A 144,179-nucleotide genomic window follows, 5' to 3' on the forward strand; every position below is an offset into this window, starting at 1 on the left:
GCAAATGAACTGCAGATGCTTGCGCCCCCTTGAGCATCTGGCTAACATGGGACCTGGGGAACCGAGCCTTGAACCGGGGTCCTTAGGCTTCACAGGCAAGCGCTTAACTGCTAAGCCATCTCTTCAGCCCTGAAGGCCCTCTCTTAGTGACATAATCCTTCCAGTAAGGCCCTACCTTCTTAAGGTCCCACAGCCTTCCTGAACAACATAATTATCTGTGAACTAAGTGTTCAAATGCATGGGCCAATGCCAATGGGGAAGGCATTTTACATCCAAACCATCACAACAAGCCTGTAATCCCAGCACTTAGGAGGTACTGACTGACATGGATCAGTAGTTCCAAGTTACCCTTGAATACATAGTAGGTTTGAGATCATGAGACTCTTTTAAAAGAAAACAAGAAGAAAGGAAGTGTGGTGTGTTGGTTCAAGTGTCCTGGCAGCTTGTGCCTGACCCTCCACTACTGGGAATTGGCATGCAATCCACCTCCTGGGAGACTGCCACGTGGTCCCCTTGGACTGACCCAGGTGGGGACAGGGGAGAAGTCTGCCCTCTCGTGGTGACTGGACTCACTGACCTTTCCCCATGCCTACTGGACATCAGCACATGCTGGGGAAAAATCTAAACATGCCATTAGTCATATGCTTCAATGTGTCACCACTCTCAGGATGCCTGGTCAAATTAAAACAGATAATGGCCCCTGCTTTGTAAGCAAGGCCTTTGTAGATTTTCTCCAGACCTGAAAAATCTCACATTTCACAGGCATTCCATACAACCTCCTAGGGCCAAGCTATCATTGAAAGATATAATCTCTCAAGTCTCAAATACAAAAACAAAAGGGGGAATCCTTACCCCTATATGACCAACTAAAAAAAGGCATTATTTACCCTAAATATTCTAGATTTTTATAACAATTTATAATGTGTGATGGTTATAAATCTGTTGGGCTCCAGGGGCGAAATGTGGTAATTTAAATAAATGGCCCCCAATACATTCAATTGTTAACCTTAAGGTGTGATGGTGGGTTTCAGATTTCAGTCTAAAGATATACAAAGTATGCCTAGCAGGAGTTCCTAAAGTGTGCTGTGGCTTTAGGCTTTAGGCTTGTACTTTTAATGTCTAGCTATCCTTCTTACTCACAGCTTTAAATTAGCTCCTGAGAAAGTTCAAACTGTGCCTCCCTTTAAGATCTTGGGCTCGATACTTACCCTAGACACAGTTTCACCTGTTGGACGCTCTATATACTAGAGTTAAAAGTTAAAACTCCTATGGAGTGTCATGTAGATTTTAAATGGATTTGTGTTACTTCTAAAAATATAATAACAGTCAACAGCATTGGGAAAATGCATTTAAGAGATATTTGGTACAATGATAATATTTCCTGAGATCTGATTCAGAGATTTTGTTTTTGCAAAATAATCATCTTATTTTTGATGCAGCTAAAGCTGCTGATGACTTAATATCTGCTTTTAAGTCTGCCTTGCCTAGATGGAATTCTCTCACTTCTTAGATAGGAAGCTTTGCTACTATAGGTGTTTGTCTTTTGCTCATTCTGTGTCTACCCATTATCATTAAATGCCTTTGAAGATCCTTTATATATGTCCATACAGAAGTACATAGGATACAGCTACGGACCTGACCTCAGCTTCCTAAGACATTATCTTAAAGCCCCTGCAGAGGCTGGTAGTCAAAGACAGGTAAGATTCTCTTGAGTTAGGTCAACCTAAGACAGGGCAGGAATGATGGAATTCATATACCAGTGATGTGTAGGGCCTAAATATCGTAGAGGACAACCTAAGACAGACACAGTATTTCTGCACCAAGACCCAGAAAGGCCCAGTTCATAAAAAATAATAAAGGAAAAAGAAATTGTCTAGAGCCATTTGGCTGGCTTTGCATCCATAGCTCTGGGCCATTTGACAGCAAGACTTTAGCACCTACAGTTAAGCAAGATTATATACATTCAGTGTTATTGGTAAGAGCTGGCCATTCCTTAATATTTATGTTTATATTGCTGAGATCAAAAGGTTTGTTTGTTTCCCAACCTTGGGATAATCTTTTATACTGAGAAGTGATTAAAGTGCAAAAACTCTGTAACAGAAAGGAGTTTTTTGATAAAAACTTATGTAAAGCTAATGGAATTTTTGTCTATAGGAAAACTTTGTAGAAAAAAAAAAAAAAAGAAGCTGGGTGTTGTGGTGCACGCCTTTAATCCCAGCACTCGGGAGGCAGAGGTAGGAGGATTGCCTTGAGTTTGAGGCCACCCTGAGACTCCATAGTGAATTCCAGGTCAGCCTGGACTAGAGTGAGACCCTACCACAAAAAACTAAAAAAAAAAAAAAAAAAAAGACTCATCTGGGTACCAACGAGAGACCTAAAATATCTGGACCTCCCTGGCCGCTTGCAGTACAGCTGCCCATACGACCTTAAAAAACTGCTCAGCCACCTTCCCCATCCCTGTCCAGCTTTTCCCAATGTTTCCTCTGGGCATTTGGGCCCTGCCTCCCCCTAATAATTCCAGTATAGATGTGTGATACATTCATCCTTCCTTCTGTACTTTTAACACAACTGAGACCAGTGCTCAATGCTGCCCATCTTCTGGAATGGTTTATGTTTGTGGAGACAGGATGGCCTATAACTTTCTGCCCACCAATTGGGTGGGTCTTTGTGCCCCAGCCACCTTAATCCCAGATGTAGATATCATTCCTGGAAGCTAGATTCTCTGGCTGAGGTAGTCCTACAAAACAGGAGGGGGCTAGACCTACTAACAGCTGAAAAGGGAGGCATATGTTTGTTTTTACAGGAAAAATGCTGCTTTTATGCCAATAAATCAGGAATTGTCCAGGACAAGATTAAGAGGCTCCAGGAAGACTTGGAGAGGAGACAGCGGGACCTCCAGGACAGCCTGCTGTGGACAGGCTTACATGACTTCTTACCCTACCTTCTCCCTCTACCCGGATCCCTCCCCGTCCTTCTCCTTCTCCTTCTCCTCAACTGTCCGGCCTTGTGTAATTAACAAAATTACACAATTCATTTACCAGTGGCTAGAGGCAATGAAACTCCATCAGGTTGAGATACATTATCACAGGCTGGCAACTCAGGAATTAAGTTCCTCAGATGGCCCACTGCCACCTGCTCTGCCCTCTATGTGGCCAATGATGGGTAAGATCCCCAGAGGGGGACAACCTAAGACAGGCCATGGAGTGGGTTCTCCGTGAGCTAAACACATGGTACCCAATGATGGGTAAGATCCTCAGAGGGGGATAACCTAAGACAGGGGCTATGGTGACTAATGCTCTTACAAAAACAGAAGGGGGAGATGTTGGGCTCTGAAAGGCCCAGGCATGAGGCCTAGTGGAACTTCCTGAGCCTAGATAAAGTTTGGCAATCTGTCTCTTGCCAGCTAGGACTCAACAAGACGCCTAATGGCTTCTGGTCTGCTACTTCTGTGCAGGAGTTGAAATTACCATTTCAATAGTTACAGTTCACTATTGGCCCTTAACTCTCCCCCCATCCTAAAATTCCCACCTTCGTCCCCAACATTATATAGGCAACTGCTCATAGCAATAAAGAGAGTTCCTGTGAGTTTCTGCTTTCACAAGATTCCCGACTCAGTGTGGTTTTTCTCCGGTGGCTAGGACAGGTCTGATTTGTCCTGATGCTCATCTTCTTCCTTAACCCCTTGGTAGGAACCAGCAGGCCTGGTCCTTCCCTCAGCACTACCTGCCCCTCTTGCAGAGCCCAGCACCACTCTGTGCATCTGGCTTTATATGGGTACTGGGGAATTGAACCCAGGTCATTAGGCTTTGCAAGCAAGCACTTTATCTGCTGAACCAACTCTCCAGCCTCCAAGAATTTTATTTCAATATATTTTTAAATAATTTTTTATTTATTTGAGACAGAGAGAGTGAGAGAGAAAAAGAGGTGGATAGAGAGAGAATGGGAATCCAAGGGCCTCTAGCTCCTGCAAATGAGCTCCAGATGCACTCATCACTTTGTGCATCTGGCTTTGTGTAGGTACTGGGGACTGAACTCCAGTCCTTTGGTTTTGCAGGCAAGCGCCTTAACTGCTGAGACATCTCTCCAGCCCAAGAGTTTTATTTCATAGTCAGGAAGACTTTAGGTCAGATAGAGTGGTTGATAGTCAATGTCAAGTGAAAGGAACTAAGAATAGCCCAAGATAATTTTGGCTCTCAATTTATAACAAGCATTCCATATATTTTTTCGTAATCACAATGTTCTAGTCAGTCAATATCAAGCAGTATGTGTGTCTTTTAATATAGACACAGTTTATATCAACACAGTTTATGTCAGGGAGCTTCCTTGAGAGCCATTCTCTAGGCCTTCATCTCTCTTTTTAAAAATGTTGTTTATTTTTGTTTATTTATTTGAGAGAGACAGACACACAGACAGAGAAAGGGGGGAGAGAGAGAGAGAGAGAGAGAGAGAGAGAGAGCGAGCGAGCATAGGCACGCCTGGGCCTCCAGCCGCTGAAAATGAACTCCAGATGCGTGCACCTCCTTGTCCATCTGGCTAACTTGGGTCCGGGGGGATCGAGCCTCGAACCAGGGTCCTTAGGCTTCACAGGCAGGAGCTTAACCACTAAGCAATCTCTGCAGCCCCAGGCCTTCATCTCTTACCTCAGTGAGCAGTTGGAAGGCCACAGACATATCTACAGAATGTTCTTAGGAGGAGTCTACTTAATGACCCTGTGGCTGTTCCCAGGTTTCCTGTGGCTGCTCTGATATGTGAGAGCACTGCTTGGGTGAAGGACACACTGCCCTTGACGCTCACCTATGACAGGCAGCTGCTCATCCTGCTAGTAGCTGTCACAGTGCACAAAGACCCACAGTGCTCCCAGGGGGCTGTCTGTTGTGGGGGAAATGATATCAAAAGCCAAAGAGCTATAGGTCCAAATCAAATGGGATAGAAAATAGGGCAGACTCATGCTGCGCTGGTTTGAATGGAAAATGTCCGTATACGATCAAGTGTTTGCGATTAAGTTTACCACTTAGCTCTCAGCCGGTGAAGTGGGGAGCAGTCAGGGGCCTGCTACAGAGTATGTCACCGTCACCGTGGGAGCTGAGTCTGGTCAGGGGGAGTGCTCTGAGCCAGCGTGAACTCTCGTGGTTGGTGCGCTTTCTCTGCTGTGAGTGGATGATGGAGTGAGCCAGCATTTGCCACCATGATAAAGCTTCTCCAGAAACTGTAAGCCTGAGATAAATCCTTTCCCCCATGAAGCAGACAGATTCAGGTTCGCTGAGATAAACTTCTAGACCAGGCACAATTATGGACGGTGGGATTTATTGAAGCTTACAGATCCAGGGGAAGTTCCATAATGGCAGAAGAAGCTGGCCTGCCTTCACAGGACCAAACACCCAGAGAGAAGCACAAGCCTAAAGGTCAAAAGCCACAGCACACTTCCGGAACTCCAGCTAGGCACACTTTGCATATCTTTAGATTGAAATCTGAAACCCACCAGCACACCTTAAGATCAACCAGTGACACTGCCTCCAGCCAGGTAGCCAGCAGATGCAAACTACAAACAATAAAGAACTGAATATATAGGCGGCCATCTTTTCAAACCACCACAGCCCATTAGCTGCTTCTGGCTGGGTGTGTGTCCCAGTGATGAGAAGCTAACTAGGGCTCAAGCCGGCAGTGGTGTGAAGGTCTCTTCTTGCACAGAACAGGCACACACTGCTACCCTAAGCACAAGGTTAAGAGTCTCCTCTTAGTCCGGGTGTGGTGGCGCATGCCATTAATCCCAGCACATGGGAGGAAGAGTAGGAGGATTGTCATGAGTTCAAGGCCACCCTGAGACTACAAAGTGAAATCCAGGTCAGCCTGAGCTACAGTGAGACCTTACCTCAAAAAACAAAAAACAAAACAAAACAAAAGATTCTCCTCTTGGCCAGATTCCACACACACTCCCCAATCCTCTTCTCTCCCAGATCGCAAACTGTGGCCCATAGGGACAAACACTAACAGTTTCTTTCTTTTCTTTTTAAATTTTTTGTTTATTTTTATTTATTTATTTGAGAGTGACAGAGAAAGAAAGAGGCAGATATATAGAGAGAATGGGCATGCCAGAGCCTCCAGCCACTGCAAACGAACTCCAGACACATGTGCCCCCTTGTGCATCTGGCTAACATGGGTCCTGGGGAATCAAGCCTCGAACCAGGGTCCTTACACTTCATAGGCAAGTGCTTAACCGCTAAGCCATCTCTCCAGTTCCCCCTGCCCTTTTCAATGTTTGGGATTGAATCTAGGACCTTGTACATGTTAAGCAAGCCTTGTACCACTGTGCTACCGCCTCAGCCCTAATCAATGCTAACATGGTTTCTAACTGCTCAAGCTGTATTCTTAGATGGTCTGAAGACATGTTAATGTATCTGCCTAGAAAAAAATCAAAAATCGCCTGGAGCCAGGGCCCCTGTCTCCCAGCCTTCATGGGAAGGTAGGAGCTTGGGTAAGTGTCCTTTAGCAAACACAGGTGAGCGAATCACATCATCAAGCCTCTGTTTCTTTTGCCATTTCACTTTGCTGACTGCACTGATCCTCTACCTACTCTTTCCCATAATCCCTTTAAAAGGCTGAGTCACTTCTGTAGTGGTGAATGTTGAGTAATACGGAGCTCAGTTTGAGATCAGGGATAGGCAGGAAGTTAGGAAATATCGGGCATAGAACAGTGGCTGGAAAATCAATAAAGAAAATAAAACAACCACCCCTTACCTTGTATCTGCGTACAACTCATGGCTTGCTTCCAGATCTTATGGATGCAGTCTAGCACAAATGACAAATGCTGCAGTAGACATGAAGATAAATGAGCGACCTATGAGCTAACTAATATGTGGTTAGTGTTAGTGTCAGAACCATTCCCCCTCTCCTGTCCCAAGTCGCACTTGGTTTCCAAGGTCTCACTTCTCCCAAAGAGCTCAACAGGTGTCTAGCCAGTCTGCCCCCATCCCTGACCACCAGTCTATACCTGTGCATTTCTCTCAAGGTCCGGCCCCCTCAGGGCAGTGTCCCCTTCCACAACAGGGGCATATAAAAGGTCCTCTCAGGTGCTTTTCTCTTTTTCCTTTGCTTCTCTATGATGGTGCATTCTCCATCCCTCCCTGCTTCTCCCTTTCTCTGCCCATCTCTTTCTCTCTTCCTTTCCATGCACCTGTTCTTCCTCAACCTCTCCCTTTTGTTTATTCTGCCCCTCTGTCCTATTGCTTTCTTCTATCTTTTCTCTCTGCTTCTTGGTTCAAATCCCGTTCTTTTTCACAGCGCCCTTCACCTCTCTTTTACAATTCTGCCTGTGCCGAGAGGTCAGCGGTGCAGCCATCTCTCTGCATCTCTTCAAATGGCTGCCAGGCTGCTGCCACCCACCTCACCCCTTTGTCCCAGATCTTGAGCTTTTCCACTGACCCACCTCTTTTCCCCTTGGTCACACTCAGCGTTTTCCCTCCCCTGCCCTTCAGCCGCAGGCTTCTGTCCTCCATCCCTTGGCCATTTCTCTGGGTGCTGCCATTTCTCCATGCATTGCCCCCTCCCTTACCAAAACAGGGTCACTTCCCTCTCACCTGCCCTTGCCCCTACTTTTTATTCCCCTTTATAAGGAATAAACTTCCCTGCCCAAGGAAACTGTCTCCCAGAATCTCTATTCTGGACCTAACAGTGTTTCAGTTGAACAAAATCTCCACTTACTGTGGTGACAGTCCCTGTGGGATCATCCAAGGTCAAAAACTCACTCTGCCAGTGGATGGAGGACAGCTGACCTCTAGCCTAATGCCAGGACATTTCCTTTCAATTCCAAGGAAAACTTACACACAGAGAGACAAATTCTAATAAAGACTCAGACCCCAAAGTGCTTGGTGTAGCTCATTGCTCTGGAACTGGGACATCTCAGAGCCTTGACAGTGGACTTTGACCTCACTGCAGTGCACTTGCTCTTGCTCTCTCCTTTGTGCCCATCGCTGAGTTCTCTATGACACCATCAAGAATCTCCAGTGCACCCCAATCTGCCAAAACCTTTTATTCTGGACCTTTCCCCTCATTTCAGTCAAATGTTAAAAACCTGTCCTGCCGTGGTGTACACCTGTATTGCTCAGCGCTCAGGAGGCAGAGGCAGGGGTGTTGTAGGTAGACAGACACTGGGCTAGGTGCCATTCACAGAAGGACATCCTCACCTCCTGTTTCCCTGGTATCATTAGACAGGGAAGAGACTCATCCTCCTAACAGAGGAGCAAAGCCATCTGGTTCTGGGTGGAGCCTGCCAGTCAGTCACTTGGCCAAAAGACCACCCCTCCCCTACAGACATGCGAAAGATGTGGGAGGAATAATTATCCCCTTGGTGAGGTAAGGCATTACACTTCAAAGAATGCCCTGCCTTGATGCTGTTCACAGGTGTCCCTGCAAGAACTGCCTGCTTTTCTGAGTTCTAACTCAAAAAGTATGGTTTTTTTCTTCTTGGATGCTGGCAGAATTCTTAAACACCTTACCCTGACACTTTGTGGCTTTTCCATGCCCCTGACCTGGAAACACCCTCTCTCTTTCTTTTGGGGACCCTTCCACTCTCTCAGGAGTCTGTTCTTTATGTCCCTAAAGAAAGTCTGCTTTTCCCTCTTTACTTCCTTGTCTGCATTCTTTAATTCTTCTTGATCACATAAGCCGCCTTAGCCACTGAAGCCAGCCCATATAGGCCTAGAGAAGTCCCGTTGCTCTCAAGTTCCCTCAACAGGAGGACTTCAAGCTTGAGGCTAGTCAGAAGGAAGAAAATAATCAAGATCAGAGTAGAAACTAATGAATTGGAAACTAAGAAAACATTAAGAAAATTGATGAAACAAAGAGCTGGTTCTTTGAAAACATCACCCTTAGTTTGAGAAAGTACTCTTCAACAAATACATCCCCAATATCACCTCCAAATAACGGAGGACTTTTTACTGAAATGTGTGTTACAACCCACAAGGTAACTGTAGCACAGAAAAGAAAGTTGCTCTTACCTGAAGCTAATCAATAGAAAATGTCTTAAAATAGAGATGTCAAGATTTTATTAAGCTTTCATTGCTTTTTCTCTTTCTTTCTTTCTTTTTTTTTTAGATGTAGGATCTTTAGCCCAGGCTGGCCTTGAACTCACAACAATCCTTTTTTTTTAAAAAAAAATGTTATTTATTTATTATTTGAGAGTGACAGACACAGAGAGAAGGACAGATAGAGGGAGAGAGAGAGAATGGGTGGGCCAGGGCTTCCAGCCTCTGCAAACGAACTCCAGACGCGTGCGCCCCCTTGTGCATCTGGCTAATGTGGGACCTGGGGAACTGAGCTTCGAACCGGGGTCCTTAGGCTTCACAGGCAAGCGTTTAACCGCTAAGCCATCTCTCCAGCCCACAACAATCCTTTTAATCTTGCCTCTTTGCCTCCCAAGTGCTTGAGTTAAAGGTGTGCACCACCATGCTCAGAACTTCAGTTGGTTTTTAACAAAAACCATTTTTAGTTATATAAAATGTGTTAGCAAAAATTGTCTCTAGGGTGATTAACATGCTCTGCCTGTACTCACAAATGTTAACTATTGAAAAGTAAGATATGTATGCTTTCTACTTTTGAGATATGGCTTATGTTACCAGACAGCATACATTAGATGTTACAAAATAATATTAAGGTTTTATACTATCTTTTAAGTAGATCTGTTTGATACAGAGAAAGGTGATCAGATATGCCTGTATGTACCCATTCTTCAAGACTGTTGTAAGTGTCCTTCTGGGTTCCATAACGCCCAGAGCCTCCTCAAGTCAATGAGGACACTGGGGCTGAAAGGGTGGCCAATATTTGGGTTTTGGCCCCAGGTCAAGTAGGAGCCAGGACATGACAGGATCTCTCTCAAGCATTCCACAGCTTTCATAAGTCATCTGTTCTCTTGGTCAGACAGGCTGTGGAGACAGTGCACAGGTTAGCAAAAGGAAGTCAGGTCAGAGGAGAAGATCATCAGTGCTTCCAAAGGAAACCACATGTCAGCAAGGCCCTACTCATCTCAGCGGTGATACAGTGCCAAGGCAGTGTAAAGGGATTACTCTGTTTTGTTTGAAAACTGGGCATCACCAGGGCCATTCAGTAAACTCCAATAAAGGCCCCAATCTGGGTCTTCAGGTTGGCTTTCCCATCTCTCTGAACCTTAGTCCTACCTCCTCTTAATCAGGAGCTCTGTAATTTTTCCTTTTCTTAAACTCTATAACAAAAATATTTCTAAATTTTGTCCTCTGATCTGTGGATTTCATTCGTTGACATTCACAAGACAAGAGCCTGGAGGTCACTAATCAGTGGAGCTCTGTGTGACCGTGACTCTCTGGCATCCTGACTTCTGCTGCAACTCTCTCTGCCTCTCTCAATTCCTCTGTCAATTCAATCAATACAGCAGGTATTTCTACCCTTTGCTGTAACCCATCTACCTGCTTCCACCTATATATTTAAAAAGTGTCAATATTTATGAACTGTTTTGTTGTGCTACTGTTAAAAGTTCATGGAAATGTTACCACATTAGAACATGGTGTTTGAAGTTACTCAAATCTGTGATTCCAGGCCATGGACACTCATATTTGGTTCCAAAATAAAGAAGGAAACACATTTCCTTTGAAGTGAGCACTGTGTCTGTCTCTACAGAAGGCAGGCCCATGCTGTACTTGATGACCAGATGGGGTCAGAGCCGAGGCTCTCGTAGCCTTAACAATCTGGTCTTCGCCACCAACCCTGGGTCGGCCAATTTTAAATGAGCCCAATTAATACTGAAAACCAGGAAAAGAGATTTATTCAACATTGGGAAGAGAGGCCAAAAGACCCAGTGGCCTCTCACCTCAAGTCCATACTTGTGATCCTGACTTGAAGCCTGTGTTTCAATAGAAAGCACAAGGTCAAGTCAAGGTCGGTGCTGCGCATCCCAGTGCTCAGTTCCAGCCCCTCTTTGCAAGGTCCTCATACCACCTTTTCATTCCCAGCATGAGCTTCCTGGGGAAGCCCCGCCTCTGGGGTCAGTTGTTTCAGTAATCTGATAGTTAAAGGCAAGGGTGCAAGAGTCTTCCTTTTTGCCAGGCTGGCTACACACTTACCTCCAGATTCTAGTATTGTTGGGCAGCAAGTTAAGCATGTGGGATTTAAAAATAGTGTTATTTCCTTAGCAAACTCTGTGGTAAATCCAAATAAGTCTGTATTCCTAATACTTAAACAAATAGCTAAATATTTGTCTCATTTAAGAGTCAGTTCCGTTGCTATAAAGCCTTTCTGTTTAAAAAACATACTTGCTTGATTTTAAATAATAATTTTGTTTATTTATTTATTTATTTGAGAGAGACAGACACAGAGGGAAAGGGAGAGAGAGAGAAGTGGGGAGGGAAGGAGGGAGGGAGAATGGGCACGCCAAGGCATCCAGCCACTGCAAACGAACTCCAGACGCATGTGCCCCCTGTGCATCTGGCTAATGTGGGTCCTGGGGATCGAGCCTTGAACTGGGGGCCTTAGGCTTCACATGCAAGCGCTTAACTGCTAAGCCATCTCTCCAGTTCTTAAATAATAATTTTGTAAGTAACTCTTTTGCTATGCACATTTAATCTTTTATGTATCTATGATAAAATGTGTATAGAGTCATATATATCTAAATTTTATATACTATTTTTGTAAGAAAGAGTTTATAGAGTTAAACACATATAACTTGAGTGCATAAAAAATGTCCAGTACTGCTCTCATTATATTCAGATAAAACACTGACATTTGAATAATCTTGATCTTTGAAATCCTGGTCTATATCTATTTACCTTGCTTAAATAAGTATTTTGTTTTGTACATATGAGGTACACTTTTACATCAGATAATGTCTCTTATAGTAAGCCCTACTCCTTAAATTCGTCAGAGATTTAAAATTTTCATTTGCGTCAATACTGAAATCATAGAAGCCAACTTAATACATATGATTTCTGTTCAGTTTTCTAGGTAGTGGTGCTTATTGTGACTGATTCTTATTTTGTTATGTAAGCCTTCTAAAATACAAAGCTTAGGAAAGAAACATGTTATTAAGGTGGTATCCTTTAGACTAGAGTTCTCAATGTTGCTAACTTTCTGTAGGTTTTATGTTTGTGTATTACTAATTCTATTAGGATTGCTTTGTTTCATAGAGACATTGGTCACATAAGATATCCATCTATAAATAAGTCCTTTCTTCCTTCCCATCTTTCTTTCCTTCCTTTCTTTCTGTCTTTCTTTCTTTCTTTCTTTCTTTCTTTCTTTCTTTCTTTCTTTCTTTCTGTCTTTCTTTCTTTCTTTCTTTCTTTCTTTCTTTCTTTCTTTCTTTCTTTCTTCTTTTCTCTTTGAGGTATGGGCTCCCTCTGGCTGACCTACCTTCTTTCTTTCTCTCTTTATTCTTTTCTCTTTGAGCTATGGTCTCCATCTAGCTGCCTGCTTGCTTGCTTTCTATCTTTCCTCCTTCCTTCCTTCCTTCCTTCCTTCCTTCCTTCCTTCCTTCCTTCCTTCCTTCCTTCCTTCCTTCCTTCCTTCCTTCCTTCCTTTCTTCCTTCCTTTCTCTCTCTCTCTCTGTCTCTTTCTTTCTTTCTTTCTTTCTTTCTTTCTTTCTTTCTTTCTTTCTTTCTTTCTTTTTCTTTCATTCATTCTTTCTTTCTTTCTTCTTTTCTCTTTGAGGTATGGTCTCCCTCTGGCTGGGTGCTGGGGAATTGAACTTGGGATCTTAGGCTTTGCAGGCAAGTGCCTTAACCCCTGAGCAATCTCTCCATCCTGAGCTAATTCTTCCTAGACACCATTGAGATGGTTTTCTGTTGGGAGCTATGAACCAAACCTCGGCCATGTTAACAGAAACTGCCATATAGCAAGTTAAGTTTCTACTTCCTCACCTAATACTCAACTACCAGAAACAAAGACTGCCATATAGCAAGTTAACTTTCTACTTCCTCACTTAATATTCAACTACCAGAAACAATGGGATCGTACACCTGGCTAAACACTCCCCCATCCTGCCAGTAGCTGATGAAGAAACAAAGGCATTGTAGTTTAACCAGTAACTCTGTGATCTTTGCCCTAACTATCTCCTTCCCCTACAACTCCTTGCCCTGACCACGTCCCCTTCCCCCTACAACCCTATATAAACCTACATGTAAGAATAAACTCTCGAGGCCTTGACAAACACCTAGCATGGTCTCTTTCTTGTGTCTGTTTGCCTTTTTGCACCCAGGTTAGCTTCTCCTCGAGTCTTTGTTCAACTCCCCGCTGGCCGGGGTGTTTTTCTATCCATTGTCATGGCTCATTGTACACTTTTCCTCACAGTGCTTTAATAAATGCCATATGCCACACATAACTTTTCTTTTATACCTTCTTGGATTATAAAAGACACATCTAGAGATTCATACCTGATCCTCAATGAATGTTTTTCTTACAGCAACTGGAAACTTAGAAGGAAGGATGGATAATGAGGGAGTCATAGATGCTGGATCATGGTATTGCCAGGGCTCCAGAGAGAAGGAAGTGTCGTGGCTGCTGGGAGATGTCCTGAGCTACTTTGGGTTTTGAACCTCTGGTTCCTTGACCTGCATTGAAGCGTGACTTAGTGTTGCAAGCAGACAAAACACCCTTAAGTAATGTAACAGCAGTTCTGATATAATGGCAGCCAGTCTAGCACTGTGCCTGGGAATAAAAATGTTTTGTTACCTACTCTAGAAAATTTACTGTTCCTACAATTTAGCCCTTCTCTTAGATTTATATTCATAGCAGTGAGAGCTCTGCCTTTTGTTACCTATGGTGTTTACTGACATGCCTTCTGTTGTCTGGTTTCTTTTTCTGCTCTGTCACTTTTTTCTCTTTGCACATATCTCATGTGTACTGTGTTTGATAAAAGTGGTACAATCATGTTGGCTGATGACTGTCTTGCATGGAGCACCATTGTGGAGAAAGTTCTAGATCAGCTGTGCAATTCCACACTTTCTTTGATCTTGCAGATGCCTGAACACCAGTATTGGGATCTGAGTGTTGGCAGAAAGTATTACGCTTACTCACTGGATGGCACTTAATGTCATAACCATTTGTATAGGCTTCCTATAATTCCTTAGAATTTACAGTGCTGAGGAAAAAATGAATGTGTGTATATAACTACAACATAAACAATGAGTCAGATTAATAGGCTTCCCTTTCTGATGCTGACTTACAGTACTAAACTCTAACATTAACTCATGCCTTCTGCCTCTGCCTGTCCCTGATTAACTTCACCTGCCCTGACCCCAGCTCCTCCCACTTGCCTGAGCCAGAACCCAAGCTACTCCTCCCCCGCCCCTTATCCTGTCACATCCAGGGATCAGTACACTGACACCTCATGGGCACTCTCAAACTTAAACTCTCTTGTGTTCCTACTCTTCCCCTGATCCCAAAATGCCCCTCTGCCTCCTCTCTTGCCCCCAGTCCTCTACCTCTCACCTCTGAATGGTCATCCTCCCTTTACACCCTGTGTTTTGATGTCATAGCTGTCACTAAGAGTAATAAGCTCCCTTATTCTCCCTTCTGCCATCTCCCTCACCTTCTCTATAACAGGTGTCTGCCCAAAGCCATCTCAATACAGGGATGGTACGAGAGAAGTCTCTGTTTCATTCAAGACCAAGTAGTAACATGCTGCACTGGAGCTGTCAGTCTCACCACTCTGCCACCTCTCACCACCATGGAACTGCCTCCTGGTCACCTGCCCTGAAGGGAGACCCCTGGACTGAATTACCCAGCCTCTCCCCAAGAGCTCATCACCCTACTATCAGCATGGAAAAATTAACCTTCTGCCATGATGGAACCTCCCCTGGATTTGTAAGCTTTATTTTATTTTATTTTTTTTAATAGTTTTTTTTTTAATTTATTTATTTGAGAGCGACAGACACAGAGAGAAAGTCAGACAGAGGGAGAGAGAGAGAAAGGGCGCGCCACGGCTTCCAGTCTCTGCAAACGAACTCCAGACGCGTGCGCCCCCTTGTGCATCTGGCTAACGTGGGACCTGGGGAACCGAGCCTCGAACCGGGGTCCTTAGGCTTCACAGGCAAGCGCTTAACCGCTAAGCCATCTCTCCAGCCCGATTTGTAAGCTTTAAATAAGTCCCTTCCCCTCCCATAAACTGTGTCTGGTCTGGAGGTTCATCCCAGCAGTGTGAGGCTGTCTGATACAGATTTTTTTTTAACACTTAAGATTTCATTGACTTACTTGAGAGGGAGAGAGAGCAAGAGAGAGGGAGAAGGAGAGGGAGAGAGAGAGAGCAAGCAAGCATGGGCATGTGAGGGTCTCTTGCTGCTGTGTACACACTCCAGATGCAGGTATCACTTTGTGCATCTGGCTTCACATGGGTACTGGGGAAGTTAATCCCAGCTGGCAGGCTTTGCAAGCAAGTGCCCTTACCCACTGAGCTGTCTCTCTAGCCCTGTCAAAGGGTTTTTAGCAAGACTGTACCATTCTCTTTCATCCTAAGGGTTAGGTGAGCCACCCCATTGTGAGATCCAATGCTAGGTGCCTTCTCCATAAACACATTCATTCTGATGGGCAGGTGGGCTGCTATGCTCATTGGTTGATATGGTCAAAATGCTATATTGACTGTAAAATTTTCTCTACATAATTGAGATATCCCTCCATAATAAACGCTAGCTCATGACAATCTCCAGGAAACTCTGACTAAGATTTTTGTTTACTCAAGGGCAAGCTCTTTCTATTGGCACATCTTTTAGTCTCATCACTCATCACCCAGCAAATGTTTAGCTTTACGGCTAAGTGAACACCTGTATGTTGTTGAGTCACCATGATTCTGCATCCCTTCCAGGAGTTTGCTCAGAAACAAGAGGCCTCTTTTGCCTTTGGCGCAGTGTAACTCCTCAGCAGGGGGGTGTCTCTCTGAGGTATTGCCTCGATGTCTGTAGGATTTCTCCTTCTGCACTTAGCCTTTCACTGGGAACTTGCTGGTAGTGGAAGAAACATAGTATTCTTCTGTTTTCTTGCTTTCTGTGGTCAGGTTTTTCTTCTAGCCTCAAGTTGCAAGAAAAGTAGAAGTTATATAGGCATCTACCTTACATGTCCCTTATATAATGATTTTTTTTTCACTAAAAATCATTATGATTTACTATAAAAGTCCTTTATTCTATCAATTCTTAAGATGGGCCTGGCTTCATTATTGGGAGTTTCTCAGTCTAGGATGAGTCCTTGATCCTTGGCCACTACTCCATGGTTAGGAAATATGCACATTCCTGGTAAGGCTTCAAACCCACCACTGTTACCAAGTTTAGGTTATATAACTTGCCAAAAATTGAAATGAGTTTTTCAAAGAAGAGGTTGTTGATGAGGTGGTCAAACTTGGATTGATGAAAGTGCCAGTTTTAAATCCTCCTCTCTGAGGATAAGTCCTGGGAATATTTATTATTTAGGCATAGGGCGCAGTTGATTGGTTTAATAAGAGGAGGGAATGTGGATTAAGTCTAAAAGGTTTATTCATATTCTCCCTTACATCCACTGTAGTCCTGTGCTCCCATTTTAATGCTCATATGATCAGCAATGCTTTCTGCTCCAGTACCATCAGGATTATCAACCTTGTTCTTTTACCCTCATATTTCAATTACCAAAGAGCTCAAGACCCTCAGCTCATCCTAGTCCCCCAGTCCTTGATCCTTAAAGCTCTATATCTTCTCCTTTGTATGCTTTTAAAAGTTAATGTGTTTTACAAAAGAAATTATTAGCCGGGAGTGGTGGCGCATGCCTTTAATCCCAGCACTCAGGAGGCAGAGGTAGGAGGATTGCTGTGAGTTTGAGGCCTCCCTGAGAATGAATACATAGTGAATTCCAGGTCAGTCTGGGCTAGAGTGAGACCCTACCTTGACACCCCCACCCCCCAGAATTATTATCTTTGGTGCATGTTCGTGGATGTGAGTGGGAGCCAGGCATGTGTATGCTACAGTGTGTGTGTGTGTGTGTGTGTGTGTGTGTGTGTGTGTGTGTGTGTCAGAGGACAACACTTGTGGGTGGATCCTCGCTTGACCACCTCATGTGAGGTAGGCTTTCTCTCTGGGTTCTTGCTCTGCTGTTCTTTGCTGTGCTCACCACAAGCTTGTTGGAAGTTTTCCTGCCTCTGCCTCCCATCTTTTATAGGCATCCACATGCTGGGATCACAGAACCCACTATGGCTTCTGTTTTGTGTGGGGTCTGGGGACTGGACATGGGTTCTTTAGCTTGAGTTGTTTGAGTTGTGAAACTTTTGTCCACTGAACCATTCACCCTAAGCCTGAATACTTTTATATGTTTATAATTATGCAGCCCTTGTGATATTCCCTCTGGAATGTATAGCTCATCATCACAAGGTGATGCAATTTGGATTAATATTCCCAGGTCCTCCCTCTCTTTAAAAGCTCAGACTCCAGGTTTGACTTGAGGATACTATTTTGCAGCAGCTCCACCAAGAGCAAGTTTCATTCATTTCCTGCTACCTTCCCAGTGAGCAGATAGGGCGGTTGTCCCCTTTTCTTTTTCTAGTCAGTCCCCCTCCTCTTCCCTAGAGACAGCTGCCTTTCAAGCTGCCTTCCTTGTTGTACTCTCTAGCCATCTGTCTTGCTGTCAGTCGCTCTCATTTCCTGGAAATTGTAGCATCTTCCTCTGGCACGTCTCACCTCCTCCCCACATGCTTTTCATTGACCCACTTCTGTCCCTCTGTTGCCAGTATCTTCCCAGGCATTGCACCCAGTACTCTGGCCTTCCATTTACTTGACTTTCCCTATTACAAATTATGTTCGTCCTGCAAGATACTTTCCAATCTCTTCTTCCGTTTTCCTTTACCTTCACTGTTAAATACATAGAAAAATTTGTGTACAATCATTGCTTCCAATTCCCACTCTGTTAAATTTGTTTTACTGAGGTTTTTGTTTTATTCTTTTTTCAAAATAATAAAAGTGTTTTAATTTATTTATTTGCAAGCAGAGAGAGATAGAAAACAGACAGAGACAATGGGTGCACCAGGGCCTTAGGCCACACTGTAAATGAATTCCAGATGCATGCCCCCCTATGTGCATCTGGTTTATGTGGGTACTGGGGAATTGAACCTGGGTTATTAGACCTTGCAGGCTAGTGCCTTAACCACTGAGTCTTCTCTCTAGCCCACAGGATTTTTGTTTTCTATTGTGCTACTACAAAGGCTTTTAGGGGATCAAAGAGATGGCTTAGTGGTCACAGGCATTTTCTTGCAAAGCCTGCCAGCCTGAGTTAATCCCCCAGGAAAGCCAGATGCACAATGCTGCACATACATCTGGAATTTGTTTGCAGTGGTAAGAGGCTCTGGTGTGCTCAAACTCTCTCTTTCTTTTCCTCTTAAATAAGTAGATATATAAGTAAAAATATTTAAAAAGTCTTTCAGTAAGATCACCAATGATCATTATGCTGTCAAATTTGATAGAGGCTTCATAGTCCTTGCTTTACTTATTCTATCAGCAATAGCTATAATTATTGATAATTTATTCTCCTAAAATTGCTTTAAAAATTTTAGTTATTTACACATGTGTGTGTGTGTGTATGTGTGTGTGTGTGTGTGTGTATTACATGCACATCAGGACCACTTGCCATGAAAATGAACACCAGACATTTGTGCCACTTTTTGTCATGCTTATGTGGGTGGCTTGGGAATTGAAACTGGCCCTTGGCTTTTTAAGCAAGTGCTGACTGCTGAGCCATCTTCCTAGTCCTTCAATAGAATCTTTTTATTCTCTTTCTTTATTTTTTTATTGACAACTTCCATAATTGTAAACAATATCCCATGGTAATCCCCTCCATCTCCCCACTTTCCCCTTTGAAACTCCACTCTCCATCATATCCCCTCCCCATCTCAATCAGTCTCTCTTTTATTTTGATGTCAACATCTTTTTTCTCCTATTATGATGTACCTATTATGTAGGTAGCGTCAGGCATTGTGAGGTCATGGGATTTCAGGCCATTTTGTGTCTGGAGGAGCACGTTTTAAGAAGTCCTACCCTTCCTTTGGCTTTTACATTCTTTCTGCCACCTCTTCTGCAACAGACCCTGAGCCTTGGAAGGTGTGATAGAGATATTTCAGTGTTGAGCACTCCTCTGTCACTTCTTCTCAGCACCATGATGACTTCTGAGTCATCCCAAGGTCACTGCCATCTGAAAAGAGAAGGTTCTCTAACAAAAAGTGAGAGCAGCAGTAATATATGGGTATGAACATTAAGAGAAGTGCTTAATGGGCTGTTTGGTGAGCATAGTATATACATTTAGCCAGACAGCAGCAGATGTTACATCCTTAGGGCTCATGACTACCTCTGTTGTAGGTTTGCAGTATCAGGGATGTATTTCCTCCCATGGAGCAGGCCTCTAGTCCAATTAGAGGACAGTTGGTTTCCCCCATAGAGACATGCCACTATTGTACCCATTGGCTCATTTGGCCTGGCTGGCCAAATATAAGGTTTGCAGTGTCCACTGTTGGGTATCATCACTGGTGATTTCTCTCTCCCATTGAACTGTATGCAGCATGGCTTTTTTCCAGCTTTCTGTCAGCTGGTCTACATGGAGGAGGTTTTCAGGTCAGCTCCAGCAGGATTTCTCAGTGACCTGGCAGCCCAAGCATGTGGAGTCTTTAGCAATAGGGTCTTACCATCTATTCCTGGTGGGAAACCAAGGGCCTCGGCAACAGCCTTGTAATGTTTTGGAGGCATCAGTGGCCCCCCTGGCCAACAACTCACTGGAAGGTATTTCATCCTTGGCACTGAAAATTTTCTAGTAATAATCTATGGCTCCTGAGTGTCCCATTGTCCAAAAAAGTAGGTTTCCATATGGCTTATTTATATCCTCTTAGATTTTGATTAGCTCTCCCTCCACCTTTCCTTTACTCAATCTCTTCCCCTGACCTCACTTAGGCCTTCTCACCCCCATTAAACTTTTAAAATAAAAACTTGCCATGCTGTCTATAGTTATGAATGTTTTGGTTGGGTGAAGGATTTCTCCAGGATTTTTGAAGTTAAGAAAGATTTTATTACAGAGTTTTATAGCAGTTAAGAGAAGGAAAGCAGACACAGCTACTGTAAAACAGGATGTTCCTGAGGTGATCCTCTAATATTGTCTTTAAACCCCAAGAGTAGGCTAGAAACTCCCAAATTAATCCAGTTCAACCCCTTTCCCCAAATCCAAACTGAAATATCAAGTTGTCTACTCAAAGCTCAATATATCCCAGAAAACTCCTTTAATCCTTTCAAATCCCACCCAACCTTTGTTTTCCAATCTCATTAAATGACAACTCTATGCTCGGGTCATAAAGACCAAAATTGCAGTCACATTATCTTTGTTATTATTTTGAATATCATATAAATTTGTGATAAGTTATGTCATGCTCATTCATACATTCATTCATTCATTTATCTGAGACAGGATCTCATGTGCCTAACCTGGCCTCAAACTTACTACATAGTGGAAGATGACCTTGAATTTCAGATCCTCCTACATCTACCTCCCAAGTAGTAGGATAATAGAAACGAGACACCATGATAGGCTACTATATTCACTTTAAAAACATATGTAGGCCACTGCAAATGAACTTACTCCAGATGAATGTACCACCTTATGCATCTGGGTTTATGTGGGTACTGGGGACCCGAATGTGGGTACTTAGGCTTTGTAGGCAAGTGCATGAGGGCATCTCAGACTGGAGACCACCAACTTTGATTCCCCAGGACCCACATAAAAAGCTGGATATGACCACACATGCCTGTAACCCCAGTGGCGGAGGCAAAGACTAGAGATTGGCTGGGGCTTGCTCATAGAACAGAAACTCCAGAATGAGGGAGAGACCTATCTCAAGGGAAATAATGCCCCGGCGAGTGATGAGAAGAACATCTAATGTTCTCCTCTGGCTGCTGCATGTACACACCTGGAGCACATCAGCACACACACATGAATACACCACACATACCACACCACAAATATACCACACACTCACAGAGATAAAGAGAGAGGAAAAAAGAGAGGCATAGATAGAGGAAGAAAGAATGAGAATATGAAATAAGCAGAGCAAGTCTGAAGTTTGCAATGAAGCCTTAACACCAGGAAAAGGTAGTGAAATTTAGGTGGATTCTGAAAATATTTGTTTTCCTATAGACATCAAGCTCTTTTATTTATTTTTAAAAATATTTTACTTTAATGTGATGGAGAATGGAATTTCAAAGGGGAAAGTGTGGGGGGTGGGGAGGGAGGGAATTACCATGGGATTTTTTTTTTATAATCATGGAAAATGCAAATAAAAATTTAAAAAAATTAAAAAAGTATTTTATTTATTTATTGGATAGACTGAGAAAGAGAGAAAGAGGCAGATAGAGAGAATGGGTACTCCAGGGCCTCCACCACTATAAATGAACTCCAGATGCATGCACCACCCTGGCTTACATGGGTCCTAGGATATTGAATCTGGGTTCACAGACTTCATAGGCAAGTGCTTTAACCACTAAGCAATCTCTTCAGCCTATAGACATGAAGCTTTGAGAAATTCTAAATAAAGTCTTCTTTGATGGGTTTTATAATAAAGTGGAAGGCAAAGAAATTAAGGCCTTCCAGCAGAATTAATGTCTAGAAATGAGGCCCTTAATGATACTTTTTTGTCCTGTAAATAAGTCTGGTGCAATTACTGGGACCAAATTGTCATAGTTAATTTCTACTATAGGAGAAGCGCTGCAAATTCACTCTTAATGTTTGTAACACTCCTGTGTGTGCTCCTGTGAGCTCTGCCTGTGTAGACAGGAAAGAGCCACAAGAGATGAGCCAGGTGCTTCATTCTGGAACACCTGGTAGCTGTAATCTTGGTCCTGCCTCCCATGACAGAGATAAAGAATGCTGAAGCCTTGCCTTTAACCAGGGCTCTGCCTAGACAAGGAAGCAAAGATCAGTCAGAACCTTGGACTGTGGCTTACTATGGATTCCAAATGTTCCTTGGTGAAGCTGAACGATGGGCACCGTATGCCTGTCCTTGGATTTGGTACTTATGCTCCTGCTGAGGTAAGTGGACCTCGGGACTGAAGGGCTCAAGGTCAGGGCCTCTGGATGTATTTGCAGAAGACAAAGCCCTGTGTCTGATGGAGAATGGGTAGCTTGGAAGGACCCATCAATGCTTCCTTGGAACTGTCTCTACCTTGCTTCTCTCAGGTAACAGAGATCTTTAAAGATAATCTCTTTCCTACATAGTGGGATGACAGAATGCTGACTGTGGACATTTAGAAGTCAATAATTTCGTGGGTGGACTGTCTCTATCATTATTATTGCTATTGTCATTGTTACCTAACATATCTCAATGCTTGGCATGTATTTTGATTACTTAAAGTACATGATTATAGTGACTCCTCCACAATCTCCCAAGTCTTCTTATTTTCACTTTTGATTAGAAATTCCAATGACAATGGACAGAGACAATGGCTGATGGGACTACTTGGTGGTAGCTTTGTTGTGAGTATTTGCCAGAGGATTTTTTTTTCAAATAAGAAGCCACCATTGATTCCACTTGTAATAAAACAGCCTTAGGAGACATAAAGTAATAACTGGATAGGATTATACTTCTCAGCAAACATATCATTTTATCAACCATTCAGTTCACTGCAGTAAACTTAGTATCCAATTACGGTCACAGTAAGGTCAGGGAAACTGTGACAGGTTGGGAAGGATAGTCCCCAGATGACTGAGGCCAACATGTTCAGTCTTAGAGGAAATACGATATGAAGCATCAATCGTGGTCAGACTGGGCTGGTTTGTTTTCAGTGGCATAATTAGCTCTTGTCCAGTGTGACAGGTTAAGCTCAGGATTTGTTTTATGGATCTCACATCCAACCTTTGCTATTATTCCTAAATGTAGAACTATACTACGGAGCCGGGGTGTAGCTCAGTTGGTAGAGTGCTTGCTTAGCATTCAGGAAGCCCTGGATTTGACCTTAAGCACACCATGTGATGGTAAGTGCTTGTAATCACAGCTCTTGGGCAGTGGTGACAAGTAGGATCAAAAGTTCAAGGTCATCATGATTCTGTCTCAAGAAGAAAATACGTTTAAAAAACCATACAAACTGTGTCTTAGATGTGCCTTAGAGAACAGTAAAAATATCTCCTAATGCTCGCATAAAAATACAATTTTTTTTTGTAACCATTTATTCTTTATTGGTTCTGTACATCCTCAGTGTGTAAAGAGCACATGTGGGTACCATCCTTCATCCCTGTCCTCCCCCTCTGAAGGGACCCTCCTCCTGGGGGATTCCAGCTATCCCCATGGAGATTGTAGGTCGTGTATTATGAGGTTAGACATCAGTTATGGGGAAGAGTCAATGTCTTTGTGTATAATGTCCCAACTTATGGCTCTAACAATCTTTCCACCCCCTCTTCCACAAATTTCCCTGAGCCGTGTTGGGTTCGTTTTAGGTCTGCTTCAGTGATGGGCTCTTGGAGCCTCTGTGTCTCTGGGTATCTGGTGTGGTAGGAGTTGAGTGTTCTCTGTGTCTATCTCCTTTACCCTTGTGCTGGTACCAGGTTTACCAAGAAAGCAGCACTCTTGCTCATTTCCCCAACTGCTCTATGGCTTCAGCTGGGGCCTTGGTGAGGTGCAATGGGCTGGTTCTCTCCTCAGGTTCTGCATCCATCTGAAAAAGAGAAGCAGATTCTCCAATGTGAAGTCAGCACTGGATAAATGGGATAACCATTATTAGTTTAGAGAGAATTTAATACGTGTAGGTCCTCTTGTAGCCCAAGATTGGTGGGGGCTTGATACTGGAGAGTGAACTCATTTTTTGGATATGTGTCGGGAGCTGCAGAGGAACTGCAAGCTACAGGTGGTCTTTAATCTCTTAACACAAAGGCCTTATCCTGCAGCCTAGGGGAGAAGGCATCCAGCTGAGGTGGCGCCAGTCACAAAGGCATTATTTAACATAAGACATAGGCACCGGACACAGGGGCGTTACCACATGGCCCTGGCGAAGCTGACCCTAGGCACGTAGGCATCGTGGAGAAATTTTTATCTTCTGCATATAAGTTTGTGTCTGCCTGAATAAACCTGAGCCTTGATCAGAACTCGTCTTGGATCCATTCCTTGTGTTCTTGTCTCAGATTCATTCCCACTCCCACCTTTGGGGTTTTGTTTCGATCTTCATGCTGCAGGCCGGCACAGATATGATTCTGACTTTTTTCCCAGTTCCAGACGTGATTTCCTTTCTACTGGAGGCCCTCCTTGGGGTTGCTGGTAGTCTCCAGTGTACATTGTGGCTTGCGCTGTGGGAGCAGCAGTCAATTGTTGGGGGCAGGCATACCTCTGGGCATGATGTGTCCACTTTTGCCTCTTAAAATCTTTCCGCCACCTCTTCTGCGCCCAGGACAATTCTGATTATGTGAAGCCATTGAGATTTTCTGGGTTCTTGCTAAGTGAGATGCATCTTTCTGAGACATTCCACAATTAAGCGTTTTAAAAATTCTCATCCTACAGTTTTCAGAGGGATTGAAGTTCAAGGGTATCAGTGCAACCTGAGAGACTTGAGAACACCACCCTGTATGTTTCAGAGATTGTGGCCCTGTCCACAGGCTGTTACAAATTTGAGTCTCAAGTACGAGCTAAAACTCAATAGTGTGAATTCTACCTTTATACCATTTTCTTCTTGGGACATAAAATTAGTTCCATCTGGAAAGATCATTCTAAGTGGTTCAAGGATTGGTGGAGATAGGAAAGTAGAGACAATTGAGGAGGAAGATATTTTGCTACAGTCTCTCTGATAATTCTGATTTTCTTTCCCTCAGTCTCCACACACACACACACACACACACACACACACACACCCCACAATACAAAACACACACACATGATCACACATATACCCTCACACAGACACACACTCACACAGACACACGTAATTTGATTAGTACTCACAGCTTCTTGAAGGCTGGATGAGTAAGTTCCTTAGGTACTAGAAAGTGATTCTTTTTTTTTTTTCCACCACGAGGGAGTCCTTTAATAAGACCGCACAGACAGGAGACACAACAGGCCAGGCACCCTGCTTGCAGGGTTGGGCACCTTGCCAGCAGATGCAACAGCCTCCCCCAACCTGGGTGTGGTTCCACAGGGTGGAGATGAGGTGGTTTTAAAAAACACACAGCTGATCTAATTCTTCACTTTCACAGAAAAGGGCAACTTGGGAGAGCAGCTCACTGTCCCCCTCCCCACTAGAACATCCCTTCAAGCTGTCCGCACTCAGAAAGGGACAAACAGCACAGGGAAGGCCTGGGCTGGCCCAGAGGAAACATGCTGACTGAAATGGTTGTCCCCTCCCTTTCCCAGCTGTTAGCGTTTCGACACTATGTACATTGTTGTGCTTTATAGCCACCCCCACCTCAGCCTCAAGCTCAGGGTGGGGAGAGGAGCCCCACATCACACATGGCTGACTGGAGCACCAGGCCCTGGAAGGCTGGCACTCTGCACGGCTCTGAGCTGAGAATGCCAGGCGCAGGCCAGTGGCGCTGCAGGCCGAGGGGCAGAGCCAGCTTATCTCATACCTGGCTCTTCTCTGGAGGAGTAGAAACAGAAGGGTCAATGCTAGACAAGATGCAGGCTGGGTGGGAGAAGCAGGCAGGGCGAAAAGACAAGGTGCAAGGCCATGAGACGAGGGTATGAGGTGTGTACACATGGCTAGGCAGAGGCTGGCAGGGCACCTTGGCAAGACCCATTCTGTAGCAGTGAGCTCGGTGGAGGGAAGGTGGTGAGGGTCACTGGCCTGGAGCCCCTTGGAGCACAGGGCTACTTCCAGTTCTGAGAGGGCCAGCAGTGGCAGGTCCTGGTTTGGGCCATATGCACGGGAGGGGTTCAGGGAGGACCACCAGCCGTCCTGTGGAGCTGGTGAGAAGGGAAGTTTGCAGTGATATCTTTGAGTTGTCCCCACCAGGCTGAAGTTTAACACAGGATCAGTTGTTCTCAAATAGTGAGAGCAGGTCATCACTGCTGTTTGTAGGAAGGTCGGGTGGGCCCAGGTAGGAGAGCAGCTCATCGGGGTTGGTCAGTTCTGGGAGCAGATCCAGAGCTGGTTCTGAGGCCTCCCCAGCTCCAGGCATGCTGGGGGGGCCCATCACGCCTGTGGCAGGATTAAAGGCCAACTCACTGATGGGCCCTGTGCTCCCTGGCCCAGGGGCTGCCGGGATGCAGGGGAAGGGTTTGGATGGTGCAGCTGGGGACCCTGGGGGGGCACAAGGTTGGAGGTGTGCAGCCCTGGTGGTCCAGAATTGTGGGCTGGGTCCAGGTGGCCTGCTGGTGCCATCTGGCCCGGGAGACAAGGGGCAGACTTCTCTGGAGTCAGGAGGCTGCTAGGAATGTCAGATTGATAGGAGATGGGGGGTGGCCCTGGGGTGAACTCAGCAAGGCTTGGGGTGCTGGGTGTGGTAGTTGGGAAAGACTCTGGGAAGATTCCAGGGCCCAAAAAGTTGGAATTCTGGCTGGGGTAGTCGCTGGGGGCAGGAGCTGAGGGGGGCTGCAAAGGGGCAAAGCCAGGGCCCAGGGCTGCAATCATCTCCATCACACTGGGCATGAGCACGTGGGCAGGGCTCACGGTGCGGCAGCGCTTCAGCACTGGCCCATCCGGCTCCTCCTTGATGTGCAGGTCGGGCTTCAAGCACCGGCTTCCAGCTGCACGTGGGGTCCATGGTGATCTCCTCGTGGTCGGAGTTCTGAATGTAAATCAAGATGCCTAGCATGTACTGGTCCACCTCTAGGCCCTCCAGCAATGCCGTCTTGTTGCACACAGGGCACCTCCAGGTTCCCCGCTCACAGTTAAGTTGTAAGTATGACTCCAGGTCAAAGCACTGTATGTGACGACAGTCATGACCACGGGCAGGGAGCTGGATCCCGCGGAAGGTGATGGGGCACTTCAAGGACACCTTGATAGCCGTCTGCTCCACCCCATCCTCTCCATTAGGCCCAGGGGTACCAGGGAGAGTGCCGCTACTGAAGTTCTGCTTTATCTTGGAGATGCAGTGCTCAGCTGGCAAGAGGCGCTTCTTGAGGAGGCCCTGCAGGACGGAGCGGACAGATGGACGGTGCACCAGCTGAAGCACGAAGAGGTGGGAACAGCAGCAGGCGGTGACCGTGATCTGGATGGTGTTGCGGCCAGGCTGGCACACATGCTTCAGGTAGAGGGGCTTGTGGGAAGTCTTATTGTCTCCACGCTGGATGGTGAGGGGCGTGGCGTTGACGCTGACCTGCACCGAGGCGGGCCAGTTGGTGTTCATCTGCCGGTCCTCGTGGTGGTAGCACTTGAACTGCAGCTCTAGGTCAGGCCTCAGCATCAGTGTCTTGTAGGCAGAGTCTTGGAGCTGGAAGACATGGTTGCTCACAGCCAGGTTGTGCTGCAGGCGGAAAGGCTCCAGGACCACTCCATCTCGTACTGGGAAGGTCAAGCGCAGCTCATCACAAGGGCCACTTCCAGAAGGCGATGGGTGCAAAGAGCTGAGACCTGGCTTGAGGTCAGGCAGGAAAGGAGACTTGACCTCCTGGCTTGGGGACATGTAGGGAACACTGCTGCTGGGCGTCATGGGTGGTGTAGGGTTCCCTGGCAGCGGGGAGCTGGGGTAGCCAGGGATGGAGCGGGCAGGCCCACTTAGGCTGGGCTGGCTGTAGCCTATGCTGCCCCCGCTGAAGTTGGCGCCCTGCCCGCTGAACTGCTCTGCAAGCTTGTAATGCAGTCCTGCAGGGCCCATACCCTGCTGCAGGGGCAGCCTGTGCCCAGGGTAGTGTCCCGACCCGCGGGACCTCGTTATTCGTGGGGGTGAGGGGGACCCTAACCTGAAATAAGATGGGCGAGAGAGAGAGGAAGAGACTCAAGCAAATGTACACTTGTCAAGAGTCCAATTTTATTGAGCCACCGAGGCCTTTTTAAGGGTTAGGGTCTTGGGTGGGTGGGGGGGCTGGAGGAGGCAGGTGGTGGAAAGTTACAGAATCTTCTTGGCCTTTGGCCTAGGACAGTTTGCAGTTATTCCAAGAATTCACGGTATAGTTCTCACGTCTCTGCAGTCGCCAGGCAGGATGTTAATTAGTTAGGTGTGGCGGGGTGAGGGGATGGAATCAGTTAGGTATGGCAGGGTGGGGGCATGAGGAAAGGTCGGAAGTTGCTCAGGGCAGAAGTTATCTCAGGGCAGAGGTTATTTCAGGGCAAAGATCTGTTCAGGGCTCATCTCCTCATCTCCAACAGGGTAGGAAGCAGGAGCAGGGGGTTGCCCAGGGCTGGGTGCATACTGGGCAGTGCTGGGTGCATACTGGCCTCCTTGCAGGTATTGCTGCCCTGGATACACCTCCAAGTAGGCTCTCTTAACCCCCTGTCGGGGCAATGGCTGGGCCTGGGGAGGGCCAGGGTACCCATGCTGGGGTAGGCGCTGTCCTGTATACAAAGGTGTCATGCCAGCTGCCCGGGTGGGGTTCATAGTCATGGAGGAGAGGCCAGAGGGACCCATCATTCCTCCCATGCCAGAAGGGTTCATGCCAGGGGGAACGTTGGGTGCCCGGGGACCTCCATGCTGCAAAAATTGGCTGTTAAAAGACTGTCCAGTCCCCATCGCTCCATACTGGCTGAGCTCCTGGCTTTGCTTCTCCTGCAGGGCAGCCACAGTGGCTGTGGCCGTGGCTGTGGCAGTGGCTGCAGCAGCGGTCGTGGCAGCTGCAGCTGCTGCTTGTGTGAAGTCAGTCAGTGGAGGGACGCGCAGCATGGGAGGGGAGGCCCAGGCCGCCAGGGCTGCCAGCATACCCAGTGGTGAAGCTGGGCCCCCCAGGGTAGCCCCCACGGCCATACACGCCTTGCTGCACATAGCCCTTGCTAGCGCCACCTTCAGCAAACGCCTGCTGTCCCAGGCACTGAGCGGAAGTCAAGGCAGAGCTGCCACCTGCCACACCAGGCATCATGGAGCCACCAGAAGGGCTTCCTGCAGGGCCCATGGGGTTCCCCAAAACCTGGGTCTGGGTCGCGTTGCCAACTCTCCGCACAGTAGTGACCACAGACAATGACCCAGCTGGCTGAGTGGCACTTTGTTGCCAAGGCACAGACTCATATGCAAATGAACCATCACCGTGTGGCATTGGGGGCAGGGCAGGTTTCATGGGGTTCATGGAGTTCATTGGCAACGGCTCAGCCTACAGGCCAGGTGTGCCAGTATTTATCTGGGAGTAGCTGTCCTGGCTCCGCGCGGCCCGGCCCGGCCCCTCGCAGCGGCAGCCCCCGGCCCGCGCCGCTCCATGCGCTCAGCCCGCCCTCGGCGCCGCCGCCGCCCGCTCCGAGGGCACAATCTAGAAAGTGATTCTTAAGTAGAAAAACTTTCTTCATCTTCTTTTCTGTCCACATCCCAGCCTGGGGAGGAACTTCTGCCAAAGGATGCCAGTGGGGAAATTATTTTAGAGACTGGATATTCATGATACATGGGAGGGACATACTGCTGCAGACACCACAGGGCACAGTGTGGCAAGGTCGGAGTGGGGAATGGAAGAGAAGGGCTTTGTTCTATCAGTTGTTTGGCCTAACAAACCGTAACAGCTCTCTGTACCCCTGCAGTCTCATCTGCAAAGTGAGAGTTGGATAGGATAAGCTACAAGGTCTAGCTCTACTCTCAGTTTGTATAGTTCCAAGTTGGCATTTCTTTACTCAATAGTTCTGGCCGAAGATGGAGGCCTTATAAAGGGGAGCAGCAGAAACAAACCCAGTGCTGTTAGCACAATAATACAGGCCTGATAAATGCAACTGTAGAAGGAATCAAGAGAGCTGTAACCTGACTTTGCATAGGGCGGTCTTACTATAAAGGAAAGTGACTCTATAGCAAGTCTAGCATCAAAATAGGCAACCCTGAAATGGGTGGGAGGAGGGACGGCACTTCATGTCTGTTTGCTGCTGTGAATGTGCATGCGGTAAAGTTAAGTAAACCATGTTTACATAGCAATAAAGTGTATTAGGAGTACTGTATTTGGTGATGAAACTGAATCAATTACATTCATTACATAGGCGTTCAAAGAGTCCAAGGACAAAGTTCAAAGGGAAAAACATGCAAAAGGTTGACCAGACATTTCCTTCCTCCTCAGGCCCTGGAGAAGTGTGAAGATGCAGGCTTAACCAAGTCCACAGGGGTGTCCAACTTCAACCACAAACAGCTGTAATTGATTTTGAATAAACCAGGGCTCAAATACAAGCCCACTTGCAATCAGGTGAGTTTTTAATGCATTTGGGGTACCCCTTACCATCTGCTCATCCCACAATTCATCCTTAATTAACATTTCTTATGCTTCTGCTTTCATATAAGTCAGTTAGATGACAGTTACTTTCACTGAAATAGAAACACAGGGGATGGTACTGGTTGAGTAGAGTAAGAGCATACTTTATTTTATTTTATTTTTTGTTCTAGGCAGGGTCTCACTTAGTCCAGCTGGTTTGGAACTTACTCTGTAGCCCAGGATGGCCTCAAACTCATGATGTTCTTCCTACCTCAGTCTCTTGAGTTCTGGATCAAAGGTGTGCATCACCACACCCAGCTTGAGCATGGCTTTTAAAAGAAATATTTGAAAGTAGGAGTGGGGCCCGGCCGGGGAGCCAAGGGCCGCTCTAGGCTGCCGGGCGTGTGGTCGGGCTGAGGCGCCGGTATTGAAGAGATTATGGCATCTAAAACCAACAATGTTAAAAAATGGAACTCCTGTAATAACATTGAGGATCATTCCATTGTTCTTCCTAGAAAGAGGATCTCTAATTTCACTGATAAGAACATGAAGGAGGTTAAGAAATCTCCAAACAGTTGGCTGCTCACATAAATAGAACAGTTGGACAAGTCGTGAAAAGCCCAGATAAAGTATGCAAGGTGATCTGTCGCAGAAAGAAAGGTCATCACCCTTTTCTAAATCCCTGTTACTGAAACAAACAGTCCCTAAAAGTGGGGACTGTGACATGGCAAATAAAGAAAAGGAACTGGCTTGTGCAGGCCACCTGCCTGAAAAGTTAAGCCATGATAGTCGAACATTTTTGGTCAACTCTAGTGATTCTGGTTCTTCACAAACAGAAAGCCCATCATCAAAATACAGTGGCTTTTTTTCTGAGGTTTCTCAGGACCATGAAACAATGGCCCAAGTTTTATTCAGCAGGAATTTGAGATTAAATGTAGCTTTAACTTTCTAGAGAAAGAGAAGTATAACTGAACTTGTTGCCTGTTTGGTGAGGATAGAAGATCTTGGAGCTGAGGTAGATTGGCTTCCTGTTCTAACTAATAGTTTACAGGAAGAAAAGCAATATATCCCACTTGGCTGCTGTGTAGACTTGTTGCCTCTAGTAAAGTCATTACTTAAAAGCAAATTTGAAGAATATGTTATAGTTTGTTTAAACTGGTTTCAAGCAGTAATAAAAAGGTGGTGGTCATAACTATCATCCAAAACGGAAATTATAAATGATGGAAATATTAAGATTTTGAAGCAACAATTAAGTGGATTATGGGAACAGGAAAACCATCTTACTTTGGTTCCAGGATATACTGGTAATATAGCTAAGGATGTAGATGATTATTTATTACAGTTGCATTGAGAAATTTCATCTACTACAGAGCTTTTGGTTATTGAAACCATCACCAGATTAAATGATTTCCAAAAGTAAGTCTCTTCTAAGAACTGTGGACTATGGAAGAAATCAAATCATTTTTTTTTTCTTTTAAAAGCCACATGATGAAACTACTCATGAAACTCTAACAATCTACTTCATATTGAAGTGGAAAGATAGCCAAAAGGAGCAGCTTCGGCGTCCCTGAGCTGACTGCGCACCAGGAGGCTGTTCACTGTTGCTGCATCAGTTTCTATGGCTGTCTGCAGCATGGCGTGAGAACTGATGGGTCTTCATGCGGTCCTGCGTGAGACTATGATTTATACTATGCGAGAAGATAAGACAGGACTTACTACTAAGAACTACAAAAACCAATCATTAATTTTACTGTGTTTTATAATATAAAAAAAAGACTCTTCAATGTCTGCAGCTATTTCTGTTGAAAAGACTGAAAGTTTAAAGAATCAAAGTAAATAATCAGTATAAAATTGTTTTAGCCCACACTGATACTGTGTATGCAAAATGCCTTAATTATTAATAAGCCAGTGTATTATTATACCAATATCTCTTTTAAAAAAATTAGAAGACCCAATGCTTCTGGCATAATAAAATCATGGAATTAAGTCAGGGGTTTAGCATTCATAAAGGATGTTGTATTGAAATATATCCCACACCAGTTTTTAGACCTGAGAATATTTTTAGTGGCTCTTTTTTTTTTGCTAGAATCTTCATATTATATTTGTATGTTTATTTTATCCTTATATAAAGGTAAAAGGTTATTATATATTTGTATGAATGTTTAACTGGAAATGTCCATGGATTTGGCTAATTTATATTCACTTTTTATTATATATAGATTTTGAATATTTTTCATTTCTGTAACATTCAAACTTCCTTCATTTGAGTAAATTTACTAATTAGTTCTAAAAAATATTTGAAAGTAAAAGAAGGAGAGGGAGAGGGAGAGGGAGAGGGAGAGGGAGAGGGAGAGGGAGGGAGAGAGAGAGAGAGAGAGAGAGAGAGAGAGAATGATGGGTATGCCAGGGCCTCTAGCCACTGCAAACTAACTCCAGATGCATGTGCCATCTTGTGCATCTGGCTTATGTGGGTCCTTGGGAATTGAACTTGGGTCCTTAGGCTTCACAGGCAAGCACCTTAACCACTAAACCATCTCTTGAGCCCAAGCATGCCTTTCTTTTTTTCTTCCACATTAAAAAAAATAGTTAAAATTTATTTATTTATTTATTTGAGAGTGACAGACACAGAAATATATATATGTTGGGGGCGGGGAGAGAGACAGAGAGAGAGAGAGAGAATGGGTGCGCCAGGGCCTCCAGCCACTGTAAACGAACTCCGGACACATACACCCCCTTGTGCATCTGGCTAATGTGGGTCCTGAGGAATCGAGCCTCGAACCCAGGTACTTAGGCTTCACAGGAAAGTGCTTAACCACTAAGCAATCCCTCCAGCCCTAAAAAAAAAAAAAAATTGAGAGAGAAAGAGAGAGAGAGAGAGAGAGAGAGAGAGAGAGAGGGAGAGAGAAGCAGCTATATAGAGAGAATAGGCATGCCAGGGCTTCCAGCCACTGAAAATGAATTCCAGTTGTATGCGCCCCCTTGTGCATCTGGTTTACATGAGTACTGGGGAATTGAACCTGGGTCCTTAGGCTTCACAGACAAGTGCCTTAACCACTAAGCCATATCTCCACTCCCTTAATCTTTAAAATACAAATTGCATTTCATTCCCATTCATCATTTAGTAGTGTATTGTTTAGTTTCCATGCTTTTGTGTATGCTCTATAGCCTTTCTTGCTACCGATTTGTAGTTTAATTCCATTGTGGTCATATAGAATGCAAGGAATTATTTCAATTTTCCTGAATTTGTTAAGATTTGCTTTGTGTCCTAATATGTGGTCTATTTTAGAGAATGTTCCATGTGCTGCTGAAAAGAATGTATATTCTGCAGCCTTTGGATGAAATGTCCTGTATATATCTGTTAGGTCCATTACTTCTATGACCTCATTTAGTCCAGATGCGTCTCTGTTTATTTTTTCCTGGGATGACCTGTCAATTGATGAGAGTGGGGTGTTAAAGTCACCCACCACCACAATGTTTGGTGGTATCTGTGACCTTAGTTCTAATAGTGTTTGTTTGATGAATTTGGGAGCCCCCATGTTAGGTGCATATATGTTTAGGATTGTAATGTCCTCCTGTTGGAGTGTGCCCTTAGTCAATATAAAGTGACCTTCCTTATCTGCCCCTGACCTGCGGGGCCAATGTTATGCAGGGTGGTCGAGGAGGGCTGCAACCTGAAAGAATGGGCGGGAAAAAAGAAGGAGACCAAGTGGAGGTTTTGTCAAGGTCTCGTTTAATGTTTGATTTTTTAGCTCTTTTATAATCAACCAGCAGGTAGGGCAATAAGGGGGGGGGGAAAGGGGGAGGGGGTACAAGGAAGGAGGAAGTAGGGCCACCTGGCCGTAATCTTCTGGAGCATCTTCTCGGAATCTCTCTTGTGACGTCTCCCAGAGCAGCTGTTTGTTCTAGGGGGGGGGGCTGCATGAGGGCTGCTAGTTCTCTTTTGTCCTCAGGGCAGTGAGGCCATATGAAGGCTGTTAGTTCTTCTTTTGTCCTAGGGCAGTCAGGTCATGGTCTCTGACATTTCCTCCCTCTTTATATAATTGAAATGAGCGAGGTACCCTGTCTTAGGCTATATGGTATGCTTCCAGTCCCAGCACCAGTTACTGAAGATGGCCTGCCTGTCTTAAGCTATGAGGGCTGCCTCCACCCCTGGATCCACAATAATCCCGTCATTGGCCGCGATCACAGCTCATGGAAGGTGATCCGCCTATCTTAGGCTATGTGGCTGGCCTCCAGGGAATGGGCCCTACAATATTCTCATCTCTGGCTGCAGCATAGCTTAGCGGTGTGCCCCTGGCCTTGGTACCATAATAATCCCGTCATTGGGAGCCTCGCAGCCATTTAGGGAATCGAAACCATGACCTGTTGTCAGCCAAGGGAGAAAAATCAAGTCGGGCCGAAGGAGAGCCGAGGGGTGCCTCATGTGTTTGGCCCTCTTCTTCTTGTAGCGGCAATCTGTGGTAAAGGACAGACACCGAATTTCTGGTGGCAGAATCAACCTGTTCTTTGACAAAAGAAGTTAGTCGTTTAAATGCCCAAGGTCCAAAAGAAAGAAGAAGGAGGAGTCCTATGAAGGGACCAAGAATAGAGGGGAGTAATGTGGAAAACAGAGAAGAAGAGAACCAGTTTTGGTACCATGACTCCTGCTTTTCCCGGTTACGCTTTCGTTCCTCCAAACTGGAACGGGCCTTGTCAATACTATTTTGAACTAGGCCAGTTTTGTCTGTATAAAAACAACATTCTTCCTTAAGTGCAGCACAGAGTCCCCCTCTTGTAGAAAGACTAGGTCTAGCCCGTGTCTGTTTTGGAGGACCACCTCAGACAAGGATACCATAGAGTCCTTTAAGTCTTGAAGACCCTTTTGTAATTCCTGCAAGTCCTTATCTACTGCCAAAGAGAGTTGATTATATTGTTGTTGGGAGGTGACTAATGAAGCGATGCCTGTGCCTGCTCTGGCGGCACCCAACCCCAGGATAACAGTAAGAGTGATGGCAGTGATAGGCTCCCGTTTGGCACGTGACGGAGATGTTCCTCCCTCCCAAAAATGGAGGAACTCATCTTTGTAATGTATTGTTAGCTTGGGGAAGAGTTGTACAAGGACACAATAATCTTTGTGAGCTAAGAAGGTGGCAGTTACAACGTAAGGAGTGAGACCAGTAGAGCATGCAAAGTAAGTGCCAGCAGGGGCAACAATATAGAGAAAGCTAGAGTTAACAACATGAGTGAGATTGCAGGTTGTTTGAAGCTCTATAGGGGGAAGTATGGACGGACCCAGGAGGCACATCCCGCACCCAGATACCTGGGTGACCGTGAGGCCAACCCCATCTTGCCGTTGCCACCATAAAGCCATGGTGTCATTGGTCACAGTTCTGCATATAAGGCTATCCCTTCATAAAAAGGGGGTCGAGGTGAATAACATACCCAGCATTCCTGAAATTCAGACATATTGGTCTGATGTATGGCCTCTATAGAGGCGTTAACCATGGTCAGAATAAGGTCTGCTGATGAAGGCAACCCTAGTGGTAAGGTAGGTTGGAACAGGGTGATGCCAGTGACAGCTTGTGGGGTTGGGGGAGAAGGAGGGATTTTTTTCTTTGCTTGGTTGGGAGGGGGTTGATGAAGAATGGGATTTGGTCTTATTGCAACCTTAGGGAACTGAGGGGGTGTTTTAAGAAGTTTAATTTTATAAGTAAAGCCGGGGTCTGTCCTGTAGGCATATAACCTAAGGCCCCACTCAAAGCCTCTGTTGGTCCAATCAAGTCTTTTGCCTTCTGGCATGAAGCTGATATTGAGTGGATTACACCACCCTTAGATTAACTGAAGCAATTGATTGGCATCTATCCATAAAGTCCGCCTTCCATGACAAAAATTGTCCTCGGGTTAGAACTGACTGAACAAATCGGGTCCACTCTCCCAGGGTTAAATGACCTCCCCCAGAGAGATCCTCGAGAAGGGAGAGAGTAAAGGGAGCTGTTGGGCCATAAGGCTGTACCGCAGAGTGGAATTCTTTAACCTTTTTAAAGCACAGGGGGCGATAGTGAGTCTCTGGGGGTTGGGCACCTGGAGCAGCAGCGGGAATTCTAACAGGGGGCACTAAGAATTCCTCAGGCCCTTCCTCTCCCTCTGAGGTTTCATCCTCATTATCCGAGACCGGAGGAGAATCATGGTCTTCTAATGGGGCATCCGAGGAGGAAATCTGGGGTGTGGCGGTGGAGCGCATTATCACTGGGAAAGCCAAGGGACGGTGTGGGGCAAGAGATTTTTTAACGTTTTTGGTTGGAGACTGTTTAGGGGTCTTTAATATAGTCTCCTTAATTGAATTTTGCAGTAAGTTTAAATCTGAAGAGAGTTGGGCAAAATCCTTTTGTAGTTTAAGAACATCCTGTAATTCAGTTATTTGTTTAGTGAGATGTTCCTTAGCGCCAGCGAGGGCAGAGGGAAAAAACCCCGAGGATAACAAGGTTGGAGCGCAAATTGGAGAGGGATAAGGAGGGGGTCTAAAAGGGGGTGCTGATGCAGTCAGATGCCAGTCGGGATTGTGGTATTTAGCAGCCTCAGCTTCAAGAGAAGCAGCATCACCCAGATTGAGTGGCTCGGGATCACAGTTTTTTGAAAAAACTGGGTTAATGAGGGGCATACATCGAGAAGCAGTTTCGGGGGGAATAGGCTCGGGTAAGGGTGGATATAACTTTTCTATTGTTTGGGGGGCACCAGAGTTATTGGAGCTACAACCCATATCGATAATGACTGATGGGCAAGGGGATTTCTCAGGAGGAGAAGAAAGCAAAACTAAAGAAACGCCGCGCGAGAGAGCGAGGAGGCAGTATTCAGCGACAGAAAGGAGTTGTTTATCTGGATCTGAATGCGCTTCCTCCACTATGTCTCTTATGAGTCCCCAGTAGGAGAAAATCGTGGAGGGAACGGAATCAGGTCCCTCCTCTAGAATACGGCGATTTAGGTCTTTACCAACCTTTTGCCATTTTTCAGGATGAATATCAGGACCAGAAATAATGAACCAGGGACACACTTTGTCAATGAAAACAAAAAAATTAACGAGGTCCTTTTTCTTAACTCTAATTCCTCTTTCCCTGAGTGAGCTCTTTAAATCTTTAAGAAAAAGAGCCTCTTTACTAAGCTTTTGGCCCATTCTGAAAATCGGACGAGAATGAAAAATAAGGGCCCTGACTTACCATGTCCCGTAGCCGAAATCGCGAGTGACGAAATGGTGGGGCACTCTTCAAAATGTCTCTCGGCGTCCCGAGGAGATCCCCAGCGCGGTTAGTCATCCGGTCGAGACCCGTGCCTCGAGCCCCATGTTGGGTGCCACTTGCCCCCGACCCGTGGGGCCAATGTTACGTGGGGTGGTCGAGGAGGGCTGCAACCTGAAAGAACGGGCAGGAAAGAAGTAGGAGACCAAGCGGAGGTTTTGTCAAGGTCTCGTTTAATGTTTGATTTTTTAGCTCTTTTATAATCAACCAGCAGGTAGGGCAATAAGGGGGGGAAAAGGGGGAGAGGGTACAAGGAAGGAGGAAGTAAGGCCACCTGGCCATAATCTTCTGGAGCATCTTCTCGGAATCTCTCTTGTGATGTCTCCCAGAGCAGCTGTTTGTTCTCGGGGGAGGGGCTGCATGAGGGCTGCTAGTTCTCTTTTGTCCTCAGGGCAGTGAGGGGCCATATGAAGGCTGTTAGTTCTTCTTTTGTCCTAGGGCAGTCAGGTCAAGGTGTTTGACACTTATCTTTCTTTTTTTTTATATATATATTTTTTTTAATTTTAATTTCTTTATTTATTTGAGAGTGACAGACACAGAGAGAAAGACAGAGGGAGAGAGAGAGAATGGGCGCGCCAGGGCTTCCAGCCTCTGCAAACGAACTCCAGATGCGTGCGCCCCTGTGTGCATCTGGCTAACGTGGGACCTGGAGAACCGAGCCTCGAACCGGGGTCCTTAGGTTTCACAGGCAAGTGCTTAACCGCTAAGCCATCTCTCCAGCCCGACACTTATCTTTCTTGACTAACGTTGGACTAAAGTCTACCTTGTCAGATATTTTTTTTAAATTATTTATTTATTTATTTGAGAGCGACAGACACAGAGAGAAAGACAGATAGAGGGAGAGAGAGAATGGGCGCGCCAGGGCTTCCAGCCTCTGTAAATGAACTCCAGATGCATGCGCCCCCTTGTGCATCTGGCTAACATGGGACCTAGGGAACTCAGCCTCGAACCAGAGTCCTTAGGCTTCACAGGCAAGTGCTTAACCGCTAAGCCATCTCTCCAGCCCATTGTGAGATATTAGGATAGCAACCCCTGCTTGTTTTCTAGGCCCATTTGCTTGAAACACAATCTTCCAACCTTTCACCCTAAGATAATATCTATCCTTTGTAGAAAGGTGAGTTTCTTGGAGACAACAAATTGTAGGATCCTGTTTTTTAACCCATTCTGCAAACCTATGTCTTTTCATTGGGGCATTGAGGCCGTTGATATTAAGAGATATTATTGAAAGGTGTGTATTTATGTCTGCCTTTTTTTTTTGTGTGTGGTTCCAGTTCTACCTGTGCTGTCTTGTGTTAACTAGTATTTGAGTATTGCTTGTTTTTTCTAGGTTCCTTATATGTGTGCTTTTCCTTTTCTTTAGCATGGAGGATTCTATCAAGTATTTTCTGTAGAGCTGGTTTTGTCTTCGAATACTCCTTTTACCTGCTTTTGTCATGGAATGTCCTTATTTCTCCGTCTATTTGAATGGGTAGTTTTGCAGGATAAAGTAACCTTGGTTGACAGTTGTTATCTTTTAGAACTTGGAATATATCACTCCAAGCCCTTCTGGCTTTTAAAGTTTGTGTTGAATAATCTTCTGTAATCTTGATGGGCTTGCTTTTGTAGGTAACTTGATTTTTCTCTCTAACTGCTTTCAATATTTTTTTCTTTGGTTTGTGTGTTTGGAAGTTTGATTATAATATGGCTAGCAGAGGTTCTTTCCAGGTTTTGTCTGGCTGGGGTTCTAAAGGTTTCCTGTATCTGCATTGGCACCTCTTTCCCAATTTGGGGGAAATTTTCTTCTATGATTTTGTTGAAGACGCTTACTATGCCTTTGGAGTGGAATTCTTCTCCTTCTACTATGCCCTGAATTCTTATATTTGATCTTTTCATAGTGTCCCAAATATCTTGAAATTCCCACTCATACTTTTCTATAAGTTTTTCTTTCTCTTTTTTGGACTGTATTAGATCTGCCACCTGGTCTTCTAGCTTAGATATTCTGTCCTCTTCTTCATCCATTCTACTGGTGAGATTTTCTACAGACTTTTATTTTTTTATTTTATTTTTTTATTTCATTAACTGTGTTCTTCATTGCTAGTAATTCTGACTGGTTTTTATTTATTATTTCTATTTCCTTATTTATGTCTTGTATTGCCTTCTTTATTTCATGAAATTGGTGTCCTGCGTCTTCTTTGATTCCTTTGATTTCCTCTTTAAGTTCCTTTTTGACTCCTTTGATTTGTTCTCTGACTTCTTTGAACATATTTACAATCATTTTTTTGAAATCTTTCTCAGGCATTCTCTCTAACTCGTTCTCACTGGAGGTCATTTCTAATGCATTAATACTTTTAGGTGGATTTATATCATCTTGATTTTTAGTGTTTCTTGTGTTATAATGTATATATTTTTGCATCTTGGATTAAGTTAATGCTTGGATTTTCTAGCTAGCTGGGTATTCTTAGCTGTATCGATTGATTTGATGTTATATATTTTCAGGGTAGGAGCTTAAGGTGTTAGGTGTGGCTCTTAAGACTCTCAGAGTATCTACAAAGGTGCTCCTAGGGGTTGAGTTTCCCTGCTATGGGAGTATTCAAGTAGACTGAGTGGAATAAAATACAGGTTGATTCTAAAATTTAACTAAACACTGTACACATTCTATCAAAAACAGCACTGGGTATTTATGCCAGAGTAGTTATTATAACAACCAGATCCTCTATCAACAAAGAGGTTAATATTTCTGGTCTATTGAGGGATCCAAGTCAGCTTGTGATCAAGTGAGATCCTTCCCTGGTGCAATCCCAGTTACCTTGGATTACTTTGTTCTCGGTCAAGTTGCTTCCTGGGTCATCGGGCTGCTGTTCTGAGTTCTGGAGCTGGGCACTGGCTTTTCTTGCAGGCAAACCAAGCCTGGCAACTGTGGCTCTGCAGATCAGCACACCCGCTGCTGGAACTGCTGCTGCTAAAGCTGCCTCTGCTGGGTCTATCACTGCTTCTGCCTCTGCTGCTGCTGCTGGGTCCACCGCTGCTGCTGCCTCTGCTGCTATTGCTGTAGCTGCCACTGCTGGAGCCACCACTGCTGCTGAAGCTGCTGCTGCTGGGTCCACTGCTGCTGCTGCCACTGAAGCTGCTGCTGCTGGGTCTGCCACTGCTGCCGCTCCTGGGTCTGCTGCTGCTGGGTCCACTGCTGCTGCTGCCACTGAAGCTGCTGCTGCTGGGTCTGCCGCTGCTGCCGCTACTGGGTCTGTTGCTGCTGGGGCCACTGTTACCGGTGCTGGAGCTGCTGATGTTGCTGCCAAACTCTGCTCCTGCTTGGGTCCCACTGTCGGCTCAAGTTGGCGTGGCTGGGTCCCCGGACCACTGCTCTGTTAGCTGGAGCTGGGCTCAGGCGCTGGGGGAGGGGAGGGAGCCGCAGCTGCTCTGGATTTCTCGCTGTTCCACATGTTCTCCTACCTCGTGGTCTGCTCCTCCGCTGCTCACTGCCACTCTCCCCTCATGTTTCCTGAGTTGCGGAGAGCGCGGTGTGAGGGGAAAATCCCGCACCTGGTTTTTCCTGAGGCTGTAGCCGAGCCTGGCCGCTTTCTGTTGCACTGCTACCGCAGTTGGCGGAGCTTCCGGGGCCGCTTTTGCCGGCCTGTGCGGGCTCTGGATGCTCTGGATCTCTGCTACTTCTCTGCTGCTGCTTCAATTTCCTACACACCTCACTTTTTAGTAAAAGTGTATATTTTTCTAAGTTTTTTTGGTCTTTTTCCCCCTAGGCTGCTTTGGCGTGGTACCTATGCCACCATCTGAACTGGAAGTCCAAGCATGCCTTTCTTGATTAGAGTTGGACTACAGGATCTTACGAGACATCCAGGCAGAAATATTGCTTCAAAAAGTGGCATCATAACTTGGAAGCTCAAGTGGTGGTTGTGAATAGAGATACTGATGTTTGGCATTGTTGCATAACGGATGGCCGTTAAACTTGCCGAGTGGATGAGTTCTGGGAGTTCAGTGAGATTTGGGGAGTGCGAAGACAGAGGCAGGACAGTCAACGTAAGGGTTAGGTAAAGCGGCTGAGGCAGGGGGATGGAGCCAGCGCCGCCTGACAGGCAGAGGGAAAGGAGAGGGTGTACTCAGCAAAACAAAATACAACACAACAACGCAAAACAAAACAGACTGTCTACAAGGGATAAGCCAGACTGGAAAGGATCCTAGGGAGGAACCCACCCCTCCAGTAGCACTGGAAAAAGAGTTGTTGGAGTTGATGGTAGACTTTAGAGTCACCATAACAGAGGTTACAGAACAGTGAGAACAAATGACAAGTCACAAACAAGGAAACAAATGAACACATATATAGATGGTAACTAAAATATTCAAGGTGTGGGAGTGTAGCTCAATGGGACCAAAATCTTATGAGTGCATGGATTTTTAACAGATATGTTGTTTTTAGCAGCATGACATTTCCCACCCACTATAATCATGGTTTTGATGCTCATGTCATGTGTTCCCACCTGAGCTCCTGGGTTCTTTGGCATGCCTTCTTACCTTCATTCCCTTCTAGAGAAAATGATATTTTAGCTTCAAACTGTAGCCTTCTCTCTTGGTACTGAGATCAGTCATTTCACCAATGAATCTTGGTTTGAGTTGAAAAATGGCAGACTACAAGTTAGTAACAAGATATTTTAACCTTATTAAAGTATTAATAAAAGAATAAGCAAAAGATATTTCAGGGCCGGACAGATGGCTTAGTGGTTAAGACACTTGCCTGCAAAGCCAAAGGACTCAGGTTCAATTCCTCAGGACCCATGCAAGCCAGATACACAAGATGGCTCATATGTCTTGAGTTCATTTGCAGCAGTTGAAGGCCCTGGTGCTCCCATTCTCTCCCTTCAACCCCATCTCTCTCTCTCTCTCTCAAATCAATAAAATTTTAAAAAGGTATTTCAGCAAATGCACAGAGAAAAAAGACTAATATGAAAAATACAGTACCTATTTTCGTGTAGTATTAGAAAAGACTTCATAGCACTTTTGGGGCTGGGAAGATGGCTCAGTGGGTAAAACACTTGCTATGCAAAAAGTGCACCTTTAAAACTTATGTGAAGTTATCGAACCACATGTCTTAATACTTTTTGTTCTTGGCAAATTGCAGGTGGAATGTCACCAGAGCAAACTCCTGCAATACTGCAAGTCCAAGGTCATTGTTCTTGTGGCTTTCTGTGCTCTGGGATCCCAAAGAGACCCAAATTATTGAGAACATCAGGCCCTACCTATGTCAGCAGCTCCATCAATGGTAATCATTAATTAAAATTTAATTCTCAACCTCATGGAAAAGCTCAAAGACAAAGAAAACAACCCAATAGTGTAGCACATTCTCATAGCACCAATATTCTCTTACTCTTGTTTTTATACGTGCCCACGTCCTCAACACCAAACTAAATATAGTTTTTAAGTGATTTTAAGGTATAATTTACATAGATTAGAATATATATAAACATAGCTATGAAATTTTGACATTTTCATTTGAAATTTTAGAATGTAAAACTCATGCTCTCATCCTGTGGTAGATTCTCGCCTGGTGCTGTGACATTTACCAGTACTATGTGCATAAACTGAGCCTGCAGTGTTGCATTAGGAGTCACTGAGAAGCGTGAAACCAAGGTGATATGTGGAAGCAAAGCAGACAATAGTCCCGTGAATCACATGACTTAACTCAGGGGTGATGTTTATTGTAGAGTGTCTAATATGTCATTACAGGCTTTTTTTTTTTTTTTTTTAAGGGCACATACACTTGAAGTCACTTGGGCATGACTGCTTGCACTGCATCAATAAACTAAAAGAACTTTGTAGGTTCAGGAGGAGAGCAGAACTACTCTGAGGTGCCTCAGTGACTGCTGAATGAACCTCTGTAGATGCAGAGAAAGCAGATATAGGTACATGTGTAACAAGACAGATGATTGCCAAACACATTTTCTCTTTCATTCTAGTATACAATGGTGCTTACTATGGAAAGTAACTTTTTAAAGTAAAACAAAAATTAACAATAATAATAATAATAGTAATCAGTGTTTCTACCCTATGCAAATATGATGTCTTTTATTTAAAGTATTAGGGTAGCCAGAATGTATGTAAAACAAAACATACTGCACAATAGTTAGCTGTCTAAAAGTGATGATAACCCGACTCTGGGGGAACAAGGACTTTGCATAGGATGGGAACATTAACTACTGCTGTTATTATTAATTTCCATTTTACTTTTTTTACCTTAAAAATTAAGCACCATTTTATATTTTGTCCAGTGTATCTCCAGTAAATACACTCCTTACTCATCATTTGCTGGTTGTCTGGGTTACCAGGCCAATTATCACAGTACTGAAGGACTTGTGTTTAAGTCATTTTACTTAATAATGGCTTGAGAGCACAAGAGTAGTGATGCTTATAATCTGCTTATGGTAAAGAGCTTCCTTTAAGTGAAAATGTGAAAATTACTAACCTAGTGAAAGAAAAAAAGAAGTGCATGTGTCTGGAGTTTGTTTGCAGTGACTAGAGGTCCTGGTGAGCCCTGCTTGCAAATAAATAAATAAAAATATAAAAAACAAGATATCAACAAATAAAGTTATTCCTTGAACCCTTTCAAATACACTCTATTCCTTTAGATCAATCAGTAGTTTTTAACTTATTTTGTTTTAAACCAAGTAAGAATTTTATGAGCCAGGTATGATGGCACAGAACTGTAATCCCAGCACTTGGGAAACTGAGGCAGGAGGATCAGGACCTCAAGGTCATCTTTGGCTATGCAGTTAGTCTGAAGCCAGCCTGGGATACATGAGACCCTGTATTAAAACAAAGAAGCAAAGAATTTTAAAAAATACCACACAACTTCCCTAAGATAACAGCTACAAATTTCATTGTGAGCTTAATATTTATGAGGTGATACTTGCTTCAAAATCTTATATCCATTGCTTTAATTTATCCTATCAGCAATTCCAATAGATGGGTATGAATCTCATTGTTAAATCATTCATTCAGAATAAATCACTTATTTTTCTTTTCTTTTCTTTCTTTTCTTTTTTTTTTTTTTTTTTTTTTAGGTAGGGTCTCGCTCTAGCCCAGGCTTATCTGGAGTTCCTTCTTTGGTCCCAGGCTGGCCTTGAACTCACAGCTATCCTCCTATCTTTGCCTTCTGGTACTGGGATTAAAGACATGCCCCCCCCCCCCACCGGCCTCATTTTATTCTTTTTTTTTTTTTTTTTTGGTTTTTCGAGGTAGGGTCTCACTCTGGTCCAGGCTGACCTGGAATTAACTCTGTAGTCTCAGGGTGGCCTTGAACTCATGGCGATCCTCCTACCTCTGCCTCCCGAGTGCTGGGATTAAAGGCATGCGCCACCACGCCCGGCCTCATTTTATTCTTAATTTAACTTAACATATTTATATATGTTATATGTACTTATGACAACCATATTACTTCTGAAGTGTATCTTTAAGATGAATACCTGGTGGATAAATAGAAGAGTAGATAGCTAGAATAGATAATGAACAGATGGATGTATGGATATAGAAATAGAGAAGTTATATAGTTTTTCTTGCTCTCTATCTATAACTATCTCTCTCTCTATCATCTACCTACTTGATAGGTGGGTGGATAGGTGGATAGAACCTGAGCTTTTGATAAGATTTTCTCCTGATGAAATAATGAACCAAGTATATTTTTCTAAACATCTCTGCACTTTTCTGTTAATGTAATTTCTATCAGTCTACGTACTGTCAAATAAAAATAAAGTGGGATTTGAGTGAGAGAGACTTGTTCAAATGGGAAAATGCTTCATGCCTGACCAATGCGTCTCAAGGATCCATCAGAGTTTTTTTTTCCCTTGATCAGGAGGAATAGAAAGATAGTGAGTGAGGGGAATGGGGAGAACAGTGGTATGGTTGAATCAGGAATGTGTCCTTTTCTGAAGAAGCGAGCGCTTAGAGAGGAGCTGTGAGCGCGCGCAGGCTGGGCAGATGCTGGGGCACGATGACAGGGACGGAAAACGCCGGCAAATTTTGTTGAAGCTAAGGCATCAATGATTTTATTCTGCTTGTTCAAAATGTCCTTTAATTTGAAAGTAATTTTTTTTCTTGCCTCAAGGAATTGACTTTGAAAGACTTGGGATCATGATTTGTATGCCTGTTTTTTGTGCATGGGGTAGGAGGTAGGAGAGGAAAAGGTGCAGAACTCAGCCAGCTGTTCTCAGGACCTGAGCATCTGGAAGTCACTGGCCACAGCCAAGCATGCTCTCCTTAAAGCCAAGCACTGCTGGCCTCCTGGGAGGCCGCTGTGTGGTGTCCAGGCAGGAGGCAGCTTCCACAGGGGGAGGGAACTTCAATGTGAGTCTTTCTTTCTAGGCATTCGACTTTGAATTGACCCCAGAGGACATGAATGCAATTGAAGGCCTCAACAGAAACTTCCGATTCATTAAACTGCCATTGTAAGTGCCTCTTCTAGACTGCTCGGTGGGTGGCTTTCTGAAGTGGCAGGTTAGCCGGGACAGAGCTGATTTTCAGCACAGGTTTACAATGGGAGCGTCCCTGCACACTTTGGAGGAGAGATTTCCCTCAGAGCTCTTGACAGAAATGTAGTTACACCAGGACCAAACCATTTCAAAACTGCCAAAGTTTGCATCATTGTGAATTGACTTTCGTTTTAAATGTTAATTTATTAATTATTAATTTTTCTCTGTGTGGATGTGTGTGTACATGTAACAGGGCACACCAAGGTCTCTTACCACTATAAACACTGGAAGCATGTGACACCTTTGCCTCTGGCTTTCTGTGGGCGCTAAGGAATCAAACCCAGGACAGTAAGCTTACAAACAAGTGCCTTTAACCACTGGGCAATCTTTCCAGCAACCCCTCCCCCCCACCAAGCTTTATTTTATGCCCTTACAAGTTGCATCTGGTGTCCTGTACTTGGGGTCTACTTGCCAATTTGATATGGAAGGCATAGTGTTTATGGCCTAAGGTACATTAAAAGCCCCATAAACTACATATTGAAATCAAAACAAAATAGAAGACAGTAACAATAAATATATAACAACCCCTCAAACCTGTTTTAACTGTCTATCCTCCAAAGCAGCATAAGATGAAATACTGGTAATGTTTGTTGTGGAGGCGGACCCTCCACCGTGGTGTGCGTAAGTCCTAGGGTAGTCAGTCCGTCCTGTTTCGCGACCTCCTCTCAGACTCCAGTGGCATTTCTCCTGATCACAGTGGTTCTTTGCAAGACACATGATTTTTTTTCAAACTTTTCTGTTTCTTGGATTTCTTTCTGTATTCTATGCCAACTTCCTTAACGATATAATCTTACTAACTAGAAATTTCTAAAATCATGAAATCAGTTGACCCACAATGTTAGTGGGCAGTATGTCTCCAGTGTGTGTGGTGAGACAGAACCTTCTGGGTCTTCAAAAGTTCCGTGGGTGCCATCCTTGGCCATCGGATGAGGAGTGAGCAGATGGACCTGCCTTCTTCTCTCCCAGTGCGACTGGTCATCCTCACTACCGTTTTGGGCTGCGAGCTGCCTCGTGGCATCCCGCGGGCCCTCGGCGTGGCTCTGCCGTGCGCATGGCATTGGTGCTTTTCTTGTAAGGTCGCGGTTTACAAATCTGTAAATCAAAATAAAGGAACTTCTCTTGATGCCTAAAACGATGCAGATTGCAGAGAAGTTATAAAATAAACAGGAGTATTTCATGCATGCTCTTGACCTTAAGCAATTTCTTTTCGAGAGGTGCATGCATATGCATATGTAGATAGATGTCTGAGCCGTGTGCACCTGTGTGGAGGCCAGGGAGCTCTGGGTGTCCTTCTCTACTGCCCTCCTCTACTTCCTTGTGATGGAATCTTGCTGAGGTTGGAGCTGCTGTTTTCTTGTCAGACTGACCAGTGATTGATAGTCTGGTCTCCAGCCCTCAGGTCTGGGGTTCCAGGTACCTATGGCCATGCCTCAAACTTTGCCTCTAATGATTTTTTAGCAAGAGTTGTTACCAGCCGAGCCATCTTTCCAGATCCCCTTAGTAATTTTTTTGTGCATAATTTTATTTACAAGATTAAAATTATCACAAATTTCTTCAATAATTCTATTGTGCTTTCATGGTTATAAAGAAGGGAATCTTATCAAAATCTTATTAAAATTTCTTCTTTTTTTTTTAAATTTATTTATTTATTTATGTGAGAGCGACAGACACAGAGAGAAAGACAGATAGAGGGAAAGAGAGAATGGGCACGCCAGGGCTTCCAGCCTCTGCAAACGAACTCCAGACGCATGTGCCCCCTTGTGCATCTGGCTAACGTGGGACCTGGGGAACCGAGCCTCGAACCGGGGTCCTTAGGCTTCACAGGCAAGCACTTAACCGCTAAGCCATCTCTCCAGCCCCTTAAAATTTCTTAATTATCAAATCATGTTTTGATATTTTATTTGTTGTCTCAATTCATTTTTTATGCTTCTAGCAAAACTTAATTGAGTATCTTTTACTTTATCTTAAACTGAAAAATTCAATTAAATTTCGAGCACAGAGGTCTACTGAAAGAAGTATGCCATGAACAAAATGTGATCAGAAGCATTCAGTCAGAAATGGGTAGGTGTAGGGGCTTCTTGAGCAGCCATGCAGATCACCTAGGTGGCAACAGGCAGTAGGCAAGGAAGCAGGCACAGTGTGTTATGCTGCCCATCTGCAATCTGCTGTGGAGATTAGCTTCTAGCAAAAAAAAATAAGATGTTTTCTGACCACGGTGACCTGGCCAAGCAGCATGCTGCCCTGCTGAAGTTAATTTTCTCTGGTTAATCTATACCTTTTCTCACCTCAGATGGGGGTGTTAGACTCTTCCTGTTCTATCTCTGTTCTTTGTCTGCCCCTAATAAAAACCCATGTAGGCTTCAGCGCGGGGCTACAACCAGGCAATCACTGCCCCAGAGGCCGTGGGTCTCTGGTTCACTATGCGTATGTGTACCATGTCAGTGTTTTCATCTCTTGCAACACATGGACTGACAATGAGACAGGTATGCATCTGTCAGGAGACCATCCTTCCTTGTCCCTTGCATTTCACTACCTGTGCAGTGAACAGTCTTGGCATATGGGTACAACAGGTCCTTCCAAGGACACCTAAGGCATATCCAGTAACGATCAGATCTCCCTCCTTCAAATGTCTGCATTTGTCACTTTCCTCCTTGCTGTGACCTAACAAGGAGATGCATTTTGCCACGAGTGGGGGAGGCAGGGCAGCAGGAGGAGGGGGACAGCCCCCCATCAAGAACGAGAGAGAGAGAGAGAGAGAGAGAGAATGAGAGAGAGAGACAGAGAACAGGAAGTGAGGCCTGGCTGGACAACAGCTATCTACAGTAGTTGTCTACAAGGGTTTAAGTCCTAAAGGTTCTGCCACCTTCCAAAGGAGCAGCACTACCTGTGGAACAGGTGTTCAAGCACGTGAGCCTATGGTTGATGACGACACTATCTGTTACCAATGATTTAAATTCCTACACTAAGATTTTTCTCAGATTATGTGCTCTACTGAATGTGCAAGTAACACTTTTTGTCCCTTTACTTCACGCTCTGAGAATTAGAGCCTCAGGAGCTTATGCAAAAATGACATGAACTTGGCTACAGGCATTGTCATAAACTGTTATTCATCTTTATAAAACATGTCTGACTCATACCCTTTTTCTGTTCCTTGAGGATGCATCTTTTGGTTTGTGGCCCTTTTATCTCCAAAGTCAGGTACCTATCATCTTTAAAAAGTGCTTTTTAAAATTTATTTGTTTATTACAGAGAGAGACTGATAGAGACAGACAGAGACAGAGACAGACAGGGAGAAAGGGGAAGTCAGGAAGTGAGTCTGGATATGCTTGGGCCTCCCGGTACTAAACACACACACACACGCACACACACATTCACACACACACACACATGGCTGGAGAGATGGCTTAGTGGTTAAGGCATTTGCTTACAAAGCTAAAGGACCCAGGTTCAATTCCTCAGGACCCATATAAGACAGATGCACAAGGAGGTGCACGTATCTGGAATTCTAGGCCCTGGTGTTCCCATTCTCTCTCTCAAATAAATAAAATGTAAAAAAAAAATTGAAACAAACAAACAAACAAACTCCACATGCTTGTGCTAATTTGTGTGTCTGGATCTACATGGGTCCTAGGGAATTGAACTTGGGCTGTCAGTCTTTGTAAGCAAGTACCTTTAGTCACTGGGCAATCTCTCCAGCCCTCTACGTAGCACCTTTATGTCTGTGATCTCTATCTACTTCGGCTGTGACACTTCTCATCCCACATCTAAGGAGGTGATGATGGCATTGGATCTACCCTGATAATCTGGTAGCATCTTTCCATCTCATGACCCTTAACTTAATCTCATCTGCAAAGTCTCTGTGACATGTTAGGTAACATATTTAAATTCTAGGGATTAGGACATGGATGTAGTTGTGCAGGGGCCACTGATCTAGCAGTATGATTGACTTGGGGCATCAAAGGCAGACCTATAGTAGGAATAATTGTTTCACCAGACCATAGATACTGAATCTCTATACTTTCTTATCACATATCATGTGAGAAAGTACATCTATGAAAATGTGATTCTTAGGCAATATCTTTCTTATTGATAATTTTAATATATGACATAAAATATGGAATATTTCATGAATTTGCATGTCATCCTTGCATGAGGCTAAGCTCATCTTCTCTGTATTGTTCTAACTTAAGTATATGTGCTGCCAAAGTGAACACGCTACTGTCATCTTGAGAGTCTTATGTTGCCTAAAACTTGATAGACTCTTTTCATTCTCTTACTTTAGAATTCTACCTGGGATATATAGAAATCACTTTTTATTCATTGTTCATGCAGACCACTCAAGAATTTCAGTTTTTCACACTCTCAACTTCTAAGCATTTCCAATTTATAATTGGAACATACATACTTCATACTTCATACATACAACATACAACATACTTCAAGTAACTACTTCCATATAAACTGTCTATAACTGCTTCATCTAGGAAAATCTCAAGTTGTTCTACACTAAACTAGTCACTTACTTGGTGTTTGTTGATGCAGCTCTTGGTTCTGGAGCTGCAGTCAGGCCGTGGAGGCACACATCTGTCATTCTAGCACTGTGGAGGCTGACACAGGAGAACGGGAAGTCTGAAGCTCGTATGGAATGTGTAGGGTGACCCTACGTTTTGCCCACCCCCCAAAACCTGCAAAATAAGAAAAAGAGATGTAATAATTAGATGTCTATTGCTCTTTTATTTCCTAGAGGAGTTTATTTATTCAAATGAGGGCACTTCATCAATTAAATGAAAATTGATCAGATAGATTTTGCTTTCTATTTTGCTTTTAACCAGACTTTCTCAATGATATCTTCTGTAATTTTTGCCTATTGATTTATCTTCATATAGTCCACACTGGTTGAGTGTTTCTATAGTCCTCTAGAATCAGAACAAATAGTATTACTTCTGTTTACACAGACTATTTTATCTGAAATGGAGACCCCATTCAAAGAGATTCTTATTCATTTGGTTTGCAGTAAAGCCTAGATTTCTGACTTTAAGAACTTCCCAGCCAATTTTTACAGTAGGTAAGATTGGTATGGTGTTTTCCATCACATGTCCCTTAATAAATTCATGTGATTTGAAGGCTTGATCCCCAGCTGGAGGCAGTTTGGAGGTGGAGCCTTTCTGGAGAACATATGTTTTTGGAGGTGGGCTTTGGGGTGCTACAGCCAGCTCCCCATGACCAGAGATTGGCTCACTCTCTTGCTGCTGTTTTTTACCTGCTGTGACAGGTGACGTCCCGCCTCTGCTCATGCCATGGTTTCCCCTGCGTCATGAAGCTTCCCCTTGAGACTGTAAGCCACAACTGAAACTCCCCTCCGGTCAGCTGCTTTTGGTTGGATGGTTTGTCTCAGCAACACGAAGGTAACTGCAACAACTGGAAATCTGTCATTTGAAGGACACCATCACTTTTTCATGGTTTCAGTGTCAAGTTCTTCCCTCTCCCCAATAATGCAAATCATCCATTTTCCTGTACTAGTCAAAGCCATGGTAACTTTGCATTTTTAGTACTAGGTCATGACTAAGCCTGGAAACAATGCACTTGCTATAGATCCAGTCAGCCCATGACTAAGGAAATGCTATCATGGTGCTATATATGCAGGACAGGTTGTGTGTTGCTGAGCTGGTGAATTTTTTTTTTTTTTTTTTTTTGTGTGTTATGTTTCAAATCTCAGGACTGATAACAAGAAATGCAAAAGCAGCTTCCAACCTGTTCCTGTAACCCCACAGTTCTCATCTTCAGAAGCTGCAGTGCAGGAAACGACATTGTTGCTTTAGTTTCATGATGGCAGGTCATAAATTGTATGTAAGAATGGTAAGTACAGACTTTCAGGGTAAAATGCAGGATCATACATGACTTTGAAAGTAAATAAAGGGAAAGTATATTCTAAGGAAATAGAGAAAGACCACCAGAGAGCACAAATGAGGTGAAAGGAAAGCTAAATATTACAGAAACAAAAATGCAACCTAGGAAATAGGTGGAAGCAGTCTGCAATTTTAACCAGGTTTCTCATGGGGAGGGGAGCCCCTACCCTTGGGAGCTCCGTCCCTTGGGCACATCAAGCTAAACCTGGAAATGTCAGGTAGCCCCACTGAAAAAGGTCTCAGTGATTTAGCCATAGGAGAACACATGGTTATTGTAGGACCTAAATCATGTGTGGCACTTTGGTCCAAAAATTCCTTCAGCAAGGCCATGGCAGGAAAGGTTAGCTTGGGAGTAGAGGCCTGTTGCAACACATGCCAGTCTTGGAGAACAGTACTCAAATTATAAATCATTGCTTGATTAAAAATGAACTGGGATAGTAGCTGGGGCTTATCAATGTTAGGTTAAAGATAAACCAAGAAGACGTATCACTTTTGTGTGACCCATAAGTAAACAACAATATGCATCATGAATTTTGGACTATTTTAGAATAGTCTTGAATGGACCACGAAGTTAAAACTAGCAGAATGCAGTCGGTGGAATGTCCTTTGGCTGGTCTCAGAAGGTAGAACATGTTTTCCATGGCTCAGGCTCACTTCATCCTGTACAGAGCACTTTTCATGTTCACTTTGGTAAAAGCCACAACAGTCCAAGACTTGGAGCCCTCAGTTCTTTGGTCCTTTCTAGTTCTTCTACCTTGTTTCTCCAAGGTGTATCTTTTTACTAGTACTTAATTAACAACTCATCTACTCCTTCCTTGGGTCTCTATTCCTTGTCTGGGCAGCTAGCTGCTCTGGAGGAGGCATCCCTCACCTTCAACTGCCTCATTTTCCAGTTCTCCAGTAGCCGACTGCTTGGGGCACTTCAGAAGACTGCCCAGCCCCCGCAGCTCCCGCAGCTCGTGATTTGCTATGGATGAGTTTGAAAGCTGGAGACTTCCTTGGGTCTTCTACCTCCAGTGCAGAAAGGGCTCTGTTTGCCCCATTCTTCAACTCATTTGAGAACACATATTGGCTTAGAAGTTTTTCATGACTGTGTGCACAGCCTGGGGAGGCAGGGCTCTATCCCACCTAGAGGCTTTGAAGCTCATTAAAGTTAGCAGTGGCTGTTGGTGTGCAAAAAAGAAAAACCTCTAACTATGCCCTGACTAGTACAAGCTTTAGCCTGCATACAACACCAACATGTTTGGTGGGAACAGAAAGGGACTATTCTAGCAATGTTCATCTAAAGTCAGCCTCGATTCCTGGTAGATTACAATGAAAGGGCCTACAGGATTTCTTAAGTTCACTGTTCTAATTTCTACTATTATTCACTACTATACTTAATAAAATACATAGATGGTATTTTATATCATTTACTTATTGTTACTTATGTTTTTGAGGTTGGTATGTACATAGTCCAGGTTGCCTTAAACTTGTAATTCTACTACCTCATCTTCTTTCTTTTTTAGAGCTTTTTTGGTTGTTGTTTTGAAGCAGTGTCATCCTAGCCAGGTTGACTGGAATTCAATCCATAGCCCAGGCTGGTCTTAAGTCATGGCGATCCTCTTACCTCAGCCTCCAGAGTGCTGGGATTAAAGGAATGAGTCATCATGCTTTGCTTTTTAAAAATTTTTATTTATTTGAGAGAGAGAAGAGAGAGAGAAGGAGCATGATAGTTGCAAATGAACTCCAGATTGAACTCAAATTGTCAGGATTTTCAAGCAAGTGCCTTTAACTGCTGAGCCATCTCTCTGGAACCCACCCCCCCACTCCTTTTTTTTAATTTTTTTTTTTTGTTTTTTTGAGGTAGGGTCTCACTCGAGCTCAGGCTGACCTGGAATTCTCTATGTAGTCTCAGGTTGGCCTTGAACTCGTGGTGATCCTCCTACCTCTGCCTCCCAAGTGCTGGGATTAAAGGCATGCGCCGCCACACCCGGCCCCCCAACTCCTTTTTTTCAGATGTATCTCACTGTGTAGCCCAGCTCGTCCACTCATGTCCATTGTTCTTCCTTAACTTCTTGAGTGCAGCTCATATTTATTCCACCACTTTGGCTTTGGTTGTTTTTCTCTTTTTAAATATTTTATTTTTATTTATTAGAGATGAGAGAGAAGGAAAGAAGGAGAGAGAGAGAGAGAGAGAAGAGAGAGAGAGAATGGGTATGCCAGGTCCTTTAGTCACTGTAAACCAAGTCCAGATGCATGCACATGCCACCATATGCACCTGGCTTATGTCGGTTCTGGGGAGTCAAATCCTGGGTCCTTAGGCTTCACAGGCAAGTGCCTTAACCTCTAAACCATTTCTCCAGCCTGGCTTCAGTTATTTTGAATTTGTGTTTCTATATCTTTTATTTATACTTGGCTGTGAACATGTGCATATATTGGGTATAAATACATTCACGTGTGTGAGTGTGGGCACATGAGTGACACAGTGCATGTGTGCAGCTCAGGAGTCAGTCCTACTTTTGCATTATTTGAGGCAAGAGCTATCTGTTTCCCCTCTGCATTAGCCCAGCTGGCTGCCTGGGAGCTTGCAGTGGATTCCCCTGTGTTTCCCTTTCATCTTGCCACTAGGTGCACACGGACTTCAGATGCATATGCTGCTATGTCTGGCTTTGCCTGTGCTCTGGGGATTTCACCTCAGAATATCATGCTTGCATAGTAAGTTCTTTATCTATTGAGCCATCTCTCTCTCTCTCTCTCTCTCTACACACACACACACACACACACACACACACACACACACACACACACAATTTTTTGAGACAAGAACTCATGTACTCTAGTCTGGCCTCAAACTTGATATGTAGCTGAATACAACCTTGAACTCTTGATCCTCCTGCCTCCACTGCCTCAACCCTGTGATTGTGGGCACAGGCCTCCATGCCCACTTCAAACCCAGGGCTTCTTGCATGCTGGGCAGCCAGTCTACTCACTGAGCCATATCCACTGAGCTGTCTTTGATTCTGTGAATATTTCTTTTGTTCTCTCTTCTTTGAGTAGTATGAAGGGTGGAGCTCCTGAAAGGAGGCTACTAAGAAGATCCCACATAAAATGGAAAAGATATCTATTCTAATGTAATTCTAAGCATAGACACATAGGAAGTATGGGAAAAGTAATACAAAAAAGAAACAATTACCAGAGTAAAAAGGCAGCCTAGAGAATGTGAGAAAATCATCACTGCACAAGAGATTAATATCCAGAGCATATCATGAGCTCTAAAAAGAAATACCGCACATAACCTAGTCATTAGTAGGAAAATGCATAATTCACAAAAGAGGAAGTATGAGTGGCCAATAAATACATTAAAAATGTTCAATGTCTTTACCAGTCAAGGAAATTTAAATCAATACTAGAGATTATACCTAACCCCCATCAGAATGGCTATTGCCAAGAAAACAGAGAAACAATGCTCCTGGGGATGGACCCTCCCCCACTGCCTGTCCAGTTATAAACCAGGTCAGCCACATGGAAATAAGCCTGAAGGTTCTTCAGAATGTGAAAATAGGACTCCCATGGGATCCAGCTACAGCACTCCTGTGTAAATGTGGAAAAGAAATAAACTTAGCATACACTAAAGATATCCACACACCCATGTCCATTACAGCATTATTCAAAGAACCAAGATATGGGATCTGTCTATGTGCCAAGGACTGATTAGTCTGATTAGTGAGTACAAAATGTGACACATACATACAGATATAATTTATTTAGCTAAAAAGAGCAAAATTGTGTCATTTGCGAGAAAAAAATGGATAGGCAGCCATTATGAAATTTGTACTTATTAGGCATAATAATCCAATTTCAGAAAGACAAATATCTCATATATTTCTTGTACATGATGTACTGTTTTAAGAAAAGACATGAAGATAGAAAAGGACAATTTAGGAGAAGGAAACTGACCAGTGAGATGAAGAACACGAATGGATAGAGGGGAGGAGTGAACGTGATAAAAGTAAATTATATTCATGCATGAAAATGTCATAATGAGGAACATTATTTTGTACAAAGGGGAAAAAAATCAAGAAAAAGATACCTTTTTATTGTCAGAAAGTGAAGAGATTTCTAGATGGAGTTTTTCTTTTGCTAGCCTTTGATATGTCCAATAAATTGTTCATTAAATTTTTAAGAAACCATTTTCAACAGTATATGTGGATTGTGAATAGAACCTTTTCCTATGCAAGAGATTAATGGTTGCATTTCCACTGTGAGTAATTCACTTGATTGTATCTCCATAATAAACGTAACTCTCTCCAATTCTCTTTTCTCTTTATGGAATATGGCTCTAGCTGTGACCCTGCACAGGGCAATAGCTAACCTTTGCACTGTACTCAGTGCGCTCACTGTTGGTATTGCAAACAGAAGAATCAGTGTCTGCTTAGCTACAAGAGTGACAAGTTATGGATTGCAAACCTTGGTGTGTGCCTCTAAATGATGGTCATTTCATCCCTGCATTGGGATTTGGAACTGCTGTACCTATGAAGGTAAGAATTGTGTTTTGGGTTTGAGCATGTAAGCGCATAGACTTAGGAAGAGTGAAAACTGATGTATTACTTTTCCGGTTGCTGTGAGAAAATACATGCTGAAAGCAGCATATGAAAGTAAAGATTTATTTTTTTCTCAAGGTTCAAGGGCACAGTCTATCATGGGGATGAAGACATGTAGAGATAGCCACTCCAGCATGGCAACAGCGCAGTGAGGGATGAGCTCACCACCTGTGCCCACAATCAGGAAGTGGAGAGAGGCGAATGCTGGCGCTCAGCTTGCTTTATCCTCAGCTGGATCCCCGGACATTGACTGGCACTGCTCGCAGTTAGGATGGGTCTTCCCACTTCCTCAAGCACCGGAGGAGCTCCCTCACAGACAAGCCCTCAGGCTTCTTTCCTAGGCTCTGCTGCACAGCCGACAGCCAGTAGTAACCACCACAGCTGGTGACTTTCTTTGCGCTCCTGTCTGCTAGAGTAGCACTTTTAATTTCCTCCAAATTACTTAGCAAATCGGCTAATTAGAACGATAAGGTTACTTTTTCTTTTGGCTGTCTTGGTGTTCAACATGCTTTCTTTATTCAGAGAAATCATTTCTAGGTTTTGATTTTAATTTTTTTTGTTTATTATTTATTTATTTGAGAGTGACAGAGAGAAAGAGGCAGAGAGAGAGAGAGAGAAAGAAAGAGAGACAGAGAGAGGGAGAGAGCATAGGCGTGCCAGGGCCTCTAGCCACTGCAAATGAACCCCAGACGCGTGTGTCCCCTTGTGCATTTGGCTAACGTGGGTCCTGGAGAATTGAACCTCGAACCGGGGTCCTTAGGCTTCACAGGCAAGCGCTTAACCTCTAAGCCATCTCTTTAGCCCTAGTTTTTGGTTTTTAAACAAGAGACCTATAACATTTCCTTTCACTTGAACATTTGGACTAATGTCAAGTTTTTGTGCCTCAAGAAATTGAGAGGCTTAAGGTGAGGAAGATGGAGGAAGAAAACTGGAGGGGGAGAGAGAAGGGAGTGGTAGTTAAGGGACTGGTAGAGCAGATGGAGCAGACAAGTATTTATCAATTAATTTTGTTCTTTTATATAGTTCATAGCAGCCATAAAACAATTTCAATGATAACAACAAAGATCATCATATACAATTTAATCCTAATGAAAAATTGAAATCTTTGTGAAATTTGAAATATTTATAAAATTTCTAAGTGTGACACAGAAACATGGAGTGACCACAAATAGCTAGGAAGATGGGGTTCTTAGACTGGCTTATCCCAGTTTGCTATAAACCTTGGTTTCTTTTCAAAGATACAATGTCTGAGATACTGGAGGTGAAGTACACGGAAACGCTGAACCTCGCGTCCCTAGAGTCATACACGATTGCTCACGTGTCTGTCCTGTCCCTCAGTGGAAATGGCTGCTTACGAGAGGGAAAGTGCCTTTTGGGAGATGTGTACATGAGTAACAGCAGAAAGCTTGGGTTTCTCATCATCTCCTAAGTGATAATGATGGTGAATCTTCTTAGATACAAATATTATGGCTTAGATGTATGCATTTTTCTTGGAAGACTGCATTTTTGTGTGTTCTTAAAGTGCCTATGAAGCTGGCCATCAGAGAAACATTAGGAACTCAGTCTCTAAACAGCTGTCCTTGTAGATGGTATTTTCCATTTCCCATCTAAACTGAATGCTGTGTGTTCAGTGTGAAATCCCATGGAGCGGGCTCTCTGTATTTTGTGTTTGATTTACTCTATATTCTGTTCCATGCTGCTTTTCTCTGAAATGATTTTAGTTTGTGACTCACCGTATAAAATGATAATCATGACTATAATCATGTGCCTAGTGCATGAGTCCTTCCAGTGAATTTCTGAGTGCCAGTGATCGGCCTGTGACGACTCAGGACTGATGCTCTCCCTTTAAAACTGAGCAAAGGAGATCTGGGCCAACTGGATGGGTTTGTCTCTGCAAATACTTAACGAGAACTTCACTGCTTGTGCCGTTTCGCTGAATTATTTCATTGCATGGATCTCCAAATTCTGCTTATGATTACTTCTCTAGGTTCCTAAAAGTCAAGTTATAGAGGCCACCAAAATAGCCATAGACGCGGGGTTCCGCCATATCGATTGTGCTTACTCATACCAAATAGAAGAGGAGGTAGGACTGGCAATTAGAAGCAAGATCGCGGATGGCACTGTGAAGAGGGAAGATATATTCTACACTTCAAAGGTATTCTGTACATAGTCTGCCTGTGGGCATATCTAATAAGACTGCATGGAGATGGCAACACATGTTTGAATCAATACTGTTTCACAAATTATTGATAATGAGTACAACTTTTATTCTCATATGATCATGTATTAAAGCTAGAATCAAAACCAGATAATCATGATATCTTTGTCATCAATGGGGTTTCAAAATTAATGCCTTTACTGTAAGGTACCATTCTGAGTCTCAGGTTAAAACAGTGTGATTCATGATGGACTATAGAATCAGATAGAAAACTGTGGTCACATTGTGACCTTTCTATCTCCTGAGTGACTTTCTAAAATTTATTATAATATCAAATTTCACCTTGTCAGTGTCAATAAAGAAGAGCAATTTGAATGGTGTTAGGACATAATTCACTCATGTTTGGCACCCATTAATAAGTTCCATGCAGTACGTCAACCCTCAATTATATACATACTAAAGATACTAATTCTCCATTTGGATGAATTGATGAGGACCAAGTTTATGCATTGCTTTGCAAAATCAACCAAACATAATTCTCATTATGACCATTACCTTAAAAACAATTTTGTCTATGAAATTGCTTAATTTCATAGTCAGTATATATACTAATATTACCCAAACATAAAAGGAAGGTTACCTATACAAAACCTGAAAGGAAATGAGATGGGAGTTGATATTGCTCAGGTCCTTCATTTCTAACCAGTGGGAAAGGTCTCTACATTAGACAAGGAAGTGAACGAATGTGGGTAAATCATTAAGTCACAGCTTCACTCTTTTAACCTCTGCAGCTTTGGCCCACTTTCAGTCGTCCAGAGCTGGTCCGACCAAGTCTGGAAAAGTCATTGAAGAAACTTCAATTTGACTATGTTGACCTCTACATCATTCACTTTCCAATGCCTTTACAGGTAAGACTGACCTCATGTGTGACGTCAGCATAACCATCATGTATGTAGATGGATGAACTAACACTTTGTATAACTATCATGTATGTAGATAGATGAATGAAAACTTTTTCTCAAGTGGCTATATGGACTATTATGTTGGAGAAAATGCTAAATTATCATTCCTGATTCTCCTTTTCAGGGGACACTTTTAAAATCTTTGATTTTCTGCTTCATACCTCTTTTGGTCCAAAACTTGAGGAAATAACAATGGCCATATTCAAGGCTCTTTAATATTTTGGGGGTATTCACAGAGTTTAGTGCAGTTATAGAGACTGATAAACTTGCCACATGCATGTTTACAGCAAGGTTCTGTCATCTCTCATGAATGCATGTTGCAGGTTGGTAGGGTGCTATTCACCGTGAATGGATTCATTACTAGCACCCTTGGGGATGTGAGTGAGTGCTTTCTTTTTTGCCCCTCATAGAGGTTTATAGAAACTGTGTTATGTAGAATTCTTTATACAAAACTATGGAAAAGTATTCAAAATTATGGAATGAAAGCTATTTGTTACATAGATAGGAAGTCTAAGCTATGGCTAGATTTAAGGATGTGAAGTACTGCAGCCTTTAGAGACATTTTCTTTTCTTTCCAATTACTTCTCTATGCTTAACTTTGCTCATCATTTTCCACTGGGATAAAACATGGCCTTGGGACAGGTCAAGGTTCATGGTCAGTAAATCTTCCTTACACTCACATTATTCTCAGAAACATTGATTGACAGGTATGGTTCCTCTGCATGCTCTTGGATAATCATATGTCCAGAGGAATAAGGAGTTGTTTTCCTGTATTGTGAACATAATCCATTATAGCCCAAATAATTACTGCCTTTACCAAAGACAGGCATTTGCCTATAGGAAAGTATAGGGACCAAAAACATAACATAAGTTATGAGACCTCATTAGGACTTAAGAATATGGTTTGATTAAGATAGGAAAGATGTAAAAGATTATAAGAAGTCTATCCCAAAAGGACAATCCTTGTAACTTGAAATGCAAAATATTTCATGTTTCAGTATTTAAAATATTATCTAGTCCCAAATATATTTGTCAGTGTGACTGTATATGATAGCATGAATTTTATTAAGCAAGCATCTAAACTGAACATTTCTATTCTAGCCTAGTGATAAATCAGTTCCAGTAGATGAAAATGGACAGGTGTTATTTGACACAGTGGACCTCCGCGACACATGGGAGGTGAGTTCTTGAAGGAAAGAGCACAGAGGAAGATATTTGAAGAGAACAATTCAGGTTTGACCATCAACTATGAGGATGGGACATGTAGAGGCAGATATAGAAGTAGATGTCTGTCACAAGGGATGTTTTGATGGAGTAGTGAGAGGAACTCATTGCTGGGCAGGAATGGAAAGAAATGGAGAAGAGTTAGGAATAGTGGGGACAGACAGCTCTTTCCAGCCATGCACAGTAGTGGTGCCTGTTCCCTAAGGAGGGTGCAGGGACTCACTTCATGTCATTATCTTCTTTCATTTAGACAATCAAAGACAGTAGCTGAATTAGAATGTCTTGAAAGCTGTCATTTTTTTATGTTTAAGACTGATTTATTTATAAAGGAAATGGGATTAATCATGGATTATAAATGAATGTTATACTCATTAGCGTCCATTTTTCATTTTTAAAATATTTTATTCATTTATTTGAGAGAGAGAGAGAGAGAAAGATGATAGAGAGAGAATGGGCATGCCAGGGCCTCCATCCACTGCAAACAAACTCCAGGTGCTTGCACCACTTTGTACATCTGGCTTACATGAGTACTGGGGAATTGAATCTGGAGCTTTAGGCTTCACAGGCAAGCACCTTAACCACTAAGCCATTTCTCTAGCCCCCATTTTTCATTTTGGGCTATAAGAAAACAATTTAGTATCTTGAAGTAAAATGATTAATTTAGAAAATATAAGTGTGATTTTGACTTTTTGAAAATAGTTTATTTTTATTCTATTTTAAAAATTAATTTTATTTATTACTATTAGGAATGTATTTGTATGTATTCATCATGTGTTGGTACCATCTTTTCCCTCTTCCCTTCCCCCATCCCACAGTGGGTCCTCTTCAGTAGGGTTGCTGGTATTCCCCATGAGGTTGTGGATTATACACTGTGGGAGCAGCAGTCATTTATTGGGGGGAGGCAGTGTCTTTGGGCATGGCATCCCATCCTGTGGCTCCTAAAATCTTTCCTTTCCCTCTACCACAAAATTCTCTGAGCCTTGGTGGGTGTGTTTTCAGTCTATGTCAGTGATGAGCTCTTAGGCGCCTCTGGATCTCTGCTTTGGCAGGTGCTGAGTGTCCTCAGCGTCCGGCTACTTCACCCTGGCGCAGCTGGTCAGGCTCACCCTGGCAGCAGCCTCTCACTAGTCTCCTCACTTCCTCTGTGGTTTCGCCTGGGCCTTGACTGAGATGCAAGGGGTGGTTTATCTCCTCAGGTCTCCAATGGAGACTAAAGTCAGCATAGGTTAAAATAGATAAGCATTATTAATTTGGGCAGAGTTAGATGGACGTAGCCTGTCTTTTAGCCAAATAATAGTGGGAGCTTGACACTGGAGAGCATATTCTTTTCTCCATAGGATTCAGACCTGGGTCCCAGTTCTAGATATGGGTTCATTTCTACTGAGCGGATCACTTAGCCAATCAGAAAGCCACTGGTTCCCCACCAAGGCTGTGTGTCACCCGTGCACTGGTGTGTACTTCCTGTCAGGCTGGTTGCTTCTGAGCAGCTTAGACCTCTGCTTGCTCACACTGTTGTTGGCCACTTTCCCCCAGTGGCTCATGTAGCACTTTCCAGCACTAGATGTGCTGACTGTCTGGGGACTGGCTCTCTCCATGTTCTGTGTCAGCAGCATATGGGGAGTTTGCTAATAGGGTTTTACCTTTTACCTCAGGTGGGTAATCAAATGCTTTGACAGATGCCCATCTTGTTTTGGAGATAATATCTAAAATATCAGCAGCTCAATGTGGGCAGCACCTCTTCTTGGTACTGAGAGGTACAGGTCAGGGCCTAAGGTTTTTAAGGTCAGGCTTCTTCCCATGCTCTCCAGGGCCCTTCTTTACGGGTGTCCTCCATGCTACTGTTGAGGGGGATACTTTCAGTCTACCTTCAAGGAGAAAGGTATCTATGGTACTAGTTCATTTTGGGTTTATGTTTATTCCTCCTCCAGCCCTCCACTTCCCCTCCCCCCAAACCCTTCCATCTTTATTGTCTGGGCCTCAAGTTGCCTATCCAGTAGGCCAGCAACTCAAGCTGATCCAGGTGAGGACCGCAGATGAGTGAGAACATGCAGCATTTCTCTCTCTGTGTGTGTGTGTGTGTTCGCTGAGTATGATCTGTTCTAAGACCATCCATTTCCTACAAATTTCATTGTATCACTTTTTCTTACTTCTAAGTAGAATTCCATTGTGTTTTTGGACCACAACTTCATTTTCCATTTGTATAATGATGGGCACCTGGGTTGATTCTAGTTGTTAGCTATTATAGTTTATTTTTATTTTTGTTGAGAACTTTAAAACATAAACATATTAGAAATTGGTCATAGTCCAATCAGGTTGTACTCCTCTCTCCTATCCCATTACACTGAGGGCCCTCTTTGGTGGGGTTATCAGTAATCACTAAGGGTCATGAAGGCACCAGTTAGTCCCTGAAGGATGGGGGACAAATCTTTAGAGCACACCTTCCTACCCTGTGGCTCTTACATTCTTTTTGTCCCTCTTTTGAAATGTTCCCTGAGCCTTAAAGGGCATGTTATAAGTCTAATGTTATACTCCCAACAGCCTCTTAATTCTCTGCTTTGATGAGTTTTGAGTCTCAGTGTATACCGTGATGTCTCTTGAGGAAGTGCTCAGGCCAGTAGTGAGAGCGGCATTCCTTTCTAATCTGCCACTTCCCTTGTAGTATTTCAAGGGCCCTGGCAGTGTGATAGAGAAGACTTGTCCAGTGCTGGGCAGTAGGCTTGCTTTCCTGGTCATTCTGACAGGTCTTCATGATGCGTTCATTGTTGTCTGTAAAAAGCAGATTCTCCAACCAAGAGTGAGAGAGGCCCATGTCAAAAGGAATAAACATGTACATTTAGAATCTTTTTTGATGAGTTCAACCTCTCCTTTTTACCAAAGAACAAGACAGTGGAAGCTGCCCTCTAGGGTGTATGACTTTTGAAGCCATAGGCTTCTTTCTGTTTTGCTTCTCATTACTTGGCATAAATTCCTTCCCAGTGAGCGGGCCTCATCTAGTCAGAGAGCAGTTAATCACCCTTATGACATATGGGACACTGTTGTACCAGTGGGTACATCTTGCCTGACTAGTTTACTTTGAGTTTGCAGCATCTCTTACTTGCTCACACTGTTGGTGACTTTGACCCCAAGCAGCTCACACAGTCCCTTCCAGCATTATTCCAGCTAACCCATAGCAAGATGGCTTCCATCTCAGTTGAAAGTTGATAGTTCAATGTCCAGGCACTTCAGCTGTAGCATCCTTAGAGTCAGAGTCTTACTCATTACTTCTGGTGGGTAACGAGTGTTTTGACAGGGGCCTGTATTGTTTTAGGGGTCTCTGGGCCTTCCTGATGAGAAGCTCACTGTACAGGGTAATCTAATTCTGGCACTGGGATTTACAAGCAACAGCCTGTGGGTTTAGTGTAAAGCTTTCTATACCCCTGAAGGATGCTTCTGCATAAACTATCCAAGCTTTCTATTTTTCAAAGATATGTCTTTTTTTATTTTTCGATGTAGGGTCTCACTCTGGCCCCGGCTGACCTGGAATTTACCATGCAATCTCAGGCTAGCCTCGAACTCATGGCGATCCTCCTACCTCTACCTCCCGAGTGCTGGGATTAAAGACATGCGCCACCATGCCTAGTCTAAGAGCTATGTCTTTTAATTAGCTAATGAAGAGATGTTTTTATAGTTCAGATTCATTCTATGCATGTGTTTGTCCTTCCTTCCCCTCTTCCTTTACCCCTGCCCCCCAGACCCTTCCACTTGCTGTATTCTGGCCTCCACTTGCCTGTCTGCTGTTTCTTCCCCTAATCCCTCCTCATTCTCTTCTCTTCAAGCCTTTTTTGCTTCCTAACCAGTACATCTGATTCTTACTACAAATTATAAACAAATGAAACTGCTCCATGTTGGGGTCTGCATATGAGAGAGAACACACAGGATTTGCTTCTCTAAATCTGGGTAATCTCAACTTTTTCCAGGTTCATCCATTTTTCTACAAACTTTGTAATTTCACTTTTCCTTGCTTCTGAATAAAACTCCATTGTGTATATGCAGCACACCTTCACTATCCATCCTCATTATCCATCCATCAACTGATGGGCATCTTGGCTGATTCTATTTCCCACAGTTATGAATAGAGCAACAACAAATGTGGCTGAGCAACCGTGAAGAGCGCCATCTCTATAGTAAAGTGTAGAGTTATTGGGTATACACCCAGGAGTGGTGTAGCTGGAGCAAATGTTAGACCTAATTTTCAATTTTTGAGGAGACTCCATACTGATACTCGTACTGGTTCTAAAATTTGAACTCCTACCAAAAGTGGATAAGCATTCCTCTTTTGCAGCATACTCACAAGCATTCATTGTCATTTGAATTTTTGATGATAGCCCTTCTGACCAGAGTGAGATGAAATCTCAAAGTAGTTTTAAGTTGCTTTTCCCTGATGGTTAAAGATGTTAAGTAATCTTTTAGATGTCTATTGGCCATTTTTATTTCTTCCTTTAAGGCTCTTGGTTAAATTTCCCACCTCATTTTTAACCAAGTTGACTGATTTCTTATTGCTCAGTTTTTTGAGTTCTTTGTATATTCTAGATAATAAACCTCTGTCAGATGTTTAGTTGGCAAAGATCTTCTCATATGTTGTAGATTGTCTGTTAACTTTGGTGATGGCTGGCTTATAACGTTTTACTTTTATAAGACCCCAGTGGTTGAGTGTTTGTCTTATTCTCTGGACTACTGGGGTTTTATTCAGAAAATCTTTTCCTGCACCTATATTTTGGAGTGTTCTCCCTACTTTTATCTCTAGTCATTTCAAAATTTCAGGTCTTATATTGAAGTTCTTGATCCATCTGGAGTTGATTTTTGTTCAGGATGATAGGAAAAGGTCTAGATTATTTCTCCCACATGTAGTTATACAGTTTCTCCAGCAACATTTGTTGACAATGCTACCTTTTTGCCAGTGTGTTTTTCTGGCCTATTTGTCAATGGTCAGTTGTCTATAGTTGCTAGAACTTACCTGGCTCTTCTATTCTATCCCACTGATGTGTGTGTGTGTGTGTGTGTGTGTGTGTGTGTCTGTGTGTGTGTGTCTGTGCTTATGCCAGTGTCATGCTGTTTTTCTTACTATGGCTTTATTAGTAAATCTTGAAATCAAGTGTCGTGATACCACCAGTATTATTGTTTTGCTGAGGATATTTAGGCTATCTGAGGCCTTTTGTGCTTCCATATGGACTTTTAGACTTTTCTGTTCTATTTCTGTGAGGAATGGTGCTAGAATTTTGATTGAAATTGCATTGAATTTATATATTGCTTTTGGTAGAATGGCCATTTTCACCATATTAATTCTTCTAGTCCATGAGTATGGGAGAACTTTCTACCTTTTCTTGTCTTCCTCAATTTTCTTTATTTGGTGTTTTATTATTTTCATTATAGAGGGTTTTCCCTTCCTTAGTTAGAGATAGCCAAAGATATTTAATTTTTTTACTGTTTTCCTGATTTCTTTCTCACTATTCCTGTCATTAGTATGTATGAAAGCTTTTGATTTTTATGTGTTGATTTCATATCCTACTACTATGCTGAAAATTCTAGTTTTGGTGGAGTTTTCTGAGTCTCTTAAGTACAAAAGCATATCACCCACCCGTGTTTCTTCCCCTTCTTATATGCCCTTAGTTCAAATGCTTGGTTGTCTTAATGTGTCCCACATTTCCCTCATGTATTGTTTATGTGTTTTTCTGCACTGGTCATTGATCTTGGCTTCCCAAAATATTTCCTCTTTCTTGTCCTCTGTTGGTGAAGTTGTTTTTGTTTTTTTTTTTTTAGCAAACTTTTAATTGTGTTAGTTCAGGTTTTGTTTGTTTGTTTGTTTGTTTTTGTTTTTGTTTTTGTGTTTCAAGGTAGGGTCTCACTCTAGCCCAGGCTGACCTGGAATTCACTATGTAGTCTCAGGGTGGCCTCGAACTCATGGCAATCCTCCTACCTCTGCCTCCTAAGTGCTGGGATTAAAGGTGTGCGCCACCATGCCCAGATTATTTCAGTTCTGATTACCATTTGATTTTTCTTTAGCATCTCTATCTCTTTGTTAAGTTCCATTTTCATTTATTGTTTGCACTTTCTCATGGAATTTAGTTGATTGTTTTGTGCTCTCTTGCAGTTCATTCAAGCATTTGATCTTGCCCTCTGAAATCAATGAATTCATTTGGTGTCTCTTGTATTCTTTTTGTTGATATTCTTCCATTTCATTCAACCATTTGTTCATGACTGCTTAAAGTTTTTTGAATATGCTTATCATAATTGCATTTTGGATTTCTTTTTCAATTTTTTTTTTTTTTTTGTTTCTCAGTAGTTTCCATTGAAGGCTTCTGGTATGGGGTAGGCATTCTTGGTGGTGATATCTTGCCTTGGTTTCTTGTGTTATGTGTTTTGTTTGGGGGCTTAACAGTCTGGAGACAATTCCTTTGTCTTGCTGGGAAGGCAACAGCAGTGGGTCTAGCAGTGCCTGTGTTGAGTGGTCTATCGGTCTTGATACAGGCAGGCATGTGCTGTGACCTCTCTATGTCTGGGCTAGGAATAATGGAAGCTGAGCAGCCCACTGCATGCATAGGCAGTCACCATGCTGCTCTGGGCTGGACACGTGGGGGTGTGCAATCATCTTGAGGAGGGCTTAGTCTAGTTATCCATATTCTGAAAATTCTTATTTTATACCATAGTTCCTGGCATATAGTGGCATTTTGGATGATTAAATTAGTTATCATTCATAACTTCTTCTTCAGGCCATGGAGAAGTGCAAGGATGCAGGACTGGCCAAGTCCATTGGGGTGTCCAACTTTAACCATAGGCAGTTGGAGATGATCCTGAACAAGCCAGGGCTCAAATACAAGCCTGTGTGCAACCAGGTGAGCTTATTCAACCTCCTGTCCTTGTGTGCTTCATTCCTTTTTTTGCTGTACTTCTTCCATGTGTCCATTTGCATTTTGTCTTGTTCTTTTTACTGCCATGGGGGCTGAAGATTTAAAGAGGAGAGTGTGTGTCTGTGAGGTCATAGAAAACACTGTATCATGACTGCTTGATAATGACTGAAACACTGAGGATACCCTTGGACCAATTTGTGTGTAAGAAGTAGGGTATGTAAAAGTGTTCAGAGGAGACAGCAATCATTAGGCTACGGGGAAGAAAAGGCACTTATCCTTGAGCTAGGAAGGATGGCAAGACATTGGGTAAAGCAATGTGTTTGAAGAGTACTGTACAGGAAGGAAACCCATCAAAACAGCAAGTGGACAGTAAACAAACAGAGTGTGTGATGGATATTCTGTGGCTATTAAGAGGGTTTAGAAGCACAATGGAAATAAATCTCTGAGCATGTCTGAGAGGGACTTTGTAAATTAGGTTTATTGATGACCCATCCTCAATGTGGGTTGGACCATTCCATGGGCTGGGGATTGACTCCATGTAAAGGAGAGGGTGAGTTGAGTAGCAATCTCATCCCTCTGCTTCCTCACTTGGATGCAACGTGACCATACAGCCTCCTGTCTTGCTGTGGTGGGAGTATCCCCTGGAAGCTGCACACCAGAATAAACCAGTTCCATCTTTATGCTACTTCCTCTCTGGTATTTGGCCACAGCAATGAGCAGAGTAACTAATACAGAGTGAAAATAAGAGAAGAGCAGTCCTAACAGTTTGTGTGTTGGATGCCTGAGCCCTTAGTCCTGGCAACTCTGCTTTCAGAACTGAAAGCTATGCAGTTGGTGCAGGCTAGTGACAGAAGTGAGTAGACATGTTGAAACCATGGTAGATTTTCAAGGGAACTTTAACCAGGTCAGAGCTGACCTTGTGCTCTCATCATACCAGCCTACTTCTCTTTTCTGTTTTCTGACATCAAACCAGCTACTTAAGAGCATACATTTCATACTTTGTTCTGAGGTGTAAAATACAACATATAAAACTCATGACTTTGGCATATAAAGGATAAGGTATACTACTCTCAAGATATAAATGTTAAAATTTAATGTTGCTTTTATAGTAATTTTATCTGTATTTTTTTTTGTGATAAGCACTTTCAAACCTCTAGGCCACTTGAAATAATGACAAAGAACATCAGTGCTTTCCCATCAGTATCCAAAATTGTGGACATTTCTCTGCTGCGAAGTTCAGGAAGGCATATATGGGTGTCTCTGCATAATACAAGCATGCTATATTGGCTCATATTCTTTAAAGTTTTACACATGACTATTCACCCATCATCAATAAAAAATCAGAAATGTCCCTAAAATAAGGACATTTTCATTAATAATCAGAGTTGAATTTTTAGATCTTGGAATAATTATTCCCCCCATACATCCTGATATTCCATTGTTTTACCCAAAATGTCTTGTGTAACTTTCTTCTTTTAGTCAGTATATAATTTTTATTCCCACATAAATTTTTATTGTTTTTCAATCTATTTTAATCAAGAACAGACCCTAATTATTTATTCCCATCACATCGAATCTAGATTTGGCAAATATTCCAGATCCATCAGATTATTTCTTTGCAATGATAAGCTTCTGTAGTCAAGCTTTGTACATTAGAAACTTGTAAGGATGTTTGCTATATTGCTGCTAACCATGTTTTTATTTTTGGCATGGAAATATCCTTAGCCTGCTATATTCCTCAAATTGTAGCCTAGTGTAGGATTGGGACGACTGCTTGCCCAGGCTAGTGATGTGAATTTTGATCTTTTCCTTCAGCTACTCACAGCTGGATTTCTTTGTAAAGATGTTTACCCTGGGGCTGGGGAGATGGCTCAGCAGTTAAAGAGTGGTTGCTTTCTGCTTTGGCATGAGAGTTTCCCAAGACTGTCATGTTCAACTCAACAGAACCCACCTTCAGTCACCCAGTCTGTGGTGAGCAGAGACCAGAGACTGAGGGGAGCCCTGCCTCAAGGAATATGTGGATGAGCTATGGGAGGACACTTGACGCTGTCCTCTGGATTCTGCAGGCTTATGGGCATGTTCATGCACACACATATGTGCACACAGCACACACACACACACACACACACACAATAAAAAAAGGATATGTATTTTTATTGCAATTATTTGTAATCTATTGAGTTAAGATTGTCATAATGGGAAGCCATGTAGCCTGACAAATTTGAATTTAAACATTGAGTACATATGTGATTGGTTTCAGCTGAATTCACTCATTTTGCTGAGGATTGAAAAGCATCATTAATCTTTTATGCTTTCTTATGTGACATTTTGCTATAAAATTATACATATCAAATTAAGGTAATCTCCATTTTTTTCTATTAAGATAATTGGAACCTTAATAACTTGCTTTTCATTACCAGCATTCTCTCAGTATTCAAGTCATCATCACTCCCCGTTGGAGCAAATGTGCTTGTTTTCTCTTTCTCCTCTTCCCCGTGTACGTGTCGTGATGGACTTGGGGGCTTCTCTTCAGCGGGAATCCACCCTAGTCAAATTGGATCCTTTGTCTTTAGTATTATGAACTTTTGGCCAAATTCTTGCTTCTGTTGTGATTCAGTATCTAAGGCTGCCACAATTCTTTTCCTTCTGCAGATCTAGAATCTGTCACGTGTCTTTGTGAAACAGGGCTTTTAGCAGCCAAGATCGGGGAAATTGAGTTGTCTTTCTTGGGAACTGTTTTTTAACTTTTCCACAAAAAGAGATAGTAAATTTATTTTTCAAAGAGATTGTTTGCATAATATTATTTTTTCACTCAAATTGCATTGCTGGATTTTAAACAAAAGTGATTTTTTTACTTATTTCCCTTTTGTAATAATTTGAATACTTCATATAATATTATACCTTCTTGTCCTGCTCATCTATAGGTAGAATGTCATCCTTATCTCAATCAGAATAAACTGCTTGATTTCTGTAAGTCCAAAGACATTGTTCTGGTTGCCTACTGTGCTCTGGGAACTTCACGAGACCCGAGATGGTAGGTAACAATGACAAGAGGGAGCTTGTCTGAAACGCTTTGTTGAAATACTTATAGTTCTATAATAAGTTTCTTGAGGCAACTGTTAGCTGCCCCCGAGAGAGGTGGAATTTGCTTTTCTAAAAATGTTCTGGAAGATGCTGAGCTTGTTAGTCCAGGGAGAACATTTGTGCGCCTATGCTGTCAAGTGGATTTCTTACGGTGTTTTGCAAACCTCTAAACAAAGGGAACAGCAGCCTCTAGAGTTAAACATAGTACCTTTCCTTCCAGGGTGCACCCGAGTGCCCCAGTTCTGTTGGAGGATCCAGTTCTTGGTGCCATGGCCAAAAAATACAAGCGCAGTCCAGCCCTGATTGCCCTTCGCTACCAGCTGCAGCGTGGGGTCGTGGTCCTGGCCAAGAGTTTTAATGAGAAGCGGATCAAAGAGAACCTGCAGGTGACAGGGCATGGTGGACATTGGGACCCTACATAATGTTTTTTATCATGCATGCCTGTCTGTATCCATTGTTGGTTATAAATGCAGTATCTCTACCAGTTTTTCCTTCTATCATGGCAACAGGAAACATAGCAATAGCTGGATAGAATTTGGACTGACAGAATACAGATATTTATGTCTCAGAAATGTTCTCTGTGACCCTGTGCAAGTGACATTTCCATTTCTTCTAATGAAATGAGAAACGATAGGTACTTTTAAGCTTATTAATTTTTATGGTTTAATTTAGAACCCCAAATACTAATATGGCTTCATGTTCATGTATTTATTAGCTTTTAGTTTCTTTTTTTGTCAAGTGCTCGTATTTCCCCATTTGAATAGGATGCCTATCTTTCTCTTGTAAGTCATCATGATTAAATACTTAACTATGACTATTAGGCATATTTCAACATGTTAGTTTAAATAAAAATCATTTATTCAGTTCATAAGTAACAATTTGCTTTGGGTCATGTGATTATCCATTCTGTTCTGGCCTGAGCTTGCTCACGTACTTAGAGTCAACTCACTTCTGTCTTTCAAGGACAATGAAGTTAGTCTGTCTTGGGGTAGGGGCTGGGATATTGCTAGTACTGCCTCAGTTGTTGTCCATATAGTTATTTGTTCTCCAGCCAACTAGAATATCCTCCCATATTTCATGTCTCACTCTCTAGAATATGATTCTGCAGTTGTTAGAACAGGCTGCAGATGTCTGTTCAGCTCATCTTTGGTGTCATTTTGCTCTGATGCTATTCTGTCGACATTTTGTCTGGATCACTGGTTATGGGTAAAAGCAGGGGACTAAAGTCACCCACTACTATTTATACTAATATACTACTATATTGCTGAGGGCAATCTGCACCTTTAAATCCAATAGTGTTTGTTTCATGAGACTTAATGCACTGATTTTTTGTACACATTGCATCCGCTTGATAGATTATTTCCTTAATCAATATGAATTAATTTGTTTTTATATTTTCTAATTTTGATTCAAAGTTTATTTTTTCAGTTATTAATTTAGCTAAACTTGTGGTTGTATCCTCCATACTGTGGATTTAGTGTTCATGAATTCTTTTAGTTTATTTCTTTCATTGAAAGCTTTCTTTTTTCTCAGCTATGAAGGTATATTTGATGGCTGTGGTAAGCAGGGTTAGTAGATATTGTCTTTCTGGTCTAGAAATGTATTGTTCAATGTCTTCCTGGACTTTCCATTTTATCTCGATAAATCTTCTGTTATTCTGATGGGTTTGCTTGGACATTTAACCGGGGCCTCTTGCTTACAGCCTTCAGTGTTTTTTCTTCATTCTGTACAGTTGGTGCTTTAACCATAGCTGAATGTGAGGATTTTCTTTTCTGGTTTTGTGTGTTTGGGACTCTAAATGTCTCCTGCATCTGAATGGATACCTTTGCCCAATTTGGAAAATTTTCTACTATGATTTTATTGAATATGTCTTCTATGTTTTTGATTATTCTTCCATTTCTATCCCCATGGTTTGTAAATTTGATCTTTAAGTGGTGTCCCATAGAGCTTTCATGCCCTGTTTATACTTTATTTTATCTTTTTTGTTTTCAAATAATATATGCTTATTATTTATCATTTTTTCAGACCAATGTTTTCTTTTTATTGCTTTCTTATTTTATCTTTGTTGTTGCCTATGTCTTCTAATTCATATTCCTTATGTTTAAGCCCTGAAATTCTTCTGCCTGCCTAATTGTACTGATGAGCCTTTCTATGGAGTTCTTAATTGACTTATTGAGCTTGGCATTTCCAAAATTTCAGTTACATTTTTTGGTATTTCTCTCTTTATTGAACACTACTTTCATTCATTTTTTTTAGTTCATCCAGGTATCTTATTCATTCCTGATTTGATGCTGAACATCCCTAATCATTCATTTGAATTTGCTTTACCCTCATGGGAACACAAGATTGATAAGCAAATGGAATAAGGAAGGGAACATCATGAAGAAGGCAGGAGATAGGGCAACTCCAACTACAGACAGAGTGAGAAGAAAAATGGATAAAGAAGTTCAGGCAGACAACATTAAACCATCTCAGCCATAAGAAGGCTGGTGTAGGGAGATCCTTAGCTTCAAACCAACCTTTATCCAGTAGGAGCACCTGTCTCAAAAAAAGACAAAAAAGAGAGACAGGATAGGATAGGAAGCTATCCTACAGATACAGAATAAGGTAAGCGTAAAGGTAAAGGAATGAGAGCATCAGAAAAATAGAAGAAAATGAATATGTAAGTATTTGAACTTCTCTCTCTGATTTAATCGGTATGACTTGAATATCTATGAAAAGCTTACCAGAGCCTTATGAAATTATCAGAGAAAATGGGAAGAAGAAAAAAAAAACAACATGGGTCAGGATGAAATAAAAGCAGAAATAAAAACTCAATTGAGAAATAAAATAACTGTAATAACAAGACACAACAAAGAATTAATGGGATTTATTTCCTATTCCAGGGCTACCATTCAGTTGGGTAGAGTAACCTAGTTTGTCATGTCACTAAGCCAGTTTGATAACAGTAGAACCATTGTGATATTTCACTGCTTCTGTTGGTGTTTGTGTCTTTCACGGTAGCTCAGGGTGGGCTGGAACCCATGTAAATCCCAGGCTGGCTTCAAACTCACAGAAGTCTCCTGTCTCATCCTCACTGGTATTGCCATAACAGACTTGAGTCATAATGTCTCCTGTTCTGCTTTTCAGTCTTCTTTCTTTCTTTTAAATTTTTGTTTTATTTTTATTTATTTGAGAGAGACAGAGAGAAAGAGGGGTGGAACATAGAAAGAATGGGCACACCAGGGCCTCCAGCCACTGAAAATGAACTCCAGGTGCGTGCACCAACTTGTGCTTATGTGGGTCCTGGAGAACTGAGTCTGAAACCTGGGTCCTTAGGCTTCACAGACAATTACTTAACCACTAAGCAATCTCTCCAACTCAGTCTTCTTTCTTTCTTTAAAACTGCAACTACCGTGCCTTTCAACTGTCATCTGACTCAGAGCTTGCCTGTCCCATTTATTTCAAAGAAATTCTGGAGTTGGGGCATGGGTGTTGTTCACCATCTTCTGCCTCCTAGAAATTGTTACAATTCAGATATATTGTTACTGTATCATCTCCCAAAGTTCAGACTGGCTTTGTATAGATATAGTAGGGCTGCACTAAAGATCCACCCCCGGAACCTCCTCTAGCAGGGTTCTGCCTATTGCAATCTAAGTAGGAAGCTTACTTAGACATTCCCAAGGCTGTGGGTGCATGCATTTACATTCAAACCAACACTCCAGTCTTTCAGTATAGTTCAAGAAATTCCACAACTTTTTTTCATTATAGCATGTGTATACTGTTTGTTAGAAGCATTCAGTTACAATTGATAATTTTGAATTTGTTTTGATAACTTTTCACTTTTTTAATTTGAAGTTTACCAAATGTACATGAAAGTTTAAAATAATGCAATGAATACTTATTACCTACTTTTCTCAGTTGGTAAGTTCTTGATATTTTTCCTTCCTTTGTTTCTCACTTTCTCCTTATTTCTTTCCTTTTCTCACTTGAGTATTACCATGATTTATAAAACTGTTAGTTTGAATATGCTAGTAATTAGTGGTGATATTTTTGATGGTTAAAGTTTCCTGAATTTAGATAATATATTTTTGAAACCAGTTCCTATATTCTTTGATGATAACTTCCTTATTATTTGATAATTCATCAATTAAGTTAAATTAAAATATTTTTCTCATTCTGTGTGCTAAAAGAATATAGTGGTCTATGTTTATGAATTATGCTGCTGAAATTTAGTTTCTAGCTTTCTTCCCTCTCCTAAGTATAGAACTATTTTACGTTTGATTAACATCACCTCTGGTTCTCCAGTTTTAAGATTTCTGTTATTTTCAGTTGTATGGTTTCCATGAATTATGTAAAAGCATGGATGTCTCCTTTTCTACTCTGCATTCCTTTACAATTAGACTATTTATACTTGATGTCTTCATAAATGTTTGGAAAGTGTTTCATTTGTTTTAAATATTGATTCTGTACCACTTACTTGGATTTCCCGGACATCCAGATTGGCACTATGCAATGTAAAATAACATTTTTTTTTTTTTTTTTTTTACTTGTGTGATAGGCATTTGAGTTCCAGTTGACTTCAGAGGACATCAGAGTCTTAGATGGCCTGAACAGAAATTTCAGATATAATACTGCCAAGTTGTAAGTAGCTGATGAATACATTGGTCAGTTTATTTTCTAAGTAGGACTGTAACATTTGTTAAAAGTTACCTCTGTACACAGAAGATGGAGGCCAGTGACAGTCAGGAGCTTGGTGGCTCTTCTTCCACCAGTAGCCCACACAGCACCTTCTGACACTGAAAGCTAACGAGCAGGGAGAAGCTACCCTACCTGCTCTGCTCCACCCTCATTTCTCAGTGTCTTCCAAGTGAAGCAAGTTGTGTCTTTAGCAATAGGGTTTCAACATCTAGCTCTGGTGTTAACGAGAGCAGCAGCAATTATCTGTATTGTTTTGGAGGCCTTATGGGCATTCCTACATCTGGCACTAGAATTTTCATAAAATACCCTGCGGTTTCTGTTGTAGTCAGCTTCATGTTGCTGGGATGAACGTTCAAAGCAGACACAGTTTAGGGAAGAAGAGATTTCTTTCAAGTTCACAGATCCAGGGGGATTCCATCAGTGCCGGAAGATGCTGCTTCCATATATCCAAGCAGAGAGAAACACCAAACAGCAGGCAAAATCCACAAGCAGCAAGAGCAGGCAGCAAGGCGCAGGGGCCCTGGCAGAGCTCAGGCTTCTGTGTGTGGCTTTTGGCTGGAGATCCTATCTGCCCCCAAATACACCTTAGGGTTGGATCCCAGTGTCTGCCCGCAGTGACACCCCCTCCAGACAGGAGCCTGGAGGCTCAAGTTACAAGCTTAGTAAAACACCTGAGTCTATGAGAGACACATATTCAATCCACCACAGCTCTGTGAATAGCATTACCTGCCCACACAAGTACTATTGTTCAAACTGTTTTTTTTTTTTTAAAAATATATGTGACTGAGGTCCATGTGAGAATAGAATTTGAACAGTTTAATTAGGATTAAAAAATCATTAACTGTTGGATGTGGTAGCATATGTCTTTAATCCCAGCACTCAGGAGGCAGAGGTAGGAGGATCACCAGGAGTTCAAGGCTAACCTGGGACTATAGAGTGAGTGTCGTTTGCCTGGGCTAAAGTGAGACCCTACCTTGAAAAAAACCAAACCAAACCAAATAAAACACATTATCTGTAAAGTAATGTTCATGAATGAGATGCATATTGTCCAACTAGTCAAAAAAGGAAATTATTGAGTTTCACTTTAACAGCAACTTCATAGTATCACACAACCATCCCAGAAATGGAATCATTTATATTTACTTAGTTATTATATTTTTTGTTTTTGTCTAACTTTAGTTTTGGTGAACATCCCAATTATCCATTCTCTGATGAATATTAACATCATGATGCTTGTCAAAATTTCTTCCGGATGCTTTGCTCATGCATAGCGATGCGGGAGACGTCTTGGATGTTGGTGACTGCACAGTGTACTTCTCATCAGAACATCATAGTCATCAATTCACACTTGGCTGGAGGTTCGAGAAAAGACATAGTTTTGTCACATTTTGAAAAAAAATATAAAATATAAAATATATACATTGTGTCTATGACTTGAGTATTTTTTTTTCCTTCTGACTCCTTAGAAACCAAACTGGATTTTTCTGGAAATCTTGGTCAGGTGTTGGGAAAATAAATATCATTTATTAAGCATTTTATAGTGGAGTTTTCCCCAGGTAAGGAATTAACACTCAGAGGGCTTTTATGAGTTAGTGAGCCTTAAGCCCTTTGAGGAGCAAGCAAGCATGCTGCTCCTCCCAGCATCTCAAGAATCAGAATTCCAGGAATCTGGGGAGCAATTCTCCTTGTGTGAGGGTTGGCAGGGAAGTGAGATGGGAATGGCCTGGAAGAGGCATGATGACTCAGGTGTAAGGTGGCTGATAGGGGCATGGGAACACGTCTTCTTGGGAAATACTGTCATATTTTTCATAATTATTTTTTCCAAATAAAAGGAACTTTTCTACATATTTTATTCAAGATTTAGAACTAGGCTTAGTATGCATATTTTCAGTGAATAACAATGGCTTTATTGGACTATTGGGGGGCAAAAAGAAATAATTGACTGATATGATTTCCACTAATATAAACTCCATATTCACCAAGTTTTCTTAGGTTTAAATGCAAATTTATTTGTGAAACTTAATCTTCTTAGATGTTTTATATGTAAACCTGTCAGACGGTCTCTCTCTATATAGATATATACATATGTAATACAAAGGATTTCAATGGTATTAAATCATATAGTCAAATTAATATTTAGTGTTCATTATGTAATTAATATGACAAATTCTCTAAATTTTCAAAAATTGATAATCAACTATTTTCTTCTTGTTGCTAAGACAAAATGCCTGATAAGCAACTTAATAAAAGAAGGGCTTATTTTGACATTAGAGCCCCATTGTGGTGGGGAAGGCAAGACAACTAGCTGGTCACTTTAGCAGGCAGGAAGCAGAAAGCTTGACTGTCAAATTGCTCCCAGTGACTCATCTCCTCCATCGCGTCTCTACTTCCTGGATGTTTCCCAGCTGTCACAAACAGCAACACCATTTTAGAAGCCAAGTGTTTAAATGCATGGGCCTATGGGGACTTTTTACATGCCGACCACAATTTCAAAATTATTAACTTTTAGGACCATCTTTTGAAAAGATGTTCACTGATTCTAAAACAAACTAGAGGACAAAGAAAGCTGACATTTGCCAAAGATAATATTCTTATGTTTATAGGGGATTCGGAGGAATGTGAGGGGAAATCAAAATGATCTATAAAATAATTTACCAAGTTTCAAAGATTCAGTTGGATTTCCATATCTTATTAAGAAATAGCTTGAATAAGAAAAAAAGTAATTGTTCTTTTTGAGATAGGGTCTCACTCTAGCCCAAGCTGTCCTGGGATTCACTCTGCAGCCCCAAGCTGGCCTCAAACTTTCAGCAATCCTCTACTTCTGCCTCCCGAGTGCTGGGAGTAAAAGCATGCTACCACCATGACAGACCAGAAATTTTCCCAATGATTTCATTCAAAAATTGTCCAAATAAAGGCAGAGGGCAGAGACTGGTTTGAAGTGGATCTAGCCATCTAGGTGATATATCAAAAAGTTGTCAGTAATTATTATCATGTTTAGCTAAATGAAGTAATAAATTCATAGTAACTTTATAAAACAGAGAAACAGAATAAAAATGTCATTAACAATTGATGAATCTGGGGTAAGTGGCTTTCATATAGTTATTTGAACTTTTCTGTGTGAAAAATCTTCAAAGAAGAATAATTATCAAAATGCAATAAAATTACCAGCTATCTATTAATACATCATATGAAATGTAAATATACTACAATGGTACATGTTATGGAGAATGAAGAATGTCAATCAAGTGTCAATGAAGAACTGTCAATTAAAAGCCTAATAATTAGTTTTGTATTTAATCTCTCTGTTGGAAATAGTGGAGTATTTAGCTATAGGCCATCTTAAAGTTCAAATAAAATTACAACCAAATAAAAGTGAAAAAAACATTTCACAAGAAAAGTTCAAAATGAAAAAAAAATATGAGCATACTGAAGTGCATGAATAATCAGTGAAATACAAAATAAAGATATAATAATTTATAGCCTGAAAAGTCACCGTCTTATCCTCTCACTTCAGAAAATGAAGAAACAAAGACTTCACTTACATAGGACCACACAGTACATTGCTGACTTTAAGCTGGAGACAAATCTTTGCCCTTTGTCCAATCCTAATCCTATCCTGTCAGTGCCTTTCCTGTTGAGGAATAAGAGAAAACCCTTACAACATCATGGAAATCATCTATGAAAGGGGGAAGTGCTGGGGCCCAAGCCTGTCTAAGAGCTTCCAAGGAGACAGCTGTGTAAAGGAACACCGGCTTCCAGAGACCCCACATCTCAGAGCCGGTTCTCTTTGATGGGCTTCTCTTTGAAGCTGTGCTATCACTTGTAGCACAAGGTAATCTGTTGTAGCTCTTTTGAGCCCTTTTATGCACACAGATAGTGGGAGTATCCAAGGGAACTCAGAGCTCTGGCCAACCCTGGAAGAAGACTCAGAAATGTGGAACTTTTGAATCTGAGAATCCCATTTGTTTGAAGGCTTCCAAACACAGCAAGCCATCCAATCTAGACCTGAAACTCTCAAACGTGGTCCCCTGATCAATAGCATCAGTGTGTGTGTGTGTGTGGGGGGGGGGGGTTGGCTAGAGGTTGGTGTCAGGTGTCTTCCTCAATTGCTCTCCATCTTATCTTTTGAGACTGGATCTCTCCCTGAACCTAGAGTGCACCAAATCTGCTAGACTAGCTAATTAGGGAGTCCTAAAGAGCTTCCTGTCTTTGTCAGCCCAGCACTGAGATTACAGGCATGCCACTGGGTCAAGCATTTACATGGGTGCCAGGAATCGGAACTTAAGTCCTCATGCTTGTGGGGCAAACACGTTCCTCACTAAACCATCTGTCCCAGCCTCAAAAGAAGTAGTTTTATGAGATCTCATAAATGGCATTAGGCACATTTGAGCATAGCAAGAAATAATGAGTAAAATAAATTATAATGCATAGTATCAATAAAAATTTACCTATCATCTATGTACCATATATAGAAAACAAAAATTACCTTCCTGATATTGATAATAATCATTATTTTTATACTTCTTTTCTTAGGGCATTGATAATTAATAGCAAGCTATTAAGTTTCTGCTATTTTTGAATTAAAAATTGTAGTTCATCTTAATTTAGCATCTAGAATTTTTAATAGTAAAATATGGTGTGAGAAAATGAAAAAAAAATAGGGCTGGACAGGTGGCTTAACAGTTAAGGTACTTACCTATGAAGCCTAAGGTCCCCGGTTCAATTCCTTAATATCAAAGTAAGCCAGATGCACAAGGTGGCACATGCTTTCGGAGTTTGTTTGCAGTGGCTGGAGGCCCTGGTGTGCCCATTCTCTGTCTCTTTATCTGCCTCTCTCTCTTTTTTTCAAATAAGTAAATAAATAAATAAAATATTAAAAGTAAAGGTTATAAAAATGAAAATATAGTGAAAACAAAGATGATGATTTATAAATCCCAAGTGAAATAAACAAACTCAGCAAAAATTTATCAACAATACTCAACTATTACATAAACTTGATCATGGGAAGTAATTTCCCTTGTTGACAATTAACCACTCAAGAAGTTCCTACTAATTGCAACCAAGAAAATATATGTCTACAAAGCAGAGATCTGTCTGACTAGCTGAGCCAGTAAATCAAAGCGAACTTAGTGAGTAGTGGGTAATTTGCTATACATCTTACTGGACTACAGTTTGAGGAGCACAAATGTTAAAGACATTTCCTTACCAAAACTGATTCACACTAAGGAAAGTAAGCATGTTTTACATTTGGAGTTTTAAGAAATGAGATTTCAGGGCTGGAGAGCTGCTTGAGCAGTTAAATGTGCTTCCTGCATAACCATGAGGGTTATGAGACTCCCAAAGCTCCAACTTCCAGATTCCATATAGACATCCGGGCATGGCCACCTTGCCTGTAATCTCAGTCCCAGAGCAGAGAGCCAGGAACTGGTGAAGCCCTGGAAGCAATGGAATCAGTAAAGAGACTTAGGCACAAAACAAGATTGGGGGCTGGAGGCATGGTTCAGTGGTTAAGGCGTTTGCCTGTTAAGTCTAACAACACACATAAAGCCAGATGTGCAACGTGGTGCATGCATCTGAAGTTCGTTTGCAAGGACTGGAAGCTGGTGTGCCCTTGCTCTCTCTATCTCTGTCCCTCCCCACCCCACTCAGGGCATGGTGGCTTAAGCCTTTAATCCTAGCACTCTGGAGGCTGAGGTAGGAGGATTGCTGTGAGTTTGAGGCCAGCCTGAGACTACACAGTGAATTCCAGGTCAGTCTGGGCTAGAGCAAGACCTTACATTGAAAAACCAAAATAAAAACAAACAAACAAAAAGACAAACCAAGAACAACAACAACAAAGAAAAGTCAAGATTGGGCAAAGAGTACTGGAGCAGGGTACCCGACGTTTGGCTCAGGAGACATACAGGTGAATGTCTGTCTCCTCCTCTCCCCTCCAGTCCGCTATAGGCAAGCAATGTGGTACCACGCCACTCGCACACATTACACACACACACACACACACACACACACAGCCAAAAAAGAAACGAAATTGTTCTCTTCCCATACTTTCTTTCATTTAAACACATTGATTTTCCCTGCTATCAAAACAGTTCCTAACTTTGGTGAAATCACTAGCCAAATCTAGAAATGGACTGCCAGTCCTCATACTATTTGTCATATTTATGGACTTAGATTTTTTAATAAATTATTTATTTGTTTGGGAGAGAAAGAGAAAGAGAGAATAAGAGAATAAATGGACTCCCAAGGACCTCTTGCCATTGCAGATGAACTCCAGACTCATATACATTATGCATCTGGCAAGCTTTGCAAGCAAATGCCTGCAACCACTGAACCATCTCTCCAGCATCAGGATTTACAGTTTTTCTCCATTGCACAGTTTAGCTTTGAGGACAAAATATTGTCCACTTCTCCTTTGCCACTGGAATCACTCCTTCTCAGCCTCTGTTTTGGCTATTTCACCTTTTAAAATTATTATTATTATTTTATTTTAACATCAAGAGAAAGAGGGAGGGAGGGAGAGAGAGACAGAGAGAGAGAGAGAGAGAGAGGGAGGGAGAGGGAGAGAGAGAGAGGAGACTATAGTTTATTTTCTTGTACCCCTGTCTGGTTTTGGTATTAGGGTGATGATAGCTTCAAAAAAGGAATTGAGAATTTCCTGTTCTTTGAGAAAAATTGGTTTCAGTTCTTCAATGAAGGTTTGACAGAAATCAGCAGAGAAGCCATCTAGTCCTGGACTTTTCTTTGTGGGAGGTTTTTGACCTTTTCAATCTTAGTGAATGTGATGTTGGTTTAGGCAATTAATCTGCTCTGAGTTTAGTTTTGGTAGGTGTTCTATGTTGAGGAATTCATCCATTTCTTCCTGATTATCCAATTTATGTCCCAATGATACTTTCAATTTCATTGATGTGCATTGTGACTTCTCCTTTTTCATTTCTGATTTTGTTAAATTGAGACTTCTCTTTTTTTCATTTGATCAAATTTGCCAAAGATTTATCAATCTAGTTTATTTTTTCAAAGGACCAGCTTTTTGTTTCATTCATTTTCTTAATTAGTTCCTTACTTTCCAATGCATTAATTTCTGCTCAGGTCTTGATTATTTCTTTCAATCTGGAGTTCTTAGAGTTAGATTCCTCTTGTCTTTCCAATGTCTTTGGGTGGATGGTTGGTTATTAATTTGGGATCTCTCTGTCTTTGTTATGAAGACATTAAGTGTCATGAATCTTCCCCTTAGGACTGCCTTCATTGTGTCCCATAAGTTTTTTTAGGTTATGTTTTGTATTACCATTTAATTCTAGAAATTTTACAATTTCTTTTACAACCTATTCATTGTTTAAAAGTGTGTTGTTCAGTCTCCAGGAGCTGGTGGAGTTTCTGATGTCCCTTGTTAGTTTCAAGCTTTCAAGCATTGGGATCTGATATGATGCAGGAAGCTACTTCAATGTTCCTGGATTTATGGAGGCATGCTTTATGGCCTAATATATGAACTATATTAGAGGTTTTATGTGCTGCTGAGAAGAATTTGTATTCTATAGGGTTCTGTAGATGTCTGTTACATCTAGTTGATCTATGGTGTTATTACACTCTATTATTTCCCTGTTGACTTTCTGCCTGGATGCTCTGTCTATTGATGATAGTGGGGTACTGAAGTCCCCAACTATGATGGTATTGGTGTGTATTTCTGTTTTGTTGTCTAGTAAGTTCTATTTAATAAACTTTGGTGCACCTATGCTTGTTGCATATAGATTTATAACTGTGATGTTCTCATGTTGGGTCATTCCCTTGATTAGTAAGAATTGACCTTCCTTGACCTTTTTGATTACTTTGGTTTGAAGTATATTTTATCAGATATTAATATAGCAACACCTGCTTGTTTCTTCTTTTCATTTGCCTGGAATATAATTTTTCATCTCTTCACATTAAGGGGATTTTTAAATTTAGTGTTGAGGTGGGTTTCTTGAAGACAGCAGAGAGAAGGGTCCATTTTCCTGGTCTACCCTGTTAACTTGTATATTTTGATGGTGAGTAAAGACTGTTAATATTTAAGGTTATAACTTATATAATATATAAGTTATAACCTTATATAATATATAATAACATATATAATATGTTATATATTATATAACATATATATATATAATATAACTTATATAATATATAAGTTATATATAATATGTATGTTATATAATATATAAGGTTTGACTTAATTGCTGCCATGATAGGGTGTTGTATGGGGTTTGGTGCTTTCTTAGGCTTTGTTCTTATTTGAGCCTGCTCTAGTTTTGGTTATTAAGATCTTGTAGGCTCTTGAAATTGGTTGTTTGACTCTTTTGTATGGAATTTTTCCTGAAATATTCCCATTATGTTTGGCTTTGTGTTCATATATTCATATAACTGACTTTTATCACAGAAATTTTTTCTTTTATCATCTGTTTCAAAGGATACTTTTGGGCTGGAGAGATGGCTTAGCAGTTAAGCACTTGCCTGTGAAGCCTAAGGATCCCGGTTCGAGGCTCGGTTCCCCAGGTCCCTCATTAGCCAGATGCACAAGGGGGCGCACGCGTCTGGAGTTCGTTTGCAGAGGCTGGAAGCCCTGGCGCGCCCATTCTCTCTCTGTCCCTCTATCTGTCTTTCTCTCTGTGTCTGTCGCTCTCAAATAAATAAATTAAAAAATTTTAAAAAAGGATACTTTTGCTGGGTACAGTAGTTTGTGTAGAAACCCATAGTGTTTTAGATTTTAAAGTGTTTCATTCCAGGGCCTTCTGGCTTTCAGGATTTCTGCTGAGAAATCTTGAGGTAATTCTGATGATATTGCCTTTATACATAGTGAGTTTTTTCTCTCTTGATGCTTTTAGCACTCACTCTTCATTTCCCTTGTTAAGGGATTTAACCATGATGTGCCTTGGAGAACTTATTCTTTGGTCCTGTCTGTTTAGTGTTCGATGAGCTTCTTGCATCTGGATGGGCCTCTCTTTTGTGAGACTGGGAAATTTTTCTTCAACAATTTTGTTGAATATATTCTATGTGCCTCTGGCCTGGATTTCTAACTCTTTTGGTGTACCCATGATCATGATATTTGGTTGTTATAGGCTATTCTATAATTCCTTCATATTCTGTTTACATGATTTTTTTGAACTTAGCAAAGTTTTTGGATTCCTGATCAATTTCTTCTGTCCTGTCATCTCTGCCTTCCACATGAGTGACTCTGTTAATGAGGAGTTCTAGAGATGTTTCTAAAAGCTCATTTGATTTTTGTTTTTTATTGTGTTATTTTGCATCATGTCCATCTCTTTTCTGAGGTACAATTTCCATTTGAGGTCTAATTATCTTCATCCTTCCTGAAATTCATTTTTGGATTTCATCATGTCTTCATTAAACTTAATCCTCTGGTTATTAAGATCCTCTATTTATTGACTCACCTCAATTCATTTTTATTGCTTTTGAGGCTTCTCTGGTTGTTATTCAATTAAGTTAACCCTAGCCTGATTGGTGAACTTTAGGCCAATGAGAGACTCTACTTTTTATAAAGAAAGATGGGTGGCATTCATTAGAATGACACAAAGGTTGTCCTTTGGTGTGTGCATGCACACACACACACACGAAAATAGTATTTTTCTACATTATCTTGTAAAAATGTTTTTTCCTCCTCCAACTGGTTTTTATTTAAATGGCAATTGTTTAGTGCTTTGTGAAATAGAGATAATATAAGCATACAAAATTTTTAATTGTTGGGCTGGAGAGATGGCTTAGCAGTTAAGCGCTTGCCTGTGAAACCTAAGGACCCTGGTTTGAAGCTCAATTCCCCAGGACCCACACTAGACAGATGCACAAGGGGGCACACGTGTCTGGAGTTCGTTTGCAGTGGCTGGAAGCCCTGGTGCGTCCATTCTCTCTCTCTCTCTGTCGCTCTCAAATAAATAAACAAAAAAAAAAATTAAAAAAATTTAATTGTTTAAAACCTTGGGTGTGTGCATTTGAATGAACATGTCAGGGTGTGTGAATGGGTACCAGCATGCCACAGCAAGTGTGTGGAGGCCAGAGGAAAATCTTGAGTTGTGGTCTTCTCCTTCCACCCTGTTTTGAGGCAGTCTGTCTTGTTTGGCCACTAGGGAGGTAATACAGCTGGTCAGCAAGCTTCAGGATTCTTGCCAGGGGCACAATGAGCTTCCAGATGCATGCACCACTGTGCATCCAGCTTCACATGGGTGCCAAGAACACAGATTCCCTTGGGAAGGCTTAGGGAACAAGTGAACTTGATCAATGAATAATCTCTCCAGCCCCAACATATTTAATTTAAAAAATTTTATTTATCTATTTGCAAGCAGAGAGATAGAAGATAGAGAACGTGCATGCCAAGGCCTCCAGACACAGTAAATGAACTCCACATACATGCACCACCTTGTGCATATGGCTCCACATGGGTACTGAGAAACTGAATTCTGGTCATTAGGCACTGCAGCAAACAACTTAACTGCTGAACCATCTTTCCAGCCCAATCTATAAATTTTTTTTTATGGCTTTACAAAGTTCCAAGAAAAAATAAAGATCACTCTCTTTTCATCACTTTTTCTGTTATCTTCATTAAATTGGAAAATCAGTGTGCTTTATTACATTTTACTTAAAAACATATTGGCTATTTTTTTTTTTTTTTTTACTGCTCTTGGGTTAAATGACATTTAGAAGTACTTTACCAACCTGTATTAATGCATTTGCTTGACATTGCATATAAGATAAGTAATTTAGAAAGAACTAAATTTTTGATAATGTTTAAGTTTGTAATATGATTGTGACATAAATTTCCAATTATTTATATCACTTTTTAATATAAACAGATAATTTTTAGAACTTTTTACATTAAGGCCCTTGTCATACCCTATTATTTTTATTCCAATAATTTTTATAATATTGATAACACTTGATCAAAATTATAACAATCATTTTGATTTGTGAATTTTAAAATTTATATAAACATCCAAAGAATAATGCAATCAATGCCTCTTAATTGGATTCATTAGCAAGTATATTGTTGATCTTTTCCATTCTTTCTCTTGCTGTCTCTTTTTTAAAAGTGTTATTGTGGATTGAAGGATCTAGTCATTTTGATATATTTGCAACTAATGAAAATCATTCTGATGGCTAAAGTGTTCCAAATTTAGACAAGGAGGTTCTTATCAAGCCAGTTTTTGGGCCCTTTAAGCCTAGCACCATTGGCTTTTGGGCAATTCCTTGCTTATGTAGGAAAAAATGTTTTCAAATGTAACCATTCACTTATTGGCTAATAGAATGCCTACTGGGTCCATAAAAATTAAGAAATTATTTCACATATTTCAAAGAGTTGTCTCTAGACCCCTCAGTATCTTATATGAAAATTGCTCTATGATCTTTGAACATATCAGCTTTGTTTTTTCTCCAATTTTCAAGCCCTGGATTTTGTCTACAATGCTGCTTGTGAAGTGCCAACATATTGAACTAGGAATATATTTGCATTTATTTTATCTGGTATTCATTAATCACCAGAACCTCTTGTTGCTAGTGTTGCCATGAGTGTTTGAAGGTTCTTAGATAAACTTTTTGTTGTTGTTTTCCTGAGGTAAGTTCTTGTTCTAGCCCAGGCTGACTTGGATTTCACTATGTAGTCTCAGGCTGGCCTTGAACTCACAGCAATCCTTCCTTAGCTTCCTAAGTGCTGGGACTAAAGGTGCTCCACCATGCCCAGCTATTTTAAGTATTGTTTCTACACTTTTTAGTCTGGTTCATTTGATTTTCCAGATCAGTAAGTACAGTGTCTACATATGATAAAAGTTTCCAGTTATGCAATAGGTTTTCCAATCCCAGTTGCCTGCAGAGGGCATGGCAGCCATGCATGGCCTGAACAGAAAATTCCCACAGGTTGCTGCAGATGTGGAAGTGAAGTTGTTGTTACTATGTTGCTCCAGTTTATTTTCTGAAGAGGAATTCAGTGCTAGGCACATAAAGGAAAACGGATTCAGTGAGAGATGGGAGCTTCTGGGGACTCAGGTCCCAGGTTCTCTGCAGAGCTCTGCCATCTAACACAAGACCAGGGGCTTCTACATGGGCCTCGGTATTCACCATCATTAGAATGTTCCAGATCATGGGCTGGAGAGATGGCTTAGCGGTTAAGTGCTTGCCTGTGAAGTCTAAGGACCCCGGTTCAAGGCTTGACTCCCCAGGACCCACGTTAGCCAGATGCACAAGGGGGCACAGGCATCTGGAGTTCCTTCACAGTGGCCAGAGGCCCTGGTGTGCCCATTTCCCCTCCCCCGTCTGCCTCTTTCTCTCTGTCACTTTTAACTAAATAAATAACAAAAAAATGAATGTTCCAGATCAGCCAATCTTGCTTAATCTATACTGTCACACAAATTTCTCTCTTCTACGACTATTTCTGGACGTGAATTGTGACTGTTAACCAGTGTTGCCTATTTGGGTTCAAAATCAAGTTTAAATCACCTGCTCTCAATTATTCTCAATATTTTATTCCATTAAAAGCATCTCTACAATCAGCTTCAGGGTGATAGTACCAGACATGATCAATCAAAACTTATCAAAGCAGAAATCCAGAGGCTACAAAGAACTCAGCACTAAATCAGGCTGCCGACAGGTCTGCCATGGCTCAGGGAACATTGCTGAAAAGGAGGTGGAAAGACTGTAAGAGCTGCAGGAAAGGTGGTAATAGCCTGAACATGCCTCCCACTATCCTATTGTGACTTCATGAACCCACAGTGGATGCCATAACCCCACTGAGGAGACCCCAGGGTAACGGGAACAGGAATAAGGGTTTCTAAGAGGGTATTCCATTAAAATATGTGTAAAATACAATTTAAAAACAGAAAACAGACTAGTTGGAAAGAATAAGGTATTCAGAAGAGGAGAATGTTGGAGGGCCGAAAGGGAAGGAGGTGGGAGGGGACTGTGATCATAGTATATTGTCTATATTTGTGGAAGTCATCAATAAAAAGCTTGAAAATAAAAAATGAAGAGAAAAATAAATGAGAAATAGGAAAAGCCACATATTTAATCCATTTGTTTCCTGATACAAAAGTTAGTACAAAAGTTTAACACCATGAAAAAATAGCAAAGGACATGACCAGGAAACTCAAAGAAGTACAAATGTCATTTAAAATTTCTGTTTTTATTTACTTATTAGACAGACAGAGAGATTTACAGAGAAGGAATGGGTGTACCAGGGCCTCTAACCACTGCAAACTCTAGACGCATGTGCCACTATGTGGCTTATGTGGGAACTGGGGAATCAAATATGGGTCCTTAGGGTTTGCAGGCAAGTGCCTTAACCACTTCTCATTCTTTCTTTCTATTTGTTTCTGCTTTTCTCTCTCTTATAAATAAATAACTAAATAAATAAAATTTTAAAAAGCACATCTCTAGGGCTTGGGAGATGGCTCACCAGTTAAAAGTGCTTGCTTACAAACCTTGCCAACCTAGGTTCAATTCTCTAGTACCCATATAAAGCCAGATGTATATAGTAGCACATGTATCTGGAGTTCATTTGCAGTGGCAAGAGGTTCTGTCATGCCTACCAGCTATCTCTTTCTTCTCTAAAATAAACAAAATTAAAACATCTAAAAATTAAATAAAATTTCTCTATAGTACTCATGGTGAAGACAGAAATTCCTTTATTTTGAATTCTTTGCTGGATCTTGTCAACTTCCTGTATTTAGTAATTTTAGTTAAGAATGTGGGCAGCCATGCCTAGCTGTTCAACATGGGTACTAGAGATTTAGGGGGAGGAGTCTCAGGCCCCCTCAGATGTTCATGCTTGCAGAGGAAAAACACTACTAAGACATTTCTCCTGTCCTTTATTTTGATTTTTCTGAAGATAAAGTTATAAACCAGAGGATACAAATGTTTCCAGGAAAAGAAGTAAGCCAAAAGAAGAGTGCAGGAAAACGCTCAATTATTGGGGAAATTTTATGGCCAGCAATAGACCTTTATTTACTCTTTCTTCATGGCTTAAGGTTATTGATTCTGCAAAAGGACACATATTAGAAATGAAGATAGGAAAGGAATATATTTTCCTTCTGCCTGTAAAAATTTGAATTTACTGTGGAAATGCATGTGCTAAAATATGCAAAGAGATTTTCATAAGTGCCAAATTGCATGTAGACAAAAGTAGGAAGATACATGTCCATGCCATTGCTACTGTTTTATTACGATATGGCAGGATGAATAAGGTAGTGAGAGAGAGAATGAGAGAGAACCAGCATTCTTACTATCAATTAATTATTTAAAATAATTTTTTCTTACTTTATTTTTATGGGGATTTTTTTTTTTTTTTTGGCTGGGTCTCCTTCTAGTTCAGGCAGCCTAGGCTGATCTCGAGCTCAGCAGTCCTACTTCCTCAGCTTTTCAACCTTTGCATTGTTTTTAAAGAAAGGGTTCATAAAGTCACTAATAAGCTCCTTGTACATGGAAGTGTGTCTCACAAATGCAGTCCTTTTCATAGCTGACTCGAACAGTGCGCTGTGTGTGGTAGGTCTTTTAGAGATATAGTTAGAGAAAAATTCAATTACTGTCTTGACCTATTGTTTGACTGTGTCCCTCACAACCCCAAACAACTCCAAACGCAGCAGTGTTGGGTTTTGAGGTGTCATGGAGGATGCTGAGGTCAGGAGAGCTCCACCCAGATGAATGAGCCATGCTGATGAGGAAGGGCTTGAGCTGAAGGCTTCCTTGTTTGTGCTTCCTGTGCATGTGTTCATCTGTCCCCCACCTTCTGCCAGGAGATGGTGGGCAACAGGGTCTTGTCAGAAGCAAAGTCCTCACACTTAGACTTCCAAGCCATCAGAACTCATTTTATAAATCTCTGTTCTTCATAGTTTAACAAGTCCCATGTATTCTGTTATGGTAGCGTGTAACAGGATAAAAAAATAAAATTGCTACCTAGACATGGGGCTGTTGACACAGGAAATACTTAGGAGTTTGGAAGCTGATTTTGAACTGGGCAATGGGTAGATGCTGGACAGACTTCAAAGCGCTAGCTAGCTAGGCAAAGCCTGCATCGCCACGCATGGATATGAAGAGCTTTACAGGAGGCTCGGGCGAAGACACGGGCAGCGGGAGAGACCAACTCTTCTTAGCTCTGTGTAAAAATGCAGTGGTTGGAAGAATGTTGCTAGAAATGAGGGTGGTTAAGCAACTTAGATGATGTCTCTGGTAAAAAAAAAAATAAGGAATCAGCTATTGAGCTAAAACAGAGTACAGGTCATCCTTGCTATATACTCATTTCTCCTGGCAAATCTAATGTTACATGGTTACTTGGCATCTAGTGATGAGCAGTTCAAGTGACTACAGGCTCAAGAGAAAATAAACAACCCAGTTAGAATTTCCAGAAAAACAGGAAGATTATAAAGATAGGAACATAAGCCTGATCATCTAAGACCCAGAGGATTCACATGGCAACAAGCATCAAGCAAGAGCCTCAAGGAAACCATGAGCTCATATAGTTCACTAAATAAGATGCCATACACTCATTACACAGTGATAAGTAGGTGAGAACTCTCAACTGTTTTCAGTGAAGCTCAATGAACTTTAAGAAACCACAGAGAAGCGTTTCAAATGTTAATTAAGAAAGGGAAGACAGGAAATCCTGGTGTGGAGGTACACAGCTGTAACAGCGTTCAGGAAGCTGAGGCAGAAGGATTGTGAGTTCTGCGGAGGCTAGGCTGCATAAAGAATCCCAGGATGCAGCTAAAAAAATCAAAGCAGAGACTTTTTGAGCTAAAAACCCTTATATTCAGTTAAAGATAGGACAGAGGCAGTGATATCAGGATATATCAAATAGAAGAAAGAATTGATCTCAAAATAGATTACTTGAGAATACATAGTTGGGGGAAAAAAGAAAAATGAGGAAAACATGGAAATATTGGAACAGTATCAATGGAGGGAATTTTCAGGTTACTGGGATTTAAGAACTATTCAACTGCCAAAGGAGTATTTGAGCTTATTCAAACAAGTAGTAAGTCAAATCTACAGAAAAATAAAGTTATCCAGGTGTAGTAAGGCAAATGGTGATCAGTTAGGGCTGGAGAGATTGTGCAGTAGATTAAGCACTTACTCCTCAAACCAAAGTACCTGATTTCAATTCCTAGGTCACCCATAAAAAGCCAGAAGTTGTCAATACCCTCCTGTTTCCAGGTTTTGTAGACAGTGCTAACCACTGAAAAGCCATGGATGCCACGGTCACTTTGTGTCTGGTAAACAATGTTGTGAGCACTCCTCTCTGTCCTTTGGCTTTTATATTCTTTCTGCCTCCTATTCAGTAATGGTCCCTGAAGTTGTCATCATCAAAATGAGTGGACTATTCCCCATTTCAATGTGTAGGTGTTTGGGCTCAAGATTTGTCTCTACACTTTGTATCTAGTCAACTAACAAGGAGGGCTCTGACTCATTCTAGTAGTTGCGTTTTACTCTGCGACTTTGGGATTTTGTTGGGTAATCACAGTCATGAACTGTTTTCTGTTCATGTTGTGTTGCAGCCTCCAAGGTAACCTTATTACAGTTGGCCAAGTCTAAAGTATGTACTTCTCAAAAATAAAAGAAAACAAAACATCCAGGTGAACAAAAAGCAGCCAGGCTTGGTGGCACACATTGGTAATCTCAGCACTGGGAGGTAGAGACAGGAGGGTCAAGAGATAAAAGCTATCTTCAACAGCATAGTGAGTTTTAGGGTGGCCTGGGCTCCGTGAAACCCTATCTCAGGCAAAAAATTAATTTTCAACACATTTTAACTATTTTTACATAGGTAAAACTGCAGCCTTTTATAAGTAATGTGTATTTCTATTGCTTAAATTTACTTAATATTCACTTCACTTACAGTTTTTTGTCTAAAATATTCTTAGGGCTATATGATTAGGAGCTAACATTTTTATTCTTTTGGTTTACTTTAATAGAGTATGTTGCTGGGTGTCATGTCTTAAGCAATGAACACATTACTGCAAAGAAAAACACAAGGAACAACATAAACGCTGTGGAGGCAGCTTCTACTGTGTTTGGCTTAATGGAGGTACTAAGTCCATCAAATTAGCCTCTAACTATGTCTGCTTATGCCCATATATTAATGCTGGTCTCACTTTTGGTTAGAGAAGCCTCTCTTTTCAGATGACAGTGACCACAGGGAAGACTTAAAGAGCTGAGAAGAAGTGATGATGGAGTGAATGTTCAGCACTAAGTAAGACATTTCTATCATACCCTCCAAGGTGCAGGGACCATTGCAGAAGAGGTAGAAGAAAAAATGCAAGAGCCTGAGGAAGAGGAGGATGTATACATCCTGAGGAGGGCTGGGGACATAGATAACACAGTGAAGGGTCTGCCTTGTAAGCATGAGGCCATGAGTTCAATCTCCAGAACCTGCACATAATTGTTGGTTATAGGGGCCACATGCTCATAATCTCTGCACTGGGGAGTCTGAGAAAGGAGAATCTCTTGGGCTCCCTGCCCAGACAGTCTAGCCTAACTGGCAAGTTCCAGGGTAACCTTGCCTCAAAACAACAACAAAAAGGTGGTTGGCATACATGAACAAATGACACCCGAGGTCTCCACATGACACACTTCTGGTCTCCACATGCACATCCTCCCACCTCTTTCTCTTCTTCCTTCCTTCCTTCCTCCCTCCCTCCGTCCTTCCCTTCCCTTCCCTTCCCTTCCCTTCCCTTCCCTCCCTCCCTCCCTCCCTCCCTCCCTCCCTCCCTCCCTCCCTCCCTCCTTCCTTCCTTCCTTCCTTTCTTTCTTCCTTCCCTTTCTCTCTCTTTCTTTCTTAGTCTTCTTTTTGAGAAAGTATCTCATTGTGCAACCCGGGCTGACCTTGAACTTGCAGCAACGGTTCTTCCTCCTGTGTACTAAGATCACAAACATGCACCACCACACTCAGCAGAGAATTGCTTCCTATGTATAAAAATTTTGGAGCTTATCAATGAATGTATATATAGGGATTGTTCAATAGTGAAAAGAACAGTCCTGGGGCAAAAAAGTCTTAAATTTAAATCTGCCTTATGATCTTTCATTGACAAACTTTTAGGGCAAGTAAGTATTGCCTGACAATTTCATTTCTATTTGTAAGTTTATTGTGCTACTAGGAAGGTCACAGGTCAAATCCTGAACTATCACATTTTAATTTAGTATCTCTAAGATGGAGAGTATCCATTCAGTTCTGAGGAAAGAAAAAAGAAAGCTGGGAATAAAAATTTCATTATTTATAGGCCTGGAGTGGTAAATACTCAATTACTGAAAATCTTTCAGTGGTCATAAAGGAGATGAAGGGAGGTAGAGAGAGAGAGAGAGAGAAAAGACAAGAAGAGAGAGAAAAATTATTGTACAACAGGGCCTCCTCTTACTGCAGAGGAGCTTCAGATGCATGCACCACTCTGTGCATCTGGCTTTACCTGGGGGCTGGGGAATCAAACCCTGGGCCATCAGGCTTTGAAAGCGAGTGCTTTTAAACCCTGAGCTATCTCTCCAGCCCTCCTACCCCAGACAGAGTTTTAGTTGGCATGTTTACATCAAGAAGGTAAGGCTCTGAAGATGGCTTGACAGATAAAGGCACTTGCTTGGAACGCCTGCAAGGCTGCAGTTTCAGTGCTCATGCTGTCCCGAGGAGCTGGATGCAAAATGTGGCGCCAGTGTTCAGTGTTTGTTTGTAGCAGCAAGAGGCTTTAGTGCGCCTTCACACACACTCATGTGAATAAACAATCAATAAAATGAAGTCCAGGATCAGTAGTCTAAGGAGGTGACGCTGGGACATATGTTGTCAGTCCATTGGGACGTGAAGGTCGGTAGAGATAATCCAGCTGGTTGTATCTAGCTGTCCCACAGGGGTGCAGACACTAAGAGTGTAGCTGAATGTTTGAATTAATCATATCAAGGAACTGGGAGAGTGTACAGATCTGAAATGTATTAAAAGTGTCTGAACCCTGCTTCTGCCATGAGAAAGTTAAACATATTTAAAATACATGCCAAAGCAAGACAAGGTTGTGAGGACTTCTGACATATAAGTGAAGCCAACATGATTCAAACAGTTTTTTTTTTTTTGTTTCTCATTTGCTTTCAGTTTATTTTTATTTTTTTCTTAATTAGTTTTGTACTCAGTGAATACAGTCAATTTGGTACCATTGTTAGGCTCATCCATGCCCTACCCCGTCCTTGTTGAGGCATATGGGTCATGCATTGTGGAGTTAGCCCACAGTTATGGGTAGAAGAAATGTCTCTGCATAGCATGACCCAACATGTGGCTCTGACATTCTTTCAGCCCCCTCTTCTGCAAAATTTCCCTGAGCCATGATGGGTTCATTTTTGGTCTGCCTCAGTGATGAAGTGCTGGGGGCCTCTGGGTCTCTGGATATCTGATTTGGTAGGAGTTGATTGTTCTCTGTGTCAATCTCCTTCACCCTTGTGCTGGTACCCGGTTCACCAAGAAAACAGCACCCTTGCTTGTTTTGCCAATTATTCTTAGTTTCAGCTGGGGCCCTTTTGAGGTATGATGGGATGGTTCTGTCCTTAGGATCTGTGTCTATCTGAAAAAGAGAAGCAGATTCTCCAACAGAGAGTAAGGATAGCACCAGACAAATGGGATAACCCTTATTATTATTTTTTTTTATAGAGAATTTAATAGGTGTAGACTCTCTTGTAGCCCACGATTAGTGGTAGCTTGATAATGGAGAGTGTTCTCATCTTTGGATATGGTTATGACTTGTTTCCCAGCTCCAGCTATGGGTCCCATTCCACTGAGGGGATCCGTTAGCTAGATCAAGAGCAGTTGGTTTCCCACCATGGTTGTGCACCACTATTGCACCTGTGTGAGCATCACGACAGGTTATTTGTTGCTAATTAGATTAGACCATGAGTTGCTTGGACAGATATTGGTCATTTTCCCCCAGTCGCCCATGTAGCACCTTCTGGCACTAGATGCTCTGACTGTATGGGGACTGACTCTTTTCTAGCTTCCAGCCATGTCATTCCATTTTATGTGTCAACTGCATAACCTATGGTGTCTTCAGCAGTAGGGTCTTACAAATAAACTTTTGTGGGTTATCAAGTACTCTGACAGAAATATGTCTTTCTTTTAGTTTTAAATATTAGAAAGTAGCCACAATGGCAGCACATCTCTGAAGACCTTCATAGTGAACAATAATAGCTTCTGAAATGTGAAAACCTGGGTATGTGCCTGTCGTTCAGGAAAGTTCTAAGTCTGATATGGAAAGTAAGAATTTACTCAGAATATATCTGATCATTGGGGAACATGGACTATCCTAGCATGGTTACAATAAACCTATCATTCCTAGAATTAAAGTTGTGGATATCTTTTTGGAAACAATTACATTGATGGTGAGAAAATGTTATTTTATGGGTTCATTGTTCATCTCTAACCTGCACAGGGAGCCAGTTCTCTGGAGAAACTCTCTAGCTTTCTTTTTCTCATTCTTCCTCTGTCAATATGGCAATGGGCTAGGCTGGGTGAGAGCAGAGATTTTCTAGAGTCCCTACCTCTGTCAGACTCTTAGGGGAAATAAGCGATCCTATCTCACATTGCTCCTCAGATAGCCACCTTTCAAAAGGAGGTTGTGGAAGCAGTGCTTCCCGCGGGCTTGCAGCAGAGCTTGCTGTGCAGGCATGCCTCCCTCTCCCGAGCATGCCCAGGTTTTGTTGGGCAGGTGGAAGCATGGAAACCATGTCTGTCATTCCTGGTATCCAGCCCGAGTTCTGCCTTCTTCCCTAACTTGACTGCCATGTAGTGGAGTGTTAAGGTATCTAATGGTGTGAACAATTTCAGTTTAGGGACCTGAGTTCACATGAATTTTGCCCCATTGAGGTTAATTTAAAAATACCCTTTGGATATATTATCAAGCCTACAAGGATACAATAGCATAAACTAAATAGCTGCAGTGTAAAAGACACAGAGTCTCCCCCCAAAGCAAGAATTATTGAGAAGGGTTGTTGTATTCAGAGTTCCCGAGGGAAAACAGTGCACACAATTCAGGTCCACACAAGGAAGCACAATACTAGTTATGAGGCAGAGATAGAAAACTTATACAGTGGGCAAACCCCTACACAGAGGTTTTCACAGGAAGAAATAAGCAACAAAGTGTGAGTGTGCAGTTGGCTAGGTAAGTGTAAATGTTACATATCTGCAACATGCATGCTTACTCTGTGGAAGGAAAGTGTGTAAGAAGGCACAAGAGAAACATTGGACTTGATCTCAACAGACAGAGACTGTTTATTGAAGCACAGTTAGGGCCTACAACCTTCCTGTGGGATGGAGGCTGAAGCACTGAGCTAGGTTGGGGCTCAAGCTTATAAGGAGGACCCCAAGGAAAACAGGCTGGAAAAGGTATAGGTCTAGGGGAAGTTGATAAGGAACTGTAGCTATTTGTGGTCTTTCTCTGAAAGAACCAGAATAAACTTTTTCAGTGAGCTTGTCTATGGCAGGATGCCCCAGATGGCTTCTGTTCCTTCAATGCCTTCTGAGTCAAGAGAAGTTTATCAATCAGGACTGTCTGGGACTGAATGTCTCTGATGTTTCCAAGACCTTCTAGGTTCAGGGGCAGTCATTAACCCTTCAGCTTCCTCTGGCTTCAAGGAAAGTCATTAAACTTTCAGTCCAGATTCTGGAAGGATACAAAAGATTGGAGAAAGTTGGGAAGTGAGTGGGGCTGCATAGGGAATGAACAGGGGCAAAGCCAGACTTGAAGTACTTCCTGCTGGAAGGGGGTATCAGTCCTTTGGGGTATCCCACACAGTCTGATAGAGGTTTGGATGCCCAAGGGCTGATATCCAGTGGCCATGAAGAATTCAGTGACTCACTGTGAGGTGAAGGCATGTATTCTGCCCAGGAGGAATTAAGTGATACATCTGAGTGTGTAAGGATCAAGAGAGAGAGTGAGTACTATTATGAACAGGGTAATAAAACGCATGTCAGAACTAGGGTAGGTTTAACTTGAAGGGAGTAGAGCTGTGAGATTTCTTAACTTATAGCAATAGATATCTTAGCTGGCCAGAGAGATAGCAGGTCACATGCAGAAAAATAATATTATTGGCCATTAAAGGGACAATATAGCTTAAAAAATTATTGATTCTGGACTGTTAATATTTACTTCTCCACAATCATTGAAGTCCACTGTTGAAGCTTTCGTCACAAAGGTGTGGCTTTTTGGAGTGTCAGCTTTGGATTTCCCATTTGCCAAACTTCACTTTGAAATTTGTGTACATAGTAGGCTATTATCTCACATGGATGTTATGAATATGCAAGGAGGAAGCTCTTCAAGAGTGTGATACATATAAGAGCCATTGGGAAATAAACTACAGATCATGTCAAATCTATTAGCCACTATGATCTGGTTATGATCTACTTATGAATTTTCTTGCATATGACAAGACATTTACAGGTGACATAAATATTATATTTAAGGTTGAAAAAAAATAATATAGATAATAGATAAGGAAAAGGAATTGTTAACTTTGTTGGGAAGTTATCTGGAAATTCTGGAAATATAAAGATTTGGATTAGGTAAGGCAGCTTAGTAAGAGATTAGTATTGAAGCAATATTTGAGATATCTTAAACTACTTACCATTTAAATATGATAGAGACTAAGAGTTACCTAATTTGGGGGCTGGGGAGCTTGCTCAGCAGTTAAGGAGCTTGCCTGCTAAGACTAAGGACCCATGTTTGGCTCTCCAGATCCCATGTTAGCTAGACAAACAAAGGTGAGTCAAGGGCAAGGTTGTACATGCCCATTAGGTGGCACAAGCATCTGAAATTCAATTGCAGTGGTTGAGGCCCTGGCGCACCAATTCTCTATTTCTCCCTCTTGCTTTTTAAAATAAAATTTTAAAAAATGAAAAAAGAAGTTACCTAATTTTGAAGTTTACATTTAAAGGTTCCTTTTTTAAGTCTTTAACATAGAAAGCTCATAGTCTTTACTTACTTGGGCCAAAGATCAAAAAGATCTTAGCTTTAGTAGAACTAGTGAAAGTATGTTAGGCTGAAAAAGCTAAAATTTTGATTAGTCTTAATAATTCATAATTACCAGTTGTTTATTTTATGGTCATAGTGAAATTATGTTTCACATAACTATATTGATTACATAATACTATGAAGTATATTTTATGTAGTAGGCCCAGTTTTATCTGTTAGAATAAGTTTACAGGAAAAAAACCTATAAAAAAACCTATAAAAAAGTCTTACCCAGTAGGAAAACATATAAGCATAGAACCCTTAAGAAACCTATTGTTGGGCTGGGCGTGGTGGTGCACACCTTTAATCCCAGCCCTCAGGAGGCAGAGGTAGGTGGATCACCATGAGTTTGAGGCCACCCTGAGACTACATAGTGCTTTACAGGTCAGCCTGAGTTAGAGTGGGACCCTACCTCAAAAACCAAATAAAGAAAGAAAGAAAAAAAAGAAACCTATTGTTGTGAACAGGTGTCCTATGTAACAAAATAAAGGCTGTATCAGATGGAGATGATATAAGCTTAATATTTGGTTATAATTTAGTTATCTCAATCCAAAATTACATAAGTTTTTACAACCATTTTAATGTTATCAGGGACAAAAGAAATTGGACCTATATTTTAATGACCTCCAAGCCTAATGTCTTTCTTTTTAAATAGAGACAGAGAGAGAGTAAGAGAGAGAAAGAGAGACACCCCAAGTTTTTGGAATATGGGAGATGAGTTTGAGCCTGACTTTTTCTTTTCTTTTCTTTCCTTTCCTTTCCTTTTCGTTTCCTTCCTTCCTTCCTTCCTTCCTTCCTTCCTTCCTTCCTTCCTTCTTTTCTTTTCTTTTCTTTTCTTTTCTTTTCTTTTCTTTTCTTTTCTTTTCTTTTCTTTTCTTTTTCTTTTTTTTGATTTTCCTGGTAGGGTCTCACTCTAGCCCAGGCTGACCTGGAATTCACTCTGTATTCTCAGGGTGGCCTCAGACTCATAATGATCCTCCTACCTCTGCCTTGATGCTTAGGTCTTGGAGAACAGTCAAAAGTGATACAGATACTTAGTCTGTTACAGGACCCTCTGAGGTCAATTTGTGAAACTACAGAGGTCCAAAAGATTATTTATGTCAATATGTAGGTTTTACTTTTATGTCACATTTAGATAGAGTTTAAATAAATAGACAAGATTAGTTTAAATATCTTGATTTTATAAGTCTTGAAACTGATATGGGAAATTAAGGCTTATAGAACTGGCATCAGAGATAGAGTAGAAAATAAGTCTATTTTTACATCAGTGTGAGTCCAGGGGAATCTCTTTTAAAGCCAGAAAAGAAAATGGTTAATTAGTAGAGAGATATCTGTACCTGTTTTGTGGAGTTAAGGAGAAACACAGATAATTTCGGTACAGGTCAGAAGCTGTACTACAAACTACGGCCCTGAAACAGTACAGAAACTGCAGTGTCAGTACAGAAAACTGTGTGGTGTGGGACATAACCAACATGAGAGTTTATTACAGCACAAGACATAGCTTTTGGCTAGGGACCTTCAAGTTTTCTTTTATTATATTAGGAGGTATGGCACTATAAATAAATTTACCATCTTATTTCAGATAATTAACTTTGAATTATGTAAACAACTAAGGTGAGAGAGATACAGTGAAACAGCTTTTTAGAAGACAGGCACATCTATTTTTTAAATAGCTCATACTTATAAGTACAGGTAGCACTTGTTATCAGTTTTGAAAATAATATTTTTTAAAATTTTTATTAACATTTTCCATTATTATAAAATATATCCCATGGTAATTCCCTCCTTCCCCACCCCCACACTTTCCCATTTGAAATTCCATTCTCCATCATATTACCTCCCCATCACAATCATTGTACTTACATATATACAATATCAACCTATTAAGTATCCTCCTCCCTTCCTTTCTCTTCCCTTTATGTCTCCTTTTCAACTTACTGGCCTCTGCTACTAAGTATTATTTTTATCAAGAAATCTAACTTACTTTGATTTAGAAATTGTCAGGAAAAGACAAGTAGGGCTGCATGAAGTCTTGGTATCTGCATTTGAAAGCATCTTTGATTAGTTTAGGTGCCTGTGCAGGTACCAAATACCCAGGGAAAGTTGGACACAGGGCCACAGAGCTTGAAATCATTTATTTTAGATGAAGACCATTGTTTCATCACAGGGCCATACCCTCAGGTCGAGAGTATGTCTTAAGAGTTGATTTTCTTAAGAGCAATGAATTTGAGATACCAGAAATGAAACCAGATAAGAGCAGATAAGATTTAATATAACCTTTGATAAATTTGTTTTAAAAGAGAAAACACTGTTGAATAACCAGTGTTTTTTAGCTTAAACAAAATAGGAGATAGTTTTAAAACTTTAATGCTTTTAGTATGAGAACCTTATATTGGGAAATTAAACACTAATAAGTGAACCTTTATCTTAAGACTCAGTTTCCCCAATAGTTAGAACATTTCCCTCAGTCTGTCTCCCTGTCAGGTCACAGTTTCTGGAAATCATCAGACACTATGGGAGAAGCTGTACTAAGGGGTATTTAGGTTTTCTGATGCTTGTAACTTTGTAGCTCTGCCTGAAGACCATCTCTTGTGGTTTTAATCTTACTATTTATACCCTCACACCTTTTTGCACTTGCATTGACCACTAAAACAGCTTTCTCAATAACTTTCTGCATATATTATTCAAAATCTCTTTATATTATTCTTCAACAATTTAATCTTGTGTTTTACAAAATTTAATTACTTTTATAGGACAATTAAGAGAAATTTCAAATAACTGACTTATCTTACTGCCAATTGACAGAGAAGCAAGTAGTTCAGCATCACAAAGTTGACCATTTTATGATCAGAAATCTGTAGAGAAACAGCCTCAGCAGAAAAACTTAGAGTTTAAAATGAGAAATATGTTGTACACATGGTTTTAGTAATTAAACAGCATCTTAAAATATATAAGCATCAGAACATTTGATGACCATAAGCACTGGAATAATTAATGACCATGAATTTAGTCACACATAATGACAGACTATAGGAAACATACAACACATGACGTGACATGGTTGGCCAGCATTAGACATGGCAACACAAAGAACATGGAAAAATATCCCTTTTTAAGATTTTTAGTTGTGTTTTAAATTGGTGAGGACTTAGTCTTAACAGGGCAACAGCCAGTGGTTTGAATTTAAAGTTGACATTTTGTTGTGTCTGTCAGCCATATGTAAGGGGACTGGGGTTACATGATTTCTCTTGGTGTTTCTTCCTATTTGATGTTCTGTGTGGCAGGTATTGGATTTTTTTAGTCATTTAATGAAAAGAAGAGCAAAAGGGAAAAGAAAGAAAAAGAAAACCCTAGAAGCTGTATAGGGATATCAAATTTTAGCTAGGAAAGAAAATTTAGATATCCATATATAGAAGAAGTTAGCGAGGCCCAGTGAAGACAGGAGTTTCTTTTTGGAGCAGGGTTTGTGTTTGATTTACTGGGATGGGTCTAGTTTGGTGAGAGAAATAAAGAGAGAGAAAAAGAGAGAGAGAGAGAGAGAGAGAGAGAGAGACCCTGGCAAGTCATGGCCAGCTGACAGAACTGTGTGTGAGAGATAAAGTTTTAGGGTGGTGCAGGAGCGGCCGGAGAACCTCGGACCATTTGCTGTGTCCTCGGAGAAAGTTATCAAGATCAATGAGAATGTTGAAATCAATAGTATCAAACTCAGGCCAGTGGTGGCCATTATCTAGAGAGTGTGGTAGCCAAATTTGAATAGACAGTCAGAGTAATTTGGTAGACAGGAGCTCAGATAGTCCTAGTTTCTTTGAAATAGTTTTGAGACATTACAATGGAGTGTGTTTTGTAACAGATAATTTAGAACCCATTTTGGAGTGGCTGATCCCACCACCAAGGACATCTCTGAGGTTTAAGGAGGGCAACCAAGCAAGACCCAAGAATTATGAGGGAGCATGCCCCCACTTGTAATGTTTGGAGTATCTGGTGGAACAATACATAGGGGGCTCCCGGAACTTCTGATCATCCACAGGCTGAGGAGAGAGTGACAGAGTCCCAGAGTGTCAAAGGTTTGAGACGGGGGTGCCTCTGCAGCAGACCAAGAGTGAGTGCCTGCTTGAAGGCTTCAATTTGATGGAAACATGGATGGAAGTGGGTCAAATGGCAAGTGACCTGTCATCTAGAGTTCAAAAGTTTAGGGGAGAGAGAGAGAAGGAAATTAGGCTGGTGGATTACCCAAGGGCCTGCCAGAGACTCGGCTGAGCTCGGAGAGTGATTTTGGATATTCACTGGAGTATAGCCCTGGCCAGAATTCCTCACTCTCCATAAACAGAGGACTGAGTTCATGCAATCTGGGGGTCAGGGTGAGAGGAAGAAGCTGCCAGGTATCAAGCTGGGTTTACACAAGAACACCAGTAAATCCCTGAACTTTGAGGCTGAACAGAACTTGCACTGCTCACATAGACAAAGGCCACAAAAGACCGGAGGTCTCAGGTTCCAACTGGTGGCTGTTTATTCCAAAATAGTGAGCATGGTGAACATCTGTGCTCCTGAGGGAGTGAAACCCTAGCAGGGAGGAGACAGAGGGAAAGAGATGGAGGGGCATGAGGCTCAAAAGCCCCTAAGGGCTCTGATCTAACTCACAGCACCACAAATACAAGGAAAATGTGAAAGAAAAGCACAAGAGAAACATTCGATTTGATCTCAACAGAGAGAGACTATTTATTAAAGCACAGCAAGGGGCTACAACCTTCATGCAGGACGGAGGCTGGTGCAGAGCTAGCTTGGGGTTTGAGCTTATAAGGAGGACTCTGAGGAAAACAGACTGGACTAGATGCAGGTCTAAGGGAAGTTGAGAAGGAACTGTAGCTATTTGTGGCCTTGCTCTGAAAGAACCAGAATAAGCTGTTTCAGTGAGCTTGTCTATGGCAGGATGCCCCAGATGGCTTCTGTTCCTTCAAGGTGTTCTGAGTTAAAAGACTTTTATCAATCAGGGGAGTTTTCAAGCCTATCTGGGGCTGAATGTCTCTGATGTTCCCAAAACCTTCTAGTTTCAGTGATAGTTATTAACCCTTCAGTTCCTTCTGGTTTCAATGAAAGTTAGTAATCTTTCACTCTGCCTTTTACAGTGAGATCTGGGATGATCTAGAACTTCCGGGTATTTCTAGGCAGTCCTGAGTTTATGTGGGAAAAGTTGGTGACTATTTTGTAAATGTCAAAGCATTGTAGGATAGAAATAGTCGCATGGTTAATGTAATTGGCCCTGGGAAGTATTAGCATTATTGTTGGTTATCAATTCACTTTTGAAATGTATGTACATCATTAAGGACACCTCATGGCCAACACCTGCATGGTAGAATCAAGTTCAACACACACCTACAGCATATAAGTAATGCAAAGTATATGTACATATATTCCTTGGGCAGTAACAATGTTGCCTTAAATCCAAAAGTGCAGATGTTCCAATTTGATGGGTAAAAACGATGTGTGACTATATCCTATATGGAAATAGATTCAGGTTCTTGAGTAATATAATGGTAGAATTATAAATGAAGGTGTCCTCATGTAAAGGTTTCTTTAACAGCATCCATAGCACTAATCAGAGTATTGGCTAGGCAATGACATGCCATTACCATTAATGCAGCAGAAGTATCCTACGAGGTTGAACCCATCTTTGTAGCTGTGCTGTGGGAAGTCAGCAGTAGGGTTGCTGTAAGGGCAGAGGCCAAGGGTTTGCTCTGTTGGTGTCATCTGAGAAACTAAAGCCTGTCTGTTTGCTGTTGGGCTTCCGTAAGCCTCACCGAGTGGCCCTGCTCTGTTTAGACACAGATTTTTTTTCCATATCAGCATTTGACAAATGAGAGGTTTTGAAAAAAATTTCTTGTCAACTTTGTTTCCAATTTGAAGAGAGTTGACATATTTTTTCCTTGTTTTGTAGCTGCTTTTATGAGGAACTGTACCAGCCTCAGGGGAGAGTCTAAATTGCTACTAGGAAGTGGGATCATTACTGCTAGAAATGTGATTGTGTGGCTTTTGGCCATTAGGAATTGATTTGCAGGAAGAAGTGGAAGGATTTGAAACTTTAGTCTAAGGGAGTCCTTGCAGTGCTGTAAGTACAGCATGGTGGATTCTGGTCAGAACCAAAAGACCTGGGTGTAGTAAGAACTGTGGACTGAGGTGTGGAAAGCACTTTGTCAGGACTGGTCTAAAGGCAGTTTGCATGAGAGGCTTGCTTTGTTCTCCTATATGTGTGCTGAGAACTTGTGCAGGGCTGTTTTGCACAGAAATGAACTGGTGTGAACAGATGGATATAGCATGGAAAGGGAGCTTCAGGCTAAAGACTACAGTTTGGCTCAGCTGCAGTTGAGAGATTACAGCTACTGAGACTGGGCCAGCTGATATGCATTGGGACATCAAGAAGATTGTGGACTCTTCTGAAAGTAAGGGGCCTGAATGTTGAAGTTTTCCTGCTCTTTAAAGTTGGCTTTGTTTCCCCTGGATTAACAAGTTGGTAGCCCACCTGGTACTATGGGGTATAACAAATGCAGGAAAATGAGGGTCATTGGGCTTGCAACACAGTGTTGGTTTTGGAAATGGCCATGTACAATGTAAATCAGGGTTGCTGGACATCACTGTGTGCAGGCCCATTGTAGCCATGGGGGTGAACTGTGAGTTTCAGTAGAGACCCTCGGACTATGGGAAGGCCAGGACTGTAAAAGTCCACCAAGGAGAGCTGTCCACATGGGCAGAATTTTTCTCTGGGGTTTTGAGCAGCCCAGATGGAGGGGTGGAATTGGAACTCCAGAGACATGTCACTGGTTAGAGTTGTCAGCCATAAGCAACTTTAGAACACAGACCTCAGGGAGGGCTTTGTTACAAGTACCTTGGAAGATCCAATGGAAATGCTTGCTATTATGCCAATAGAAACGAGTCCTAAGTACCTGTACCATTTTGGATACAGGCCACTTTTGGCTGGAATGCCATCACTTGTCTGCAATTCTCATCTGTCTCAGGGTGGTGCTACCATCGTCCTGAGGGCTCATGTTCCCTTAGGCTGACACCTCCCTGCCAGTCCTCCCACAGAGACCTCATCCTTCAGCTTCTTGGAGCTCTGATCCTTGAACAAGTGGGAGGAGCCCTGGGGTGCTTGGTCATCCTTCTCATGCGTGCCTCACTTTCCAGATCATCCATGGCCTGTTTTGGTGCTTAAAGGCCTGGAGAAATAGCTGACTGATCACTATCTGATAACCAATGTGATGGGTTGAATGTATGGACCCAGAATCAGGCATTTTTTCTGTTTTTGCTTTTTCAAGGTAGGGTCTCACGCTAGCCAAGGCTGACCTGGAATTCACTATGGAGTCTCAGGGTGGCCTCGAACTCACGACAATCCTTCCACCTATGCCTCCTGAATGCTGGCATTAAGGGTGTGCACCACCATGCCTGGCACATTTTTTAAAGTAAGATTAGGCTTGCATCTTGAGTTTCTAGAGCCCTGCTAGGGAGGAGGTGTCACAGGGCATGTCTTAAGTACAGCCACAGTGAGTGTACTCAGAGTGGCTGGAAGACTGGATGCTCGAGTTTGCTGGCTGCTGGTGTCATCTCTGCTGGCATCTGTGGAAGTGAGCCAGCTTCTTCTGCTATTGACGGTGATTCCCTGGAACCCGGAACCTGGAACAAGCCCTTTCCTCCCATAATCTGCTTCTGGTTGGGTGTTTGCCCAGCAGTGTGAAGGTGACTTCACACCACTGCTTCCCTAGAGGGTGAGAACTCAACCTACCCCCCAAGAAATGCCAGCAACAGTTTGATTTTCACCCCCACCCCGCACAGACTTCCAGCAAGCACTCAAAGCACTCAAAGGAAGAGGTAAGCTTGAAGGACCTTATCTTTTTATTTATTTTCAGAAAGAGTGTAAAATTTAGTGCTTTTGTTTCCTGACCTGTTGGCCTCGCTGAGGCTGAGTGTGAGTTGCTAAGCAGCATGGATTAGAGGGGTGCGTCTGGAATCAGCATCTGAGAAGCCTCCAGCATCACTCTCCACACAATAGCAGAAGCTGTTGTAAAGGTCTCTATGTTAATATTCATCAGAAAATGGAAAGTTAGGGTGGCCATTAAACCTGCAGTGGTAAAAATATATATACAATGGAATTAATGACTGTCTCTTATAGAAGTGATTTCTATAACACTGCTTTTAGGGTAAAACTTTAACAAATTATTTTCTGGTAAGTCATACAGACTACCTTTCTTAATTTCATAAACATGACTTTATACTAAATTTAAAAATAATGAGAAAACTGTTTAAGCTGTGTTTCTTTTGCTGGAATTTAACACAAAAATATCCAGAGTCAACACTTCAAATGCACATCTCTCAACAAAGCAACGATGACCACCCCCTTATAGCATGCACTCGGCTTCTTTGTTTGGAAAGGGACCAGCCCAAGTACGTGCTCAACATTCATACATTATAAAAGTAATAAAAACATTACTCTTGCATGATACAGGTAACTGAGCAATTCTGTTCCAGTGTTAGTCATTCATTCATCACTGACTAACAACTCATAGGTAAATAATGTGTCAGATTCAGAAATAGAAATAATGTAAGATCTTTATACAGTAATAACACAAAATATAAAATGATAAATGACTACTTATTTTTTAAATTTAAAAAAATTAAAAATTAAATTAAAAAAATTAACAAATATTATTAAAATCTTAACAGGAATAAATTTACTGATTGCTTAACATTTTTATTTCTTTGCATAAATTCATTTTCTCTATATTATTAAAATGTCAGCAATGTGTACTATTAAAGCATCATATGTTATTAAATCTATATATTACTATATATATTATTAAAATATTAGCAGTATTTTTCCAAAACAGGTAATAATGCATTTAATAAGTTTTTACTATATGCAATTGTGCATTCTAACACTATTTCCATACGCTATCATGTTTATTTTCATTATGAATTAAATTTCCCATGATGAGGAGGAATTTCTTACTTAATGTCTTTGATATTACATGTTCTCTTCCAAACTCTATAAAGTTGTAGATGGTATGAAGGACAGTAAAGATCTGTTGCATACCATTTACTAGATTATAAATCTCTTTTCACTATAACTTTTCTTTCTCTGCCTTCACATCACTGTATCTCAGAATATCAATACTATGTGTTCTATTTGTCTTGAGACAAAGGTAGTGTTTGGGCTCTGAGCAAACATATGGTGGGAAGGAAGTGAGGGGTCTGAAAGTATCAATGACATTAAACTCACAACCTCCAATAAACAATGTTGTATGGAAGAAATGAGATTTTTTGATTTGGCCCACAGTGCTGGTGAAAATGCCATTAACATGATAAGAAATTGCACAGATTTTAGGGAAGACCATGTGAATTAGATATTAAAATATTTTAAAAAGCTACACTTAAATATCCAGGATGAAAATCTATTTATATGACAAAATGAAAGGTGGAAAGGGAGGCAAGGTGGATGCAGATGCAGCAGTGATGTCGGCTGTCCCGGAACATTCCATGAAGAAGGGCCGAGACGGACGTGCAGCCAGTTCCACTCTGGCTCCCTCCCTGTGCTCTGTCTACCAACAACATTCTGACAGAGTCTGGGAAGAACATTCTAGGAAACTCCGGTCTTTTGCCTTACTCTAACTGATCCATGCCTGCCTTATACTTGGGGTAAATTTAATAATAATAATAATGTATATTTTCCTGAAGAAATATCAGAAAACAAAATTACAAAAGTAACCAAAGTAACTTACATCTCAGCAGAAAAGTACCGGTAATTCCTATTTAGGTTATCTAGGATTTTCATGTCCTCTGAAGCCAACTGGAATTCAAACACCTGTCACACAGTGGAAATGCTTTCTTAGATTATAATTTGGGAGCATATTTATCAATCTGGTACAGAGATAATTCTTAAAAAAAGATCTGAGAATTTCCCAAAAGTTCTTGAAGACATCAAGCAAAACAGTTAATAGTGAATATTGGGTAAAATCCATTATTACATATAATGTTTTAAAAAATATTTTATTTACTTATTTGCAAGCACAGAGAGACAGGGAGATGACAGAGAGAATGGGCTGCTACAAATGAACTCCAGATGCATGTGCCACTTTGTGAATCTGGCTTTACTGGGTAATCAAACCTGAGTACTTTGGACTTTACAGGCAAGTGCCTTAACCACTGAAAAATATCTCTAGCCTATCATCTCATGTTATGATCTACATAAAGTGTAGGCAAATGATTTTAGAAAATAAAGCTGACACAGTTCAGATAGGGCTATGTTCACAGAAAGCCAGAGAAATACAGACCCAACGTTTTGAAACATATAATTCAGTAATTTTCACATATTTGTATATATTTAGCCTAATTAAAAGTTAGGATATGAAAAATGTCATTTTCAATGTTATTTAAGTCAGAAATTTCCCAAATAGTAATGATGTCATGTTCAAAGAACTTAGGAATTACTTTGTGGAATGTCTAATTTTATAGAATTAAAGCTAGTTTAATCTCTATAAGTATTTTAGAGTTCTACCAAGGAATTGCAAACTTGTGTGTTATATTCCTAAAATACTTACATAGATAAAAATTAATGTCAATGATTAAACAGTTGATGAATTTAGGTAAGATGTGTTTGTTGCAAAACTTATTAAACTTTTCTGCACATTTGAAAATTCTTATACATGAAAACATTGTCAAAAACAAAATAATTATTAGTTCTATTTCTCACTATTCTGTTGTCCTTTTTTCTTCCTTTCCCATTTCTTCTCTTCTCTTGCTTTTCCTTCCTTCTTTCCTCCTCCCCTCTCTCCCTCCCTCCCTCCCTCACCCCTCTTTCTCTTTCTTTGTTTTTTTCTTTCTTCTTTCTGAGGCAGGGTTCTATTAGTGCTCAGACTGACCTGGAGCTCATCAGGCTGAACTTTAATTCCTGACAATCCTCGCACTTCAGCTTCCTTAGTACTGGGATGTGCGCTACCATGTCTGACTATATTATCAGTTTTCTATGAATACATCTAATAGAACACACACAAAGTCTTAGTAGAAAAAGTTGTAACTTTATTGAAATCTATTCAAACACCACCAAAATAATTGAAAACTTATGTCATGATCATGGATTAGGAACCTCAGCATTGTCAAAAAATGGATTGTTTCCAAAAGATGAACAACATTAATACAATAGCAAGCAAATGTACTTATTTTAGATGGGAATTGTGAAAGTGATTCTAAATTGTCTGCAACAGAAAATTTAGTTTGTGAAGCCTATGAGAGGAGGAGTCTTGTTGGAGGAAGTGTATTACTGGAGGCAGGCCTTGAGGGTTATAGCTCAGCTACATTCAGCTCACTTTCTCTATGTCCTCTTGGCTAATGTGAAGATGTGACTCCCAGTGATATCGCCCCTTGCCGTGAAGAAGCTTTCCCTTGAAACCGTAAACTGGAAATAAACCCTTTCTCTCTATCAATTGCATCTGGTTAGATGTTTTATTGCAAAAATAAGAAAGTAACTGCTACAAGAATATATGAATGTGACATAGTTATTATAAAAATGCCCCCTAAAATGCACTTCCAAACTCACTGTGCTTTGAATCTAAAACTTCCCATTAAGAGGTAGAAGAAGCTACTTACATAAACTTTGACCTTTGATGGCCTGTAACGTGGTTGGCTAACAGGGTTTTAAAGAGCCATCCTGTGACTGTCATGGGCACAACCATGAAGTGTCTTTTCAAGTGTCAGCCCCAGCCTTGGCGTTGTGCAACATGATTATGCTAAGTGGCTGGAAGATGAAGAACTATGTAGAGGGGAGTGGGAAAGACCATGACAATAGTTTACAATTTTGGGGAGCAGAGGGTTCTTACTGTCCTCCATATGAATGAGAAACCTGACTGCGGGTACCAGAGAGAGCCCAGACTGGGACAGCATAGTTTAACTGAAGTCAAGTCAGACTGAGGCAAAATTTTTAAACCACAGAATCATGAACTAAAGACATGAAGTTTATATTAGTCCTGCTTATTAGGGCTTGGTTGTTTTATCATTATTATTATTAATGGTAAATGTGAAATTTTAATTTAAAGAGATGATCTCCAAATAGGCAGGATTTAAAAAGGTACCAGACAAAAAGGTGAGCGTCAAAATGATTAAATATATGACTATTAAAATATATGAGCATTCAGGCTGGAAGGATGGCGATGGCTCAGTGGTTGAAGGCACTTGCTTATAAAACCTAAAGTCTGAGTTTAATTCCCAAGTGCCCATGTGGAGCTAGATGCAGAGTGGCACATACATCTGGAATTCATTTGCAGTGGCAGGAGGTCCTGTCACACCCATTCTTTCTCTCTCTCTCTCTCTCTGCCCCCTCTCTCAAATGAAGTTCAAAATGAAACAAAAATAATTTGTAGACTGAAAATCACCTAACATAATTATTGTATTTCAGAAAGTGAAGAAAGGGAGATATAATTTGCACAGGACTGTGGAAAGCAAGCGAAAATACAATGGATGCAGTGTAAGGAGCCCTGAGGCCCAGCACCCTCTCATCACCTGCAGGTTCTCTTTGATCCTCTCCTCCTTGAAACTCTTGGCCAGCACCACAACCCCTCTCTGCAGCTGGTAGCGAAGGGCAACCAGAGCTGGACTGCGCTTGTACTTTTTTGCCATGGCACAAATAATTGGATCATCCAAGAGAAATGGAGTGTTTTCATCAACACTAAAGGAAAGACAGAGATGCCACATTCTAGAGGCTATATATTGTCTTTGTTTTCAAGCTTGCAAAACAGATAAAGGTGACCATAATATTACAGAATTTCTTAAATGTAGTCAGTCGGCTAGCAGCATTATTAAAATCTGAGATCTTTTCAGAGATGTATTCCCCAACTGAGAGTGAAAGACAGAAACCTTACAACTGCAGCACTAAAAATATGTCATAAACAATTGTGTCTTAGGTATGACTTTTATTGCCTGTGTTACCAGTATTTATATCGTTGAGTTCCCAGTGCCCCATAGGCAACCAGAGCAATGCCTTTTGATTTGCAGAAATCCAGCAGTTTACTCTGGTTGAGATAAGGATGGCATTCCACCTGTCGATGGACAATAGAGAAAGGGATCAAACTGCATGAAAACTCATTACTAACAAGAAGAAGTATTAAAGAGAAAGAAGCTGAATAAAATAAGGCACAGTGGGATGAAATTTGAATGGAAAATATCACTATGAGGTCATGATTTTTAAAATATATACATGAAAAATTATATATTTTATAGGCATGTAAAATAAAATAACATTTCCGAGATGAAGTAACCCTTTGGCCATGATGTTGATTGAGAAAGAGTCCTGAGACCACATATAAGAGAAAGAGTTTGGGCAAATAAGCCCTACACAAGCATTTACTACTGGTCTCCTGATTTCATTCCAACCTTGATTGCTGTTCACAAGATCTGACATCATATACACACTTTCTGCAGTATGCCATTACTCATCCAGCCTCTGGGTATCATTCATACTTCAGGCACAAGTGCACCTTCCCTTTGAGGTGTGGTTAATGACCTCAACCCAACACAACAACTTTATTAGGCAAGGATATGTTTATGAGTCCCCTAAGAACTCTGGACAGAGGCTCTATACTTAGTATCTTCTAGTGTATAAAAGAAAGATGAACAAGTGGTGAGGACACATAATAACCTGGCAGTACTACAGAAAAAAGAACCAAAGAAGGTGGATTAGGGATCTCACCTGATTGCACACGGGCTTGTACTTGAGCCCTGGCTTATTCAGGATCATCTCTAGCTGTCTGCGGTTAAAGTTGGACACCCCAATGGACTTAGCCAGTCCTGCATCCTTGCACTTCTCCATGGCCTGGGGAGGAAAAAAGTGGTGAAGAATAACTTAGGCAGATTGATGTAAATGACCGTCTGGGTTGCTAGAGAGAAGAGCACTGTGCGCTATTTTGTATTGATTAAGAGGAGAAAAACTAGGGACAAGGTGAGTGGGTAGGAGCGCTTGATATTTAAGCATGAGGACCTGAGTTGAATGTCCTACAGCCATGGAAAAAGTGGGGCATGGCATGCATGCCTGTAACCCCAGCTCTGAGGGGGCCAGAAACAGGAGGGTTGTTGGGGCTCACGGCTCATCTACTCTAAGCAAAAATCCAGGAGTTCTTAGTTCAGTTACAGACTCTGTCTAAAGGAAATGAGACAGAAGTGTAGTAAAGGAAGGTACCTAACATCTTCCACTGGTCTTAACATACATTCTCATCTGATGTGAGCATCTGGACACACACACATATACTCCACACACATATTACCCCCGCCACACACAACAAAGGGAACTGAGAAGAAAAACCAGTAAAGAAAAAAATAAAACAGGAGAAAAGATGATGACACAAGAAAGAATTCCTGTGTTCTCCCTAGGAAACAGAATACTTATTACGCAGGATGGAAAACAGATAATTGCCATTTTCACTATTTTTTTTCTCTCTCTCTCACTTTGCTCTACAGCATTACAGTGATCATTCTTCCCTGACACTTAGCAAAACCATCACTGTAGAGATCATTCTACAGCAAGGGAGAATATTCTTTTCTCATGTGTGGCTATCTTTCCCTCCCCTTTCCTTTGAGCTACTTAGCATAAGTACTTACCTCCCATGTGGCACAGAGATCCACTGTGTCAAGAAGTAATTTCCCATGCTCATCTTTTGGCAGAATCTCATCCCCTGGCTGAAATAGAAGCAGTCTTTACAGTGATCTTACCATGCTCCCATCCTGATAGTTATACTGACAGATAAATCTATGGCTGGGCACTAAACCTGCATAAAATGGGCATGAAACACCATTCTACATACATATATTAGAAAATGTTTTCATGTGGAGCTGTTAAAAATACCTTTGGCTGATAGGCTTATTTTATTTTCTTGCATCTACTATGGACATTAATGAGTAATGTACTCCTGTAGACTGAGGATGTAGCTCAGTTGGTAAACTGCTTGCCTTGCATGCACAAAGACCTGTATTCTGCCCCCAGCACAGCATAAAATTGCTCATGCTTGTAACCCCACTATTAAGGAGGTAGAGGCAGGAGGATCAGGAGTTCAAGGTCATTCTCAGATATATCTCAAGTTTGAGGCCAACTTGAGTTACATAAGTGTCTACCTCAAAAAGAAAATATGTCATCATGGAGTCTTCTAGTTGACTTATGTTGTTTTCTTTTATTTTAATAGTTTTATTTATTTATTTTCAAGAAGAGAGGGATAGACAAAAAAATGGTCATTCCAGGATCTCCAGCCACTGTAAACAGACTTCAAATGCATGTGCTGCTTTGTGAATCTGACTTTGTTTGGATACTGGGGAATCAAACTTTAGTCATCAGGCTTTGCAGGCAAGCACCTTAATCACTAAGCAATCTCTCCAGCCCAACTTGTGTTGATCTCAAAAACTGTTGGAATGCCTGGGTTTCTTTGATAAAGTCAATGGTTAGATGGCCTCGTTCTCTGGAAATAGTAAGCTGCAGTCTTGACCTAGGGCAAATAATCAGTGTTTCAATCAATAATCTTTACCTTCCTGAACATATGACTGACACAAACCCATGCAAGTGAGAAAAATCAATAAAGTTTCTTCTCAAGAAAATTTTCATGCTCAAAGATATTAATTATTATGATTTTGAGGTGTCCAAGGATGTATTTACCACCAGTAAAAATGGGGGAGACAAAAATTAACCAAACCTCGAATAACATAGAAGCAAGGTATGGGTATGGATAAACCGATATATTTCCAAAGCCTTCACCTAATATGTTATCTATCCTTGGCTTTCAGCACTCATCTACATAATGCGGTAAACTCTTACGTAAGTTACCATGATTTGTTTTATAACTCATACTAGTAAATTAATTTTATATAAAATTTTAGAAGCTTACTTTAATCTCCCATAAAAATGATGGTCATGCTGATAGGTGAAGTCATATAGGTTGATATAGCCTACCTTCAGAGACACTGGGAAATGAATAAGATAGAGATTCACGTAGTCCAAATGAAGTTCTTTCAAGGATCTTTCCAAGCTAGGGCGGACTAATTCTGGTCGATGGAAAGTGGACCAAAGCTACAGCAGTTGAATAATGGAAGTTGTTCAGAATTAGTAAACTATAAAAATCTATATCTTTCTCTCACCTCATATTTAGACTTTTTTCAACTGGTAAGAGACTGATGGCAATAGGAAATATATTCTCTTCCATCCTAAAATTTCCCTGATATTTTCTAGCCATATATAGGTGGTTATTGTTAGTAAGTCTGGTGAAAATAAGTTTTCGAGATATAAAAATTTACTTCATTAATAAAACCCATTTTTGACATGATGCTTCATAAGTTTTTGTAAAGAAGTTTAATATTGTTATTATCTCAACCTAGGGGGGAATATTAAGTACCCCTTGTTTTACAAACTCAGTGGGAAATATTTTTTCACATTTAATATATTCTGGGCACGGCACTAGACACCATGGCCACATCTAATACTAAAATAGTCCTCTTATAATGTTCTATATTAATGATAAAGGTTACAATTAATATTTAGGATGATAATTTTTTTTTTAAATTTAATTTATTAGTTTTCTTTTCAGTAAATACAGGCAGTTTGGTACCATTATTTAGGCTCATCTGTGATCTACCCCCTCCCATTAGACCCTCCTTGTTATTGAAAATGGGTCGTGCATTGTGGAGTTAGCCCCCAGTTATTAGTATGATAAATGTCTCTGAAAATCATGACCCAACATGTAACTCTGACATTCTTTCCGCCCCCTCTTCCGCAAGATTTCCCTGAGCCATGTTGGGTTCATTTTTGGTCTGCTTCAGTGCTGAGGTGTTGGGGGCCTCTGAGGCTCTGGCTCTCTGATTTGGTAGGAGTTGATTTTTCTCTGCATTGATCTCCTTCCCCTTTGTGCTGGTATCCAGTTCACAGGAAAACATCACCCTTGCTTATTTCGCCTGTTGTCCTTAGTTTCAGTTGGGCCCCTTTTGAGGTATGTTGGGGCAGCTCTCTTCTTAGGATCTGCATCTATCTTTTTTTTCCCTCGTTGTTTGTAGTGCAGCTAGGCGGTCGCCATCTTGACCGGAAGCCAGGATGATAATTTTTTTAAAACCGCCCAGGAGATAAGAAAGTCATGGTCATAGCACTGTTCTGCCTGATTCTATGGTTCATATTAAATCACTGATTTAAGCTGAATATCAGAAAAGCATGCTGACTTTACAATGAAGTTACAAATTTAAAGGTAGAAATGATGAAAAACCATTTCTCTCTTTTCAGTGTTGAACACCACATGCCAACGTGGTGGATAATGATGAGCCAACAAACCCAGCCTGCCAACCTCTCATCTAATGCAAATGCCATGCAAGCCACATTCCATTTCACTGATCTGCACATCTGCATACTATATGTACAAACCTTTGAAGTATAAAATATATCTTCCCTTTTCACAGTGCCATCTTCAATCTTGCTTTGAATAGCCAGTCCTACCTCCTCTTCATTTTGGTACAAATGAGAACAATCAATATGACGGAACCCAGAAGCTATAGCTAATTTTGTGCAATCCACAATCTTTCCCTTGGGAACCTAGAGAAATAACCAAAAGTAGTATTTAGATTCACATGACTGATAAGACCAGTGACTTTTAAAAGAACCATGTTTACCCAAGTTTTGGGTTAGTTTTGAATTTGAGATAATGGATATATCCAAGTTTTCCAGGGTCTATTTTATTTCAATTAAAATGTTGGACAGGGCTGGAGAGATGACTTAGCAGTTAAGGCACTTGCCTGGGAAGCCTGAGGACCCAGGTTCGATTCTCTAGGTCCCACATTAGCCAGATGCACATCAGGGCACATGCATCTGGAGATTGTTTACAGTGGCTAGAGGCCCTGGTGGGCCCATTCCCTCTTTCTTTATCTCACTGCCTCTAATAAATAAATTTAAAAAATTAAAAAATGATGGACAACTCAGCAAGCTTTTCAGACCCAGAAAATCACTGGTTAGTCATTGACTTTGGAGGACAGCATTAATCACCCAGTTCAGTGATTTCCATATAATTACAAAGGTTATAATTTTAGCAACATTATAGCTAGAATAAAATTTAAAATTATTGTTTTACAGTCCAGATTTGGACTTACAAAGTTGTAGAGTCATTGGAAATGAAATAGTATGGTACTGGCATAAAAGCCAACATGTAGATCAATGTAAGAGAATAGGCAGTATAGAAATAAATTAATACTTCAAAATAATTCCCAACAAATGCACCAAAACTATACACTGGAGAGAGAATAGACCCCCAGTTAGTGATGCTAGGAAAACTATATTTCCAGAAGACTCAAATTTTACAACTATTTCCCAGCCTGTGTGAATATAAACTCAAATATACATTGAATATCTTACTGTAAGAACTGAAACTATGGAACTGCTAGAAGAAAACAAGACGCAGGGCTTGAGAACACTGTGCAGAAAATGATTTTTTGATATTTTCTCCTAAAGCACAGGACACAATAGTAAACAGACAAATGAGGTTATATTAAGTTAAGAATCTTTTGCACAATGATGGAAACAGTCAACAGAGTGGAGAAACAACACAAAGAATAGTGGAATATTTATTCATCATCTCACAAAAGAAGACTATTGAGAATAAATCTGGAACTAAGAATACTAAACAAAATATATCCAATTTAAAAATGGACAAATGAGTTGGGCGTGGTGCATGCCTTTAATCCCAGCACTTGGGAGGCAGAGAGGCAGAGGTAGGAGGATATCCTTGAGTTTGAGGGTACCCTGAGACTACATAGTGAATTCCAGGTCAGCCTGGGCTGGAGTGAGACCCTACCTCAAAAGACCAAAAGAAATAAAAATGAGATATGATTTCAGCAGACAGTTCTTAAATGGCTAGTATATATTTAAAAGCTCTAAAATATTATCTGGCAATCATATTAACTTTAAATTTTTCTCCTTAGCTGAAAAGCAGACAGAAACAGAAGGAAAAACCAATGAGCAGAAGAATAAGTCGATGATATAGGGTACACTCTGCCTCTCTCTTCAATATGGCATAGCTCTAAACTGGTAAAACTGAGCAACAGGTGAGCTTCAGGGTCACACAGGCACTGCATGGCTTGACAAGTCATGCCAATTTTCATTTGTTTAGGTGTATTTTCTTTAGAACCCTCAACCCCCAAACTACTCCTGTTACCTCTTCAGCTGCATAGGTGCCAAAGCCCAGTACAGGAATAAAGTGACCATCATTGAGCTCCATTCGCTGATGTTTGAAATTCATTGTCACTCCTCTGGCTCAGCAGACGTTCTCCTTCTGCCTCCACAGGACAGTGAACACATGGAAGTTATAGCACCAAATGTCTGACTAATACCTAGCCAATGGCATGGGGGAGGAGTAAGGAGTACGTTTAAGCAGCATGCCACATGTGAAGAAAGACTTGGCACCAGTTCAGTTACTTTTTATGTAAGAGAATTCTTGAGAAAATTCCTACAAAGCGATCCCAAATTATTATGTGACAGAAGTGTTTTTTAAATACTCTATACATTATTTTAATTTAATAGTGTTGTTGCGATGATGAAGCCCCTTCTTGTTTCTATTTTACTTGAAACAATGAGTTATCTTAACACAGGGCACAGAAACATAGAATTAAGTGGCTATTGAGTAGGTTTTCAAATTTTGACCCAAAATAAAAGCTCAAGTGTTAATAACATAAGGAAATGAGGCATTTTAAACTACCTATTAGTCAAATATATACTATGTTTTCTTTCTTCGTGTTACACTTTGGGCTGGCTAGAATGGAGTCCTGGCACGTGAAATAAGAAGACAGTGTGCACGCTACTTCGCGGAGGCCAAGTGGTCAAAACTTTTTGAAATCATAGACATAGAGGTTTGGAATTCACTGTTTTCACTTGTGTTAAATTTAGAAATATGTTAGCAAGTATGCAGGATGCTCACACATACTTCAAAAAGTTCATGAATGTTTTCAACATTCCAAATATGAAAAATTGGGAAAAATCTTAAATGGGTGTGAATTTTGAATAATTTTGTAAACTGATTCATTCATACAATGGAATATGAAGTAGTAACATAGTAACTGTAATTTTTATATTAATGTATCACTTTAAAATTTACAACTAAGGTCTTTTCACATGACAAGTAACAACAGGAAAAAATATACTCACATCAGCAGTGCCATATACAGTAGGTGGTAAGTCTTACTGAATGGTGTGACAATGACTATTTTTAATGTCTCTTTTCATCAACACTTTGCAATTTTTTGGAGTTAAGGTCTATTACCATTGGAATCTGAGGAAAATGTTTCTTTTTAAAAAGAAAAACAAAAGCTCTGCTGGACGATTAGAACAAAATGGAATTTACTGACCATGCCAAACACTTGTTTTTTGGTCAGTGCTGGAAACCTCCTACCCCGCTTTTCATCCACTTACAGTTAAACCTTTGCTGAATCCCTCCCATGTAATGCTACTCAAGATTATATATCTTCCAACTTTACTTCGTTGTCTAGTTTGCATTTGCTGAGTATTACTAAATCATGTCTGTTAGATTTAAGCTTCTCAACTAATCCAGGTCTCCATCTGGCCTACTTAGACATGGTGCAATACACCCAAATGAGTAGTCTGGACACAGGACCTGAACTTTTTTGCTACATCCATGCGTGCACCCACATGCGCACGTACACACACACACACACACACACACACACACACACACACCATACCTCACTTCACAAACCGTAAGTCATAGATGAAAGTAAAGCACACAGTTGATGATCGTATCTATATCAGATTCTTAAAAGCTCAGATTTGTAAAGTAAAATAATGGTTTTTCAAACTTCTTGGGAGGAGAAATAGGAAATTATAATTTAATGGATACTGGGTTTTGTTTGGGGTGACTAAAGTCATAATAGAGGATATTGGTTATGATGGCCAATTTTGTAAATGTAATAAATGCTGTTGATATGAATCCTTAAATGCATGAAATGGTAAATTTTATGCTACTTACATTTTATCAAAATTCATAAATATATATACATATACTTAATAAGAAACTACAAGGGCCAAACTAAAACATTTTTCTTTCCCAAGCCCTAGAGAAGTATAAAAGGGCAAGGTTAACCAACTGATCAGGGTGTGTCATTTCACTCACACATGAGTGGCACTGACCTTGAACAAGACATGACACATACAGAAGTTCACTTGCAGTTAGTCCAGCTTTTACTTCACTGGGGCCTGGACTCTCTGTTCTTCAGACCTTTATTTATTAGTTAATATTTCTCAAGTTTCTGACTTCCCATGCCAGCTGTGTAGATGGAAATTCCTTTCACTGAACTAGGAAGCTACTTGAAAAAAGTCAAGCTGAATGAAGTGGAAGGAGCATGATTTCAATTGTTCAGAAGTGGCTTTGACGTCCCAAGTGTATACAAGTAGACATGGAGAGCTGGAAGACGGCAAAATTTGTGCATAGTTGGTGCACAGAGATGGAAATGAGCATTTTAGGAGCTATTGATTCATAGTTGGCAGTTTAATATGCTCCTCTTGGGAAAGAGAGAACAGAAAAGAATGTATCTAGGATTTTAACCTTTGAGGGTCAGGCAAAGAGTTTCAGGCAGGGAGACTGAACAGAAGTTATTATGCAGGCAGAGAGAAAATGAGAGGCATGTGCTGTTGGACTTGGGGGCTTGTTGAGTAGAGGAGAACTAGCAGGTGCTGCTGAATGGTGTGAACGAGTCAGAGAAGGGACAGGACAATCAGGGTCTTGGTCTTGTTCAGTAGACTACAGAAGAGTTACTGGAACTGATTCTGTGACTGAATGGATAACTATCAGAGAGTTTTCATACATCACATTAAAAAAAAATCATTATCAAACTCCTTAGAAATATTTCAAATGGTCAGGGTTGTTTTGACTAAGTGGGGTAATTTGTGCTTCCACTTGAATTTTAAGTTTGTTTTTCCTATTTCAGTGAAGAGTATTATCAGAATTTTGATAGGGCTTGCATTGAATCTGCACAAATAGTCTTCTCAGCCATAAAAACAATGAATTTATGTCATTTGCTGAGATATGGATGCAACAGGAGATCATCATATTAAATAAAATAAGACAGGCTCAAAAAGACAAAAATCACAAGTTTTCTCTCATCTGAGGATCTGTATTTGAAATAGATATATAATATCACACACATACATAAGAATAAAAGAGGAGTCTAGAGGAAAAAAGGTGAAGGAGGAGGGTGTGGAGAAAGGGAAGAATGGGAAGCAAATATGTCAAACTACATAACCTACTTGAATAAAAATATCTTTATGAAAGCCAGCACTATGCATGTTGAATATATTTCTATATGTACAATTAAAGCAAACAAATTTTAGCCATTTATTAGTGAAAAGGCCATGCATAAAATAAACAAAACTATATCAAGAAATTTCATATAACATCACTGAAATTTAAAAACAAATTTTAGTTTATTTTTATTTATTTATTTGAGAATGACAGACAGAGAAAGAGGCAGTTAGAGAGATAGAGAGAGAATGGGTGTGCCAGGGCTTCCAGCCACTGCAAACGAACTCCAGACACATGCCCCCCCTTGTGCATCTGGCTAACGTGGGTCCTGGGAAATTGAGCCTAGAACTGGGGTCCTCAGGCTTCACAGGCAAGCGCCTAACTGCTAAGCCATCTCTCCAGCCCATACTAAAAATTTTAAATCATCTACATTCTTTTATTTTTGGGGGGTCGATGTTTTCTTCACATACTATCCACCCAATTGAATTACTGTTCTAACTCATTTTTTTGTAAAATTTATGTTGCAGAAATGCATACATTTTAGCTGCATAGTTTTGACAAAGAGAAACTCTTTATTACCTGTAATACAACAGTCAAGGGACATAACATTTCATTTTTGTTGCACTTTCGGGTGTGTCTTTGTTTTACCCTCACATTGGCTGGTAATGTGTCTGGACATGGACTTTGCTGGCGGCCAGTTGTGCTCCTCAGGTGTGCTCCTCAGCCCACATGCTATCATCAGAGCATGTCTGGTGTGTCCAGTAATCCATGGGAGCTTTTATTTGTAAAAAATACAATATAACCTTGTTACAGCTCTGAAGATAGTTGTTTCATTGACTTCTAGCCCCTTTTGCTACTGATTAGAAGTCTGATCTCAATAATTTTTTTCCTAGAATGTTCTTTGTCCTTGACTTCTTAAATGTCCTTGGTTTGTGGGTTCTTATTCATTCTGCTTGCTTGGCACTTGTTGATCCTTTCTACCTGTCTTTCTTAGCTCTGGAAAAGAGCTATTATTTATTTCTCTCTAATAGATTTTTCTGCCACTAGTATAAAGTCATTAGATGAGCTTCTTGAATTTATAATATGTTTCTCTACTTTCTCCTCTTATTTTCCCTCTCAAGTCTTTTTTTTTTTGCATTTATTAATTAGGAACATCACTATATAGACAAATCATATGTTGGCTCCATTCCTTTCATGTTCTCTTCTTATATCTATTTTTCCCTCCATCATTCCAGTGGTATTCACTATGGGGTTACGAAGGCAGCAATCAGACTCTGTGGGTAGAGAAAATGCCTGCGGATACTCCTTCCCACACTGTCCAGGGCTCTTACAATCTTTCTGCCCACTCTGTGGCAGTGTCTTGGTGGGTGTGTTGTAAGTGCACTTTATTGTTGAGCTCTCTGCATCTTCTGGGTTTCTGCTTTGATGAGTTTTTCAAGTATTCTCAGTGTCTATTTCCATCTCCCTGGAGGTGTTTGTCAGGCTACCAGTGAGAGCAGCACTCATGTTTCATGACTACTTCCTTTGTGATGTCACTTGGGCACTAGGCCATAGGCTTTTTTCCTTTGTTATATTGATGGACCTTGGTTCTCTCCATCTCTCATTGCCATCTGAATTAAAAAAAGAAAAAGATTCTCTAACCAAGAGTGAGAGAAGCGTTGACTGATTGGGAGACATTTTGATGGATGTAGCTACTCCTTAGTAAAATACTAGTGGGAACTTTTCTGGAATCAATGATTATTGTACCCATAGGATGTTGACATGGTTCTCAGTACAAAGTATGAGCTCCCTCCCAGTGAACAGGTCTGTAATGTCCCATCAGAGAGCCACTGACTACTGGCATAGACTGTGTGCACTATTGCACAGGTGTATAAGCCTGGTGGGGCTGATTGATTTTGTAGCTTCTAGGATCCCCTGACTGTTCACGCTGTTGGTGGCTACTATCCCCAGCAGCCTGAATAGCACTTTCCTGCATGATGAGGGATAGCCAGCAAGGAGCTGGCTTTCTCTTAAGTTCCAGTGTGACCTCTCAATATCCTGGCCACATGACATTTCTATATATCTCCAAAACTAAGTTCTCTCAATGCCCTGGGCACACAAATTTCTATATAGCTCCCCAACTAAGTTCTTCTGTTTTCCTTCTGTGATAATTACTCCTCACCCTTGGCTACTTTTATGATTCATTTTTCATATTAATTTTTTTTGTACATAAAATATTAGAGTACCCAGGCTGGAGCGATTGCTTAGTGGTTAAGACTCTTGCCTGCAAAGCTAAAGGACCCAGCTTCAATTCCCCAGGACCCACTTAAGCCAGATGCACATAGTGGCACACGCATCTGGAGTTTGTTTGCAGTGGCTGGAAGCCCTGGGGTACCTCTCTCTGCCTTTTATCCTCTCTCAAATAAATAAATAAAAATAAAATATTAAAAATAGATAAGAGGACCCTTCTATATTCCATAATTGCTTGCTAATTTATATTCTGAAAAATAGTGTTTAAGGGCTGGAGAGATGGCTTAGCAGTTAAAGTGATTGTCTGTGATGCTTAAAGACCCAGGTTTGCTTCCCAGTACCTACATAAGGCAGATGCACAAGGTGGCACATGAATCAGGAGTTTGTTGCAGTGGGTAGAGGCTTTGGCCTGCCCATTCTCCCTCTCTATATCACTCTCTCATTCTCTCTCTGCCTCTTTCTCTCTCATAAATAAATAAATAATATTTTTAAAAACAGTGTTTAAAAGTCTACCTCATTTCCTAGTTTACTGGTTTTTGAGGCAAACCAGCATGAGGACAGTGTGGACTCTGCTCTGATGAGGGCTCATGGTGGATTCATGAGCATGGAGGAAGCACATGCTGGGTCACCCCACCATCAGGGAAGAAGCTAGACAGCAGTGGGGACCATCTTCACCCCCATGAAGAAAATGTTAGCTCCTATTTAAAAGTTTAGTACCAAAGACCTAAGGATCTCTTCAGAGTTCCACTCAATTAAGTACTTCTTTCTTCTCTCTTGAATCCCTGGATGGGCTGAGAAACCTAAATTGCTGTCCTTGTCCTTCAAACACAAGTTGATGACATCCTGGATATGTTAATTACTTTGGTTAAATCTTTCTACAATGTATTTAGAAATAAAAGTAACACCGTATTATACATAATCATTATTTATTAATTCTAAAATAATTTAAAAGTTAGATTGAATGTAACTACTTTGTAGGTTGATATTTAAGAAATATATTTTAAAGGGTTGGCATATTTCAGTTTCTCCTTGAAAATGTTCAATGCCCAGTAGATACTATTTAAAAGGCATAACTAGTTTTTCTGAAATAAACTGTCATTCTTCCTGTTCTGACCTTGACATTGTTCCATTGTATTCTAAGTACAGTTTTGAAAAAACATAGAGAAGAACAATGGAATCAGCTTCCATTTCTCCAAAGCATATCTGTTCTTCAGAGGTATATAATAACTAATTAATTATGACATTTTCATACACATATGTAGTATATTTTATTCATATTCACCCCATAGCACTCTATTATCCTCCTCCCATTCTTGCTGACCCCCTTCCTTTACCTAATAGGCTCCATTTCATTACTGTATCACTCCATTTTCTTTTCTCTTCCTCCTCTGTCTTCCTCCTCCCCTTCTCTTCTTCCTCCTTCTTCTTTAGTGACCTCTTGAGTTACAGAGTTAATTACAAGAACATAGACATATTATTAGTATAGTCCTAATGAAAATGCATGTAAAACTAAAAAAGTTAATAGAGAAAGTGATAGCTTAGTGGTTACTGTGCTTGCCTGTGAAGCTTAAAGACCCAGGTTTGATTCCCTGGTACCCACATAAGCCAGATGCATCTGGAGTTCATTTGCAGTGACTAGAGGCCTTGATGTGCCCTCTCTCTCTCTATCTGCCTCTTGCTCTCTCTCTATTTCAATTACATGAATAAATAAATAAAATGCTAAAAGCCTTTACAAAAATGTTAATAAAATAAAACACATTGATCTCTCTCTCTGAAACTATTAACTGTTATTACAGCTTCAGAGAGCAGTGGGGCTATGAGAAAGTAATTGACAGAAAATTGGTATTTACAAGTGGAGCTATTGCCTCAGTGACTCTGACAATGTGGCTTTTTGTCTTTCTAAACTGATTTGTGAGGAAAATGTGGAAAGATTTGAGACTTTGGACTAGAGAAGCCTGAATTCTGTGAGCAAAGCTTATTGAGTCATTCTGGTAAGATTCTGGAAGAACACAAGGCAGAGAAAAATATGGGCTGAAGAGGCTAAGCTTTTTCAGACAGTAAAAGTGACTCTATTAGGAACTAGAGGTAGTTCATGTGCTATTCTGGAAAAGAATGTGGCTACATAATGCCAATGTCTTGAGAATTTGAATAAAGTAAAATTTAAGAATAAAGGACTATAAAAATAGAACAAAGGACTAATGTGTTTGGCAGAGGAAATTTTAAGACAGAAAAGCCTTGAGTTTATGGTCTGGCTTCATCTTTCTGTTTTTATTCAGATGTACAATGAAAGGCAGCTAAATGTATGCAATATATGAAAAAATATATAGTTTGACACAGAATAAAATGTAAGCAAATTTGATACTCCAGTCTTAGAGACTTTAGCCTCTTTGGGTACAGTTGTTAAAGAGATTACCCCTGCTTGAAATGAAGGTAACTGAGAAATCAAACTGGCACTTAGCTGCAAACCTCCTCCCTGTTGACTAGATGCCATGATAATGGAAAGAGGTGTGCAGCCTGTGGGGGAGAAAAGTCATCAACAGTCTTAACCAGCAATGGGCCCTGTGAGCTTTACAGCCTGCCAGACAGGCCAATGTACCAACTAGTGCAATGATGACATGTCTGTAATGACCAAAACCAACTGCTCTCTGATTGGACGTGGAGTCTGCTCCATGGGAGGGAGTTCATGTCTGGTACTGGAAATCTAGTCACCTGGGATGGTCATAAGCCATAGCAGGTAAACTGCTACTGTTGTTTGCTTAAGTGGATCCGTTATGCCCACCAAACTGCCCTCTGCATGCCCATGCTCATGTGCTAATGCTGCTCCCGCCTCAATTAGAGGAGCTTCTCTTTGCAGATGGCAGTGACCAGCACAGAGAGTCAAATCTTATCGAAGTGCTGAAAAGTGACAGTGGAGTGCTCAGCACTAAGTGAGATATCTATGCCACACCCTACAAGGTTGCAGAAGAGGTGGTACACAGAAGAATGTAAGAATCAAAGGAAGAAGTGGTACTGAAGACCTCACAGTGACTCAAGCTACCTACACATGACCTGCATAACAAGAGGAAAAAATGATAATACCAAAATAGGAAAGAGACTAGTTGGAAAGAAAATAGGATTAAGTAACAGGGGAATTTGGAATGAGGAGAGTGGTTGGAGGGGATTATGATCATATATATATTGTTCATATTTATGGATGTTGTTGACAAAATGCTTAAAAAAGTAAAGTAAAATAAAATAACAATAACCTAACTGCTATGTACTAGGCAAGTCGGAAGGGTGACCTGAAGTCAAGATCCTCTCCACTGAAAGCTTACACAAATTTTATTGAAAGGAAAAGGCCTAAAGGAAGGATGTTGAAGGATGTCTTTTGTTCCAGAAGTGAGCAAACAGAGGCTTTTATAGCTGTGTTCCGAGGCCAAGCTTCATTCCGATGGAACAACAGAACTTGGCAGCATCATCCACATACTACTAGTTTTGGAAATATTAAAGATTGAAGACGCCATGGGATATGTGACCACAGTTCCAAAGAGCCACTAAGACTAAGCAATGTGGGACAGGGTCAGATTCCCTGTAAAGAGGCTCTGTGAGGCCACTGTATGAAATTGTAAAGGTGAATTGCAAGTTTCAATGGAGACCATGGGATTTTGGAGATGCTATGACCATGGGGCATCTGCCAATAAAACTTGTAGGATTGGGCTGGAGAGATGGCTTAGCAGTTAAGCGCTTGCCTGTGAAGCCTAAGGACCCCGGTTCGTGGCTCGGTTCCCCAGGTCCCACTTTAGCCAGATGCACAAGGGGGCGCACGCGTCTGGAATTCGTTTGCAGTGGCTGGAAGCCCTGGTGCGCCCATTCTGTCTCTCTCCCTCTATCTGTCTTTCTCCCTGTGTCTGTCTCTCTCAAATAAATAAATAAAAAATGAACAGAAAAAATTAAAAAAAAAAAAAAAGAAACCACTTAAAAAAAAAAAAACTTGTAGGATTAGGATAGATTCTGTTCAGGAGAAAGGCTATAAGCATCAGGAGAGGGGTAAGGAGAGCCACTCAAGCCTTTTGAGCTCAGAGGCTGTCATCATGAGTCTGAGATGTCAGACATGGAGGTATAGGACTTGATGTTCACCGTGATGGATTTTGGACTTGCATTTGTCCAATCTTTCCTTACTATGTCACCGTTCCTCCCTTTTGAAAAGGGAATGTTTATTGGCCATCATAAATTGGAACAATATAATTTGTGTCTTGATTTTCTAGTGCTCAGAATTAAGAGATTATCTTAAATCTCAGATGAGACTAGACATTTAAACATTGGAACTAGTAAAGACTATGGGGACTTTTAAAGGTGAATTGAGTGCAGATGATATGAGTCAATCAGGGCGGGGTGTGTGTGGTGTGAGTGTAAAATGCCCCCCTTAGGCTTATGTGTGAATACGTAATTCCGAGATGGTGGCACTGCCCTGGAAGGTTGTAGAACCTCCTTTAGGAAGTGGAGCCTTGCTAGAGGAGGTGTATCACTGGGCCAGCCTTACAGTGCTGTGGCGCAGCCCTGTCTGCTCTCTCTACTTTCTTTGTGTTGATGAGAAGTTGTAATACAGGCTTCCTGTGTGGCCTACATGCCTTCCCTTACATAATGGACACTTCCCCTTGAAACTGGAAGCTGAAAACCCTTTGTCTTCTTAAGCTGGTCAGTAATTTGTTACAGCGATGAGAAAATGGTACAGAAAATACTTGGGATAGTTAAGTTCTGTCGTCAACTTGATGGATTAGGAATCGGTAAGAAACCTGCCTTTGGGTCGGTCAGTGGAGGCATCTCTAGGAAGGACTGATGAAGGAGGAAAGGCATTTCTTCAGCGTGGGTGATCTTCCGGCTGTGACCTGTATGCAAAGAGGCTCCAAGAGAGCACAGGCCTCTTGTCTGACTGCCCCTGCTACTTGAAAATAGTGTCTGCATCTGCCTACCCTGTGCTTCCTTCCACCCTTCTCAAACAGTAGCCTCATCATCCTTCCAACGTAGACTGAGGATTAGTTCTCTAGGCCTTCAGTGCCATAGTGAGGCTACTCAAGAACCCAGCCTTGTTGAGGGGATTTCAGGCTCTCCAGCCTATAGACAGCTGTTGGGCTGGTCATCTTGTACTCTGTAAGCTAATGTAACAAATCCCTTTCATAATACATATTCATTCTTTTGGTTCTGCTTCTCTAGAAAATCCTATAATAAAAGCAATAATAGGATAAGGTGGTAGGAATCACTATCTTGTCCCTTCTAATTATACTCAGAATTTACAGTTTCTGAGATATGGTTAAAAATATAAAGTAGATTATTTCATTTATACAAATATATATATATATATATATATTTTTAATTAATTAATTAATTTATTTGAGAGCAACAGACACAGAAAGAAAGACAGATAGAGGGAGAGAGAGAGAATGGGCACGCCAGGGCTTCCAGCCTCTGCAAACGAACTCCAGACGCGTGCGCCCCCTTGTGCATCTGGCCAACGTGGGACCTGGGGAACCGAGCCTCAAACCGGGGTCCTTAGGCTTCACAGGCAAGCGCTTAACTGCTAAGCCATCTCTCCAGCCCTACAAATATATTTTATCTAACTTTTGGATGTGATGTTCAGACTCTGGAAGAACACTGCACTACATTTTCATGGTTTCACAGAAAAAATTTTTGTTTTCTACATTATTTGTGAGAATTACAATGAACCATCATATTCAAAACATGTAATAATAATTGAAAACTGAATATTACTCTGATGTTATAAAAGTTTGAAATGCTCATTACAAAGATCTGAGCATTCATCTTGTTAGAACTTTATAATATTTGTGGGATTTCTTTCCACTAGGGAGTAACATTTAAAATATTTTCATGATAATACAATCTATAGTAAAACTTAGTGATGGACTGTTCTAAAAAAACACCTATTACAAATTTCAATGTAGTTTCTTATGTATAAATCTATATCCTTAGAATATACATTTTCCAGTCTCAATAGTTATTTATTGCTGGCATGCAGAGTGGCTTTAATGAAATAATTAACATTACAGGGTGCACTATTTGTCATTTATAAAACTGCCCTCTGTAGGAGTCTTTGAACTTAGATTTGGAAAGGGTCTTACCACCTCTAACTTTTAGATATTGATTATTGCCGCCAAAGCACTTGTTGGAAACCAAGTCTCACGTAGTACACCTGCTTTTCCTAGGGAGGCTGAAATTGTGGTAGGTGTTACGCAGACCTTGACTATATGACTATATATATATATATATATATATATATGACTATATGACTGACTATTCTCAGTAAGAAAAATGCTCATTGAAACTCCATTGAATCGTCTGTGTAGACATTTGTCATTCTCTAGTTTTAACTGTGGAGGACAAAGCATGTTCTCTTTGATGCTTTTGGAAAGGGTCTGTGTCTTATTTGTTATATATTTACAACCATGTATCTTCCTTTTATAGATTGAATACTGTTTTCTTACTTGCCTTGAGAGATGGACCAGTGGGCAAAGTGCTTGCCAAGCAGGCATGAGGACCTGAGTTTGGGTCCCCAGCACCCACACAGTGCTAGGCATGGTGGTATGTGTCTGTAATTCCAGTTCTCAGAAGTTGGAAACAAGTGGATACCCAAACAAACTCCTAGCCAGACATTCCCAATTGTTGAACTGATGGTTCAGTGAAAGATCTTGTTTTAATCAGTGATGCAGAGAATGATAGAAGGAGGTACTCAGTATCTACCTTCAGATACACATACACACATGTCTATACACACCTGTACACACATGTACAAACACTCATACATGCCCATGCAAAATAAATAACACTATAATCCAAGTCCCATGAATAAATACTTGTAGCAAAATTATTGAATGTAGGTCTATTTGGAAACCTGTGATGTCAGTGACCAACCAGGGATTCTTTAGAATAAAGGGGTTCCTGGAAGGGAAAGCTCATGACTAAAACCAGTGCAGAAATACTCAGATAGTGAGAGGATGTGTAGGCTAGTGCATGTGGCCAGAACCCCATCAAGTGGATCCTCAACTAACAAGTTTTGCTTTGCCACCAGGTTCCAAAGAGTAGCTGAGGAAGTTAACAAACTAGCAGTGCTGGGCTTTTACTACAAGGGGTCTTCTCACTTCTCATGCATAACATAATGAAGAATAGACTGGGTGACAGTGGGACACGGTTAGAGACAAAACTGTGAAAAGAGAAGAGATAGTCTCCATTTCAAGATTCTCTGTCTATATAGGATGTGTATGAATGAGTAAACTGTGACTGTGTAGAGATGATTATTTCATTGGATCAGTCGTTGTTTGGTGAATTGTGGTTGTTGGTATACGTTTGATTCATTTCTGTTCAAACACATAAAATCTACAATCAGAAAAAAGAAGTGAGGATAACCTTATAATGATTAATGTGTATAGGTATAACTCATTCAACCTTTTTCCATCTTGTTTCAAAAGTTCATTTCCTTGAAAGTGATCTTATTTGGCAATTTCAGATGTAATGTTTATTGGCTACTATCAGCTGTGGAGTTTCCTCTCTTGTAAAAATGGAATCTAGGTCTTGAGTTGTCTGTCATTCTAGTTTCCAAGTAGATACTTACTGTCAAAAGGCTTTAGCATATTCATAACTCACAACAAACTGGAAGGCTTAACATAATTGTTAACATGCAATTAACATAATTAACTGTAACTTTATGGATGGAAGGACACCAGGTACCAGTAAGTTGGGAGATGGGATTCTACCTCATGAAGGTTCCCTTCTCATTCTCTATAACAGGAGTTTTAATCTTAGCCAGAACTAGAAGATTTCACATCATGACAACATTTTTGTCCTTCACTCAGAACTAGATCAAGGATTATTGCTTAATTGTACTGAAAATTATACAATTTATTTTGTTTGTTACATGTTAGACTGTGCCTCATAACCAGGCAATGTTGGTTCCCTTATCAGAATAGACATTGTAAATTACATAGGCATTGTTTCTCATAGCCTCAGGGTTTTCTCTCCAGTGTGCCATGATATGTCTCCTTCACCCATATCCATCCATACAGCTCACTCTAACTTTTGATAAAAGTCAGTTTTCAGTGGAACATTACTGCCCAACCTACTGAAAAAGACACTAACATTCCTATACCTCCACAACTTCCCATTTACAGACTCCTAAATTTTTGTCAAAGTCACTACCAGGAATTATGAAATGTCTGAAATTATAACTTGTGAGCTAACAAATCAAGTGTGACATGTTTTTGTGGATTGAGGTAGAAATCCTGAACCTTCTGAGTCAGGGATGAATGACAGTTTATTATTCATGATAAGTCATGACATTATTTTTGCATTGTTTCCTGGAATTCTTATTCCCTGAATTTGAAGTGATTTGAATCAATTTTTCTTGTACATTCAGTCAGTTCAGTAACAGAGGAAATATTTTGAAAATAGGAAACCCACATCATTTATAATAGCAGTAAACAGGGCTTCTGGTTTCCAACAGGGAGATATTGTGTTTATTAGATTTTCTCATGCCTTCTAGACCTTCTAGACATTCTATTTGCTAAGCAAACATTTTGAGGTGGTAATATGTTGTGAGAGACAGGTAGTCCTTCTATTTGTCACATATAAAAAATAGGAAAGAACAGGAGGATTACCCTCCTTAACAGATACCTAACAAATGAGTACTTTTTTTTTCACGCATCTACTTCTTCCACTAGACTTTCCAGTTTATGTCCTATAACTGGCTAATCTATAACTTATGGTATTTTTATGAGAAGTAAATTTATTTTTTCATAGTTTACTTATTGGTAAAATGATTTTTGGGAAACAAAGGATAGCATTTAAAATCATGTTACTAACCAACTGAATTTCATAGCTGAATAGGGAGTATGAAGTAAGAACTGTTTCCAGAAGCTCAGCTGTGAAGGAACTCAGAGGCTCCTGCAGTCCTGGTCCAAGAGACCCGGAGCTCACAGCAGTCACTGGCTTCATATGTGTGGTGCTGGATTTTAGGCATGCAGATCTCATGAATTATAGAGTCAGGGAGACTTTCACCCAGACTTCAGAGGAAGGTATGCATGACATGATCAGTCTTTGTATGTGGTCCCTCAGAAAGAAATGTGCGAAACTGTGAGTTAACTGAAACTTCACTGGACACACCTGAAGTCGGGCCAAGTTGGTGGAAGTGTATCACTGGGGGACATGTCTCTGAAGCCTGTATGTCAGCCTTGACCCCTTGTCTCCCGTGTGCTCTTTGCCTGTAGCTAGCATGACAGAGTAGGGCCTGTGGTCACAGGCACCAGCTGCCTTGTTACTCTGCCTCACTTCACATCGGGAGCCGCGGAGTCAGCTCATATTGAGCTGAAACCTCTCAAGTCTTGAGCCAAAATTAACTTTCCTGTCTTTAAGTTGGTTTTTAGGCATTTGGTCATAATTGCGGAAGAGGGGGCGGAAAGAATGTCAGAGTCACATGTTGGGTCATGATTTGCAGAGACATTTAGCATACCAATAACTGGGGACTAACCCCTCAGTGCATGACCCATTTACATCAACAAGGAGGGTCTAATGGGAGGGGGTAGATCATAGATGAGCCTAAATAATGGTACCAAACTGCCTGTATTTGATGAAAAGAAAACTAATAAATCAAATTAAAAAAAAAAAAGTTGGCTACTACATTCATGAGTATCTACATGTTAGGAGCTGTGTTATTGACATTGGTCTACATAAATGAGAAAAAGGAGGCATTTGTCTTATTTTGTATGCTTTAAAGTCTTGGTATGGTTTTCCAAACAGAGGGATCCACTGAGAAATTTTGTCAGAGTCTGAATCCTTTTTCATCAACAGTTTATTTCCTCTTGCCTCTGAACTTCCCTTCAAACATCTCCCCATTTGATTAGTCTTCTTGGTCCTTGTCTCTGCAACCTTGCTATAGTGAAAATGATGGGATATTGTGATTCTAAATAAACTTAGGTCAAAAGATGTGAGGGTTTGCAGGGATGAGCTTTCTTGTGGACGATGACAACACTGAGGACCAGTCTCATCTTGAGGAGACAAGGGAAGTCAGCTGGTTTTATCTTCTTCTGTGAAGTGTTGACATGTCAGCCACAAACATTGAAGGTCGGTGGATCTCTTGATTATTTGCATTTATACCTGGGTGATATTAGATACTTGAGGAAATAAGAGTTACGGGAAAGACTGTAGTCATGTGGCCATATGTCTAGAAATGCTGTTAGTCACCAAAATATCAAGAAAAGAATACCATTAGGATTAGGCTTGTGTTACCAAACTATGTAATTGGGAAACTAGGAGCCACAGGGGCTTAAACTTTGGATTCTAGGAAGAGCAAAACCACACCCTTATAAGATGTTTCTCCTCCTGGTAGCCTACAAGAAAGAAGCCTGGGCATAAATGAGACATGGTGCATATTTTCATGCAGGAGAATCCCCGAGCCTCACTTCAGACATCTGATACTCTTGGCTGTTTCCTGAAGTGTTTATTTATTCTCCTATTGGAGCTCTTGGCCATGAGTTATTGTCCTCACTGTAGTAGGAAGAACAGCACCACCTGGTCGAGGCTTGATTGTGTTTCTTGAACATGACATTTAAGACTGGTCCCGGGCTGGAGAGATGGCTTAGCGGTTAAGTGCTTGCCTGTGAAGCCTAAGGACCCCGGTTCGAGGCTCGGTTCCCCAGGTCCCACGTTAGCCAGATGCACAAGGGGGCGCACGCGTCTGGAGTTCGTTTGCAGTGGCTGGAAGCCCTGGCGCTCCCATTCTCTCTCTCTCTCTCCCTCTATCTGTCTTTCTCTCTGTGTCTGTCGCTCTCAAATAAATAAAAAATGAACCAAAAAACTTAAAAAAAAAAAAAAAAAGACTGGTCCCTTCAGGAGATGTGGGCTCTGTACAGGACTGGTCCCTTCAAGAGATGTGGGCTCTGTACAGGACTGGTCCCTTCAAGAGATGTGGGCTCTCTACAGGACTGGTCCTTTCAGGAGATGTGGGCTCTCTACAGGACTGGCCCCTTCAGGAGATGTGGGCTCTGTACAGGACTGGTCCCTTCAGGAGATGGGGGCTCTCTACAGGACTGGTCCCTTCAAGAGATGTGGACTCTCTACAGGACTAGTCCCTTCAGGAGATGTGGGCTCTGTACAGGACTGGTCCCTTCAAGAGATATGGGCTCTCTACAGGACTGGTCCCTTCAGGAGATGTGGGCTCTCTACAGGACTGGTCCCTTCAAGAGATATGGGCTCTCTACAGGACTGGTCCCTTCAGGAGATGTGGGCTCTGTACAGGACAGGTCCCTTCAGGAGATGTGGACTCTGTACAGGACTGGTCCCTTCAGGAGATGTGAACTCTGTACAGGACTGGTCCCTTCAGGAGATGTGGACTCTCTACAGGACTGGTCCCTTCAGGAGACGTGGGCTGTGTACAGGACTGGTCCCTTCAGGAGACGTGGGCTGTGTACAAGACTGGTCCCTTCAGGAGATGTGGGCTCTCTACAGGACTGGTCCCTTCAGGAGATGGGGGCTCTCTACAGGACTGGTCCCTTAGGAGATGTGGACTCTCTACAGGACTGGTCCCTTCAGGAGACGTGGGCTGTGTACAGGACTGGTCCCTTCAAGAGATGTGGGCTCTCTACAGGACCGGTCCCTTCAGAAGATGTGGACTCTGTACAGGACTGGTCCCTTCAGGAGATGTGGGCTCTCTACTTCTACACTGGAATGCACACACACACTCCCACATACACATCAAATCCCCAGGCAACTGAAATGTACAGTATGCTATGGTTAAAAATGTTTCATGAATATCGACAGATATTCAATTAAAAGTACTGCAAGTGGGCTGGAGAGATGGCGTAGCGGTTAAGTGCTTGCCTGTGAAGCCTAAGGACCCCGGTTCGAGGCTCGGTTCCCCAGGTCCCACGTTAGCCAGATGCACAAGGGGGCGCAAGCGTCTGGAGTTCGTTTGCAGAGGCTGGAAGCCCTGGCGCGCCCATTCTCTCTCTCTCCCTCTGTCTCTCGCTCTCAAATAAATAAATAAAAATTAAAAAAAAAAAAAGTACTGCAAGTGGAAAAACTCAATTTTCCATCACCATGTGAATGTACAAATGTTTTACAGAATAAACATAAGTAAATACAGTATTACTAAGCAACAAACCAATCAATCAGTGGTACTTCCCACCACATCAGTGTGGCTCACAGATACACTGAGCCACAGAAACTGGGTGCAAAATAATTATCAATGGCTTCTTTTACATTTCTTAGTAAAAACAATTCCCCCTTGATAGATATTAATTTTATAAAACTGAGAAACATGTAGGAATCTAATAATAACTGATCATCTTACATTTCAAGAAGAATAAATTTTTATAACTTTAAGACTTACCATATTTATAATTCAGATAGGAAGGCCGTATAACATTAATGATTATAATATACTTCAGTTCTTTTGAATTGATAACTTTATAGCATCTAGTCCTATATATAATAATTCTTTATTAATGAAAATTCATATATTCTATATTTGATTATACTTAAAGTTCTATTTTACAACTGCATTAAATTTACCTTCCTAGTCCAAAATTCATGGTATTTTCATTATTCAATAATTTATTTAATCTTTAAATAAGTGAACTCCCTTCTCACTTGTAGAATGTGGCTTTAGTGTCACACTTCACTTTCTCTATTGGTTACCCACTAGACAGGAGACAGTACTGTTGAAGCCACAGGCACACAGCAGCACTGCATAACAAGTCAACGAGACGGGGACGGGCACTGCTGAACCATTGCACAGGAAGTTGAAATTTAACTTCCAGTTATTTACTTCTGCTTGAAGGCTGCAGAAGAATCAGAAACTGTTTACTCAGAGGAGTGGCAAGTAATGGATTCCAAGCCTTAGTACGTGAACCTACATGATGGTCCCTGCCTCCACACGCTGTGCTTTGGTACCTATAAACTTAAGAGGTCAGAACAGTGATGTTGTGTTAGAGGGTTCCAAAGAAAACAGGCCTAGAAAGAGTGGGGGAGGCTAGAGCTGTCAAATCACCCACTTTTTGTATGATCTATGAGGCTTCCTCAGTTTTTTCAAACTGGAGCTATTCCAAGTAGCAAAAAGATGGTTTGATTTTGCTCTGTACGGAGGTTGGATTTTATCACCACCTATGGATCCTTCTGGGTACTGCTTTCCTGTTTCTTAATGTTCCTCAGCTTGGCAGGAGAGGTAAATCCAGCCCAAAGCATTTCCTGTCAGCTTCCTTCACTTGATGTCGATTGCAGTGGGGTTTTCTGTTTAATTTTTCGAATCACGCAATCTTCGGAGGGCCACGGTCCTGCTTTGGGGCAGCCTTCCCTTCTCACAGTGAGTGCTCACCTGGGCCAAGTAGAATTTCCCATGCACCACTCTCCACTGTGGAAAATCTAGTGTCATGGCTAATGCAACACCATGATAGTGGAAAGAAAGAATAAGATTCAGTGTGTGTGGTGGACTGATTCAGGTGGCTCCCATAAACTCAAGTTCTGAATGCCAGGTCCCCAGGTGATGGCAGCTTTGGAGCTGGAGCCTCCTCCAGGAGGTGCGTTGTTGGGGGTGGGCTTGTGGGTGTTATAGTCAGCTTCCCTTTGCCAGCGTTTGGCACACTCTCCTGTTGCTGTTGTCCACCTGATTGATGTTGACCAGGGGGTGATGTCCAGCTTCTGCTCGTGCCATGTTTTCCCTGCCATCATGAATTTCCCTTTGAGTCTGTAAACCAAAGTAAATAACTTTCCTCCAACTAGCTGCTTTTGGTAGGTGCTGTCTGCCAGAAATGTGAGGCTGACTGCAACAGTAAAATTGGTACAAGAGAACTGGGGCCATTGCTAGAAACCTGACTATGTTGCTTTTGTCCTTTGGGACTGATTTATGGGAGATGTGTGGAAGGATTTGAGACCTTGGCCCGAGAGATGCTACCTGCTATAAGTACAGCTTCATGGATTCTGGTCAAAGTGGAAAAATATAAATACTGTGAGAACTGTGGACTGTGAGGTTTGGATTATGAGGGGAAGAAAGTACTTTGTCAGGAATGGTCTTGAAACAGTTTGGGAGAGAAGCTTGCTTCATTATGACTGTTTGTGTCTTGAGAACTTGTGCAGAGTTGCTTTGCATAGAAATGAAGTGGTGTGAGCAGATGGATATGGCATAGAAATAAATGAAATGTTTGGGCTGAAACTGCTGTCTATTTAGCTGAAATTACTTGAGAGATTACTACCATTAAGATTGAGACAGCTGATCTGCATTGGGACAATAGGAAGAATGCAGACCTTTGGAAAGTAATGGGCCTGAATGCTGACAGAGTGTCCCGCTCTTCAAAGTTTGCTTTATTTCACCCCTGGATTAACAAATCTGTAGCCTACCTGGTACTATGGAGTATAACAAGTGCAGGAAAGAGAGAATTATTGTATTTGCAACCCAGTTTTGTTTTTTGGAAATGACCGTGAGCAATGTGAAGTAGGCTTTTTGGAAGTCCCTTCGTGGAGACCCAACAAGCCATGAGGATGAATCATGGGTTGCAGTGGGGACCCAAGGAGATGCAAGGACTGTAGAATGTCTGCTAAGGACAGCTGCTGCTACCTTGGCCTATGAGCAGTCCAGCTGGATGGGCACAGTTAGAACACCAGAGTCTTGTCACTGGTTAGAATTACTGGACTCGGAGACCCGTGAGTAGAGTGAAGGACTTGGAGTCACAGACTTTGATGTTTGCCCTGTTCATTTTAAGTCTTGTATTGGTCCAGTCTTTCTTTTCTATGTCCAGTGCCATCTTCTGCTGTGTGAATGCTTGTTCTGTGCCAAAAGTGCTTATTGGGTTACAAAACTGGGTAACCAGGTAATGGCTAGAATCAGGAATCTCTCTGTTTACATATCTCTTATTCCTCATTACTAAACATTTGCTTGGGTTTTATCCCAGCTTTTTCTATTGCTAGTAATAAACCTTGAGATCACTGGAGCTTGACAGTCATTGCTCCCTGGTAGCTTCTCTGTATCATCTGCCATCAAAGTTAATATTGCAAACAATGTTGATTCACCATCTTTGGTTCATGTATCTTGATCATGCCCTTGGGTTTCCATCAGTTAGATGAGGAATACTGACTAGTTAGCTTAGTCAGAATTGAAGTAAGTTATGGCTGGAGGTCAAGGTCAGGAAACTACTTGATTTCTCAGTGAAAAGGAGGCATTTTTCGAAAAGAAAGAATAGGAGCAGACAAAGTATCAACTGGAAGATCACATTTACATGAATGAAAATATTACTTAACTACATTTATATTGATATAATAAAACAGAGCACCCCAAATATATACTTATATTTTTATATGCAAGACACTTTGTAAATCCTAGTGTGTGGGGAGACACTCCCTTCTTTCATGGATGTGTGATGTCTTCATCCCTAAATGGTCCTACAGGTGTTGCTACATGGGAATCACACATTTTTGTGGGATTATTGCAATGACTGCTTCTTTTCCAACCAGGGGAGGATGACTTTCCAGTAGATGAATATGAAAAAATTACTGGACACAGTGGATTTCTGCGAGACATGGGAGGTGAGTACTTGAAAGAGGGATAGCAGAGCACTCGGAGGGGGAGAAACTGGTCAAGCTTGAGAAAATGGGCTGTGCGCCCTTGGATCTCGGAATCATTACATTTACAGAGGAGTGCTGTTAGGGTGGAAGGGAAGAATACTTACTAAAATGTCATATAGGGACATGAAGGGGAAGTGCTCAGGACAATAGGGCTGTGCATAGCTTACCTCCATGTGCAGCAATGTCCCTGATGGTCTAGGGGGACACAGGAATTCCTCCTTATTTGTCACTTTTTCCTCCTATCATTTTCACCATTTTGCTCATTTCCATAGTCAACCTTAGAGATTCTTTAGGGCAGGAGCTGCTCTCCTTTTCGTCCAGTGCTGGTGATCAAACATGGAGCCTTGAAAACACTCGGCCATCGAGCTGCATGCTCGGTGCTGGACAGTGCTACGCTTCACTATTTTACCCTGCCCGAGATATGTGGGATTGCCAGCCCGAGGGCTCCTATGCAGCGACTTTCGCACATTTGCTTCTTTGAAACCTCTCGGGACATTTTCTTCTGGACTAAGCCAACATTCTTCGCATTTGCTACACATGTGAGTGTGCAGTTGCACTGGGCATCAGAGCATGAGGAGGCAGAGGTGGAGGGAACACGGAGACCCGGCGTCAGCATCCTGTGAGTGAGCACTGTGTATCCCTTTGCAAGGGATGCCATCTTTTTTTCTGAAATGAAAGTTGTTTATAAGGAAATATAAAATTAGTGAATCATTAGGCTTTAGTTTACACTTCTTGCTTGTTCATACACTTTCATATTTATATGGTTACTTTGAGTTTCTTCACTGGTTAATTACATGTTCCTGTTTCACTCATTTACCTAGTTTTACTTTCAAGTAAAAAACCTTTATTATACTTTTACTTACTATAGTTGAAAAATAAACCATATCCAATGTATAAATTTAATTCAAAGAATATTTATATAGCTTATTATTTTGGGGTTTGGAAAATTCCCATAATTTAGTGAAAATCATGTGTCTAAGCTTAGTACTCATGGCGCTTCAAGGCGTTATTGAATACTTTTTCTGGACAATGGGGCCTTTCTGCCTCAGAATGCAGATGGTGCGTTCCCTCATCTCCAGGTAGTCATCACACAGCAGCCAGCCTCGCCACCCTTCCCCCTCTCACATAGCCCTACAACACGGCGGTGCCCTCATGTTTGCCTCCTATGCCAGGCCCAGAGCTGGTACAGCATTGCTTCTGAAAGGTCTAGAAATTACACACCAGCCAATACACCCGGGATGAGGAAATAGACTCCACCTAGATGGAAAAAGGTGCATATTCTCCTGAAGAGGGTGGAGACTATGAAATATGGATTATAACCAATTTGTCACATTTATAAATTCTCAATATTATTTTATAAATTAAGATGTATTTGCTGAAATACTTTCATATGTTTTTTCTCTCTTTTTCTATTTTATGAACAAAAAGAGACCAGCAGTTAAAGGTCACCCTTAGCTATTTCATGAGGTTGAGGGCAACCTGGAATACATGAGACTTCTCAGTATTTTGATATCAAAATGTTTACACAATTCATTGAGTTTGTCAATCAATTAAAGGAGAACTGACAGTTAATATTAAGGATTCTAATCCATGTTTTGGTATGTCTTTTCAACTTTAGCCTTTCTTTTAACAAATTTTAATAACAGAGCTTTTTTCATAAAGGCATTTGTATATATCCTGTTGGATTTCTCCTTAGAAAAGTGATATTTTAATCATCTTAGAATACCACAGTCTCTTGTCTTGGAAACTTCCAAATTTACAAAAATGTTCAATGAACGTCCCTCACTAGGTTTGTCAGCTGTTAACGAAGTTGGCTAGTTTCTGTCCCTTCCTCCCTCCTTTCTTACGTGTCTTCTTTCCTCCCTTTTCCTTCTCTCCCTTTCCATCTTTACCTATCTCTGTCTCCCCTTCTTCTCTCATTATTTTTAAGGAACTACCAAGGTCTTAACAAACCAATTGTTTTATTATATTGTCAAATAATGAAAATCATATTATCAATCTTCATTTATCGCATAACAATCAGAATATTAATTCAATATATTTGACATTTCTCATTACCTATGCTTTTAAATTAGTAACTCTTTGTTTTTTAGATTCAACCTTATTAATAAAACATCACTTTGAACTGTCTTAAATATAATACTGTTTCCTATATCTAGCAAGTTTCATAATTATCTTTAAGTTTATCTCTACCATTTATATAAACACACACATGCTATGTAAATGATTTGCTGTTAAGCATGCTTCAAATTTAAGCCAGATCCTCCAAACATGACATATTTTGAATGTGGACAAATCCTGACTTTACTATTGACAAGAGCATTGCTCACATGAGTTCATCATTGCTGGTTGCTCTGGGTTCCAAGGGAACTAGTCTCATGATGCTGTGACCTTCCCATGACGTCGGCTGTTTCTGCTCCGGATTCCTTTGAGATTTCCGCCTGTCAACTTCATCATATCTCAAAAGTGGTTGTCTTCAATTGTGATCTCACTTTCTTTAGCCATGTGTGTTTGGGAAACATCCTTAATAATTTCTAGGGACTCCTCACATATTACAATATTGCCTTTACATCATTAAATATGATTCACTTGAAGACTAAAACCACTGTATTCTGTGATAGGTTTTTGAATTCCAGTTGTCTGCTGAGGACATGAAAATCTTAGATGGCATGAACAGAAATTTCAGATGCCTTCCAACAGTAAGTAACGTTGGTGAATGTGTCAATGTAACTTAGGTTCATGTCTCTCCTTTTCAGTGTGTTTGTTCAGGAGCCAGGTCCTGGGTTTTGCTCTATAAAGGGTTTCCTTGAGGCAGCTAATTAATGTAGCATTTGTTTTTGAGTGTCTTGTCCTTTAGTGCCATTGTAGAAGTCTTTCATATCCTTGTGTGTGTTTATTCCTAGCTACTTACTTTTTTTTTTTTTTTTTGCAGATATTGTAAATGGGGTATTTTTCTTGATTTCTTTCTCTGAAAGTTCATTATTGGTATTAATATAAGTTACTGACGTTTTTGTCCTTTATCATCCATGATGAAATATTATGAAGGTCTTGTGTAAGTCATTTTGTGGTCAAAAATGTTCAGAAGACAACATTTTTAAATGTTCCTCTCCATCCATTGGCTCTTACATTCTTTCTCCTCCTTCTTCCACAATGTTTCTTGAGCCTTGGAAGGGGGACATCTATGTCTTATTCACTGCTGAGCACTCTCAACAGCCACTTATTCTCAGCACTTTGATGATTTTTTTAAAAATGTTTTTATCTATTTATTTGAGATAGACAGAGAAAAAGAAGCAGATAGAAAATAAGTATAGTTGCACCAGGGCCTCCGACCACTGCAAATGAACTCCAGACACATGAGCCACTTTGTGCATCTGGCATTAAGTGGGTACTGGGGAAACAAACCCATACCATCAGGCTTTGCAAGCAAGCACCTTTAACCACTGAACCATCTTAACCATTGAACCATCTTTCCAGCTCAGATGTTGCTCATGGATAGTACTGATTTTTTTTTTTTTGAAATGGGGACTCACTCTAGCCCAAGCTGATCTGGAACTCACTCTATAGACCCATGCTGGCCTTGAACTCACAGAGACCCTCCTTCCTCTGCCTCCCACTGGGACGCCTGGCTCACTTGGATGAGTTTTGAGTCTCCCCAGCTACTGACTTTTGTATGTTGATTTTATATCCTGTAACTTTACTGAAAGTGTTTGTTAGAAACTTCCTGTTAGATTATTAAGTGCAGTCATGTTATCTGTAAATTGCCTTCTTCTTATTGTCTTATTATTCTATTTTGGACTTGAAATGGGAAGACTGGGAAATCTTGTCTCATAAGAAAAGAAGAAACACAAATGGCCCATGAGTATTTTTGTGTTCAACATCCCTAGACATAAGGGAAATGAATTAAAACCATCCTGGCTTGTAATTTTCAGTTGAGAGACTTACTATTAAGTGAGCTGGGGCAAGATTGCATGATTTGTTTCTTTCCTTATTCTGTCTTGGAACTTTTTTATCTTTTAACTTTGACATCTGATCATTAAAATAGGTTTTATGGTCTACTTGCTGAGGTAAATTTGACTAGTGGACTTTGACATTCGTATGCCCGGATGCTTGTAATCTTTGTCCTGGCTTTCTTTTATTTTTCATTCACATACAATTTTACCCCCTTAGAAATTTTAAGCAGTTTTAACACTAGTAACCTGAGTATTGTCTCTTCATACTATTTCAATTTTCCAATTTGATTCTATTTTTTTTTTTTTTTTGAGAGAGAGAGATAGTGCAAAAGAGAGAGAGAGAGAATTAGTGTGCCAGGGCCTCGGCCACTGCAATGGAACTCCATGTGCTTACGCCACCTAGTGGGCATGTATGACCTGATGCTTGCCTCACCTTTGTGCATCTGGCTAACATGGGATCTGGAGAGAAGAACATGGGTGCTTGGGCTTTGCAGAAAAGCACCTTAATCACTAAGTCATTGCTTCAGCCCTCCCATATGATTCTTTATTCTTCATTCATTTTCCCTACCATTACATATTTTCAACTGTCCTGTCATTGAGTTTACAAATTTTTATTGTTAGATTTCTTCTGATATTCTTTCTACTGTGTTATGAGTTTTGCTTAGTGTATTTTTAATGTGAAAGATTTCTGTTTGGTACTTGAAAATTACTCTTTGAGTATTAAGAAATTTCTGTGTATCTTTTCTGAAATATTGCATTAAATTGCACCTAGGAGGTTTCTCTCATATTGCTGACTTATGATCCATTTGTGGCACCTCATTTTGTTTGTAAGATGAGATCATGATTTCCTGAAAGTTCTTGATGCATGTAGGTCTCCACTGTTGTTTTGTCAGTTATGAAGTATATACCTTTCCAGTCTGCCTAATACAGTTATTTATTTTTAGTTGTTTTTCCAGCAATTTTAAGCTGACCATTAATTTTCTCTGAACTTGTCATTTGTCTCATTTTAGTACTAAAAGAGACAATTTTTGATAGGCTCTTGGTATTGGGACAAAATACCTAAGCAAAAGTAGCATCTGGAAGGCTGTAGTTTATTTTGGCTTATAGTCTTGAGGTAAAGCTTCCTCTTGGTGGGGAGATAATAGAAAGAAACAGCAAGAGAGCAAGCTAGCTTGCACTGTCAAGCAGAGCTAATAAACCTCAAGGTTCACTCCAAGCATCACACCTCCTCCAGCTAGGCTTCGGTTCTGAGTGCCACCAGCTGGAGACCACGAATTCAAAGCCCCTGAGTCTGTGGGGACATCACATTCAAACCATCTCAAGCATTCCCACAGGTATTGATATGCTGTGATGGAGGCGGGGGATAAACACGTCTTTAAGCCTATGTTTGGTGCAAATATATAGCTGAGCTGTCTCTTAGAGTTAAAAATTGGAGTACTATAGGAAAAACAAACAAAAACCTCCTGCTTTACTTCTATTGAAGGACTTCCAGGTCTGCGTGTCTGCCCCTGAGCTTGGTTTTAAGTATATGTACCCTTTGATTGTATTTTGTATTAAAGAATAAGGAAAAGAAACCCTTATTGTTGAGCATGTTGGCATTTTTCCCTTTATTTTTTTCTCTTTAGGGGACATAAGAAGCAAGTTATTCTTTTTCGGTAT

The 144,179-nt window shown here is 41.1% G+C and overlaps 3 protein-coding genes, 1 non-coding gene and 1 pseudogene across 9 annotated transcripts; 2 read left to right on the forward strand and 3 right to left on the reverse strand.

Moving 5' to 3' along the window:
- The first annotated feature begins 21,939 nt into the window (after positions 1-21,939).
- LOC101612483 (prostaglandin-E(2) 9-reductase-like) lies at positions 21,940-76,698 on the forward strand. Of its 4 annotated transcripts, none has more exons than XM_004662404.2 (9): positions 21,940-22,023; positions 58,472-58,639; positions 59,434-59,550; positions 60,706-60,783; positions 67,575-67,697; positions 70,637-70,746; positions 71,017-71,182; positions 75,337-75,419; positions 76,656-76,698. In XM_004662404.2, exons 1-9 carry the CDS (start codon positions 21,940-21,942, stop codon positions 76,696-76,698), a joined length of 972 nt encoding a protein of 323 aa, XP_004662461.2. The 4 variants fall into 4 exon arrangements, with proteins under 4 accessions (XP_004662461.2, XP_004662463.2, XP_004662462.2 ...); XM_004662406.2 differs by having other exon boundaries at positions 75,337-75,416; XM_004662405.2 differs by lacking the exon at positions 21,940-22,023 and adding an exon at positions 56,338-56,421.
- On the reverse strand, positions 24,984-29,213 carry LOC105944323 (zinc finger MIZ domain-containing protein 2-like). The gene is given in 5 exon segments (XM_045134964.1): positions 24,984-26,165; positions 26,168-26,646; positions 26,648-27,806; positions 28,236-28,707; positions 28,709-29,213. Coding segments are annotated over 5 exon segments (2,760 nt in total). The 5' UTR covers positions 29,138-29,213; the 3' UTR covers positions 24,984-25,944.
- Positions 30,656-31,598, forward strand: LOC123455083 (annotated as a pseudogene).
- On the reverse strand, positions 50,104-50,209 carry LOC123455178. The gene has a single exon (XR_006633733.1). It is a non-coding gene; the product is annotated as a U6 spliceosomal RNA (small nuclear RNA).
- A 29,821-nt stretch (positions 76,699-106,519) lies between the features above and the next one.
- On the reverse strand, positions 106,520-117,773 carry LOC101613358 (aldo-keto reductase family 1 member C18-like). Of its 3 annotated transcripts, none has more exons than XM_012949633.2 (9): positions 117,652-117,773; positions 115,872-116,039; positions 114,420-114,536; positions 113,084-113,161; positions 112,179-112,301; positions 111,419-111,528; positions 110,993-111,158; positions 108,220-108,287; positions 106,520-106,562 (listed from the first exon to the last, which is right to left on the reverse strand). In XM_012949633.2, the coding sequence occupies exons 1-9, from the start codon at positions 117,733-117,735 to the stop codon at positions 106,520-106,522; spliced, it is 957 nt and encodes a 318-aa protein (XP_012805087.1). In that variant the 5' UTR covers positions 117,736-117,773. The 3 variants fall into 3 exon arrangements, with proteins under 3 accessions (XP_012805087.1, XP_004662465.1, XP_044990896.1); XM_004662408.2 differs by having other exon boundaries at positions 108,220-108,302; XM_045134961.1 differs by lacking the exon at positions 113,084-113,161 and having other exon boundaries at positions 108,220-108,302.
- Positions 117,774-144,179: the final 26,406 nt, after the last annotated feature.

The sequence above is a fragment of the Jaculus jaculus genome, chromosome 15 (assembly GCF_020740685.1).
Source record: "Jaculus jaculus isolate mJacJac1 chromosome 15, mJacJac1.mat.Y.cur, whole genome shotgun sequence".
NCBI lineage: Eukaryota > Metazoa > Chordata > Mammalia > Rodentia > Dipodidae > Jaculus > Jaculus jaculus.

Coding starts and splice junctions, on each gene's coding strand:
- LOC101612483 (XM_004662404.2), top strand. CDS start 21,940: ATGGATTCCAAATGTTCCTTGGTGAAGCTGAACGATGGGCACCGTATG. Junction 59,551..60,705: donor ACTTTCCAATGCCTTTACAG/GTAAGACTGACC, acceptor TTTCTATTCTAG/CCTAGTGATAAATCAGTTCC. Junction 67,698..70,636: donor ACAAGCCTGTGTGCAACCAG/GTGAGCTTATTC, acceptor GCTCATCTATAG/GTAGAATGTCATCCTTATCT.
- LOC101613358 (XM_004662408.2), bottom strand. CDS start 117,735: ATGAATTTCAAACATCAGCGAATGGAGCTCAATGATGGTCACTTTATT. Junction 113,162..114,419: donor ATTTCCCAGTGTCTCTGAAG/GTAGGCTATATC, acceptor CTTCTATTTCAG/CCAGGGGATGAGATTCTGCC. Junction 111,159..111,418: donor ACTCAACGATATAAATACTG/GTAACACAGGCA, acceptor TCTTTCCTTTAG/TGTTGATGAAAACACTCCAT.